This window comes from Phyllobates terribilis, unplaced genomic scaffold (genome assembly GCF_046119375.1).
Source record: "Phyllobates terribilis strain yellow unplaced genomic scaffold, ASM4611937v1 Scaffold_23__1_contigs__length_19252631, whole genome shotgun sequence".
NCBI lineage: Eukaryota > Metazoa > Chordata > Amphibia > Anura > Dendrobatidae > Phyllobates > Phyllobates terribilis.
In genome coordinates, this window is record NW_027362783.1 from 9,216,605 (window position 1) to 9,358,294 (window position 141,690).

Below are 141,690 nucleotides of genomic sequence, written 5' to 3' on the forward strand. Positions count from 1 at the left end.
TAACAAGACGGTTTAAATCCCCATTGGAAGAGACGTGCAGGTTGCAGCAGCTTAACAAGAGGGTTTAAATGCCCCTTGGAATACGCTTGCAGGTCGCAGTAGCTTAACAAGATGGTTTAAATGCGCCTTGGAAGAGACTTGCACGTCGCAGTAGCTTAACAACACGGTTTAAATTCCCCTTGGAAGAGTGGTGGAGGTCGCAGTAGCTTAACAAGACAGTTTATATGACCCTTGGAAGAGACATGCAGGTCGCAGTAGCATAATAAGACGGTTTAAATGCCCCTTGGAAGAGATGTGCAGGTCGCAGTAGCTTAATAAGACGGTTTAAATGCCCCTTGGAAGATAGGTGGAGGTCGCAGTAGCTTAACAAGATGATTTAATTTCCCCTTGGAAGACACGTGCAGGTCGCAGTAGCTTAACAAAACGGTTTAAATGCCCCTTGGAAGTGCGGTGGAGGTCGCAGTAGCTTAACAAGACGGTTTAAATGCCCCTTGGAATAGACATGCAGGTCACAGCAGCTTAACAAGACGGTTTAAATGCCCCTTGGAAGAGACGTGGAGGTCGCAGTAGCTTAACAAGACGGTTTAAATGCCCCTTGGAAGAGCGGTGGAGGTCGCAGTAGCTTAACAAGACAGTTTAAATGCCCCTTGAAAGAGACGTGCAGGTCGCAGTAGCTTAACAAAACGGTTTAAATGCCACTTGGAAGAGACGTGCAGGTCGCAGTAGCTTAACAAGACAGTTTAAATGCCTCTTGAAAGAGACGTGCAGGTCGCAGTAGCTTAACAAGATGGTTTAAATGCCCCTTGGAAGTGCGGTGGAGGTCGCAGTAGCTTAACAAGATGGTTTAAATGCCCCTTGGAATAGACATGCAGGTCACAGCATCTTAACAAGACGGTTTAAATGCCCCTTGGAAGAGACGTGGAGGTCGCAGTAGCTTAACAAGACGGTTTAAATGCCCCTTGGAAGAGACATGCAGGTCGCAGTAGCTTAACAAGACAGTTTAAATGCCCCTTGAAAGAGACATGCAGGTCACAGCAGCTTAACAAAACGGTTTAAATGCCCCTTGGAAGAGCGGTGGAGGTCGCAGTAGCTTAACGAGACAGTTTAAATGCCTCTTGAAAAAGACGTGCAGGTCGCAGTAGCTTAACAAGACGGTTTAAATGCCCCTTGGAAGTGCGGTGGAGGTCGCAGTAGCTTAACAAGACGGTTTAAATGCCCCTTGGAAAAGTGGTGGAGGTTACAGTAGCTTAAGAACACGGTTTAAATGCCCCATGGAAGAGATGTGCAAGTCGCAGTAGCTTAACAAGACTGTTTAAATGCCCCATGGAAGTGCGATGGAGGTCGCAGTAGCTTAACAAGACGGTTGAAATGCCCCTTGGAAGAGACATGCAGGTCAGATCAGCCTAACAAGACGGTTTAAATGCCCCTTGGAAGAGACATGCAGGTCACATCAGCTTAACAAGACGGTTTAAATGCCCCTTGGAAGAGACGTGGAGGTCGCAGTAGCTTAACAAGACGGTTTAAATGCCCCTTGGAAGAGACATGCAGGTCGCAGAAGCTAAACAAGACAGTTTAAATGCCCCTTGGAAGAGACGTGCAGGTCGCAGTAGCTTAACAAGATGGTTTAAATTCCCCTTGGAAGAGCGGTGGAGGTCGCAGTAGCTAAAGAAGACAGTTTAAATGCCCCTTGGAAGAGACATGCAGGTCGCAGTTGCTTAACAAGAGGGTTTAAATGCCCCTTGGAAGAGGCTTGCAGGTCGCAGTAGCTTACCAAGACGATTTAAATGACCCTTGGAAGAGACGTGCAGGTCGCAGTAGCTTAACAAGACAGTTTAACTGCCCCTTGGAAGAGCGGTGGAGGTCGCAGTAGCTTAACAAGACAGTTTAAATGCCACTTGGAAGAAACATGAATTTCGAAGCAGCTTAACAAGACTGTTTAAATTCCCCTAGTAAAAGACGTGCAGGTCGCAGAGGCTTAACAAGACAGTTTAAATGCCCATTGGAAGAGACATGCAGGTCGCAGTAGCTTAACAAGACAGTTTAAATGCACCTTGGAAGAGAAGTACAGGTTGCAGTAGCTTAACAAGACGGTTTAAATGCCCCGTAGAAAAGTGGTGGAGGTTACAGTAGCTTAACAAGACGGTTTAAATGCCCCTTGGAAGAGACGTGCAAGTTACAGTAGCTTAACAAGACGGTTTAAATGCCCCTTGGAAGAGATGTGCAGGTCGCAGTAGCTTAACAAGATGGTTTAAATGCCCCTTGGAAGAGCGGTGGAGGTCGCAGTAGCTTAACACGATGGTTTAAATGCCCCTTGGAAGAGACATGCAGGTCGCAGCAGCATAAAAAGACGGTTTAAATGCCCCTTGGAAGAGACGTGCATGTCGTAGAGGCTTAACAAGACGGTTTAAATGCCCCTTGGAAGAGACATGCAAGTCGCAGTAGCTTAACAAGACGTTTTAAATGCCCCTTGGAAAAGTGGTGGAGGTTACAGTAGCTTAACAAGATGGTTTGAATGCCCCTTGGAAGAGACGATCAAGTATCAGGGGCTTAAAAAGAAGGTTTAAATGCGCCTTGGAAGAGAAGTGCAGGTCGCAGTAGCATAACAAGACGGTTTAAATGCCCCTTGGAAGAGACGAGCAGGTCGCAGTAGCTTAACAAGATGGTTTAAATGCCCCTTGGAAGAGACGTGCAGGTAGCAGTAGCTTAACAAGACAGTTTAAATCCCACTTGGTAGAGACGAGCAAGTCGCAGGATCTTAACAAGAGGGTTTAAATGCCCCTTAGAATAGGCTTGCAGGTCGCAGTAGCTTAACAAGATGGTTTAAATGCCCCGTGGAAAAGTGGTGGAGGTTACAGTAGCTTAACAAGACGGTTTAAATGCCCCTTGGAAGAGAAGTGCAAGTTACAGTAGCTTAACAAGACTGTTTAAATGCCCCTTGGAAGAGATGTGCAGGTCGCAGTAGCTTAACAAGATGGTTTAAATGTCCCTTGGAAGAGCGGTGGAGGTCGCAGTAGCTTATCACGATGGTTTAAATGACCCTTGGAAGAGACGTGCAGGTCGCAGAGGCTTAACAAGATGGTTTAAATGCCCCTTGGAAGAGACATGCAGGTCGCAGTAGCTTAACAAGATGGTTTAAAAGCCCCTTGGAAGAGACGTGCAAGTCGCAGTAGCTTAACAAGACGTTTTAAATGCCCCTTGGAAGAGACGTGGAGGTCGCAGTAGCTTAACAAGACGGTTTAAATGCCCCTTGGAAGAGCGGTGGAGGTCTCAGTAGCTTAACAAGACAGTTTAAATGCCCCTTGAAAGAGACGTGCAGGTCGCAGTAGCTTAAAAAAACGGTTTAAATGCCACTTGGAAGAGACGTGCAGGTCGCAGTAGCTTAACAAGACAGTTTAAATGCCTCTTGAAAGAGACGTGCAGGTCGCAGTAGCTTAACAAGATGGTTTAAATGCCCCTTGGAAGTGCGGTGGAGGTCGCAGTAGCTTAACAAGATGGTTTAAATGCCCCTTGGAATAGACATGCAGGTCACAGCATCTTAACAAGACGGTTTAAATGCCCCTTGGAAGAGACGTGGAGGTCGCAGTAGCTTAACAAGACGGTTTAAATGCCCCTTGGTAGAGACATGCAGGTCGCAGTAGCTTAACAAGACAGTTTAAATGCCCCTTGAAAGAGACATGCAGGTCACAGCAGCTTAACAAGACGGTTTAAATGCCCCTTGGAAGAGCGGTGGAGGTCGCAGTAGCTTAACGAGACAGTTTAAATGCCTCTTGAAAAAGACGTGCAGGTCGCAGTAGCTTAACAAGACGGTTTAAATGCCCCTTGGAAGTGCGGTGGAGGTCGCAGTAGCTTAACAAGACGGTTTAAATGCCCCTTGGAAAAGTGGTGGAGGTTACAGTAGCTTAAGAACACGGTTTAAATGCCCCATGGAAGAGATGTGCAAGTCGCAGTAGCTTAACAAGACTGTTTAAATGCCCCATGGAAGTGCGGTGGAGGTCGCAGTAGCTTAACAAGACGGTTGAAATGCCCCTTGGAAGAGACATGCAGGTCACATCAGCCTAACAAGACGGTTTAAATGCCCCTTGGAAGAGATATGCAGGTCACATCAGCTTAACAAGACGGTTTAAATGCCCCTTGGAAGAGACGTGGAGGTCGCAGTAGCTTAACAAGACGGTTTAAATGCCCCTTGGAAGAGACATGCAGGTCGCAGAAGCTAAACAAGACAGTTTAAATCCCACTTGGTAGAGACGAGCAAGTCGCAGGATCTTAACAAGAGGGTTTAAATGCCCCTTAGAATAGGCTTGCAGGTCGCAGTAGCTTAACAAGATGGTTTAAATGCCCCGTGGAAAAGTGGTGGAGGTTACAGTAGCTTAACAAGACGGTTTAAATGCCCCTTGGAAGAGAAGTGCAAGTTACAGTAGCTTAACAAGACTGTTTAAATGCCCCTTGGAAGAGATGTGCAGGTCGCAGTAGCTTAACAAGATGGTTTAAATGTCCCTTGGAAGAGCGGTGGAGGTCGCAGTAGCTTATCACGATGGTTTAAATGACCCTTGGAAGAGACGTGCAGGTCGCAGAGGCTTAACAAGATGGTTTAAATGCCCCTTGGAAGAGACATGCAGGTCGCAGTAGCTTAACAAGATGGTTTAAAAGCCCCTTGGAAGAGACGTGCAAGTCGCAGTAGCTTAACAAGACGTTTTAAATGCCCCTTGGAAGAGATGTGGAGGTCGCAGTAGCTTAACAAGACGGTTTAAATGCCCCTTGGAAGAGCGGTGGAGGTCGCAGTAGCTTAACAAGACAGTTTAAATGCCCCTTGAAAGAGACGTGCAGGTCGCAGTAGCTTAACAAAACGGTTTAAATGCCACTTGGAAGAGACGTGCAGGTCGCAGTAGCTTAACAAGACAGTTTAAATGCCTCTTGAAAGAGACGTGCAGGTCGCAGTAGCTTAACAAGATGGTTTAAATGCCGCTTGGAAGTGCGGTGGAGGTCGCAGTAGCTTAACAAGATGGTTTAAATGCCCCTTGGAATAGACATGCAGGTCACAGCATCTTAACAAGACGGTTTAAATGCCCCTTGGAAGAGACGTGGAGGTCGCAGTAGCTTAACAAGACGGTTTAAATGCCCCTTGGTAGAGACATGCTCGTCGCAGTAGCTTAACAAGACAGTTTAAATGCCCCTTGAAAGAGACATGCAGGTCACAGCAGCTTAACAAGACGGTTTAAATGCCCCTTGGAAGAGCGGTGGAGGTCGCAGTAGCTTAACGAGACAGTTTAAATGCCTCTTGAAAAAGACGTGCAGGTCGCAGTAGCTTAACAAGACGGTTTAAATGCCCCTTGGAAGTGCGGTGGAGGTCGCAGTAGCTTAACAAGACGGTTTAAATGCCCCTTGGAAAAGTGGTGGAGGTTACAGTAGCTTAAGAACACGGTTTAAATGCCCCTTGGAAGAGACATGCAGGTCGCAGTAGCTTAACAAGAGGGTTTAAATGCCCCTTGGAAGAGGCTTGCAGGTCGCAGTAGCTTACCAAGACGATTTAAATGACCCTTGGAAGAGACGTGCAGGTCGCAGTAGCTTAACAAGACAGTTTAACTGCCCCTTGGAAGAGCGGTGGAGGTCGCAGTATCTTAACAAGACAGTTTAAATGCCACTTGGAAGAAACATGAATTTCGAAGCAGCTTAACAAGACTGTTTAAATGCCCCTAGTAAAAGACGTGCAGGTCGCAGAGGCTTAACAAGACAGTTTAAATGCCCATTGGAAGAGACATGCAGGTCGCAGTAGCTTAACAAGACAGTTTAAATGCACCTTGGAAGAGAAGTACAGGTTGCAGTAGCTTAACAAGACGGTTTAAATGCCCCGTGGAAAAGTGGTGGAGGTTACAGTAGATTAACAAGACGGTTTAAATGCCCCTTGGAAGAGACGTGCAAGTTACAGTAGCTTAACAAGACGGTTTAAATGCCCCTTGGAAGAGATGTGCAGGTCGCAGTAGCTTAACAAGATGGTTTAAATGCCCCTTGGAAGAGACGATCAAGTCGCAGGAGCTTAAAAAGAAGGTTTAAATGCGCCTTGGAAGAGACGTGCAGGTCGCAGTAGCTTAATAAAGACGGTTTAAATGCCCCGTGGAAAAGTGGTGGAGGTTACAGTAGCTTAACAAGATGGTTTAAATGCCCCTTGGAAGAGATGTGCAGGTCGCAGTAGCTTAATAAGATGGTTTAAATGCCCCTTGGAAGAGCGGTGGAGGTCTCAGTAGCTTAACACGATGATTTAAATGCCCCTTGGAAGAGACATGCAGGTCGCAGCAGCTTAAAAAGACAGTTTAAATGCCCCTTGGAAGAGACGTGCATGTCGTAGAGGCTTAACAAGACAGTTTAAATGCCACTTGGAAGAAACATGCAGGTCGAAGCAGCTTAACAAGACTGTTTAAATGCCCCTAGGAAAAGACGTGCAGGTCGCAGAGGCTTAACAAGACGGTTTAAATGCCCCTTGGAAAAGACATGCAGGTCGCAGTAGCTTAACAAGACGGTTTAAATGCCCCTTGGAAGAGACGTGCAGGTCGCAGTAGCTTAACAAGACAGTTTAAATGCCCCTTGGAAGAGACATGCAGGTCGCAGTAGCTTAACAAGACAGTTTAAATGCCCCTTGGAAGAGACGTGCAGGTCGCAGTGGCTTAACAAGAGGGTTTAAATGCCCCTTGGAAGAGACGTGCAGGTCGCAGTAGATTAACAAGACGGTTTATATGCACCTTGGAAGAGACGTGCTGGTCGCAGTAGTTAAAAAAGACTGTTTACATGCACCTTGGAAGAGACGTGCAGGTCGCAGTAGCTTAACAAGACGGTTTAAATAACCCTTGGAAGAGACGAGCAGGTTGCAGTAGCTTAACAAGACGGTTTAAATGCCCCTTGGAAGAGACGTGCAGGTCGCAGTAGCTTAACAAGACGGTTTAAATCTCCCTTGGAAGAGATGTGCAGGTCGCAGTAGCTTAACAAGAGGGTTTAAATGCCCCTTGGAATAGGCTTGCTGGTCGCAGTAGCTTAACAAGACGGTTTAAATGCCCCTTGGAAGAGACGTGCAGGTCGCAGTAGCTTAACAAGACAGTTTAAATGAACCTTGGAAGAGCGGTGGAGGTTGCAGTAGCTTAACAAGACAGTTTAAATGTCACTTGGAAGAAACATGCAGGTCGAAGCAGCTTAACAAAACAGTTTAAATGCCCCTATGAAAAGACGTGCAGGTCGTAGAGGCTTAACAAGACGCCTTAAATGCCCCTTGGAAGAGACATGCAGGTCGCAGTAGCTTAACAAGACGGTTTAAATGCACCTTGGAAGAGACGTGCAGGTCGCAGTAGCTTAATAAAGACGGTTTAAATGCCCCGTGGAAAAGTGGTGGAGGTTACAGTAGCTTAACAAGATGGTTTAAATGCCCCTTGGAAGAGATGTGCAGGTCGCAGTAGCTTAATAAGATGGTTTAAATGCCCCTTGGAAGAGCGGTGGAGGTCTCAGTAGCTTAACACGATGATTTAAATGCCCCTTGGAAGAGACATGCAGGTCGCAGCAGCTTAAAAAGACGGTTTAAATGCCCCTTGGAAGAGACGTGCATGTCGTAGAGGCTTAACAAGACAGTTTAAATGCCACTTGGAAGAAACATGCAGGTCGAAGCAGCTTAACAAGACTGTTTAAATGCCCCTAGGAAAAGACGTGCAGGTCGCAGAGGCTTAACAAGACGGTTTAAATGCCCCTTGGAAAAGACATAGAGGTCGCAGTAGCTTAACAAGACGGTTTAAATGCCCCTTGGAAGAGACGTGCAGGTCGCAGTAGCTTAACAAGACAGATTAAATGCCCCATGGAAAAGTGGTGGAGGTTACAGTAGCTTAACAAGACGGATTAAATGCCCCTTGGAAGAGATGTGCAGGTCGCAGTAGCTTAACAAGATGGTTTAAATGCACCTTGAAAGAGCGGTGGAGGTCGCAGAAGCTTAACACGATGGTTTAAATGCCCCTTGGAAGAGACATGCAGGTTGCAGCAGCTTAAAAAGACGGTTTAAATGCCCCGTTGAAAAGTGGTGGAGGTTACAGTAGCTTAACAAGATGGTTTAAATGCCCCTTGGCAGAGACTTGCAAATTACAGTAGCTTAACAAGACGGATTAAATGCCCCTTGGAAGAGACGTGCAAGTCGCAGTAGCTTAACAAGATGGTTTAAATGCCCCTTGGAAAAGTGGTGGAGGTTACAGTAGCTTAACAAGATGGTTTAAATGCCCCTTGGAAGAGACGATCAAGTCGCAGGAGCTTAAAAAGAAGGTTTAAATGCGCCATGGAAGAGAACTGCAGGTCGCAGTAGCATAACAAGACGGTTTAAATTCCCCTTGGAAGAGACATGCAGGTCGCAGTAGCTTAACAAGACGGTTTAAATGCCCCTTGGAAGAGACATGCAGGTAGCAGTAGCTTAACAAGACGGTTTAAATGCCCCTTGGAAGAGACCTGCAGGTAGCAGTAGCTTAAAAAGAAGGTTTAAATGCCCCTTGGAAGAGAAAAGCAGTTCGCAGTAGCTTAACAAGACGGTTTAAATTGGCCTTGGAAGAGACATGCCGGTCACAGTTGCTTAACAAGACGGTTTAAATGCCCCTTGGAAGTGAAGTGCAGGTCGCAGGATCTTAACAAGAGGGTTTAAATGCCCCTTAGAATAGGCTTGCAGGTCGCAGTAGCTTAACAAGACAGTTTAAATGCCCCTTGGAAGAGACGTGCAGATCACAGTAGCTTAACAAGACGGTTTAAATGCCCCTTGGAAGAGAAGTGCAGGTCGCAGGATCTTAACAAGAGGGTTTAAATGCCCCTTAGAATAGGCTTGCAGGTCGCAGTAGCTTAACAAGACGGTTTAAATCCCCCTTGGAAGAGACGTGCATTTCGCAGTAGCTTAACAAGATGGTTTAAATGCCCCTTGGAAGAGCGGTGGAGGTCGCAGTAGCTTAACACGATGGTTTAAATGCCCCTTGGACGAGACATGCAGGTCGCAGCAGCTTAAAAAGACGGTTTAAATGCCCCTTGGAAGAGACGTGCAGGTCGTAGAGGCTTAACAAAACGATTTAAATGCCCCTTGGAAGAGGCATACAGGTCGCAGTAGCTTAACAAAACGGTTTAAAAGCCCCTTGGAAGAGAAGTGCAAGTCGCAGTAGCTTAAAAGACAGTTTAAATGCCCCTTGGAAAAGTGGTGGAGGTCGCAGTAGCTTAACACGATGGTTTAAATGCCCCTTGGAAGAGACGTGCAGGTCGCAGTAGCTTAACAAGACGGTTTAAATGCCCCTTGGAAGAGACATGCAGGTCGCAGTAGCTTAACAAGATGGTTTAAATGCCCCTTGGAAGAGACGATCAAGTATCAGGAGCTTAAAAAGAAGGTTTAAATGAGCCTTGGAAGAGAAGTGCAGGTCGCAGTAGCATAACAAGATGGTTTAAATGCCCCTTGGAAGAGACGAGCAGGTCGCAGTAGCTTAACAAGACGGTTTAAATGCCCCTTGGAAGAGACGTGCAGGTAGCAGTAGCTTAACAAGACGGTTTAAATCCCCCTTGGAAGAGACATGCATGTCACAGGATCTTAACAAGAGGGTTTAAATGCCCCTTAGAATAGGCTTGCAGGTCGCAGTAGCTTAACAAGACAGTTTAAATGCCCCTTGGAAGAGATGTGTAGGTCGCAGTAGCTTATCAAGACGGTTTAAATGCCCCGTGGAAAAGTGGTGGAGGTTACAGTAGCTTAACAAGACGGTTTAAATGCCACTTGGAAGAGAAGTGCAAGATACAGTAGCTTAACAAGACGGTTTAAATGCCCCTTGGAAGAGATGTGCAGGTCGCAGTAGCTTAACAAGACGGTTTAAATGCCCCTTGGAAAAGTGGTGGAGGTTACAGTAGCTTAACAAGATTGTTTAAATGCCCCTTGGAAGAGACGATCAAGTCGCAGGAGCTTAAAAAGAAGGTTTAAATGCGCCATGGAAGAGAACTGCAGGTCGCAGTAGCATAACAAGACGGTTTAAATTCCCCTTGGAAGAGACATGCAGGTCGCAGTAGCTTAACAAGACGGTTTAAATGCCCCTTGGAAGAGACATGCAGGTAGCAGTAGCTTAACAAGACGGTTTAAATGCCCCTTGGAAGAGACCTGCAGGTAGCAGTAGCTTAAGAAGATGGTTTAAATGCCCCTTGGAAGAGACGTGCAGGTAGCAGTAGCTTAACAAGACGGTTTAAATCCCCCTTAGAAGAAACATGTAGGTCGCAGTAGCTTAAAAAGAAGGTTTAAATGCCCCTTGGAAGAGACGAGCAGGTCGCAGTAGCTTAACAAGACGGTTTAAATTGGCCTTGGAAGAGACATGCAGGTCACCGTTGCTTAACAAGACGGTTTAAATGCCCCTTGGAAGAGAAGAGCAGGTCGCAGTTGGTTAACAAGACGGTTTAAATCCCCCTTGGAAGAGAAGTGCAGGTCGCAGGATCTTAACAAGAGGGTTTAAATGCCCCTTAGAATAGGCTTGCAGGTCGCAGTAGCTTAACAAGACAGTTTAAATGCCCCTTGGAAGACACGTGCAAGTCGCAGTAGCTTAAAAAGACGGTTTAAATGCGCCTTGGAAGAGACGTGCAGGTCGCAGTAGCTTAACAAGACGGTTTAAATGCCCCTTGGAAGAGACGAGCAGGTCGCAGTAGCTTAACAAGACAGTTTAAATGGCCCTTGGAAGAGACGTGCAGATCACAGTAGCTTAACAAGACGGTTTAAATCCCCCTTGGAAGAGACGTGCAGGTCGCAGTAGCTTAACAAGATGGTTTAAATGCCCCTTGGAAGAGCGGTGGAGGTCGCAGTAGCTTAACACGATGGTTTAAATGCCCCTTGGAAGAGACATGCAGGTCGCAGCAGCTTAAAAAGACGGTTTAAATGCCCCTTGGAAGAGACGTGCAGGTCGTAGAGGCTTAACAAAACGATTTAAATGCCGCTTGGAAGAGGCATGCAGGTCGCATTAGCTTAACAAGACGGTTTAAAAGCCCCTTGGAAGAGAAGTGCAAGTCGCAGTAGCTTAAAAGACGGTTTAAATGCCCCTTGGAAAAGTGGTGGAGGTTACAGTAGCTTAACACGATGGTTTAAATGCCCCTTGGAAGAGACGTGCAGGTCGCAGTAGCTTAACAAGACTTGTTTAAATGCCCCTTGGAAGAGACATGCAGGTCGCAGTAGCTTAACAAGATGGTTTAAATGCCCCTTGGAAGAGACGATCAAGTATCAGGAGCTTAAAAAGAAGGTTTAAATGCGCCTTGGAAGAGAAGTGCAGGTCGCAGTAGCATAACAAGACGGTTTAAATGCCCCTTGGAAGAGACGAGCAGGTCGCAGTAGCTTAACAAGATGGTTTAAATCCCCCTTGGAAGAGACATGCAGGTCAGAGGATCTTAACAAGAGGGTTTAAATGCCCCTTAGAATAGTCTTGCAGGTCGCAGTAGCTTAACAAGACAGTTTAAATGCCCCTTGGAAGAGACGTGTAGGTCGCAGTAGCTTATCAAGACGGTTTAAATGCCCCGTGGATAAGTGGTGGAGGTTACAGTAGCTTAACAAGACTGTTTAAATGCCACTTGGAAGAGAAGTGCAAGTTACAGTAGCTTAACAAGACGGTTTAAATGCCCCTTGGAAGAGATGTGCAGGTCGCAGTAGCTTAGCAAGATGGTTTAAATGCCCCTTGGAAGAGCGGTGGAGGTCGCAGTAGCTTATCACGATGGTTTAAATGCCCCTTGGAAGAGACATGCAGGTCGCAGCAGCTTAAAAAGACGGTTTAAATGACCCTTGGAAGAGACGTGCAAGTCGCAGAGGCTTAACAAGACGGTTTAAATGCCCCTTGGAAGAGACATGCAGGTCGCAGTAGCTTAACAAGACGGTTTAAAAGCCCCTTGGAAGAGACGTGCAAGTCGCAGTAGCTTAACAAGACGGTTTAAATGCCCCTTGGAAAAGTGGTGGAGGTTACAGTAGCTTAACAAGACAGTTTAAATGCCCCTTGGAAGAGACGATCAAGTCGCAGGAGCTTAAAAAGAGGGTTTAAATGCCGCTTGGAAGAGACGTGAAGGTCGCAGTAGCTTAACAAGATGGTTTAAATGCCCCTTGGAAGAGCGGTGGAGGTCGCAGTAGCTTAACAAGATGGTTTAAATGCCCCTTGGAAGAGCGGTGGAGGTCGCAGTAGCTTAATAAGACGGTTTAAATGCCCCTTGGAAGAGACGTGCAGGTCGCAGTAGCTTAACAAGATGGTTTAAAAGCCCCTTGGAAGAGACGTTCAAGTCACAACAGCATAAAAAGACTGTTTAAATGCGCCTTGGAAGAGACGTGCAGGTCGCAGAAGCTTAACAAGACGCTTTAAATGCCCCTTGGAAGAGAGGTGGAGGTTGCAGTAGCTTAACAAGACAATTTCAATGCCCCTTGGAAGAGACGTGCAGGTCGCAGTAGCTTAACAAGAGGGTTTAAATGCCCCTTTCAAGAGACGTGCAGGTCGCAGGAGCTTAACAAGAGGTTTTAAATGCCCCTTGGAAGAGACGTGCAGGTCGCAGTAGCTTAACAAGACAGTTTAAATGCTCCTTGGAAGAGCGGTGGAGGTCGCAGTAGCTTAACAAGACAGTTTAAATGCCATTTGGAAGAAACATGTAGGTCGAAGCAGCTTAACAAGACTGTTTAAATGCCCCTAGGAAAAGACATGCAGGTCGCAGAGACTTAACAAGACGGTTTAAATGCCCCTTGGAAGAGACATACAGGTCGCAATAGCTTAACAAGACGGTTTAAATGCCCCTTGGAAGAGACGTGCAAGTCGCAGTAGCTTAACAAGACGGATTAAATGCCCCGTGGAAAAGTGGTGGAGGTTACAGTAGCTTAACAAGATGGTTTAAATGCCCCTTGGCAGAGACTTGCAAGTTACAGTAGCTTAACAAGACGGATTAAATGCCCCTTGGAAGAGATGTGCAGGTCGCAGTAGCTTAACAAGATGGTTTAAATGCCCCTTGGAAGAGCGGTGGATTTCGCAGAAGCTTAACACGATGGTTTAAATGCCCCTTGGAAGAGACATGCAGGTTGCAGCAGCTTAAAAAGACGGTTTAAATGCCACTTGGAAGAGACGTGCAGGTCGCAGTAGCTTAACAAGACGGTTTAAATGCCGCTTGGAAAAGTGGTGGAGGTTACAGTAGCTTAACAAGATGGTTTAAATGCCACTTGGAAGAGACGATCAAGTCGCAGGAGCTTAAAAAGAAGGTTTAAATGCGCCATGGAAGATAACTGCAGGTCGCAGTAGCATAACAAGACGGTTTAAATTCCCCTTGGAAGAGACATGCAGGTCGCAGTAGCTTAACAAGATGGTTTAAATGCCCCTTGGAAGAGACGTGCAGGTAGCAGTAGCTTAACAAGACGGTTTAAATGCCCCTTGGAAGAGACCTGCAGGTAGCAGTAGCTTAACAAGACGGTTTAAATCCCCCTTGGAAGAGACATGCAGGTCGCAGTAGCTTAAAAAGAAGGTTTAAATGCCCCTTGGAAGAGACGAGCAGGTCGCAGTAGCTTAACAAGACGGTTTAAATTGGCCTTGGAAGAGACATGCAGGTCACAGTTGCTTAACCAGATGGTTTAAATGCCCCTTGGAAGAGATGTGCAGGTCGCAGTAGCTTAACAAGATGGTTTAAATGCCCTTTGGAAGAGAGGTGGAGGTCGCAGTAGCTTATCACGATGGTTTAAATGCCCCTTGGAAGAGACATGCAGGTTGCAGAGGCTTAACAAGACGGTTTAAATGCCCCTTGGAAGAGACATGCAGGTCGCAGTAGCTTAACAAGACGGTTTAAATGCCCCTTGGAAAAGTGGTGGAGGTTACAGTAGCCTAAAAAGATGGTTTAAATGCCCCTTGGAAGAGACGATCAAGTCGCAGGAGCTTAAAAAGAGGGTTTAAATGCACCTTAGAATAGGCTTGCAGGTCGCAGTAGCTTAACAATACAGTTTAAATGCCCCGTGGAAGAGACGTGCAGGTCTCAGTAGCTTAATAAGACGGTTTAAATGCCCCTTGGAAGAGACGAGCAAGTCGCAGTAGCTAAACAAGACGGTTTAAATGCCCCTTGGAAGTGACGTGCAGGTAGCAGTAGCTTAACAAGACGGTTTAAATCCCCCTTGGAAGAGACATGCAGGTCGCAGGATCTTAACAAGACGGTTTAAATGTACCTTGGAAGAGACATGCAGGTCGCAGTAGCTTAACAAGACGGTTTAAAAGCCCCTTGGAAGAGACGTGCAGGTAGCAGTAGCTTAACAAGACGGTTTAAATCCCCCTTGGAAGAGACATGCAGGTCGCAGGATCTTAACAAGAGGGTTTAAATGCCCCTTAGAATAGGCTTGCAGGTCGCAGTAGCTTAACAGTACAGTTTAAATGCCCCATGGAAGAGACGTGCAGGTAGCAGTAGCTTAATAAGACGGTTTAAATGCCCTTTGGAAGTGACGTGCAGGTAGCAGTAGCTTAACAAGACGGTTTAAATCCCCCTTGGAAGAGACATGCAGGTCGCAGGATCTTAACATGAGGGTTTAAATGCCCCTAAGAATAGGCTTGCAGGACGCAGTAGCTTAACAATACAGTTTAAATGCCCCATGGAAGAGAGGTGGAGGTCGCAGTAGCTTAACAAGACAGTTTAAATGCCCCTTGGAAGAGACGTGCAGGTCGCAGTAGCTTAACAAGACAGTTTAAATGCCACTTGGAAGAGACGTGCAGGTCGCAGTAGGTTAACAAGACGGTTTACATGCCCCTTGGAAGAGCGGTGGAGGTCGCAGTAGCTTAACAAGACAGGTTAAATGCCCCTTGACAGAGATGTGCAGGTCGCAGTAGCTTAACAAGACGGTTTAAATGCCCCTTGGAAGTGCGGTGGAGGTCGCAGTAGCTTAACAAGATGGTTTAAATGCCCCTTGGAAGAGACATGCTGGTCGCAGCAGCTTAAAAAGACGGTTTAAATGCCCCTTGGAAGAGACGTGCAGGTCGCAGTGGCTTAACAAGACGGTTTAAATGCCCCTTGGAAGAGACATGCAGGTCGCAGTAGCTTAACAAGACGGCTATATGCCCCTTGGAAGAGACGTGCAGGTTGCAGTAGCTTAACAAGAGGGTTTAAATGCCCCTTGGAATAAGCTTGCTGGTCGCAGCAGCTTAACAAGATGGTTTAAATGCCCCTTGGAAGAGACGTGCAGGTCGCAGTAGCTTAACAAGACGGTTTAAATGCCCCTTGGAAGAGACGTCCAGGTAGCAGTAGCTTAACAAGGCGGTTTAAATTCCCCTTGGAAGAGACATGCAGGTCGCAGTAGCTTAACAAGACGGTTTAAATTCCCCTTGGAAGACACGTGCAGGTAGCAGTAGCTTAACAAGACGGTTTAAATGCCCCTTGGAAGAGACATGCAGGTCGCAGGATCTTAACAAGAGAGTTTAAATGCCCCTTAGAATAGGCTTGCAGGTCGCAGTAGCTTAACAAGACAGTTTTATTGCCCCTTGGAAGAGACGTGCAAGTCGCAGTAGCTTAAAAAGATGGTTTAAATGCGCCTTGGAAGAGATGTGCAGGTCGCAGTAGCTTAACAAGACGGTTTAAATGCACCTTGGAAGAGACGTGCTGATCGCAGTAGCTTAACAAGACGGTTTAAATCCCCCTTGGAAGAGACGTGCAGGTCGCAGTAGCTTAACAAGATGGTTTAAATGCCCCTTGGAAGAGCGGTGAAGGTCGCAGTAGCTTAATACGATGGTTTAAATGCCCCTTGGAAGAGACATGCAGGTCGCAGCAGCTTAAAAAGACGGTTTAAATGCCCCTTGGAAGAGACGTGCAGGTCACAGAGGCTTAACAAAACGATTTAAATGCCCCTTGGAAGAGGCATGCAGGTCGCAGTAGCTTAACAAGAAGATTTAAAAGCCCCTTGGAAGAGAAGTGCAAGTCGCAGTAGCTTAAAAGACGGTTTAAATGCCCCTTGGAAAATTGGTGGAGGTTACAGTAGCTTAACAAGATGGTTTAAATGCCCCTTGGAAGAGACGTGCAGGTCGCAGTAGCTTAACAAGACGGTTTAAATGCCCCTTGGAAGAGACGATCAAGTATCAGGAGCTTAAAAAGAAGGTTTAAATGCGCCTTGGAAGAGAAGTGCAGGTCGCAGTAGCATAACAAGACGGTTTAAATGCCCCTTGGAAGAGACGAGCAGGTCGCAGTAGCTTAACAAGACGGTTTAAATGCCCCTTGGAAGAGACGTGCAGGTAGCAGTAGCTTAACAAGACGGTTTAAATCCCCCTTGGAAGAGACATGCAGGTCAGAGGATCTTAACAAGAGGGTTTAAATGCCCCTTAGAATAGGCTTGCAGGTCGCAGTAGCTTAACAAGACAGTTTAAATGCCCCTTGGAAGAGACGTGTAGGTCGCAGTAGCTTATCAAGACGGTTTAAATGCCCCGTGGATAAGTGGTGGAGGTTACAGTAGCTTAACAAGACGGTTTGAATGCCACTTGGAAGAGAAGTGCAAGTTACAGTAGCTTAACAAGACGGTTTAAATGCCCCTTGGAAGAGATGTGCAGGTCGCAGTAGCTTAACAAGATGCTTTAAATGCCCCTTGGAAGAGCGGTGGATTTCGCAGAAGCTTAACACACTGGTTTAAATACCCCTTGGAAGAGACATGCAGGTTGCAGCAGCTTAACAAGACGGTTTAAATGCCCCTTGGAAAAGTGGTGGAGGTTACAGTAGCTTAAAAAGATGGTTTAAATGCCCCTTGGAAGAGACGATCAAGTCGCAGGAGCTTAAAAAGAGGGTTTAAATGCACCTTAGAATAGGCTTGCAGGTCGCAGTAGCTTAACAATACAGTTTAAATGCCCCGTGGAAGAGACGTGCAGGTCTCAGTAGCTTAATAAGACGGTTTAAATGCCCCTTGGAAGAGACGAGCAAGTCGCAGTAGCTTAACAAGACGGTTTAAATGCCCCTTGGAAGTGACGTGCAGGTAGCAGTAGCTTAACAAGACGGTTTAAATCCCCCTTGGAAGAGACATGCAGGTCGCAGTAGCTTAACAAGACGGTTTAAAAGCCCCTTGGAAGAGACGTGCAGGTAGCAGTAGCTTAACAAGACGGTTTAAATCCCCCTTGGAAGAGACATGCAGGTCGCAGGATCTTAACAAGAGGGTTTAAATGCCCCTTAGAATAGGTTTGCAGGTCGCAGTAGCTTAACAGTACAGTTTAAATGCCCCGTGGAAGAGACGTGCAGGTCGCAGTAGCTTAATAAGACGGTTTAAATGCCCTTTGGAAGTGACGTGCAGGTAACAGTAGCTTAACAAGACGGTTTAAATCCCCCTTGGAAGAGACATGCAGGTCGCAGGATCTTAACATGAGGGTTTAAATGCCCCTTAGAATAGGCTTGCAGGTCCCAGTAGCTTAACAATACAGTTTAGATGCCCCATGGAAGAGAGGTGGAGGTCGCAGTAGCTTAACAAGACAGTTTAAATGCCCCTTGGAAGAGACGTGCAGGTCGCAGTAGCTTAACAAGACAGTTTAAATGCCACTTGGAAGAAACATGTAGGTCGAAGCAGCTTAACAAGACTGTTTAAATGCCCCTAGGAAAAGACGTGCAGGTCGCAGAGACTTAACAAGACGGTTTAAATGCCCCTTGGAAGAGACATGCAGGTCGCAGTAGCTTAACAAGACGGTTTAAATGCCCCTTGGAAGAGACGTGCAGGTCGCAGTAGCTTAACAAGACGGATTAAATGCCCCGTGGAAAAGTGGTGGAGGTTACAGTAGCTTAACAAGATGGTTTAAATGCCCCTTGGCAGAGACTTGCAAGTTACAGTAGCTTAACAAGACGGATTAAATGCCCCTTGGAAGAGATGTGCAGGTCGCAGTAGCTTAACAAGATGGTTTAAATGCCCCTTGGAAGAGCGGTGGATTTCGCAGAAGCTTAACACGATGGTTTAAATGCCCCTTGGAAGAGACATGCAGGTTGCAGCAGCTTAAAAAGACGGTTTAAATGCCACTTGGAAGAGACGTGCAGGTCGCAGTAGCTTAACAAGACGGTTTAAATGCCGCTTGGAAAAGTGGTGGAGGTTACAGTAGCTTAACAAGATGGTTTAAATGCCACTTGGAAGAGACGATCAAGTCGCAGGAGCTTAAAAAGAAGGTTTAAATGCGCCATGGAAGAGAACTGCAGGTCGCAGTAGCATAACAAGACGGTTTAAATTCCCCTTGGAAGAGACATGCAGGTCACAGTAGCTTAACAAGACGGTTTAAATGCCCCTTGGAAGAGACGTGCAGGTAGCAGTAGCTTAACAAGACGGTTTAAATGCCCCTTGGAAGAGACCTGCAGGTAGCAGTAGCTTAACAAGACGGTTTAAATCCCCCTTGGAAGAGACATGCAGGTCGCAGTAGCTTAAAAAGAAGGTTTAAATGCCCCTTGGAAGAGACGAGCAGGTCGCAGAAGCTTAACAAGACGGTTTAAATTGGCCTTGGAAGAGACATGCAGGTCACAGTTGCTTAACCAGATGGTTTAAATGCCCCTTGGAAGAGATGTGCAGGTCGCAGTTGCTTAACAAGATGGTTTAAATGCCCCTTGGAAGAGCGGTGGAGGTCGCAGTAGCTTATCACGATGGTTTAAATGCCCCTTGGAAGAGACATGCAGGTTGCAGAGGCTTAACAAGACGGTTTAAATGCCCCTTGGAAGAGACATGCAGGTCGCAGTAGCTTAACAAGACGGTTTAAATGCCCCTTGTAAAAGTGGTGGAGGTTACAGTAGCTTAAAAAGATGGTTTAAATGCCCCTTGGAAGAGACGATCAAGTCGCAGGAGCTTAAAAAGAGGGTTTAAATGCACCTTAGAATAGGCTTGCAGGTCGCAGTAGCTTAACAATACAGTTTAATTGCCCCGTGGAAGAGACGTGCAGGTCTCAGTAGCTTAATAAGACGGTTTAAATGCCCCTTGGAAGAGACGAGCAAGTCGCAGTAGCTTAACAAGACGGTTTAAATGCCCCTTGGAAGTGACGTGCAGGTAGCAGTAGCTTAACAAGACGGTTTAAATCCCCCTTGGAAGAGACATGCAGGTCGCAGGATCTTAACAAGACGGTTTAAATGCACCTTGGAAGAGACATGCAGGTCGCAGTAGCTTAACAAGACGGTTTAAAAGCCCCTTGGAAGAGACGTGCAGGTAGCAGTAGCTTAACAAGATGGTTTAAATCCCCCTTGGAAGAGACATGCAGGTCGCAGGATCTTAACAAGAGGGTTTAAATGCCCCTTAGAATAGGCTTGCAGGTAGCAGTAGCTTAACAGTACAGTTTAAATGCCCCGTGGAAGAGACGTGCAGGTCGCAGTAGCTTAATAAGACGGTTTAAATGCCCTTTGGAAGTGACGTGCAGGTAGCAGTAGCTTAACAAGACGGTTTAAATCCCCCTTGGAAGAGACATGCAGGTCGCAGGATCTTAACATGAGGGTTTAAATGCCCCTTAGAATAGGCTTGCAGGTCGCAGTAGCTTAACAATACAGTTTAAATGCCCCATGGAAGAGAGGTGGAGGTCGCAGTAGCTTAACAAGACAGTTTAAATGCCCCTTGGAAGAGACGTGCAGGTCGCAGTAGCTTAACAAGACAGTTTAAATGCCACTTGGAAGAGACGTGCAGGTCGCAGTAGGTTAACAAGACGGTTTACATGCCCCTTGGAAGAGCGGTGGAGGTCGCAGTAGCTTAACAAGACAGGTTAAATGCCCCTTGACAGAGATGTGCAGGTCGCAGTAGCTTAACAAGACGGTTTAAATGCCCCTTGGAAGTGCGGTGGAGGTCGCAGTAGCTTAACAAGATGGTTTAAATGCCCCTTGGAAGAGACATGCTGGTCGCAGCAGCTTAACAAGACGGTTTAAATGCCCCTTGGAAGAGACGTGCAGGTCGCAGTGGCTTAACAAGACGGTTTAAATGCCCCTTGGAAGAGACATGCAGGTCGCAGTAGCTTAACAAGACGGCTATATGCCCCTTGGAAGAGACGTGCAGGTCGCAGTAGCTTAACAAGACTGTTTAAATGCCCCTTGGAAAAGTGGTGGAGGTTTCAGTAGATTACCAAGATGGTTTAAATGCACCTTGGAAGAGACGTGCAGGTCGCAGTAGCTTAAAAAGACAGTTTTAATGCACCTTGGAAGAGACGTGCAGGTCGCAGTAGCTTAACAAGACGGTTTAAATGCCCCTTGGAAGAGACGTGCAGGTCGCAGTAGCTTAACAAGATGGTTTAAATCCCTCTTGGAAGAGATGTGCAGGTCGCAGTAGCTTAACAAGAGGGTTTAAATGCCCCTTGGAATAGGCTTGCTGGTCGCAGCAGCTTAACAAAATGGTTTAAATGCCCCTTGGAAGAGACGTGCAGGTCGCAGTAGCTTAACAAGACAGTTTAAATGCCCCTTGGAAGAGACGTGCAGGTAGCAGTAGCTTAACAAGGCGGTTAAATTCCCCTTGGAAGAGACATGCAGGTCGCAGTAGCTTAACAAGACGGTTTAAATTCCCCTTGGAAGAAACGTGCAGGTAGCAGTAGCTTAACAAGACGGTTTAAATGCCCCTTGGAAGAGACATGCAGGTCGCAGGATCTTAACAAGAGAGTTTAAATGCCCCTTAGAATAGGCTTGCAGGTCGCAGTAGCTTAACAAGACAGTTTTAATGCCCCTTGGAAGAGACGTGCAAGTCGCAGTAGCTTAAAAAGATGGTTTAAATGCGCCTTGGAAGAGACGTGCAGGTCGCAGTAGCTTAACAAGACGGTTTAAATGCACCTTGGAAGAGACGTGCTGATCACAGTAGCTTAACAAGACGGTTTAAATCCCCCTTGGAAGAGACGTGCAGGTCGCAGTAGCTTAACACGATGGTTTAAATGCCCCTTGGAAGAGACATGCAGGTCGCAGCAGCTTAAAACGACGGTTTAAATGCCCCTTGGAAGAGACGTGCAGGTCGCAGAGGCTTAACAAAACGATTTAAATGCCCCTTGGAAGAGGCATGCAGGTCGCAGTAGCTTAACAAGAAGGTTTAAAAGCCCCTTGGAAGAGAAGTGCAAGTCGCAGTAGCTTAAAAGACGGTTTAAATGCCCCTTGGAAAAGTGGTGGAGGTTACAGTAGCTTCACAAGATGGTTTAAATGCCCCTTGGAAGAGACGTGCAGGTCGCAGTATCTTAACAAGACGGTTTAAATGCCCCTTGGAAGAGACATTCAGGTCGCAGTAGCTTAACAAGACGTTTTAAATGCCCCTTGGAAAAGTGGTGGAGGTTACAGTAGCTTAACAAGATGGTTTAAATGCCCCTTGGAAGAGACGATCAAGTATCAGGAGCTTAAAAAGAAGGTTTAAATGCGCCTTGGAAGAGAAGTGCAGGTCGCAGTAGCATAACAAGACGGTTTAAATGCCCCTTGGAAGAGACGAGCAGGTCGCAGTAGCTTAACAAGACGGTTTAAATGCCCCTTGGAAGAGGCGTGCAGGTAGCAGTAGCTTAACAAGACGGTTTAAATCCCCCTTGGAAGAGACATGCAGGTCACAGGATCTTATCAAGAGGGTTTAAATGCCCATTAGAATAGGCTTGCAGGTCGCAGTAGCTTAACAAGACGGTTTAAATGCCACTTGGAAGAGAAGTGCAAGTTACAGTAGCTTAACAAGACGGTTTAAATGCCCCTTGGAAGAGCGGTGGAGGTCGCAGTAGCTTATCACGATGGTTTAAATGCCCCTTGGAAGAGACATGCAGGTTGCAGAGGCTTAACAAGACGGTTTAAATGCCCCTTGGAAGAGACATGCAGGTCGCGGTAGCTTAACAAGACGGTTTAAATGCCCCTTGGAAAAGTGGTGGAGGTTACAGTAGCTTAAAAAGATGGTTTAAATGCCCCTTGGAAGAGACGATCAAGTCGCAGGAGCTTAAAAAGAGGGTTTAAATGCCCCTTAGAATAGGCTTGCAGGTCGCAGTAGCTTAACAATACAGTTTAAATGCCCCGTGGAAGAGACGTGCAGGTCTCAGTAGCTTAATAAGACGGTTTAAATGCCCCTTGGAAGAAACGTGCAGGTCGCAGTAGCTTAATAAGACGGTTTAAATGCCCCTTGGAAGAGACGTGCAAGTTGCAGTAGCTTAACAAGACGGTTTAAATGCCCCTTGGAAGTGACGTGCAGGTAGCAGTAGCTTAAAAAGACGGTTTAAATCCCCCTTGGAAGAGACATGCAGGTCGCAGGATCTTAATAAGACAGTTTAAATGCACCTTGGAAGAGACATGCAGGTCGCAGTAGCTTAACAAGACGGTTTAAAAGCCCCTTGGAAGAGACGTGCAGGTAGCAGTAGCTTAACAAGACGGTTTAAATCCCCCTTGGAAGAGACATGCAGGTCGCAGTATCTTAACAAGAGGGTTTAAATGCCCCTTAGAATAGGCTTGCAGGTCGCAGTAGCTTAACAATACAGTTTAAATGCCCCGTGGAAGAGACGTGCAGGTCGCAGTAGCTTAATAAGATGGTTTAATTGCCCCTTGGAAGTGACGTGCAGGTACCAGTAGCTTAACAAGACGGTTTAAATCCCCCTTGGAAGAGACATGCAGGTCGCAGGATCTTAACAAGAGGGTTTAAATGCCCCTTAGAATAGGCTTGCAGGTCGCAGTAGCTTAACAATACAGTTTAAATGCTACGTGGAAGAGACGTGCAGGTCGCAGTAGCTTAATAAGATGATTTAAATGCCCCTTGGAAGAGAGGTGGAGGTCGCAGTAGCTTAACAAGACAGTTTAAATGCCCCTTGGAAGAGACGTGCAGGTCGCAGTAGCTTAACAAGACAGTTTAAATGCCACTTGGAAGAGACGTGCAGGTCGCAGTAGGTTAACAAGACGGTTTAAATGCCCCTTGGAAAAGCGGTGGAGGTCGCAGTAGCTTAACAAGACACTTTAAATGCCCCTTGACAGAGATGTGCAGGTCGCAGTAGCTTAACAAGACGGTTTAAATGCCCCTTAGAAGTGCGGTGGAGGTCGCAGTAGCTTAACAAGACGGTTTAAATGCCTCTTGGAAAAGTGGTGGAGGTTTCAGTAGATTACCAAGACGGTTTAAATGCACCTTGGAAGAGACGTGCAGGTCGCAGTAGCTTAAAAAGACACTTTTAATGCACCTTGGAAGAGACGTGCAGGTCGCAGTAGCTTAACAAGACGGTTTAAATGCCCCTTGGAAGAGACATGCAGGTCGCAGTAGCTTAACAAGACGGTTTAAATCCCTCTTGGAAGAGATGTGCAGCTCGCAGTAGCTTAACAAGAGGGTTTAAATGCCCCTTGGAATAGGCTTGCTGGTCGCAGCAGCTTAACAAGATGGTTTAAATGCCCCTTGGAAGAGACGTGCATGTCGCAGTAGCTTAACAAGACGGTTTAAATGCCCCTTGGAAGAGACGTGCAGGTAGCAGTAGCTTAACAAGGCGGTTTAAATCCCCCTTGGAAGAGACATGCAGGTCGCAGTAGCTTAACAAGACGGTTTAAATTCCCCTCGGAAGAGACGTGCAGGTAGCAGTAGCTTAACAAGACGGTTTAAATGCGCCTTGGAAGAGACGTGCAGGTCGCAGTAGCTTAACAAGACTGTTTAAATGCCCCTTGGAAGAGACGAGCAGGTCGCAGTAGCTTAACAAGAGGCTTTAAATGGTCCTTGGAAGAGACGTGCAGGTCACAGTAGCTTAACAAGACGGTTTAAATGCCCCTTGGAAGAGCGGTGGAGGTCGCAGTAGCTTAACACGATGGTTTAAATGCCCCTTGGAAGAGACATGCAGGTCGCAGCAGCTTAAAAAGACGGTTTAAGTGCCCCTTGGAAGAGACGTGCAGGTCGCAGAGGCTTAACAAGACGGTATAAATGCCCCTTGGAAGAGGCATGCAGGTCGCAGTAGCTTAACAAGACGGTTTAAAAGCCCCTTGGAAGAGAAGTGCAAGTCGCAGTAGCTTAAAAGACGGTTTAAATGCCCATTGGAAAAGTGGTGGAGGTTACAGTAGCTTAACAAGATGGTTTAAATGCCCCTTGGAAGAGACGTGCAGGTCGAAGTAGCTTAAAAAGAAGGTTTAAATGCCCCTTGGAAGAGAAGTGCAGGTTGCAGTAGCTTAACAAGACACTTTAAATGCCCCTTGGAAGAGACGTGCAGGTAGCAGTAGATTAACAAGACACTTTAAATGCCCCTTGGAAGAGACATGCAGGTCGCAGTAGCTTAACAAGATGGTTTAAATACCCCTTGGAAGAGACATGCAGGTCGCAGTAGCTTAACAAGACGGTTTAAATCCCCCTTGGAAGAGACATGCAGGTCGCAGTAGCTTAAAAAGAAGGTTTAAATGTCCCTTTGAAGAGACGAGCAGGTCGCAGTAGCTAAACAAGACGGTTTAAATGCCCCTTGGAAGTGCGGTGGAGATCGCAGTAGCTTAACAAGACGGTTTAAATGCCCCTTGGAAGAGACATGCAGGTCACAGCACCTTAACAAGACGGTTTAAATGCCCCTTGGAAGAGACGTGGAGGTCGCAGTAGCTTAACAAGACGGTTTAAATGCCCTTTGGAAGAGACATGCAGGTCGCAGTAGCTTAACAAAGCGTTTTAAATGCCCCTTGGAAGTGCTGTGGAGGTCGCAGTAGCTTAACAAGATGGTTTAAATGCCCCTTGGAAGTGCGGTGGAGGTCGCAGTAGCTTAACAAGATGGTTTAATTGCCCCTTGGAAGAGACATGCAGGTCGCAGCAGCTTAACAAGACGGTTTAAATTCCCCTTGGAAGAGACGTGCAGGTCGCAGTGGCTTAACATGAGGGTTTAAATGCCCCTTGGAAGAGACGTGCAGGTCGCAGTAGATTAACAAGACGGTTTAAATGCACCTTGGAAGAGACGTGAAGGTCGCAGTAGCATAAAAAGACGGTTTAAATGCACCTTGGAAGAGACGTGCAGGTCGCAGTAGCTTAACAAGACAGTTTAAATGCCCCTTGAAAGAGACGTGCAGGTCGCAGTAGCTTAACAAGACGGTTTAAATGCCCCTTGGAAGTGCGGTGGAGATCGCAGTAGCTTAACAAGACGGTTTAAATGCCCCTTGGAAGAGACATGCAGGTCACAGCACCTTAAAAAGACGGTTTAAATGCCCCTTGGAAGAGACGTGGAGGTCACAGTAGCTTAACAAGACGGTTTAAATGCCCCTTGGAAGAGACATGCAGGTCGCAGTAGCTTAACAAAGCATTTTAAATGCCCCTTGGAAGTGCTGTGGAGGTCGCAGTAGCTTAACAAGACGGTTTAAATGCCCCTTGGAAAAGTGGTGGAGGTTACAGTAGCTTAAGAAGACGGTTTAAATGCCCCATGGAAGAGACGTGCAAGTCGCAGTAGCTTAACAAGACGGTTTAAATGCCCCTTGGAAGAGACGTGCAGGTAGCAGTAGCTTAACAAGACGGTTTACATCCCCCTTGGAAGAGACATGCAAGTCGCAGTGTCTTAACAAGAGGGTTTAAATGCCCCTTAGAATAGGCTTGCAGGTCGCAGTAGCTTAACAATACAGTTTAAATGCCCCTCTGAAGAGACGTGCAGGTCGCAGTAGCTTAATAAGACGGTTTAAATGCCCCTTGGAAGAGACGTGCAGGTCGCAGTAGCTTAACAAGACAGTTTAAATGCCCCTTGACAGAGATGTGCAGGTCGCAGTAGCTTAACAAGACGGTTTAAATGCCCCTTGGAAGTGCGGTGGAGGTCGCAGTAGCTTAACAAGATGGTTTAAATGCCCCTTGGAAGAGACATGCTGGTCGCAGCAGCTTAACAAGATGGTTTAAATGCCTGTTGGAAGAGACATGCAGGTCGCAGTAGCTTAACAAGACGGCTAAATGCCCCTTGGAAGAGACGTGCAGGTCGCAGTAGCTTAACAAGACGGTTTAAATGCCCAATGGAAACGTGGTGGAGGTTACAGTAGATTAACAAGACGGTTAAATGCACCTTGGAAGAGACGTGCAGGTCGCAGTAGCTTAAAAAGACGGTTTAAATGCACCTTGGAAGAGACGTGCAGGTCGCAGTAGCTGAACAAGACGGTTTAAATCCCCCTTGGAAGAGATGTGCAGGTCGCAGTAGCTTAACAAGAGGGTTTAAATCCCCCTTGGAAGAGATGTGCAGGTCGCAGTAGCTTAACAAGAGGGTTTAAATGCCCCTTGGAATAGGTTTGCTGGTCGCAGTAGCTTACCAAGACGGTTTAAATGCCCCTTGGAAGAGACGTGCAGGTCGCAGTAGCTTAACAAGACGGTTTAAATGCCCCTTGGAAAGTGGTGGAGGTTACAGTAGCTTAACAAGACGGTTTAGATGCCCCTTGGAAGAGACGAGTATGTCACAGTAGCTTAACAAGATGGTTTAAATGCACCTTGGAAGAGACATGCAGGTCGTAGTAGCTTAACAAGATGGTTTAAATCCCCCTTGGAAGAGACGTGCAGGTCCCAGTAGCTTAACAAGAGTGTTTAAATGCCCCTTGGAATAGGCTTTCAGGTCGCAGTAGCTTTACAAGACGGTTTAAATGCCCCTAGGAAGAGCGGTGAAGGTCGCAGTGGCTTAACAAGACAGTTTAAATGCCCCTTGGAAGAGACGTGCAGTTCGCAGTAGCTTAACAAGACAGTTTAAATACCCCTTGGAAGAGACGTGCAGGTCGCAGTAGCTTAATAAGACGGTTTAAATGCCCCTTCGAAGAGATGTGCAGGTCGCAGTAGCTTAATAAGATGGTTTAAATGCCCCTTGGAAGAGAGATGGAGGACGCAGTAGCTTCACAAGACAGTTTAAATGCCCCTTGGAAGAGACGTGCAGGTCGCAGTAGCTTAACAAGAGGGTTTAAATGCCCCTTTCAAGAGACGTGCAGGTCGCAGAAGCTTAACAAGAGGGTTTAAATGCCCCTTGGAAGAGACGTGCAGGTCGCATTAGCTTAACAAAATGGTTTAAATGCCCCTTGGAAGAGCGGTGGAGGTCGCAGTAGCTTAACAAGACTGTTTAAATGCCCCTTGGAAGAGACATGCAGGTCGCAGTAGCTTAACAAGACTGTTTAAATGCCCCTCTGAAGAGACGTGCAGGTTGCAGTAGCTTAACAAGACTGTTGAGATGCCCCTTGGAAAAGTGGTGGAGGTTACATTAACTTAACAAGACGGTTTAAATGCCCCTTGGAAGTGACGTTCAAGTCACAGTAGCTTAAAAAGACGGTTTAAATGCGCCTTGGAAGAAATGTGCAGGTCGCAGTAGCTTAATAAGACAGTTTAAATGCCCCTTGGAAGAGAGGTGGAGGTCGCAGTAGCTTAACAAGACAGTTTAAATGCCCCTTGGAAGAGACGTGCAGGTCACAGTAGCTTAACAAGAGGGTTTAAATGCCCCTTGGAAGAGACGTTCAAGTCACAGTAGCGTAAAACGACTGTTTAAATGCGCCATGGAAGAGACGTGCAGGTCGCAGAAGCTTAACAAGATGGTTTAAATGCCCCTTGGAAGAGCGGTGGAGGTCGCAGAAGCTTAACACGATGGTTTAAATGCCCCTTGGAAGAGACATGCAGTTTGCAGCAGCTTAAAAAGACGGTTTAAATGCCACTTGGAAGAGACGTGCAGGTCGCCGAGGCTTAACAAGACGGTTTAAATGCACCTTGAAAGAGACATGCAGGTCGCAGTAGCTTAACAAGACGGTTTAAAAGCCCCTTGGAAGAGACGTGCAGGTCGCAGTAGCTTAACAAGACGGTTTAAAAGCCCCTTGGAAGAGCGGTGGAGGTCGCAGTAGCTTAACAAGACTGTTTAAATGCCCCTTGGAAGAGACATGCAGGTCGCAGTAGCTTAACAAGACTGTTTAAATGCCCCTCTGAAGAGACGTGCAGGTTGCAGTAGCTTAACAAGACTGTTGAGATGCCCCTTGGAAAAGTGGTGGAGGTTACATTAACTTAACAAGACGGTTTAAATGCCCCTTGGAAGTGACGTTCAAGTCACAGTAGCTTAAAAAGACGGTTTAAATGCGCCTTGGAAGAAATGTGCAGGTCGCAGTAGCTTAATAAGACAGTTTAAATGCCCCTTGGAAGAGAGGTGGAGGTCGCAGTAGCTTAACAAGACAGTTTAAATGCCCCTTGGAAGAGACGTGCAGGTCACAGTAGCTTAACAAGAGGGTTTAAATGCCCCTTGGAAGAGACGTTCAAGTCACAGTAGCGTAAAACGACTGTTTAAATGCGCCATGGAAGAGACGTGCAGGTCGCAGAAGCTTAACAAGATGGTTTAAATGCCCCTTGGAAGAGCGGTGGAGGTCGCAGAAGCTTAACACGATGGTTTAAATGCCCCTTGGAAGAGACATGCAGTTTGCAGCAGCTTAAAAAGACGGTTTAAATGCCACTTGGAAGAGACGTGCAGGTCGCCGAGGCTTAACAAGACGGTTTAAATGCACCTTGAAAGAGACATGCAGGTCGCAGTAGCTTAACAAGACGGTTTAAAAGCCCCTTGGAAGAGACGTGCAGGTCGCAGTAGCTTAACAAGAGGGTTTAAATGCCCCAAGGAAGAGATGTGCAGGTCGCAGTAGCTTAATAAGACGGTTTAAATGCCCCTTGGAAGAAAGGTGGAGGTAGCATTAGCTTAACAAGACAGTTTAAATAAATGCCCCTTGGAAGAGACGTGCAGGTCTCAGTAGCTTAATAAGAGGGTTTAAATGCCCCTTGGAAGAGACCTGCAGGTCGCAGTAGCTTAACAAGATGGTTTAAATGCCCCTTGGAAGAGCGGTGGAGGTCACAGTAGCTTAACAAGACGGTTTAAATGCCCCTTGGAAGAGACATGCAGGTCGCATTAGCTTAACAAAATGGTTTAAATGCCCCTTGGAAGAGCGGTGGAGGTCGCAGTAGCTTAACAAAACTGTTTAAATGCCCCTTGGAAGAGACATGCAGGTCGCAGTAGCTTAACAAGACTGTTTAAATGCCCCTCTGAAGAGACGTGCAGGTTGCAGTAGCTTAACAAGACTGTTGAGATGCCCCTTGGAAAAGTGGTGGAGGTTACATTAACTTAACAAGACGGTTTAAATGCCCCTTGGAAGTGACGTTCAAGTCACAGTAGCTTAAAAAGACGGTTTAAATGCGCCTTGGAAGAAATGTGCAGGTCGCAGTAGCTTAATAAGACAGTTTAAATGCGCCTTGGAAGAGAGGTGGAGGTCGCAGTAGCTTAACAAGACAGTTTAAATGCCCCTTGGAAGAGACGTGCAGGTCGCAGTAGCTTAACAAGAGGGTTTAAATGCCCCTTTCAAGAGACGAGCAGGTCGCAGGAGCTTAATAAGAGGGTTTAAATGCCCCTTGGAAGAGACGTTCAAGTCACAGTAGCGTAAAAAGACTGTTTAAATGCGCCATGGAAGAGACGTGCAGGTCGCAGAAGCTTAACAAGATGGTTTAAATGCCCCTTGGAAGAGCGGTGGAGGTCGCAGAAGCTTAACACGATGGTTTAAATGCCCCTTGGAAGAGACATGCAGTTTGCAGCAGCTTAAAAAGACGGTTTAAATGCCACTTGGAAGAGACGTGCAGGTCGCCGAGGCTTAACAAGACGGTTTAAATGCACCTTGAAAGAGACATGCAGGTCGCAGTAGCTTAACAAGACGGTTTAAAAGCCCCTTGGAAGAGACGTGCAGGTCGCAGTAGCTTAACAAGAGGGTTTAAATGCCCCTTGGAAGAGATGTGCAGGTCGCAGTAGCTTAATAAGACGGTTTAAATGCCCCTTGGAAGAAAGGTGGAGGTAGCATTAGCTTAACAAGACAGTTTAAATAAATGCCCCTTGGAAGAGACGTGCAGGTCTCAGTAGCTTAATAAGAGGGTTTAAATGCCCCTTGGAAGAGACCTGCAGGTCGCAGTAGCTTAACAAGATGGTTTAAATGCCCCTTGGAAGAGCGGTGGAGGTCACAGTAGCTTAACAAGACGGTTTAAATGCCCCTTGGAAGAGACATGCAGGTCGCAGTAGCTTAACAAGACGGTTTAATTGACACTTGGAAGAGACGTGCAGGTCGCAGTAGCTTAACAAGACGGTTTAAATGCCCCTTGGAAGAGACGTGCAGGTCGCAGTAGCTTAACAAGACGGTTTAAATGCCCCTTCGAAGAACGGTGGAGGTCGCAGTAGCTTAACAAGACAGTTTAAGTCCCCCTTGAAAGAGACGTGCAGGTCGCAGTAGCTTAACAAGACGGTTTAAATGCCCCTTTGAAGAGACGTGCAGGTCGCAGTAGCTTAATTAGACTGTTTAAATGCTGCTTGGAAGAGATGTGCAGGTCGCAGTAGATTAACAAGATGGTTTAAATGCCCCTTGGAAGAGCGGTGGAGGTCACAGTAGCTTAACAAGATGGTTTAAATGCCCCTTGGAAGAGACATGCAGGTAGCAGTAGCTTAACAAGAAGGTTTAAATGCCCCTTGGAAGAGACGTGCAGGTCGCAGTAGCTTAACAAGACTGTTGAGATGCCCCTTGGAAAAGTGGTGGAGGTTATAGTAGCTTAACAAGACGGTTTAAATGCCCCTTGGAAGAGACGTTCAAGTCGCAGAAGCTTAAAAAGACGGTTTAAATGAGCCTTGGAAGAGACGTGCTGGTCGCAGTAGCTTAACAAGACGGTTTAAATGCCCCTTGGAAGAGCGGTGGAGGTCGCAGAAACTTAACAAGACAGTTTAAATGCCCCTTGGAAGAGACGTGCAGGTTGCAGAAGCTTAATAAGACGGTTTAAATGCCCCTTGGAAGAGATGTGCAGGTCGCAGTAGCTTAATAAGACGGTTTAAATGCCCCTTGGAAGAGAGGTTGAGGTCACAGTAACTTAAAAATACAGTTTAAATGCCCCTTGGAAAAGACGTGCAGGTCGCATTAGCTTAACAAGACGCTTTAAATGCCACTTGGAAGAGACGTGCAGTTCGCAGTAGCTTAACAAGACGGTTTAAATGCCCCTTGGAAGAGCGGTGTAGGTCGCAGTAGCTTAACAAGATGGTTTAAATGCCCCTTGGAAGAGACATGCAGGTCGCAGCAGCTTAAAAAGACGTGCAAGTCGCAGTAGCTTAACAAGACGGTTTAAATGCCACTTGGAAGTGCGGTGGAGGGTGCAGTAGCTTAACAAGATGGTTTAAATGCCCCCTGTAAGAGACATGCAGGTCGCAGCAGCTTAACAAGACAGCTTAAATGCCACTTTGAAGAGACGTGCAGGTAGCAGTGGCTTAACAAGATGGTTTAAATGCCCCTTGGAAGAGACATGCTGGTCACAGTAGCTTAACAAGACAGTTTAAATGCCCCTTGGAATAAACGAGCAGGTCGCAGTAGCTTAACAAGACGGTTTAAATGCCCCTTGGAAGAGCGGTGGAGGTCGCAGAAGCTTAACAAGACAGTTTAAATGCCCCTTGGAAGAGATGTGCAGGTCGCAGTAGCTTAATAAGACGGTTTAAATGCCCCTTGAAAGAGAGGTGGAGGTCACAGTAACTTAAAAAGACAGTTTAAATGCCCCTTGGAAGAGGCGTGCAGGTCGCAGTAGCTTAACAAGACGGTTTAAATGCCACTTGGAAGAGACGTGCAGGTCGCAGTAGCTTAACAAGACAGTTTAAATGCCCCTTGAAAGAGCGGTGGAGGTCGCAGTAGCTTAACAAGACAGTTTAAATGCCCCTTGAAAGAGCGGTGGAGGTCGCAGTAGCTTAACAAGACGGTTTAAATGCCCCTTGGAAGAGCGGTGGAGGTCGCAGAAGCTTAACAAGACAGTTTAAATGCCCCTTGAAAGAGCGGTGGAGGTCGCAGTAGCTTAACAAGACGGTTTAAATGCCCCTTGAAAGAGCGGTGGAGGTCGCAGTAGCTTAACAAGACAGTTTAAATGCCCCTTGAAAGAGCGGTGGAGGTCGCAGTAGCTTAACAAGACGGTTTAAATGCCCCTTGGAAGAGCGGTGGAGGTCGCAGAAGCTTAACAAGACAGTTTAAATGCCCCTTGGAAGAGATGTGCAGGTCGCAGTAGCTTAATAAGACGGTTTAAATGCCCCTTGAAAGAGAGGTGGAGGTCACAGTAACTTAAAAAGACAGTTTAAATGCCCCTTGGAAGAGGCGTGCAGGTCGCAGTAGCTTAACAAGACGGTTTAAATGCCACTTGGAAGAGACGTGCAGGTCGCAGTAGCTTAACAAGACAGTTTAAATGCCCCTTGAAAGAGCGGTGGAGGTCGCAGTAGCTTAACAAGACAGTTTAAATGCCCCTTGAAAGAGACGTGCAGGTCGCAGTAGCTTAACAAGATGGTTTAAATGCCCCTTGGAAGAGCGGTGGAGGTCGCAGTAGCTTAACAAGACAGTTTAAATGCCGCTTGAAAGAGACGTGCAGGTCGCAGTAGCTTAACAAGACGGTTTAAATGCAACTTGGAAATGCGGTGGAGGTCGCAGTAGCTTAACATGATGGTTTAAATGCCCCTTGGAAGAGACATGCAGGTCGCAGCAGCTTAACAAGACGGTTTAAATGCCCCTTGGAAGAGACGTGCAGGTCGCAGTGGCTTAATAAGACGGTTTAAATGCACCTTGGAAGAGACGTGCAGGTCACAGAAACTTAACAAGAGGGTTTAAATGCCCCTTGGAATAGGCTTGCAGGTCGCAGTAGCTTACCAAGATGGTTTAAATGCCCCTTGGAAGAGACGTGCAGGTCGCAGTAGCTTAACAAGACGGTTTAAATGCACCTTGGCAGAGCGGTGGAGGTCGCAGTAGCTTAACAAGACAGTTTAAATGCCCCTTGGAAGAGACGTGAAGGTCGCAGAAGCTTAACAAGACGGTTTAAATGCCCCTTGGAAGAGATGTGCAGGTCGCAGTAGCTTAATAAGACGGTTTAAATGCCCCTTGGCAGAGAGGTGGAGGTAGCATTAGCTTAACAAGACAGTTTAAATGCCCCTTGGAAGAGACGTGCAGGTCTCAGTAGCTTAATAAGACGGTTTAAATGCCCCTTGGAAGAGACCTGCAGGTAGCAGTAGCTTAACAGGACGGTTTAAATGTCCCTTGGAAGTGCGGCGGAGGTCGCAGTAGCTTAACAAGACGGTTTAAATGTCCCTTGGAAGTGCGGTGGAGGTCGCAGTAGCTTAACAAGACGGTTTAAATGCCCCTTGGAAGAGACGTACAGGTCGCAGCACCTTAACAAGACTGTTTAAATACCCCTTGGAAGAGACGTGCAGGTAGCAGTAGCTTAAAAGAAGTTTTAAATGTCCCTTGGTAGAGACATGCAGGTCTCAGTAGCTTAACAAGACGGTTTAAATGCCCCATGGAAGAGAAGTGCAGGTCGCAGTAGCTTAACAAGACCGTTTAAATGCCCCTTGGAAAAGTGGTGGAGGTTACAGTAGCTTAATAAGACGGTTTAAATGCCCCTTGGAAGAGACGTGCAGGTCGCAGGAGCTTAACAAGACCGTTTAAATGTCCCTTGGAAGAGACGTGCAGGCAGCAGTAGCTTAACAAGATGGTTTAAATGCCCCTTGGAAGAACGGTTTAGTTCGCAGTAGCTTAACAAGATAGTTTAAATGCCCAATGGAAGAGACGTGCAGGTAGCAGTAACTTAACAAGAAGGGTTAAATGCCCCTTGGAAGAGGCTTGCAGGACGCAGTAGCTTACCAAGACGATTTAAATGCCCCTTGGAAGAGACGTGCATTTCGCAGTAGCTTAACAAGACAATTTATATGCCCCTTGGAAGAGCGGTGGAGGTCGCAGTAGTTTAACAAGACGGTTTAAATGCCCCTTGGAAGAGACATGCAGGTCGCAGCATCTTAACAAGATTGTTTAATTGCCCCTTGGAAGAGACGTGCGGGTCGCAGTAGCTTAACAAGACGGTTTCAATGTCCCTTGGTAGAGACATGCAGGTCGCAGTAGCTTAACAAGACGGTTTAAATGCCCCATGGAAGAGACGTGCAGGTCGCAGTAGCTTAACAAGACGGTTTAAATTTCCATTGGAAGAGACGTGCAAGTCGCAGTAGCTTAACAAGAGGGTTTAAGTGCCCCTTGGAAGAGACGAGCAGGTCGCAGTAGCTTAACAAGACGGTTTAAATGCCCCTTGGAAGAGACGTGCAGGTCGCAGTAGCTTAACAAGACAGTTTAAAGCCCCCTTGGAAGAGACGTGCAGGTCGTAGTAGCTTAACAAGATGGTTTAAATGCCCCTTGGAAGAGCGGTGGAGGTCACAGTAGCTTAACAAGACAGTTTAAGTGCCCCTTGGAAGAGACGTGCAGGTCGCAGTAGCTTAACAAGACAGTTTAAATGCCCCTTGGAAGAGACGTGCTGGTCGCAGTAGCTTAATAAGACGGTTTAAATGCCCCTTGGAAGAGACGTGTAGGTTGCAGTAGCTTAACAAGATGGTTTAAATGCCCCTTGGAAGAGCGGTGGAGGTCACAATAGCTTAACAAGACGGTTTAAATGCCCCTTGGAAGAGACATGCAGGTAGCAGTAGCTTAACAGGACGGTTTAAATGCCCCTTGGAAGAGACGTGCAGGTCGCAGTAGCTTAACAAGACTGTTGAGATGCCCCTTGGAAAAGTGGTGGAGGTTACAGTAGCTTAACAAGACGGTTTAAATGCCCCTTGGAAGAGCGGTGGAGGTCGCAGTAGCTTAACAAGACAGTTTAAATGCCCCTTGGAAGAGACGTGAAGGTCGCAGTAGTTTAACAAGACGGTTTAAATGCCCCTTGGAAGAGATGTGCAGGTCGCAGTAGCTTAGCAAGACGGTTTAAATGCCCCTTGGAAGTGCGGTGGAGGTCGCAGTAGCTTATCAAGATGGTTTAAATGCCCCTTGGAAGAGACATGCAGGTCGCAGTGGCTTAACAAGACGGTTTAAATGCCTCTTGGAAGAGACGTGCAGGTCTCAGAAACATAACAAGAGGGTTTAAATGCCACTTGGAATAGGCTTGCAGGTCGCAGTAGCTTAACAAACGGTTTAAATGCCCCTTGAAAGAGCGGTGGAGGTCGCAGTAGCTTAACAAGACAGTTTAAATGCCCCTTGGAAGAGACGTGAAGGTCGCAGTAGCTTAACAAGACGGTTTAAATGCCCCTTGGAAGAGATGTGCAGGTCTCAGTAGCTTAATCAGACGGTTTAAATGCCCCTTGGAAGAGATGTGCAGGTCGCAGTAGCTTAATAAGATGGTTTAAATGCACCTTGGAAGAGCGGTGGAGGTCGCAGTAGCTTAACAAGACAGTTTAAATGCGCCTTGGAAGAGACGTGAAGGTCGCAGTAGCTTAACAAGACGGTTTAAATGCCCCTTGGAAGAGATGTGCAGGTCGCAGTAGCTTAATAAGACGGTTTAAATGCCCCTTGGCAGAGAGGTGGAGGTAGCATTAGCTTAACAAGACAGTTTAAATGCCCCTTGGAAGAGACGTGCAGGTCTCAGTAGCTTAATAAGACGGTTTAAATGCCCCTTGGAAGAGACCTGCAGGTAGCAGTAGCTTAACAGGACGGTTTGAATGTCCCTTGGAAGTGCGGCGGAGGTCGCAGTAGCTTAACAAGACGGTTTAAATGTCCCTTGGAAGTGCGGTGGAGGTCGCAGTAGCTTAACAAGACGGTTTAAATGCCCCTTGGAAGAGACGTACAGGTCGCAGCACCTTAACAAGACTGTTTAAATACCCCTTGGAAGAGACGTGCAGGTAGCAGTAGCTTAAAAGACGTTTTAAATGTCCCTTGGTAGAGACATGCAGGTCTCAGTAGCTTAACAAGACGGTTTAAATGCCCCATGGAAGAGAAGTGCAGGTCGCAGTAGCTTAACAAGACCGTTTAAATGCCCCTTGGAAAAGTGGTGGAGGTTACAGTAGCTTAATAAGACGGTTTAAATGCCCCTTGGAAGAGACGTGCAGGTCGCAGGAGCTTAACAAGTCCGTTTAAATGTCCCTTGGAAGAGACGTGCAAGTCACAGTAGCTTAACAAGACGGTGTAAATGCCCCTTGGAAAAGACGTGCAGGTCGCAGTAGCTTAACAAGACGGTTTAAATGCCCCTTGGAGGAGACGTGCAGGCAGCAGTAGCTTAACAAGATGGTTTAAATGCCCCTTGGAAGAACGGTTTAGTTCGCAGTAGCTTAACAAGTCCGTTTAAATGTCCCTTGGAAGAGACGTGCAAGTCACAGTAGCTTAACAAGACGGTGTAAATGCCCCTTGGAAAAGACGTGCAGGTCGCAGTAGCTTAACAAGACGGTTTAAATCCCCCTTGGAAAAGACGTGCAGGTCGCAGTAGCTTAACAAGACGGTTTAAATGCCCAATGGAAGAGACGTGCAGGTAGCAGTAACTTAACAAGAAGGGTTAAATGCCCCTTGGAAGAGGCTTGCAGGACGCAGTAGCTTACCAAGACGATTTAAATGCCCCTTGGAAGAGACGTGCAGGTCGCAGTAGCTTAACAAGACAATTTAAATGCCCCTTGGAAGAGCGGTGGAGGTCGCAGTAGCTTAACAAGACGGTTTAAATGCCCCTTGGAAGAGACATGCAGGTCGCAGAATCTTAACAAGATTGTTTAATTGCCCCTTGGAAGAGACGTGCAGGTCGCAGTAGCTTAACAAGACGGTTTCAATGTCCCTTGGTAGAGACATGCAGGTCGCAGTAGCTTAACAAGACGGTTTAAATTTCCCTAGGAAGAGACGTGCAAGTCGCAGTAGCTTAACAAGACGGTTTAAGTGCCCCTTGGAAGAGACGAGCAGGTCGCAGTAGCTTAACAAGACGGTTTAAATGCCCCTTGGAAGAGAAGTGCAGGTCGCAGTCGCTTAACAAGACAGTTTAAAGCCCCCTTGGAAGAGACGTGCAGGTCGTAGTAGCTTAACAAGATGGTTTAAATGCCCCTTGGAAGAGCGGTGGAGGTCACAGTAGCTTAACAAGACAGTTTAAATGCCCCTTGGAAGAGACGTGCAGGTCGCAGTAGCTTAACAAGACAGTTTAAATGCCCCTTGGAAGAGACGTGCTGGTCGCAGTAGCTTAATAAGACGGTTTAAATGCCCCTTGGAAGAGACGTGTAGGTCGCAGTAGCTTAACAAGATGGTTTAAATGCCCCTTGGAAGAGCGGTGGAGGTCACAATAGCTTAACAAGACGGTTTAAATGCCCCTTGGAAGAGACATGCAGGTAGCAGTAGCTTAACAGGACGGTTTAAATGCCCCTTGGAAGAGACGTGCAGGTCGCAGTAGCTTAACAAGACTGTTGAGATGCCCCTTGGAAAAGTGGTGGAGGTTACAGTAGCTTAACAAGACGGTTTAAATGCCCCTTGGAAGAGCGGTGGAGGTCGCAGTAGCTTAACAAGACAGTTTAAATGCCCCTTGGAAGAGACGTGAAGGTCGCAGTAGTTTAACAAGACGGTTTAAATGCCCCTTGGAAGAGATGTGCAGGTCGCAGTAGCTTAGCAAGACGGTTTAAATGCCCCTTGGAAGTGCGGTGGAGGTCGCAGTAGCTTATCACGATGGTTTAAATGCCCCTTGGAAGAGACATGCAGGTCGCAGTGGCTTAACAAGACGGTTTAAATGCCTCTTGGAAGAGACGTGCAGGTCTCAGAAACATAACAAGAGGGTTTAAATGCCCCTTGGAATAGGCTTGCAGGTCGCAGTAGCTTAACAAACGGTTTAAATGCCCCTTTGAAAGAGCGGTGGAGGTCGCAGTAGCTTAACAAGACAGTTTAAATGCCCCTTGGAAGAGACGTGAAGGTCGCAGTAGCTTAACAAGACGGTTTAAATGCCCCTTGGAAGAGATGTGCAGGTCGCAGTAGCTTAATAAGACGGTTTAAATGCCCCTTGGAAGAGAGGTGGAGGTAGCATTAGCTTAACAAGACAGTTTAAATGCCCCTTGGAAGAGAGGTGGAGGTAGCATTAGCTTAACAAGACAGTTTAAATGCCCCTTGGAAGAGACGTGCAGGTCTCAGTAGCTTAATCAGACGGTTTAAATGCCCCTTGGAAGAGATGTGCAGGTCGCAGTAGCTTAATAAGATGGTTTAAATGCACCTTGGAAGAGAGGTGGAGGTCGCAGTAGCTTAACAAGACAGTTTAAATGCCCCTTGGAAGAGCGGTGGAGGTCGCAGTAGCTTAATAAGATGGTTTAAATGCCCCTTGGAAGAGACGTGCAGGTCGCAGTAGCTTAACAAGACGGTTTAAATGCACCTTGGAAGAGACGTGCAGGTCGCAGTAGCTTAACAATACGGTTTAAATCCCCCTTGGAAGAAACGTGCAGGTCGCAGTAGCTTAACAAGAGGGTTTAAATGCCCCTTGGAATAGGCTTGCAGGTCGCAGTAGATTACCAAGACGGTTGAAATGCCTCTTGGAAGAGACGTGCAGATAGCAGAAGCTTAGCAAGATGGTTTAAATGCCCTTTGGAAGAGCGGTGGAGGTCGCAGTAGCATAACAAGTTGGTTTAAATGCCCCTTGGGAGAGACATGCAGTTCCCATCAGCTTAAAAAGATGGTTTAAATGCCCCTTGGAAGAGACGTGCAGGTCGCAGTGGCTTAACAAGACGGTTTAAATGCCCCTTGGAAGAGACATGCCAGTCGCAGTAGCTTAACAAGACGGTTTAAATGCCCCTTGGAAGAGACATGCAGGTCGCAGTAGCTTAACAAGACGGTTTAAATGACCCTTGGAAGAGACGTGCAAGTCGCAGTAGCTTAAAAACACGGTTTAAATGAGCCTTGGAAGAGACGTGCAGGTGGCAGTAGCTTAACATGACGGTTTAAATGCCCCTTGGAAGAGACAAGCAGGTCGTAGTAGCTTAACAAGATGGTTTAAATACCCCTTTGAAGAGACGTGCAGGTCGCACTAGCTAAACAAGACGGTTTAAATCCCCCTTGGAAGAGACGTGCAGGTTGCAGTAGCTTAACAAGCGGGTTTAAATGCCCCTTGGAAGAGACATGCAGGTCGCAGCAGCTTAACAAGATGGCTTAAATGCCACTTTGAAGAGACGTGCAGGTAGCTGTGGCTTAACAAGACGGTTTAAATGACCCCTTGGAAGAGACGTGCAAGTCGCAGTAGCTTAACAAGAGGGTTTAAATGCGCCTTGGAAGAGACGTGCTGGTCGCAGTAGCTTAACAAGAAGGTTTAAATGCCTCTTGGAAGAGCGGTGGAGGTCGCAGTAGCTTAACAAGACAGTTTAAATGCCCCTTGAAAGAGATGTGCAGGTCGCAGTAGCTTAACAAGACGGTTTAAATGCCCATTGGAAATGCGGTGGAGGTCGCAGTAGCTTAACAAGATGGTTTAAATGCCCCTTCAAAAGACATGCAGGTCACAGCAGCTTAACAAGACGGTTTAAATGCCCCTTGGAAGAGACATGCAGTTCGCAGTAGCTTATCAAGACTGTTGGGATGCGCCTTGGAAAAGTGGTGGAGGTTACAGTAGCTTAACAAGACCGTTTAAATGCCCCTTGGAAGAGACATGCAGGTCGCAGCAGCTTAACAAGACGGTTTAAATGCCCCTTGGAAGAGACGTGCAGGTCGCAGTGGCTTAATAAGACGGTTTAAATGCCCATTGGAAGAGACGTGCAGGTCACAGAAACTTAACAAGAGGGTTTAAATGCCCCTTGGAATAGGCTTGCAGGTCGCAGTAGCTTACCAAAATGGTTTAAATGCCAGTTGGAAGAGACGTGCAGGTCGCAGTAGCTTAACAAGACGGTTTAAATGCCCCTTGGAAGAGCGGTGGACGTCGCAGTAGCTTAACAAGACAGTTTAAATGCCCCTTGGAAGAGACGTGAAGGTCGCAGTAGCTTAACAAGACTGTTTAAAAGCCCCTTGGAAGAGATGTGCAGGTCGCAGTAGCTTAACAAGACGGTTTATATGCCCCTTGGAAAATTGGTGGAGGTTACAGTAGCTTAACAACACGGTTTAAATGCCCCTTGGAAGAGACGTGCAAGTCGCAGTAGCTTAGCAAGACGGTTTAAATGCCCCTTAGAAGAGACATGCAGGCCACAGAAGCTTAACAAGACTGTTTAAATGCCCCTTGGAAGAGATGTGCAGGTCGCAGTAGCTTAATAAGACGGTTTAAATGCCCCTTAGAAGATAGGTGGAGGTCGCAGTAGAAAAACAAAACAGTTTAAATGCCCCTTGGAAGAGACGTGCATGTCGCAGTAGCTTAACAAGATGGTTTAAATGCCACTTGGAAGAGACGTGCAGGTCGCAGTAGCTTAACAAGACGGTTTAAATGCCCCTTGGAAGTGCGGAGGAGGTCGCAGTAGCTTAACATGACGGTTTCAATGCCCCTTGGAAGAGACACGCAGGTCGCAGCAGCTTAACATGATGGTTTAAATGCCCCTTGGAAGAGACGTGCAGGTCGCAGTAGCTTAACAAGACGGTTTAAATGCCCCTTGGAAGAGACATGCAGGTCGCAGTAGCTTAACAAAGCGTTTTAAAAGCCCCTTGGAAGAGATGTGCAGGTCACAGTAGGTTAACAAGACGGTTTATATGCCCCTTGGAAAATGAGTGGAGGTTACAGTAGCTTAACAAGACGGTTTAAATGCCCCTTGGAAGGACATGCAGGTCGCAGCACCTTAACAAGACTGTTTAAATACCCCTTGGAAGAGACGTGCAGGTCGCAGAAGCTTAAAAGACGTTTTAAATGTCAATTGGTAGAGACATGCAGGTCGCAGTAGCTTAACAAGACGGTTTAAATGCCCCTTGGAAGAGACGTGCAGGTCGCAGTAGCTCAACAAGACGGTTTAAATGCCCCTTGGAAAAGTGGTGGAGGTTACAGTAGCTTAACAAGACCGTTTAAATGCCCTTTGGTAGAGACAGGCAAGTCGCAGTAGCTTAACAAGACGGTTTAAATGCCCCTTGGAAGAGACATGCAGTCTGCAGTAGCTTAACAAGATGGTTTAAATGCCCCTTGGAAGAGGCTTGCAGGAATCAGTAGCTTACCAAGGCGATTAAAATGCCCCTTGGAAGAGACGTGCAGGTCGCAGTAGCTTAACAAGACAGTTGAAATGCCCCTTGGAGGAGGGGTGGAGGTCGCATTAGCTTAACAAGACGGTTTAAATGCCCCATGGAACAGACGTGCAGGTCGCAGTAGCTTAACAAGACGGTTTAAATGACCCTTGGAAGAGACGTGCAAGTCGCAGAAGCTTAAAAAGACGGTTTAAATGCGCCTTGGAAGAGACGTGCAAGTCGCAGTAGCTTAACAAGACAGTTTAAATGCTCCTTGGAAGAGACGAGCAGGTCGCAGTAGCTTAACAAGACGTTTTAAATGCCCCTTGGAAGAGACGTGGAGGTCGCAGTAGCTTAACAAGATGGTTTAAATGCCCCTTGGAAGAGCGGTGGAGGTCGCAGTAGCTTAACAAGACAGTTTAAATGCCCCTTGTAAGAGACGTACAGGTCGCAGTAGCTTAACAAGACCGTTTAAATGCCCCTTGGAAGAGACGTGCAGGTCGCAGTAGCTTAACAAGATGGTTTAAATTCCCCTTGGAAGAGCGTTGGAGGTCGCAGTAGCTTAACAAGATGGTTTAAATGCCCCTTGGAAGAGACATGCAGTTCGTAGCAGCTTATAAAGACGGTTTAAATGCCCCTTGGAAGAGGCTTGCAGGTCGCAGTAGCTTACCAAGACGGTTTAAATGCCCCTTGGAAGAGACGTGCAGGTCGCAGTAGCTTAACAAGATGGTTTAAATGCCCCTTGGAAGAGCGGTGGAGGTCGCAGTAGCTTAAAAAGACAGTTAAAATGCCCCTTGGAAGAGACATGCAGGTCGCAGTAGCTTAACAAGAGGGTTTAAATGCCCCTTGGAAGTGGCTTGCAGGTCGCAGTAGCTTACCAAGACGATTTAAATGCCCCTTGGAAGAGACGTGCAGGTCACAGTAGCTTAACAAGACAGTTTAAATGCCCCTTGGGAGAGGCTTGCAGGTCGCAGTAGCTTACCAAGACGACTTAAATGTCCCTTGGAAGAGACGTGCAGCTCGCAGTAGCTTAACAAGACAGTTTAAATGCCCCTTGGAAGAGCGGTGGAGGTCGCAGTAGCTTAACAAGACAGTTTAAATATCCCTTGGAAGAGACGTGCAGGTCGCAGTAGCTTAAAAGACGTTTTAAATGTCCCTTGGTAGAGACATGCAGGTCGCAGTAGCTTAAGAAGATGGCTTAAATCCCCCTTGGAAGAGACGTGCAGGTCGCAGCAGCTTAACAAGAGGGTTTAAATGCCCCTTGGAATAGGCTTGCAGGTCGCAGTAGATTACCAAGACGGTTTAAATGCCCCTTGGAAGAGGCTTGCAGGTCGCAGTAGCTTAACAAGACTGTTTAAATGCCCCTTGGAAGAGACATGCAGTTCGCAGTAGCTTAATAAGATGGTTTAAATGCCCCTTGGAAGAGATGTGCAGGTCGCAGTAGCTTAATAAGACGGTTTAAATGCCCCTTGGAAGAGAGGTGGAGGTTGCAGTAGCTTAACAAGACAGTTTAAATGCCCCTTGGAAGAGACGTGCAGGTCGCAGTAGCTGAACAAGACGGTTTAAATGCCACTTGGAAGAGACGTGCAGGGCGCAGTAGCTTAACAAGACGGTTTAAATGCCCCTTGGAAGAGTGGTGGAGGTCGCAGTAGCTTAACAAGACAGTTTCAATGCCCCTTGGAAGAGACATGCAGTTCGCAGTAGCTTAATAAGACGGTTTAAATGCCCCTTGGAAGAGATGTGCAGGTCGCAGTAGCTTAATAAGACGGTTTAAATGCCCCTTGGAAGAGAGGTGGAGGTCGCAGTAGCTTAACAAGACAGTTTAAATGCCCCTTGGAAGAGACGTGCAGGGCGCAGTAGCTGAACAAGACGGTTTAAATGCCACTTGGAAGAGACGTGCAGGTCGCAGTAGCTTAACAAGACGGTTTAAATGCCCCTTGGAAGAGACGTGCAGGTCGCAGTAGTTTAACAAGATGGTTTAAATGCCCCTTGGAACAGAGGTGCAGGTCGCAGTAGCTTAATAAGACAGTTTAAATGCCCCTTGAAAGAGAGGTGCAGGTCGCAGTAGCTTCACAAGACCGTTTAAATGCCGCTTGGAAGTGCGGTGGATGTCGCAGTAGCTTAACAAGACAGTTTAAATGCCCCTTGGAAGAGACATGCAGGTCGCAGCAACTTAACAAGATGGTTTAAATGCCCCTTGGAAGAGACGTGCAGGTAGCAGTGACTTAACAAGATGGTTTAAATGCTCCTTGGAAGAGACATGCAGGTCGCAGTAGCTTAACAAGACAGTTTAAATGCCCCTTGGAAAAGTGGTGGAGGTTACATTAGCTTAACAAGACAATTTAAATGCCCCTTGGAACAGACATGCAAGTCGCAGTAGCTTAAAAAGACAGTTTAAATGCGCCTTCCAAGAGACGTGCAGGTCGCATTAGCTTAACAAGACGGTTTAAATGCCCCTTGGAATAGAAGAGCAGGTCGCAGTAGCTTAGCAAGACGGTTTAAATGCCCCTTGGAAGAGACGTGCAGATCGCAGTAGCTTAACAAGACGGTTAAAATGCCACTTGGAAGAGACGTGCAGGGCGCAGTAGCTTAACAAGACGGTTTCAATGCCCCTTGGATGAGCGGTGGAGGTCGCAGTAGCTTAACAAGACGGTTTAAATGCCCCTTGAAAGAGACGTGCAGGTCGCAGTAGCTTAACAAGACGGTTTAAATGCCCCTTGGAAGAGACGTGCAGGTCGCAGTGGCTTAATAAGACGGTTTAAATGCCCCTTGGAAGAGACGTGCAGGTCACAGAAACTTAACAAGAGGGTTTAAATGCCCCTTGGAATAGGCATGCAGGTCGCAGTAGATTACCAAGATGGTTTAAATGCCCCTTGGAAGAGACGTGCAGGTCGCAGTAGCTTAACAAGACGGTTTAAATGTCCCTTGGAAGAGCGGTGGACGTCGCAGTAGCTTAACAAGACAGTTTAAATGCCCCTTGGAAGAGACGTGAAGGTCGCAGTAGCTTAACAAGACGGTTTAAATGCCCCTTGGAAGAGATGTGCACTTTGCAGTAGCTTAACAAGACGGTTTATATGCCCCTTGGAAAATTGGTGGAGGTTACAGTAGCTTAACAAGACGGTTTAAATGCCCCTTGGAAGAGACGTGCAAGTCGCAGTAGCTTAGCAAGACGGTTTAAATGCCCCTTAGAAGAGACGTGCAGGTCACAGAAGCTTAACAAGACTGTTTAAATGCCCCTTGGAAGAGATGTGCAGGTCGCAGTAGCTTAATAAGACGGTTTAAATGCCCCTTGGAAGATAGGTGGAGGTCGCAGTAGAGAAACAAAACAGTTTAAATGCCCCTTGGAAGAGACGTGCATGTCGCAGTAGCTTAACAAGATGGTTTAAATGTCACTTGGAAGAGACGTGCAGGTCGCAGTAGCTTAACAAGACGGTTTAAATGCCCCTTGGAAGAGACATGCAGGTCGCAGTAGCTTAACAAAGCATTTTAAAAGCCCCTTGGAAGAGACATGCAGGTCGCAGTAGCTTAACAAAGCGTTTTAAAAGCCCCTTGGAAGAGACGTGCAGGTCACAGTAGCTTAACAAGACGGTTTATATGCCCCTTGGAAAATTGGTGGAGGTTACAGTAGCTTAACAAGACGGTTTAAATGCCCCTTGGAAGAGACGTGCAAGTCGCAGTAGCTTAACAAGACAGTTTAAATGCCCCTTAGAAGAGACGTGAAGGTCACAGAAGCTTAACAAGACAGTTTAAATGCCCCTTGAAAGAGACGTGCAGGTCACAGTAGCTTAATAAGATGGTTTAAATGCCACTTGGAAGAGCGGTGGAGGTCGCAGTAGCTTAACAAGACAGTTTAAATGCCCCTTGGAAGAGACGTGATGGTCGCAGTAGCTTAACAAGACGGTTTAAATGCCCCTTGGAAGAAACATGCAGGTCGCAGCAGCTTAACAAGACCGTTAAAATGCCCCTTGGAAGAGATGTGCAGGTCGCAGTAGCTTAACAAGACGGTTTAAATGCCCCTTGGAAAAGTGGTGGAGGTTACAGTAGATTAACAAGACTGTTTAAATGCCCCTTAGAAGAGACGTGCAGGTCGCAGAAGCTTAACAAAATGGTTTAAATGCCACTTGGAAGAGACGTGCAGGTCGCAGTAGCTTAACAAGATGGTTTAAATGCCCCTTGGAAGAGACATGCAGGCCGCAGCAGCTTAACAAGACCGTATAAATGCCCCTTGGAAGAGACGTGCAGGTCGCAGTAGCTTAACAAGACGATTTAAATGCACCTTGGAAAAGACATGCAGGTCGCAGTAGCTTAACAAAGCGTTTTAAATGCCCTTTGGAAGAGACGTGCTGGTCGCAGTAGCTTAACAAGACGGTTTAAATGCCCCTTGAAAAAGTGATGGAGGTTACAGTAGCTTAACAAGACAATTTAAATGCCCCTTGGAAGAGACGTGAAAGTCGCAGTAGCATAACAATACGGTTTAAATGCCCCTTAGAAGAGAGGTGCAGGTCGCAGTAGCTTAATAAGACAGCATAAATACCCCTTGGAAGTGACGTGCAGGTCGCAGTAGCTTAACAAGATGGTTTAAATGCCCCTTGGAAGAGCGGTGGAGGTCGCAGTAGCTTAACAAGACTGTTTAAATGCCCCTTGGAAGAGGCTTGCAGGCCGCAGTAGCTTACCAAGACGATTTAAATGTCCCTTGGAAGAGACCTGCAGGTCGCAGTAGCTTAACAAGACAGTTTAAATGCCCCTTGGAAGAGCGGTGGAGGTCGCAGTAGCTTAACAATACAGTTTAAATGCCCCTTGGAAGGACATGCAGGTCGCAACACCTTAACAAGACTGTTTAAATACCCCTTGAAAGAGACGTGCAGGTCGCAGTAGCTTAAAAGACGTTTTAAATGTCCCTTGGTAGAGACATGCAGGTCGCAGTAGCTTAACAAGACGGTTTAAATGCCCCTTGGAAGAGACGTGCAGGTCGCAGTAGCTCAACAAGACGGTTTAAATGCCCCTTGGAAAAGTGGTGGAGGTTACAGTAGCTTAACAAGACCGTTTAAATGCCCCTTGGTAGAGACAGGCAAGTCGCAGTAGCTTAACAAGACGGTGTAAATGCCCCTTGGAAAAGACGTTCAGGTCGCAGTAGCTTAACAAGACGGTTTAAATGCCCCTTGGAAGAGACATGCAGGCTGCAGTAGCTTAACAATATGGTTTAAATGCCCCTTGGAAGAGGCTTGCAGGAATCAGTAGCTTACCAAGATGATTTAAATGCCCCTTGGAAGAGACGTGCAGGTCGCAGTAGCTTAACAAGACAGTTGAAATGCCCCTTGGAAGAGGGGTGGAGGTCGCATTAGCTTAACAAGACGGTTTAAATGCCCCATGGAAGAGACGTGCAGGTCGCAGTAGCTTAACAAGACGGTTTAAATGACCCTTGGAAGAGACGTGCAAGTCGCAGAAGCTTAAAAAGACGGTTTAAATGCGCCTTGGAAGAGACGTGCAAGTCCCAGTAGCTTAACAAGACAGTTTAAATGCTCCTTGGAAGAGACGAGCAGGTCGCAGTAGCTTAACAAGATGGTTTAAATGCCCCTTGGAAGAGACGTGGAGGTCGCAGTAGCTTAACAAGATGGTTTAAATGCCCCTTGGAAGAGCGGTGGAGGTCGCAGTAGCTTAACAAGACAGTTTAAATGCCCCTTGTAAGAGACGTACAGGTCGCAGTAGCTTAACAAGACCGTTTAAATGCCCCTTGGAAGAGACGTGCAGGTCGCAGTAGCTTAACAAGATGGTTTAAATTCCCCTTGGAAGAGCGGTGGAGGTCGCAGTAGCTTAACAAGATGGTTTAAATGCCCCTTGGAAGAGACATGCAGTTCGTAGCAGCTTATAAAGACGGTTTAAATGCCCCTTGGAAGAGGCTTCCAGGTCGCAGTAGCTTACCAAGACGGTTTAAATGCCCCTTGGAAGAGACGTGCAGGTCGCAGTAGCTTAACAAGATGGTTTAAATGCCCCTTGGAAGAGCGGTGGAGGTCGCAGTAGCTTAAAAAGACAGTTTAAATGCCCCTTGGAAGAGACATGCAGGTCGCAGTAGCTTAACAAGAGGGTTTAAATGCCCCTTGGAAGTGGCTTGCAGGTCGCAGTAGCTTACCAAGACGATTTAAATGCCCCTTGGAAGAGACGTGCAGGTCGCAGTAGCTTAACAAGACAGTTTAAATGCCACTTGGGAGAGGCTTGCAGGTCGCAGTAGCTTACCAAGACGACTTAAATGTCCCTTGGAAGAGACGTGCAGCTCGCAGTAGCTTAACAAGACATTTTAAATGCCCCTTGGAAGAGCGGTGGAGGTCGCAGTAGCTTAACAAGACAGTTTAAATATCCCTTGGAAGAGACGTGCAGGTCGCAGTAGCTTAAAAGACGTTTTAAATGTCCCTTGGTAGAGACATGCAGGTCGCAGTAGCTTAACAAGATGGCTTAAATCCCCTTTGGAAGAGACGTGCAGGTCGCAGCAGCTTAACAAGAGGGTTTAAATGCCCCTTGGAATAGGCTTGCAGGTCGCAGTAGATTACCAAGACGGTTTAAATGCCCCTTGGAAGAGGCTTGCAGGTCGCAGTAGCTTAACAGGACTGTTTAAATGCCCCTTGGAAGAGACATGCAGTTCGCAGTAGCTTAATAAGATGGTTTAAATGCCCCTTGGAAGAGATGAGCAGGTCGCAGTAGCTTAATAAGACGGTTTAAATGCCCCTTGGAAGAGAGGTGGAGGTCGCAGTAGCTTAAAAAGACAGTTTAAATGCCCCTTGGAAAAGACGTGCAGGTCGCAGTAGCTGAACAAGACGGTTGAAATGCCACTTGGAAGAGACGTGCAGGGCGCAGTAGCTTAACAAGACGGTTTAAATGCCCCTTGGAAGAGTGGTGGAGGTCGCAGTAGCTTAACAAGACAGTTTCAATGCCCCTTGGAAGAGACATGCAGTTCGCAGTAGCTTAATAAGACGGTTTAAATGCCCCTTGGAAGAGATGTGCAGGTCGCAGTAGCTTAATAAGACGGTTTAAATGCCCCTTGGAAGAGAGGTGGAGGTCGCAGTAGCTTAACAAGACAGTTTAAATGCCCCTTGGAAGAGACGTGCAGGTCGCAGTAGCTGAACAAGACGGTTTAAATGCCACTTGGAAGAGACGTGCAGGTCGCAGTAGCTTAACAAGACGGTTTAAATGCCCCTTGGAAGAGACGTGCAGGTCGCAGTAGCTTAACAAGATGGTTTAAATGCCCCTTGGAACAGAGGTGCAGGTCGCAGTAGCTTAATAAGACAGTTTAAATGCCCCTTGAAAGAGAGGTGCAGGTCGCAGTAGCTTAACAAGACCGTTTAAATGCCCCTTGGAAGTGCGGTGGATGTCGCAGTAGCTTAACAAGACGGTTTAAATGCCCCTTGGAAGAGACGTGCAGGTCGCAGCAACTTAACAAGATGGTTTAAATGCTCCTTGGAAGAGACATGCAGGTCGCAGTAGCTTAACAAGACAGTTTAAATGCCCCTTGGAAAAGTGGTGGAGGTTACATTAGCTTAACAAGACAATTTAAATGCCCCTTGGAACAGACATGCAAGTCGCAGTAGCTTAAAAAGACAGTTTAAATGCGCCTTGCAAGAGACGTGCAGGTCGCAGTAGCTTAACAAGACGGTTTAAATGCCCCTTGGAATAGAAGAGCAGGTCGCAGTAGCTTAGCAAGACGGTTTAAATGCCCCTTGGAAGAGACGTGCAGATCGCAGTAGCTTAACAAGACGGTTAAAATGCCACTTGGAAGAGACGTGCAGGGCGCAGTAGCTTAACAAGACGGTTGCAATGCCCCTTGGATGAGCGGTGGAGGTCGCAGTAGCTTAACAAGACGGTTTAAATGCCCCTTGAAGGAGACGTGCAGGTCGCAGTAGCTTAACAAGACGGTTTAAATGCCCCTTCGAAGTGCGGTGGAGGTCGCAGTAGCTTAATAAGACAGTTTAAATGCCCCTTGGAAGAGACATGCAGGTCACAGCCTCTTAACAAGATTGTTTAAATGCCCCTTGGAAGAGACGTGCAGGTCGCAATAGCTTAACAAGACGGTTTAAATGTCCCTTGGTAGAGACATGCAGGTCGCAGTAGCTTAACAAGACGGTTTAAATGCCCCACGGAAGAGACGTGCCAGTCGCAGTAGCTTAAAAACGGTTTAAATGACCCTTGGGAAAGACGAGCAGGTCACATTAGCTTAACAAGACGGTTTAAATGCCCCTTGGAAGAGACGTGCAGGTTGCAGTAGCTTAACAAGACAGTTTAAATGCCCCTTGGAAGAGACGTGCAGGTCGCAGTAGCTTAACAAGATGGTTTAAATGCCCCTTGGAAGAGACGTGAAGGTCGCAGTAGCATAACAAGATGGTTTAAATGCTCCTTGTAAGAGCGGTGGAGGTCGCAGTAGCTTAAAAAGATGGTTTAAATGCCCCTTGGAAGAGACATGCAGTTCGCAGCAGCTTAAAAAAACGGTTTAAATGCCCCTTGGAAGAGGCTTGCAGGTCGCAGTAGCTTACCAAGACGGTTTAAGTTCCCCTTGGAAGAGACGTGCAGGTCGCAGTAGCTTAACAAGATGGTTTAAATGCCCCTTGGAAGAGCGGTGGAGATCGCAGTAGCTTAACAAGATGGTTTAAATGCCCCTTGGAAGAGACATGCAGTTCGCAGCAGCTTAAAAAGACGGTTTAAATGCCCCTTGGAAGAGACGTGCAGGTCGCAGTAGCTTAACAAGTTGATTTAAATGCCCCTTGGAAGAGACGTGCAGGTAGCAGTAGCTTAACAAGACTGTTTAAATGCCCCTTGTAAAAGTGGTGGAGGTTACAGTAGCTTAACAAGACGGTTTAAATGCCCCTTGGAAGTGACGTGCAAGTCGTAGTAGCTTAACAAGACGGTTTAAATGACCCTTGGAAGAGAGGTGGAGGTCGCAGTAGCTTAAAAAGACAGTTTAAATGCCCCTTGAAAGAGACGTGCAGGTCGGAGTGGCTTAACAAGACCATTTAAATGCCCCTTGGAAGTGCGGTGGATGTCGCAGTAGCTTAACAAGACGGTTTCAATGCCCCTTGGTAGAGACTTGCAGGTCGCAGCAGCTTAACAAGATGGTTTAAATGCCCCTTGGAAGAGACGTGCAGGTAGCAGTGGCTTAAGAAGATGGATTAAATGCCCCTTGGAAGAGACATGCAGGTCGCAGTAGCTTAACAAGACAGTTTAAATGCCCCTTGGAAAAGTGGTGGAGGTTACATTAGCTTAACAAGACAGTTTAAATGCCCCTTGGAACAGACATGCAAGTCGCAGTAGCTTAAAAAGACGGTTTAAATGCGCCTTGGAAGAGACGTGCAGGTCGCAGTAGCTTAACAAGACGGTTTAAATGCCCCTTGGAATAGAAGAGCAGGTCGCCGTAGCTTAACAAGACGGTTTAAATGCCCCTTGGAAGAAACGTGCAGGTCGCAGTATGATAACAAGGCGGTTTAAATCCCCCTTGGAAGAGACGTGCAGGTCACAGCAGCTTAACAAGAGGGTTTAAATGCCCCTTGGAATAGGCTTGCAGGTCGCAGTAGCTTACCAAGACGGTTTAATTGCCCCTTGGAAGAAACGTGCAGATCGCAGTAGCTTAACAAGACGGTTTAAATGCCCATTGGAAGAGTGGTGCAGGTCGCAGTAGCTTAATAAGACGGTTTAAATGCCCCTTGGAAGGGATGTGCAGGTCGCAGTAGCTTAACAAGATGGTTTAAATGCCCCTTGGAAGAGACGTGGAGGTCGCAGTAGCTTAACAAGACTGTTTAAATGCCCCTTGGAAGAGACATGCAGGTCGCAGTAGCTTAATAAGATGGTTTAAATGCCCCTTGGAAAAGTGGTGGAATTTACAGTAGCTTAAGAAGACGGTTTAAATGCTCCTTGGAAGAGGCGTGCAAGTCGCAGTAGCTTAACAAGACTGTTTAAATGCCCCTTGGAAGAGACGTGCAGGTGACAGAAGATAAACAAGACAGTTTAAATGCCCCTTGGAAGAGCGGTGGAGGTCGCAGTAGCTTAACAAGACAGTTTAAATGCCACTTGGAAGAAACATGCAGGTCGCAGTAGCTTAACAAGACGGTTTAAATGCCCCTTGGAAGAGACGTGTAGGTCGCAGTAGCTTAACAAGATGGTTTAAATGCCCCTTTGAAGAGACGAGCAGGTCGCAGTAGCTTAACAAGACGGTTTAAATGCCTCTCGGAAGAGACGTGCAGGTCGCAGTAGCTTAACAAGACGGTTTTAATCCCCCTTGGAAGAGACGTGCAGGTCGCAGTAGTTAACAAGAGTGTTTAAATGCCCCTTGGAATAGGCTTGCAGGCCGAATTAGCTTACCAAGACGGTTTAAATGCCCCTTGGAAAAGTGGTGGAGGTTACAGTATCTTAAAAAGACAGTTTAAATGCCCCTTGGAAGAGACGTGCAGGTCGCAGAAGTTTAACAAGACTGTTTAAATGCCCCTTGGAAGAGACGTGCAGGACGCAAAAGCTTAACAAGTCGGTTTAAATCCCCATAGGAAGAGACGTGCAGGTCGCAGTAGCTTAACAAGAGGGTTTAAATGCCCCTTGGAATAGGCTTGCAGGTCGCAGTAGCTTACCAATACGGTTTAAATGCCCCTTGGAAGAGCCGTGCAGGTCGCAGTAGCTTAACAAGATGGTTTAAAAGTCCATTGGAAGAGCGGTGGAGGTCGCAGAAGCTTAACAAGACGGTTTAAATGCCCCTTGGAAGAGACGTGCAGGTCGCAGTAGCTTAATAAGACAGTTTAAATGCCCCTTGGAAGATATGTGGAGGACGCAGTAGATAAACAAGACAGTTTAAATGCCCCTTGGAAGAGACGTGCAGGTCGCAGTAGCTTAAAAAGACAGTTTAAATGCCCCTTGGAAGTGCGGAGGAGGTCGCAGTAGCTTAACAAGACGGTTTAAATCCCTTGCAAGAGACATGCACGTCGCAGTAGCTTAACAAAGCGTATTAAAAGCCCCTTGGAAGAGACGTGCAGGTCACAGTAGCTTAACAAGACGGTTTATATGCCCCTTGGAAAAGTGGTGGAGGTTACAGTAGCTTAACAAGACGGTTTAATTGCCCCTTGGAAGAGACGTGCAAGTCGCTGTAGCTTAACAAGACAGTTTAAATGCCCCTTAGAAGAGACGTGCAGGTCACAGAAGCTTAACAAGACAGTTTAAATATCCCTTGAAAGAGACGTGCAGGTCACAGTAGCTTAACAAGACAGTTTAAATGACCCTTGGAAGAGACGTGCAGGTCACAAAAGCTTAACAAGACAGTTTAAATGCCCCTTGGAAGAGAAGTGCAGTTCACAGAAGCTTAACAAGACAGTTTAAATGCCCCTTGGAAGAGACGTGCAGGTCGCAGTAGCTTAACAAGATGGTTTATATGCCCCTTGGAAAAGTGGTGGAGGTTACAGTGGCTTAACAAGACGATTTAATTGCCCGTTGGAAGAGACGTGCAAGTCGCAGTAGCTTAACAAGATGGTTTAAATGCCCCTTGGAAGAGAGGTGGAGGTGGAAGTAGCTTAACAAGACGGTTTAAATGCCCCTTGGAAGTGCGGTGGAGGTCGCAGTAGCTTAACAAGACGGTTTAAATGCCCCTTGGAAGAGACGTACAGGTCGCAGTAGCTTAAAAAGACGGTTTAAATGCGCCTTGGAAGAGACGTGCAGGTCGCAGTAGCTTAACAAGATGGTTTAAATACCCCTTGGAAGAGAGGTGGAGGTCGAAGTAGCTTAACAAGACGGTTTAAATGCCCCTTAGAAGTGCGGTGGAGGTCGCATTAGCATAACAAGACGCTTTAAATGCCCCCTGGAAGAGACGTAATGGTCGCAGTAGCTTAACAAGACGGTTTAAATGCCCCTTGGAAGTGTGGTGGAGGTCGCAGTAGCTTCACAAGACGGTTTAAATGCCACTTGGAAAAGTGTTGGAGGTTGCAGTAGATTAACAAGACGGTTTAAATGCCCCTTGGAAGTGAAGTGAAAGTCGCAGAAGCTTAACAAGACTGTTTAAATGCCCCTTAGAAGAGACGTGCAGGTCGCAGAAGCTTAACAAGATGGTTTAAATGCCCCTTGGAAGAGACGTGCAGGTCGCAGTAGCTTAACAAGATGGTTTAAATGCCACTTGGAAGTGCGGTGGAGGTCGCAATAGCTTAACAAGACGGTTTAAATGCCCCTTGGAAGAGACATGCAGGCCGCAGCAGCTTATCAAGACCGTATAAATGTCCCCTTGGAAAAGACATGCAGGTCGCAGTAGCTTAACAAAGCGTTTTAAATGCCCTTTGGAAGAGACGTGCTGGTCGCAGTAGCTTAACAAGACGGTTTAAATGCCCCTTGGAAAAGTGGTGGAGGTTACAGTAGCTTAACAAGACGATTTAAATGCCCCTTGGAAGAGACGTGAAAGTCGCAGTAGCATAACAAGACGGTTTAAATGCCCCTTAGAAGAGTGGTGCAGGTCGCAGTAGCTTAATAAGACAGCTTAAATGCCCCTTGGAAGAGACGTGCAGGTTGCAGTAGCTTAACAAGATGGTATAAATGCCCCTTGGAAGAGCGGTGGAGGTCGCAGTAGCTTAACAAGACATGTTAAAGGCCCCTTGGAAGAGACGTACAGGTTGCAGTAGCTTAACAAGACTGTTTAAATGCCCCTTGGAAGAGGCTAGCAGGCCGCAGTAGCTTACCAAGACGATTTAAATATCCCTTGGAAGAGACCTGCAGGTCGCAGTAGCTTAATAAGACAGTTTAAATGCCCCTTGGAAGAGCGGTGGAGGTCACAGTAGCTTAACAAGACAGTTTAAATGCCCCTTGGAAGGACACGCAGGTCGCAGCACCTTACCAAGACTGTTTAAATACCCCTTGGAAGAGACGTGCAGGTCGCAGTAGCTTAAAAGACGTTTTAAATGCCCCATGGAAGAGACGTACAGGTCGCAGTAGCTTAACAAGACGGTTTAAATGCCCCTTGGAAAACTGGTGGAGGTTACAGTATCTTAACAAGACCGTTTAAATGCCCCTTGGAAGGGACGTGCAAGTCGCAGTAGCTTAACAAGACGGTGTAAATGCCTGTTGGAAAAGATGTGCAGGTCGCAGTAGCTTAACAAGACTGTTTAAATGCCCCTTGGAAGAGACGTGCAGGCCGCAGTAGCTTAACAAGATGGTTTAAATGCCCCTTGCAAGAGGCTTGCAGGAAGCAGTAGCTTACCAAGACGATTTAAATGCCCCTTGGAAGAGACGTGCAGGTCGCAGTAGCTTAACAAGACAGTTGAAATGCCCCTTGGAAGAGCGTTGGAGGTTGCAGTAGCTTAATAAGACAGTTTAAATGCCCCTTGGAAGAGACATGCAGGTCACAGCAACTTAACAAGATTGTTTAAATGCCCCTTGGAAGAGACGTGCAGGTCGCAGTAGCTTAACAAGACGGTTTAAATGTCCCTTGCTAGAGACATGAAGTTCGCAGTAGCTTAACAAGACGGTTTAAATGCCCCATGGAAGAGACGTGCAGGTCGCTGCAGCTTAACAAGACGGTTTAAATGACCCTTGGAAGAGACGTGCAAGTCGCAGTAGCTTAAAAAGACGGTTTAAATGCGCCTTGGAAGAGACGTGCAAGTAGCAGTAGCTTAACAAGACAGTTTAAATGCTCCTTGGAAGAGACGAGCAGGTCGCAGTAGCTTAACAAGACGGTTTAAATGCCCCTTGGAAGAGACGTGGAGGTCGCAGTAGCTTAACAAGACAGTTTAAATCCCCCTTGGAAGAGACGTGCAGGTCGCAGTAGCTTAACAAGATGGTTTAAATGCCCCTTGGAAGAGCGGTGGAGGTCGCAGTAGCTTAACAAGACAGTTTAAATGCCCCTTGGAAGAGACGTGCAGGTCGCAGTAGCTTAACAAGACGGTTTAAATGCACCTTGGAAGAGACGTGCAGGTCGCAGTAGCTTAACAAGATGGTTTAAATGCCCCTTGGAAGAGCGTTGTAGGTCGCAGTAGCTTAACAAGATGGTTTAAATGCCCCTTGGAAGAGACATGCAGTTCGCAGCAGCTTATAAAGACGGTTTAAATGCCCCTTGGAAGAGGCTTGCATGTCGCAGTAGCTTACCAAGACGGTTTAAATGCCCCTTGAAAGAGACGTGCAGGTCGCAGTTGCTTAACAAGATGGTTTAAATGCCCCTTGGAAGAGCGGTGGAGGTCGCAGTAGCTTAAAAAGACAGTTTAAATGCCCCTTGGAAGAGACATGCAGTTCGCAGTAGCTTAACAAGAGGGTTTAAATGCCCATTGGAAGAGGCTTGCAGGTCGCAGTAGCTTACCAAGACGATTTAAATGTCCCTTGGAAGAGAAGTGCAGCTTGCAGTAGCTTAACAAGACAGTTTATATGCCCCTTGGAAGAGCGGTGGAGGTCGCAGTAGCTTAACAAGACAGTTTAAATGCCCCTTGGAAGAGACATGCAGGTCGCAGCATCTTAACAAGACTGTTTAAATATCCCTTGGAAGAAACGTGCAGGTCGCAGTAGCTTAAAAGACGTGTTAAATGTCCCTTGGTAGAGACATGCAGGTCGCAGCAGCTTAACAAGATGGCTTAAATCCCCCTTGGAAGAGACGTGCAGGTCGCAGCAGCTTAACAAGAGGGTTTAAATGCCCCTTGGAATAGGCTTGCAGGTCGCAGTAGCTTAACAAGACGGTTTAAATGCCCCTTGGAAGAGACATGCAGTTCGCAGTAGCTTAATAAGACGGTTTAAATGCCCCTTGGAAGAGAGGTGGAGGTCGCAGTAGCTTAACAAGACAGTTTAAATGCCCCTTGGAAGAGACGTGCAGGTCGCAGTAGCTTAACAAGACGGTTTAAATGCCACTTGGAAGAGACGTGCAGGTCGCAGTAGCTTAACAAGATGGTTTAAATGCCCCTTGGAAGAGCGGTGGAGGTCGCAGTAGCTTAACAAGATGCTTTAAATGCCCCTTGAAAGAGACGTGCAGGTCGCAGTAGCTTAACAAGATGGTTTAAATGCCCCTTCGAAGTGCGGTGGAGATCACAGTAGCTTTACAAGACAGATGAAATGCCCCTTGGAAGAGCGTTGGAGGTCGCAGTAGCTTAATAAGACAGTTTAAATGCCCCTTGGAAGAGCGGTGGAGGTTGCAGTAGCTTAACAAGACGGTTTAAATACCCCTTGGAAGAGACATGCAGGTTGCAGTGGCTTAACAAGACGGTTTAAATGCCCCTTGGAAGAGACATGCAGGTCGCAGTAGCTTAACAAGTTTGTTTAAATGCCCCTTGGAAGAGACGTGCAGGTAGCAGTAGCTTAACAAGACTGATTAAATGCCCCTTGTAAAAGTGGTGGAGGTTACAGTAGCTTAACAAGACGGTTTAAATGCCCCTTGGAAGAGACGTGCAAGTCGTAGTAGCTTAAAAAGACGGTTTAAATTCCCCTTGGAGGAGCGGTGTAGGTCGCAGTAGCTTAAGAAGACAGTTAAAATGCCCCTTGAAAGAGACGTGCAGGTCGCAGTAGCTTAACAAGACCGTTTAATTGCCCCTTGGAAGGGTGGTGGATGTCGCAGTAGCTTAACAAAACGGTTTAAATGCCCCTTGGAAGAGACATGCAGGTCGCAGCAGCTTAACAAGATGGTTTAAATGCCCCTTGGAAGAGACGTGCAGGTAGCAGTGGCTTAACAAGATGGTTTAAATGCCCCTTGGAAGAGACATGCAGGTCGCAGTAGCCTAACAAGACAGTTTAAATGCCCCTTGGAAAAGTGGTGGAGGTTACAGTAGCTTAACAAGACAGTTTAAATGCCCCTTGGAAGAGACATGCAAGTCGCAGTAGCTTAAAAAGACGGTTTAAATGCGCCTTGGAAGAGACGTGCAGGTCGCAGTAGCTTAACAAGACGGTTTAAATGCCCCTTGGAAGAGACGTGCAGGTCGCAGTAGCTTAACAAGACGGTTTAAATCCCCCTTGGAAGAGGCGTGTAGGTCGCAGCAGCTTAACAAGAGGGTTTAAATGCCCCTTGGAATAGGCTTGCAGGTCGCAGTAGCTTACCAACAGGGTTTAATTGCCCCATGGAAGAGACGTGCAGGTCGTAGTAGCTTGAAAAGACTGTTTAAATGCCCATTGGAAGAGTGGTGCAGGTCGCAGTAGCTTAATAAGACGGTTTAAATGCCCCTTGGAAGAGATGTGCAGGTCGCAGTAGCTTAACAAGATGGTTTAAATGCCCCTTGGAAGAGCGGTGGAGGTCGCATTAGCTTAACAAGACAGTTTAATTGCCCATTGGAAGAGACGTGCAGGTCGCAGTAGCTTAATAAGACCGTTTAAATGCCCCTTGGAAGAGAGGTGGAGGTCGCAGTAGCTTAACAAGACAGTTTAAATGCCCCTTGGAAGAGACGTGCAAGTTGCAGACGCTTAACAAGACGGTTTAAATGCCACTTGGAAGAGACGTGCAGGTCGCAGTAGCTTAACAAGACAGTTTAAATGCCCCTTGAAAAAGACGTACAAGGCGCAGTAGCTTAACAAGACTGTTTAAATGCCCCTTAGAAGAAACGTGCAGGTGGCAGAAGCTTAACAAGACGGTTTAAATGCCCATTGGAAGTGTGGTGGAGGTCGCAGTAGCTTAACAAGACGGTTTAAATGCCCCTTGGTTGAGACATGCAGGTCGCAGCAGCTTAACAAGACCGTTTAAATAACCCTTGGAACAGACGTGGAGGTCGCAGTAGCTTAACAAGATGGTTTAAATGCCCCTTGGAAGAGACGTGCAGGTCGCAGTAGCTTAACAAGACAGTTTAAATGCCCCTTGGAAGAGACGTGCAGGTCGCAGTAGCTTAACAAGACGGTTTAAATGCCCCAAGGAAGAGACGTGCAAGTCGCAGTAGCTTAAAAAGACGGTTTAAATGCCCCTTGGAAGAGACGTGCAGGTCGCAGTAGCTAAACAAGACGGTTTAAATGCCCCTTGGAAGAGACGAGCAGGTCACAGAAGCTTAACGAGACGGTTTAAATGCCCCTTGGAAGAGACGTGCAGGTCGCAGTAGCTTAACAAGACGGTTTAAATCCCCCTTGGAAGAGACGTGCAGGTCGCAGTAGCTTAACAAGACTGTTTAAATGCCCCGTGGAATAGGCTTGCAGGCCGCATTAGCTTACCAAGACGGTTTAAATGCCCCTTGGAAAATTGGTGGAGGTTACAGTATCTTAACAAGACAGTTTAAATGCCCCTTGGAAGAAACGTGCAGGTCGCAGTAGCTTAACAAGTCGGTTTAAATCCCCCTAGGTAGAGACGTGCAGGTCGCAGTAGCTTAACAAGAGGGTTTAAATGCCCCTTGGAATAGGCTTGCAGGTCGCAGTAGCTTACCAATACGGTTTAAATGCCCCTTGGAAGAGCCGTGCAGGTCGCAATAGCTTAACAAGACGCTTTAAATGTCCATTGGAAGAGCGGTGGAGGTCGCAGAAGCTTAACAAGACAGTTTAAATGCCCCTTTAAATAGACTAGCAGGTCGCAGTAGCTGAACAAGACTGTTTAAATGCCCCTTGGAAGAGACGTGCAGGTCGCAGTAGCTTAACAAGTCGGTTTAAATCCCCCTAGGAAGAGACGTGCAGGTCGCAGTAGCTTAACAAGATGGTTTAAATGCCACTTGGAAGAGACGTGCAGGTCGCAGTAGCTTAAAAAAACTGTTTAAATGCCCCTTGGAAGTGCGGAGGAGGTCGCAGTAGCTTAACAAGACGGTTTCAATGCCCCTTGGAAGAGACACGCAGGTCGCAGCAGCTTAACATGATGGTTTAAATGCCCCTTGGAAGAGACGTGCAGGTCGCAGTAGCTTAACAAGACTGTTTAAATGCCCCTTGGAAGAAACGTGCAGGTCACAGTAGCTTAACAAGACGGTTTATATGCCCCTAGGAAAATTGGTGGAGGTTACAGTAGCTTAACAAGACGGTTTAAATGCCCCTTGGAAGAGACGTGCAAGTCGCAGTAGCTTAACAAGACAGTTTAAATGCCCATTAGAAGAGACGTGCAGGTCACAGAAGCTTAACAAGACAGTTTAAATGCCCCTTGAAAGAGACGTGCAGGTCACAGTAGATTATCAAGACGGTTTAAATGCCCCTTGGAAGAGACGTGCAGGTCGCAGTAGCTTAACAAGACAGTTTAAATGCCCCTTGGAAGAGACGTGCAGGACACAGTAGCTTAACAAGACGGTTTATATGCCCCTTGGAAAATTGGTGGAGGTTACAGTATCTTAACAAGACGGTTTAAATGCCCCTTGGAAGAGACGTGCAAGTCGCAGTAGCTTAACAAGACAGTTTAAATGCCCCTTAGAAGAGACGTGCAGGTCACAGAAGCTTAACAAGACAGTTTAAATGCCCCTTGAAAGAGACGTGCAGGTCACAGTAGCTTATCAAGACGGTTTAAATGCCCCTTGGAAGTGCGGTGGAGGTCGCAGTAGCTTAACAAGACGGTTTAAATGCCCCCTGGAAGAAACATGCAGGTCGCAGCAGCTTAACAAGACCGTTAAAATGCCCCTTGGAAGAAACATGCAGGTCGCAGTAGCTTAACAAGACGGTTTAAATGCCCCTTGGAAGAGACATGCAGGCCGCAGCAGCTTAACAAGACCGTATAAATGCCCCTTGAAAGAGACGTGCAGGTCGCAGTAGCTTAACAAGACGGTTTAAATGCACCTTGGAAAAGACATGCAGGTCGCAGTAGCTTAACAAAGCGTTTTAAATGCCCTTTGGAAGAGACGTGCTGGTCGCAGTAGCTTAACAAGACGGTTTAAATGCCCCTTGGAAAAGTGGTGGAGGTTACAGTAGCTTAACAAGACGATTTAAATGCCCCTTGGAAGAGACGTGAAAGTCGCAGTAGCATAACAAGACGGTTTAAATGCCCCATAGAAGAGACGTGCTGGTCGCAGTAGCTTAATAAGACAGCTTAAATGCCCCTTGGAAGAGGCGTGCAGGTTGCAGTAGCTTAACAAGATGGTTTAAATGCCCCTTGGAAGAGCGGTGGAGGTCGCAGTAGCTTAACAAGACAGGTTAAATGCCCCTTGGAAGAGACGTGCAGGTCGCAGTAGCTTAACAAGACTGTTTAAATGTCCCTTGGAGGAGGCTTACAGGCCGCAGTAGCTTACCAAGACGATTTAAATGTCCCTTGGAAGAGAACTGCAGGTCGCAGTAGCTTAACAAGACAGTTTAAATGTCCCTTGGAAGAGCGGTGGAGGTCGCAGTAGCTTAACAAGACAGTTTAAATGCCCCTTGGAAGGACATGCAGGTCGCAGCACCTTAACAAGACTGTTTAAATGCCCCTTGGAAGAGACGTGCAGGTCGCAGTAGCTTAAAAGACGTTTTAAATGTCCCTTGGTAGAGACATGCAGGTAGCAGTAGCTTAACAAGACGGTTTAAATGCCCCATGGAAGAGCGGTGTAGGTCGCAGTAGCTTAACAAGATGGTTTAAATGCCCCATGGAAGAGACGTGCAGGTCGCAGTAGCTTAACAAGACGGTTTAAATACCCCTTGGAAAAGTGGTGGAGGTTACAGTAGCTTAACAAGACCGTTTAAATGCCCCTTGGAAGAGACGTGCAAGTCGCAGTAGCTTAACAAGACGGTGTAAATGCCCCTTGGAAGAGCGGAGGAGGTCGCAGTAGCTTAACAAGACAGTTTAAATGCCCCTTGAAAAAGACGTACAAGGCGCAGTAGCTTAACAAGACTGTTTAAATGCCCCTTAGAAGAAACGTGCAGGTGGCAGAAGCTTAACAAGACGGTTTAAATGCCCAATGGAAGTGTGGTGAAGGTCGCAGTAGCTTAACAAGACGGTTTAAATGCCCCTTGGTTGAGACATGCAGGTCGCAGCAGCTTAACAAGACCGTTTAAATAACCCTTGGAACAGACGTGGAGGTCGAAGTAGCTTAACAAGATGGTTTAAATGCCCCTTGGAAGAGACGTGCAGGTCGCAGTAGCTTAACAAGACAGTTTAAATGCCCCTTGGAAGAGACGTGCAGGTCGCAGTAGCTTAACAAGACGGTTTAAATGCCCCAAGGAAGAGACGTGCAAGTCGCAGTAGCTTAAAAAGACGGTTTAAATGCCCCTTGGAAGAGACGTGCAGGTCGCAGTAGCTAAACAAGACGGTTTAAATGCCCCTTGGAAGAGACGAGCAGGACGCAGAAGCTTAACGAGACGGTTTAAATGCCCCTTGGAAGAGACGTGCAGGTCGCAGTAGCTTAACAAGACGGTTTAAATCCCCCTTGGAAGAGACGTGCAGGTCGCAGTAGCTTAACAAGACTGTTTAAATGCCCGTGGAATAGGCTTGCAGGCCGCATTAGCTTACCAAGACGGTTTAAATGCCCCTTGGAAAATTGGTGGAGGTTACAGTATCTTAACAAGACAGTTTAAATGCCCCTTGGAAGAAACGTGCAGGTCGCAGTAGCTTAACAAGTCGGTTTAAATCCCCCTAGGTAGAGACGTGCAGGTCGCAGTAGCTTAACAAGAGGGTTTAAATGCCCCTTGGAATAGGCTTGCAGGTCGCAGTAGCTTACCAATACGGTTTAAATGCCCCTTGGAAGAGCCGTGCAGGTCGCAATAGCTTAACAAGACGCTTTAAATGTCCATTGGAAGAGCGGTGGAGGTCGCAGAAGCTTAACAAGACGGTTTAAATGCCCCTTTAAATAGACTAGCAGGTCGCAGTAGCTGAACAAGACTGTTTAAATGCCCCTTGGAAGAGACGTGCAGGTCGCAGTAGCTTAACAAGTCGGTTTAAATCCCCCTAGGAAGAGACGTGCAGGTCGCAGTAGCTTAACAAGATGGTTTAAATGCCACTTGGAAGAGACGTGCAGGTCGCAGTAGCTTAAAAAAACTGTTTAAATGCCCCTTGGAAGTGCGGAGGAGGTCGCAGTAGCTTAACAAGACGGTTTCAATGCCCCTTGGAAGAGACACGCAGGTCGCAGCAGCTTAACATGATGGTTTAAATGCCCCTTGGAAGAGACGTGCAGGTCGCAGCAGCTTAACAAGACTGTTTAAATGCCCCTTGGAAGAAACGTGCAGGTCACAGTAGCTTAACAAGACGGTTTATATGCCCCTTGGAAAATTGGTGGAGGTTACAGTAGCTTAACAAGACGGTTTAAATGCCCCTTGGAAGAGACGTGCAAGTCGCAGTAGCTTAACAAGACAGTTTAAATGCCCATTAGAAGAGACGTGCAGGTCACAGAAGCTTAACAAGACAGTTTAAATGCCCCTTGAAAGAGACGTGCAGGTCACAGTAGATTATCAAGACGGTTTAAATGCCCCTTGGAAGAGACGTGCAGGTCGCAGTAGCTTAACAAGACAGTTTAAATGCCCCTTGGAAGAGACGTGCAGGACACAGTAGCTTAACAAGACGGTTTATATGCCCCTTGGAAAATTGGTGGAGGTTACAGTATCTTAACAAGACGGTTTAAATGCCCCTTGGAAGAGACGTGCAAGTCGCAGTAGCTTAACAAGACAGTTTAAATGCCCCTTAGAAGAGACGTGCAGGTCACAGAAGCTTAACAAGACAGTTTAAATGCCCCTTGAAAGAGACGTGCAGGTCACAGTAGCTTATCAAGACGGTTTAAATGCCCCTTGGAAGTGCGGTGGAGGTCGCAGTAGCTTAACAAGACGGTTTAAATGCCCCCTGGAAGAAACATGCAGGTCGCAGCAGCTTAACAAGACCGTTAAAATGCCCCTTGGAAGAAACATGCAGGTCGCAGTAGCTTAACAAGACGGTTTAAATGCCCCTTGGAAGAGACATGCAGGCCGCAGCAGCTTAACAAGACCGTATAAATGCCCCTTGAAAGAGACGTGCAGGTCGCAGTAGCTTAACAAGACGGTTTAAATGCACCTTGGAAAAGACATGCAGGTCGCAGTAGCTTAACAAAGCGTTTTAAATGCCCTTTGGAAGAGACGTGCTGGTCGCAGTAGCTTAACAAGACGGTTTAAATGCCCCTTGGAAAAGTGGTGGAGGTTACAGTAGCTTAACAAGACGATTTAAATGCCCCTTGGAAGAGACGTGAAAGTCGCAGTAGCATAACAAGACGGTTTAAATGCCCCATAGAAGAGACGTGCTGGTCGCAGTAGCTTAATAAGACAGCTTAAATGCCCCTTGGAAGAGGCGTGCAGGTTGCAGTAGCTTAACAAGATGGTTTAAATGCCCCTTGGAAGAGCGGTGGAGGTCGCAGTAGCTTAACAAGACAGGTTAAATGCCCCTTGGAAGAGACGTGCAGGTCGCAGTAGCTTAACAAGACTGTTTAAATGTCCCTTGGAGGAGGCTTACAGGCCGCAGTAGCTTACCAAGACGATTTAAATGTCCCTTGGAAGAGAACTGCAGGTCGCAGTAGCTTAACAAGACAGTTTAAATGTCCCTTGGAAGAGCGGTGGAGGTCGCAGTAGCTTAACAAGACAGTTTAAATGCCCCTTGGAAGGACATGCAGGTCGCAGCACCTTAACAAGACTGTTTAAATGCCCCTTGGAAGAGACGTGCAGGTCGCAGTAGCTTAAAAGACGTTTTAAATGTCCCTTGGTAGAGACATGCAGGTAGCAGTAGCTTAACAAGACGGTTTAAATGCCCCATGGAAGAGCGGTGTAGGTCGCAGTAGCTTAACAAGACGGTTTAAATGCCCCATGGAAGAGACGTGCAGGTCGCAGTAGCTTAACAAGACGGTTTAAATACCCCTTGGAAAAGTGGTGGAGGTTACAGTAGCTTAACAAGACCGTTTAAATGCCCCTTGGAAGAGACGTGCAAGTCGCAGTAGCTTAACAAGACGGTGTAAATGCCCCTTGGAAGAGCGGAGGAGGTCGCAGTAGCTTAACAAGACAGTTTAAATGCCCCTTGAAAAAGACGTACAAGGCGCAGAAGCTTAACAAGACTGTTTAAATGCCCCTTAGAAGAAACGTGCAGGTGGCAGAAGCTTAACAAGTCGGTTTAAATGCCCATTGGAAGTGTGGTGGAGGTCGCAGTAGCTTAACAAGACGGTTTAAATGCCCCTTGGTTGAGACATGCAGGTCGCAGCAGCTTAACAAGACCGTTTAAATAACCCTTGGAACAGACGTGGAGGTCGCAGTAGCTTAACAAGATGGTTTAAATGCCCCTTGGAAGAGACGTGCAGGTCGCAGTAGCTTAACAAGACAGTTTAAATGCCCCTTGGAAGAGACGTGCAGGTCGCAGTAGCTTAACAAGACGGTTTAAATGCCCCAAGGAAGAGACGTGCAAGTCGCAGTAGCTTAAAAAGACGGTTTAAATGCCCCTTGGAAGAGACGTGCAGGTCGCAGTAGCTAAACAAGACGGTTTAAATGCCCCTTGGAAGAGACGAGCAGGTCGCAGAAGCTTAACGAGACGGTTTAAATGCCCCTTGGAAGAGACGTGCAGGTCGCAGTAGCTTAACAAGACGGTTTAAATCCCCCTTGGAAGAGACGTGCAGGTCGCAGTAGCTTAACAAGACTGTTTAAATGCCCGTGGAATAGGCTTGCAGGCCGCATTAGCTTACCAAGACGGTTTAAATGCCCCTTGGAAAATTGGTGGAGGTTACAGTATCTTAACAAGACAGTTTAAATGCCCCTTGGAAGAAACGTGCAGGTCGCAGTAGCTTAACAAGTCGGTTTAAATCCCCCTAGGTAGAGACGTGCAGGTCGCAGTAGCTTAACAAGAGGGTTTAAATGCCCCTTGGAATAGGCTTGCAGGTCGCAGTAGCTTACCAATACGGTTTAAATGCCCCTTGGAAGAGCCGTGCAGGTCGCAATAGCTTAACAAGACGCTTTAAATGTCCATTGGAAGAGCGGTGGAGGTCGCAGAAGCTTAACAAGACGGTTTAAATGCCCCTTTAAATAGACTAGCAGGTCGCAGTAGCTGAACAAGACTGTTTAAATGCCCCTTGGAAGAGACGTGCAGGTCGCAGTAGCTTAACAAGTCGGTTTAAATCCCCCTAGGAAGAGACGTGCAGGTCGCAGTAGCTTAACAAGATGGTTTAAATGCCACTTGGAAGAGACGTGCAGGTCGCAGTAGCTTAAAAAAACTGTTTAAATGCCCCTTGGAAGTGCGGAGGAGGTCGCAGTAGCTTAACAAGACGGTTTCAATGCCCCTTGGAAGAGACACGCAGGTCGCAGCAGCTTAACATGATGGTTTAAATGCCCCTTGGAAGAGACGTGCAGGTCGCAGTAGCTTAACAAGACTGTTTAAATGCCCCTTGGAAGAAACGTGCAGGTCACAGTAGCTTAACAAGACGGTTTATATGCCCCTTGGAAAATTGGTGGAGGTTACAGTAGCTTAATAAGACGGTTTAAATGCCCCTTGGAAGAGACGTGCAAGTCGCAGTAGCTTAACAAGACAGTTTAAATGCCCCTTAGAAGAGACGTGCAGGTCACAGAAGCTTAACAAGACAGTTTAAATGCCCCTTGAAAGAGACGTGCAGGTCACAGTAGATTATCAAGACGGTTTAAATGCCCCTTGGAAGAGACGTGCAGGTCGCAGTAGCTTAACAAGACAGTTTAAATGCCCCTTGGAAGAGACGTGCAGGACACAGTAGCTTAACAAGACGGTTTATATGCCCCTTGGAAAATTGGTGGAGGTTACAGTATCTTAACAAGACGGTTTAAATGCCCCTTGGAAGAGACGTGCAAGTCGCAGTAGCTTAACAAGACAGTTTAAATGCCCCTTAGAAGAGACGTGCAGGTCACAGAAGCTTAACAAGACAGTTTAAATGCCCCTTGAAAGAGACGTGCAGGTCACAGTAGCTTATCAAGACGGTTTAAATGCCCCTTGGAAGTGCGGTGGAGGTCGCAGTAGCTTAACAAGACGGTTTAAATGCCCCCTGGAAGAAACATGCAGGTCGCAGCAGCTTAACAAGACCGTTAAAATGCCCCTTGGAAGAAACATGCAGGTCGCAGCAGCTTAACAAGACGGTTTAAATGCCCCTTGGAAGAGACATGCAGGCCGCAGCAGCTTAACAAGACCGTATAAATGCCCCTTGAAAGAGACGTGCAGGTCGCAGTAGCTTAACAAGACGGTTTAAATGCACCTTGGAAAAGACATGCAGGTCGCAGTAGCTTAACAAAGCGTTTTAAATGCCCTTTGGAAGAGACGTGCTGGTCGCAGTAGCTTAACAAGACGGTTTAAATGCCCCTTGGAAAAGTGGTGGAGGTTACAGTAGCTTAACAAGACGATTTAAATGCCCCTTGGAAGAGACGTGAAAGTCGCAGTAGCATAACAAGACGGTTTAAATGCCCCATAGAAGAGACGTGCTGGTCGCAGTAGCTTAATAAGACAGCTTAAATGCCCCTTGGAAGAGGCGTGCAGGTTGCAGTAGCTTAACAAGATGGTTTAAATGCCCCTTGGAAGAGCGGTGGAGGTCGCAGTAGCTTAACAAGACAGGTTAAATGCCCCTTGGAAGAGACGTGCAGGTCGCAGTAGCTTAACAAGACTGTTTAAATGTCCCTTGGAGCAGGCTTACAGGCCGCAGTAGCTTACCAAGACGATTTAAATGTCCCTTGGAAGAGAACTGCAGGTCGCAGTAGCTTAACAAGACAGTTTAAATGTCCCTTGGAAGAGCGGTGGAGGTCGCAGTAGCTTAACAAGACAGTTTAAATGCCCCTTGGAAGGACATGCAGGTCGCAGCACCTTAACAAGACTGTTTAAATGCCCCTTGGAAGAGACGTGCAGGTCGCAGTAGCTTAAAAGACGTTTTAAATGTCCCTTGGTAGAGACATGCAGGTAGCAGTAGCTTAACAAGACGGTTTAAATGCCCCATGGAAGAGCGGTGTAGGTCGCAGTAGCTTAACAAGACGGTTTAAATGCCCCATGGAAGAGACGTGCAGGTCGCAGTAGCTTAACAAGACGGTTTAAATACCCCTTGGAAAAGTGGTGGAGGTTACAGTAGCTTAACAAGACCGTTTAAATGCCCCTTGGAAGAGACGTGCAAGTCGCAGTAGCTTAACAAGACGGTGTAAATGCCCCTTGGAAGAGCGGTGGAGGTCGCAGTAGCTTAACAAGACGGTTTAAATGCCCCATGGAAGAGACGTGCAGGTCGCAGTAGCTTAACAAGACGGTTTAAATACCCCTTGGAAAAGTGGTGGAGGTTACAGTAGCTTAACAAGACCGTTTAAATGCCCCTTGGAAGAAACGTGCAAGTCGCAGTAGCTTAACAAGACGGTTTAAATGCCCCTTGGAAGAGCGGTGGAGGTCGCAGTAGCTTAACAAGACGGTTTAAATGCCCCATGGAAGAGACGTGCAGGTCGCAGTAGCTTAACAAGACGGTGTAAATGCCCCTTGGAAAAGACGTGCAGGTCGCAGTAGCTTAACAAGACGGTGTAAATGCCCCTTGGAAAAGACGTGCAGGCCGCAGTAGCTTAAGAAGATGGTTTAAATGCCCCTTGGAAGAGACATGCAGGTCGCAGTAGCTTAACAAGATGGTTTAAATGCCCCTTGGAAGAGACATGCAGGTCGCAGTAGCTTAACAAGACAGTTGAAATGCCCCTTGGAAGAGCGCTGGAGGTCGCAGTAGCTTAAAAAGACAGTTTAAATGCCCCTTGGAAGAGACATGCAGGTCACAGCATCTTAACAAGATTGTTTACATGCCCCTTGGAAGAGACGTGCAGGTCGCAGTCGCTTAACAAGACGGTTTAAATGTCCCTTGCTAGAGACATGCAGGTCGCAGTAGCTTAACAAGACGGTTTAAATGCCCCATGGAAGAGACGTGCAGGTCGCAGTAGCTTAACAAAACGGTTTAAATGACCCTTGGAAGAGACGTGCAAGTCGCAGAAGCTTAAAAAGACGGTTTAAATGCGCCTTGGAAGAGACGTGCAAGTCGCAGTAGCTTAACAAGACAGTTAAATGCTCCTTGGAAGAGACGTGCAGGTCGCAGTAGCTTAACAAGACGGTTTAAATACCCCTTGGAAAAGTGGTGGAGGTTACAGTAGCTTAACAAGACCGTTTAAATGCCCCTTGGAAGAGACGTGCAAGTCGCAGTAGCTTAACAAGACGGTGTAAATGCCCCTTGGAAGAGCGGTGGAGGTCGCAGTAGCTTAACAAGACGGTTTAAATGCCCCATGGAAGAGACGTGCAGGTCGCAGTAGCTTAACAAGACGGTTTAAATACCCCTTGGAAAAGTGGTGGAGGTTACAGTAGCTTAACAAGACCGTTTAAATGCCCCTTGGAAGAAACGTGCAAGTCGCAGTAGCTTAACAAGACGGTTTAAATGCCCCTTGGAAGAGCGGTGGAGGTCGCAGTAGCTTAACAAGACGGTTTAAATGCCCCATGGAAGAGACGTGCAGGTCGCAGTAGCTTAACAAGACGGTGTAAATGCCCCTTGGAAAAGACGTGCAGGTCGCAGTAGCTTAACAAGACGGTGTAAATGCCCCTTGGAAAAGACGTGCAGGCCGCAGTAGCTTAAGAAGATGGTTTAAATGCCCCTTGGAAGAGACATGCAGGTCGCAGTAGCTTAACAAGATGGTTTAAATGCCCCTTGGAAGAGACATGCAGGTCGCAGTAGCTTAACAAGACAGTTGAAATGCCCCTTGGAAGAGCGCTGGAGGTCGCAGTAGCTTAAAAAGACAGTTTAAATGCCCCTTGGAAGAGACATGCAGGTCACAGCATCTTAACAAGATTGTTTACATGCCCCTTGGAAGAGACGTGCAGGTCGCAGTCGCTTAACAAGACGGTTTAAATGTCCCTTGCTAGAGACATGCAGGTCGCAGTAGCTTAACAAGACGGTTTAAATGCCCCATGGAAGAGACGTGCAGGTCGCAGTAGCTTAACAAAACGGTTTAAATGACCCTTGGAAGAGACGTGCAAGTCGCAGAAGCTTAAAAAGACGGTTTAAATGCGCCTTGGAAGAGACGTGCAAGTCGCAGTAGCTTAACAAGACAGTTAAATGCTCCTTGGAAGAGACGTGCAGGTCGCAGTAGCTTAACAAGATGGTTTAAATGCCCCTTGGAAGAGCGGTGGAGGTCGCAGTAGCTTAACAAGATGGTTTAAATGCCCCTTGGAAGAGACATGCAGTTCGCAGCAGCTTATAAAGACGGTTTAAATGCCCCTTGGAAGAGGCTTGCAGGTCGCAGTAGCTTACCAAGACCGTTTAAATGCCCCTTGGAAGAGACGTGCAGGTCGCAGTAGCTTAACAAGATGGTTTAAATGCCCCTTGGAAGAGCGGTGGAGGTCGCAGTAGCTTAAAAAGACAGTTTAAATGCCCCTTGGAAGAGACGTTCAGGTCGCAGTAGCTTAACAAGAGGGTTTAAATGCCCCTTGGAAGAGGCTTGCAGGTCACAGTAGCTTACCAAGACGACTTAAATGCCCCTTGGAAGAGACGTGCAGGTCGCAGTAACTTAACAAGACAGTTTAAATGCCCCTTGGAAGAGGCTTGCAGGTCGCAGTAGATTAACAAGAGGGTTTAAATGCCCCTTGGAAGAGGCTTGCAGGTCGCAGTAGCTTACCAAGACGATTTAAATGTCCCTTGGAAGAGACGTGCAGCTCGCAGCAGCTTAACAAGACAGTTTAAATGCCCCTTGGAAGAGCGGTGGAGGTCGCAGTAGCTTAACAAGACAGTTTAAATGCCCCTTGGAAGACACATGCAGGTCGCAGCACCTTAACAAGACTGTTTAAATATCCCTTGGAAGAGACGTGCAGGTCGCAGTAGCTTAAAAAACGTTTTAAATGTCCCTTGGTAGAGACATGCAGGTCGCAGTAGCTTAACAAGATGGCTTAAATCCCCCTTGGAAGAGACGTGCAGGTCGCAGCAGCTTAACAAGACTGTTTAAATGCCCCTTAGAAGAGACGCGCAGGTGGCAGAAGCTAAACAAAAGACAGTTTAAATGCCCCTTGGAAGAGACGTGCAGGTCGCAGTAGCTTAACAAGATGGTTTAAATGCCCCTTGGAAGAGCGGTGGAGGTCGCAGTAGCTTAAGAAGACAGTTTAAATGCCCCTTGGAAGAGATGTGCAGGTTGCAATATCTTAATAAGAGGGTTTAAATGCCCCTTGGAAGTTACGTGCAGGTCACAGTAGCTGAATAAGATGGTTTAAATGCCCCGTGGAATAGGCTTGCAGGTCGCAGTAGCTTACCAAGACGATTTAAATGCCCCTTGGAAGGGACGTGCAGGTCGCAGTAGCTTAACAAGCCAGTTTAAATGCCACTTGGAAGAAACATGCAGGTCGCAGTAGCTTAACAAGACGGTTTAAATGCCCCTTCGAAGTGCGGTGGGGGTCGCGGTAGCTTACCAAGACGGTTTAAATGCCCATTGGAAGAGACATGCAGGTCGCAGGAGCTTAACAAGACGGTTTAAATGCCCCTTGGAAGAGACGTGGAGGTCGCAGTAGCTTAACAAGACGGTTTAAATGCCCCTTGGAAGAGACATGCAGGTCGCAGTAGCTTAAGAAGACGGTTTAAATGCCCCTTGGAAAAGTCGTGGAGGTTACAGTAGATTAAGATGACGGTTTAAATGCCCCTTCGATGAGACGTGCAAGTCGCAGTAGCTTAACAAGACTGTTTAAATGCCCCTTAGTAGAGACGTGCAGGTCACAGAAGCTTAACAAGACGGTTTACATGCCGCTTGGAAGAGACATGCAGGTCGCAGCAGCTTAACAAGACGGTTTAAATGCCCCTTGGAAGAGACGTGGAGGTCGCAGTAGCTTAACAAGACTGTTTAAATGCCCTTGGAAGAGACATGCAGATCGCAGTAGCTTAACAAGATGGTTTAAATGCCCCTTGGAAAAGTGGTGGAATTTACAGTAGCTTAAGAAGACGGTTTAAATGCCCCTTGGTAGAGACGTGCAAGTCGCAGTAGCTTAACAAGACTGTTTAAATGCCCCTTAGAAGAGACGCGCAGGTGGCAGAAGCTAAACAAAAGACAGTTTAAATGCCCCTTGGAAGAGACGTGCAGGTCGCAGTAGCTTAACAAGATGGTTTAAATGCCCCTTGGAAGAGCGGTGGAGGTCGCAGTAGCTTAAGAAGACAGTTTAAATGCCCCTTGGAAGAGATGTGCAGGTTGCAATAGCTTAATAAGAGGGTTTAAATGCCCCTTGGAAGTTACGTGCAGGTCACAGTAGCTGAATAAGATGGTTTAAATGCCCCGTGGAATAGGCTTGCAGGTCGCAGTAGCTTACCAAGACGATTTAAATGCCCCTTGGAAGGGACGTGCAGGTCGCAGTAGCTTAACAAGACAGTTTAAATGTCCTTTGGAAGAGCGGTGGAGGTCGCAGTAGCTTAACAAGACAGTTTAAATGCCACTTGGAAGAAACATGCAGGTCGCAGTAGCTTAACAAGACGGTTTAAATGCCCCGTGGAAGAGAGGTGCAGGTCGCAGTAGCTTAACAAGATGGTTTAAATGCCCCTTGGAAGAGCGGTGGAGGTCGCAGTAGCTTAAGAAGACAGTTTAAATGCCCCTTGGAAGAGATGTGCAGGTTGCAATAGCTTAATAAGAGGGTTTAAATGCCCCTTGGAAGTTACGTGCAGGTCACAGTAGCTGAATAAGATGGTTTAAATGCCCCCTTGGAATAGGCTTGCATGTCGCAGTAGCTTAACAAGACGGTTTAAATGCCCCTTATAAGAGACGTGCAAGTTACAGTAGCTTAACAAGACGGTTTAAATGCCCCTTGGAATAGAAGAGCAGGTCGCAGTATCTTAACAAGACGGTTTAAAAGCCCCTTGGAAGAGATGTGCAGGTCGCAGTAGCTTAACAAGATGGTTTAAATGCCCCTTGGAAGAGCGGTGGAGGTCGCAGTAGCTTATCAAGATGGTTTAAATGCCCCTTGGAAGAGACATGCAGGACGCAGCAGCTTAAAAAGACGGTTTAAATGCCCCTTGGAAGAGACGTGCAGGTCGCAGAGGCTTAACAAGACGGTTTAAATGCCCCTTGGAAGAGCGGTGCATGTCGCAGTAGCTTAACAAGATGGTTTAAATGCCCCTTGGAAGAGCGGTGGAGGTCGCATTAGCTTAACAAGACAGTTTAAATGCACCTTGGAAGAGACGTGCAGGTCGCAGTAGCTTAACAAGAAGGTTTAAATGCCCCTTGGAATAGACGAGCAGATCGCAGTAGCTTAACAAGACGGTTTAAATGCCCCTTGGAAGAGACGTGCAGGTCGCAGTAGCTTAACAAGACGGTTTAAATCCCCATTGGAAGAGACGTGCAGGTCGCAGCAGCTTAACAAGAGGGTTTAAATGCCCCTTGGAATAGGCTTGCAGGTCGCAGTAGCTTAACAAGATGGTTTAAATGCGCCTTGGAAGAGACTTGCACGTCGCAGTAGCTTAACAACACGGTTTAAATTCCCCTTGGAAGAGTGGTGGAGGTCGCAGTAGCTTAACAAGACAGTTTAAATGACCCTTGGAAGAGACATGCAGGTCGCAGTAGCATAATAAGACGGTTTAAATGCCCCTTGGAAGAGATGTGCAGGTCGCAGTAGCTTAATAAGACGGTTTAAATGCCCCTTGGAAGATAGGTGGAGGTCGCAGTAGCTTAACAAGATGATTTAATTGCCCCTTGGAAGACACGTGCAGGTCGCAGTAGCTTAACAAAACGGTTTAAATGCCCCTTGGAAGTGCGGTGGAGGTCGCAGTAGCTTAACAAGACGGTTTAAATGCCCCTTGGAATAGACATGCAGGTCACAGCAGCTTAACAAGACGGTTTAAATGCCCCTTGGAAGAGACGTGGAGGTCGCAGTAGCTTAACAAGACGGTTTAAATGCCCCTTGGAAGAGCGGTGGAGGTCGCAGTAGCTTAACAAGACAGTTTAAATGCCCCTTGAAAGAGACGTGCAGGTCGCAGTAGCTTAACAAAACGGTTTAAATGCCACTTGGAAGAGACGTGCAGGTCGCAGTAGCTTAACAAGACAGTTTAAATGCCTCTTGAAAGAGACGTGCAGGTCACAGTAGCTTAACAAGATGGTTTAAATGCCCCTTGGAAGTGCGGTGGAGGTCGCAGTAGCTTAACAAGATGGTTTAAATGCCCCTTGGAATAGACATGCAGGTCACAGCAACTTAACAAGACGGTTTAAATGCCCCTTGGAAGAGACGTGGAGGTCGCAGTAGCTTAACAAGACGGTTTAAATGCATCTTGGAAGAGACATGCAGGTCGCAGTAGCTTAACAAGACAGTTTAAATGCCCCTTGAAAGAGACATGCAGGTCACAGCAGCTTAACAAGACGGTTTAAATGCCCCTTGGAAGAGCGGTGGAGGTCGCAGTAGCTTAACGAGACAGTTTAAATGCCTCTTGAAAAAGACGTGCAGGTCGCAGTAGCTTAACAAGACGGTTTAAATGCCCCTTGGAAGTGCGGTGGAGGTCGCAGTAGCTTAACAAGACGGTTTAAATGCCCCTTGGAAAAGTGGTGGAGGTTACAGTAGCTTAAGAACACGGTTTAAATGCCCCATGGAAGAGATGTGCAAGTCGCAGTAGCTTAACAAGACTGTTTAAATGCCTCATGGAAGTGCGGTGGAGGTCGCAGTAGCTTAAAAAGACGGTTTAAATGCCCCTTGGAAGAGACGTGCAGGTCGTAGAGGCTTAACAAAACGATTTAAATGCCGCTTGGAAGAGGCATGCAGGTCGCATTAGCTTAACAAGACGGTTTAAAAGCCCCTTGGAAGAGAAGTGCAAGTCGCAGTAGCTTAAAAGACGGTTTAAATGCCCCTTGGAAAAGTGGTGGAGGTTACAGTAGCTTAACACGATGGTTTAAATGCCCCTTGGAAGAGACGTGCAGGTCGCAGTAGCTTAACAAGACTTGTTTAAATGGCCCTTGGAAGAGACATGCAGGTCGCAGTAGCTTAACAAGATGGTTTAAATGCCCCTTGGAAGAGACGATCAAGTATCAGGAGCTTAAAAAGAAGGTTTAAATGCGCCTTGGAAGAGAAGTGCAGGTCGCAGTAGCATAACAAGACGGTTTAAATGCCCCTTGGAAGAGACGAGCAGGTCGCAGTAGCTTAACAAGATGGTTTAAATCCCCCTTGGAAGAGACATGCAGGTCAGAGGATCTTAACAAGAGGGTTTAAATGCCCCTTAGAATAGGCTTGCAGGTCGCAGTAGCTTAACAAGACAGTTTAAATGCCCCTTGGAAGAGACGTGTAGGTCGCAGTAGCTTATCAAGACGGTTTAAATGCCCCGTGGATAAGTGGTGGAGGTTACAGTAGCTTAACAAGACGGTTTAAATGCCACTTGGAAGAGAAGTGCAAGTTACAGTAGCTTAACAAGACGGTTTAAATGCCCCTTGGAAGAGATGTGCAGGTCGCAGTAGCTTAGCAAGATGGTTTAAATGCCCCTTGGAAGAGCGGTGGAGGTCGCAGTAGCTTATCACGATGGTTTAAATGCCCCTTGGAAGAGACATGCAGGTCGCAGCAGCTTAAAAAGACGGTTTAAATGACCCTTGGAAGAGACGTGCAAGTCGCAGAGGCTTAACAAGACGGTTTAAATGCCCCTTGGAAGAGACATGCAGGTCGCAGTAGCTTAACAAGACGGTTTAAAAGCCCCTTGGAAGAGAGGTGCAAGTCGCAGTAGCTTAACAAGACGGTTTAAATGCCCCTTGGAAAAGTGGTGGAGGTTACAGTAGCTTAACAAGACAGTTTAAATGCCCCTTGGAAGAGACGATCAAGTCGCAGGAGCTTAAAAAGAGGGTTTAAATGCCCCTTAGAAAAGGCTTGCAGGTCGCAGTAGCTTAACAATACAGTTTAAATGCCCCGTGGAAGAGACGTGCAGGTCGCAGTAGCTTAATAAGACGGTTTAAATCCCGTTTGGAAGAGACGTGAAAGTCGCAGTAGCTTAACAAGATGGTTTAAATGCCCCTTGGAAGAGCGGTGGAGGTCGCAGTAGCTTAACAAGATGGTTTAAATGCCCCTTGGAAGAGCGGTGGAGGTCGCAGTAGCTTAACAAGACGGTTTAAAAGCCCCTTGGAAGAGACGTGCAAGTCGCAGTAGCTTAACAAGACGGTTTAAATGCCCCTTGGAAAAGTGGTGGAGGTTACAGTAGCTTAACAAGACAGTTTAAATGCCATTTGGAAGAAACATGTAGGTCGAAGCAGCTTAACAAGACTGTTTAAATGCCCCTAGGAAAAGATATGCAGGTCGCAGAGACTTAACAAGACGGTTTAAATGCCCCTTGGAAGAGACATGCAGGTCGCAGTAGCTTAACAAGACGGTTTAAATGCCCCTTGGAAGAGACGTGCAGGTCGCAGTAGCTTAACAAGAGGGATTAAATGCCCAGTGGAAAAGTGGTGGAGGTTACAGTAGCTTAACAAGATGGTTTAAATGCCCCTTGGCAGAGACTTGCAAGTTACAGTAGCTTAACAAGACGGATTAAATGCCCCTTGGAAGAGATGTGCAGGTCGCAGTAGCTTAACAAGATGGTTTAAATGCCCCTTGGAAGAGCGGTGGATTTCGCAGAAGCTTAACACGATGGTTTAAATGCCCCTTGGAAGAGACATGCAGGTTGCAGCAGCTTAAAAAGACGGTTTAAATGCCACTTGGAAGAGACGTGCAGGTCGCAGTAGCTTAACAAGACGGTTTAAATGCCGCTTGGAAAAGTGGTGGAGGTTACAGTAGCTTAACAAGATGGTTTAAATGCCACTTGGAAGAGACGGTCAAGTCGCAGGAGCTTAAAAAGAAGGTTTAAATGCGCCATGGAAGAGAACTGCAGGTCGCAGTAGCATAACAATACGGTTTAAATTCCCCTTGGAAGAGACATGCAGGTCACAGTAGCTTAACAAGACGGTCTAAATGCCCCTTGGAAGAGACGTGCAGGTAGCAGTAGCTTAACAAGACGGTTTAAATGCCCCTTGGAAGAGACCTGCAGGTAGCAGTAGCTTAACAAGACGGTTTAAATCCCCCTTGGAAGAGACATGCAGGTCGCAGTAGCTTAAAAAGAAGGTTTAAATGCCCCTTGGAAGAGACGAGCAGGTCGCAGTAGCTTAACAAGACGGTTTAAATTGGCCTTGGAAGAGACATGCAGGTCACAGTTGCTTAACCAGATGGTTTAAATGCCCCTTGGAAGAGATATGCAGGTCGCAGTAGCTTAACAAGATGGTTTAAATGCCCCTTGGAAGAGCGGTGGAGGTCTCAGTAGCTTATCACGATGGTTTAAATGCCCCTTGGAAGAGACATGCAGGTTGTAGAGGCTTAGCAAGACGGTTTAAATGCCCCTTGGAAGAGACATGCAGGTCGCAGTAGCTTAACAAGACGGTTTAAATGCCCCTTGGAAAAGTGGTGGAGGTTACAGTAGCTTAAAAAGATGGTTTAAATGCCCCTTGGAAGAGACGATCAAGTCGCAGGAGCTTAAAAAGAGGGTTTAAATGCACCTTAGAATAGGCTTGCAGGTCGCAGTAGCTTAACAATACAGTTTAAATGCCACGTGGAAGAGACGTGCAGGTCTCAGTAGCTTAATAAGACGGTTTAAATGCCCCTTGGAAGAGACGAGCAAGTCGCAGTAGCTTAACAAGACGGTTTAAATGCCCCTTGGAAGTGACGTGCAGGTAGCAGTAGCTTAACAAGACGGTTTAAATCCCCCTTGGAAGAGACATGCAGGTCGCAGGATCTTAACAAGACGGTTTAAATGCACCTTGGAAGAGACATGCAGGTCGCAGTAGCTTAACAAGACGGTTTAAAAGCCCCTTGGAAGAGACGTGCAGGTAGCAGTAGCTTAACAAGACGGTTTAAATCCCCCTTGGAAGAGACATGCAGGTCGCAGGATCTTAACAAGAGGGTTTAAATGCCCCTTAGAATAGGCTTGCAGGTCGCAGTAGCTTAACAGTACAGTTTAAATGCCCCGTGGAAGAGACGTGCAGGTCGCAGTAACTTAATAAGACGGTTTAAAGGCCCTTTGGAAGTGACGTGCAGGTAGCAGTAGCTTAACAAGACGGTTTAAATCCCCCTTGGAAGACACATGCAGGTCGCAGGATCTTAACATGAGGGTTTAAATGCCCCTAAGAATATTCTTGCAGGACGCAGTAGCTTAACAATACAGTTTAAATGCCCCATGGAAGAGAGGTGGAGGTCGCAGTAGCTTAACAAGACAGTTTAAATGCCCCTTGGAAGAGACGTGCAGGTCGCAGTAGCTTAAAAAGACAGTTTAAATGCCACTTGGAAGAGACGTGCAGGTCGCAGTAGGTTAACAAGACGGTTTACATGCCCCTTGGAAGAGCGGTGGAGGTCGCAGTAGCTTAACAAGACAGGTTAAATGCCCCTTGACAGAGATGTGCAGGTCGCAGTAGCTTAACAAGACGGTTTAAATGCCCCTTGGAAGTGCGGTGGAGGTCGCAGTAGCTTAACAAGATGGTTTAAATGCCCCTTGGAAGAGACATGTTGGTCGCAGCAGCTTAACAAGACGGTTTAAATGCCCCTTGGAAGAGACGTGCAGGTCGCAGTATCTTAACAAGACGGTTTAAATGCCCCTTGGAAGAGACATGCAGGTCGCAGTAGCTTAACAAGACGGCTATATGCCCCTTGGAAGAGACGTGCAGGTCGCAGTAGCTTAACAAGACTGTTTAAATGCCCATTGGAAAAGTGGTGGAGGTTTCAGTAGATTACCAAGATGGTTTAAATGCACCTTGGAAGAGACGTGCAGGTCGCAGTAGCTTAAAAAGACAGTTTTAATGCACCTTGGAAGAGACGTGCAGGTCGCAGTAGCTTAACAAGACGGTTTAAATGCCCCTTGGAAGAGACGTGCAGGTCGCAGTAGCTTAACAAGACGGTTTAAATCCCTCTTGGAAGAGATGTGCAGGTCGCAGTAGCTTAACAAGAGGGTTTAAATGCCTCTTGGAATAAGCTTGCTGGTCGCAGCAGCTTAACAAGATGGTTTAAATGCCCCTTGGAAGAGACGTGCAGGTCGCAGTAGCTTAACAAGACGGTTTAAATGCCCCTTGGAAGAGACGTCCAGGTAGCAGTAGCTTAACAAGGTGGTTTAAATTCCCCTTGGAAGAGACATGCAGGTCGCAGTAGCTTAACAAGACGGTTTAAATTCCCCTTGGAAGACACGTGCAGGTAGCAGTAGCTTAACAAGACGGTTTAAAAGCCCCTTGGAAGAGACATGCAGGTCGCAGGATCTTAACAAGAGAGTTTAAATGCCCCTTAGAATAGGCTTGCAGGTCGCAGTAGCTTAACAAGACAGTTTTAATGCCCCTTGGAAGAGACGTGCAAGTCGCAGTAGCTTAAAAAGATGGTTTAAATGCGCCTTGGAAGAGATGTGCAGGTCGCAGTAGCTTAACAAGACGGTTTAAATGCACCTTGGAAGAGACGTGCTGATCACAGTAGCTTAACAAGACGGTTTAAATCCCCCTTGGAAGAGACGTGCAGGTCGCAGTAGCTTAACAAGATGGTTTAAATGCCCCTTGGAAGAGCGGTGAAGGTCGCAGTAGCTTAACAAGACGGTCTAAATGCCCCTTGGAAGAGACGTGCAGGTAGCAGTAGCTTAACAAGACGGTTTAAATGCCCCTTGGAAGAGACCTGCAGGTAGCAGTAGCTTAACAAGACGGTTTAAATCCCCCTTGGAAGAGACATGCAGGTCGCAGTAGCTTAAAAAGAAGGTTTAAATGCCCCTTGGAAGAGACGAGCAGGTCGCAGTAGCTTAACAAGACGGTTTAAATTGGCCTTGGAAGAGACATGCAGGTCACAGTTGCTTAACCAGATGGTTTAAATGCCCCTTGGAAGAGATGTGCAGGTCGCAGTAGCTTAACAAGATGGTTTAAATGCCCCTTGGAAGAGCGGTGGAGGTCTCAGTAGCTTATCACGATGGTTTAAATGCCCCTTGGAAGAGACATGCAGGTTGCAGAGGCTTAGCAAGACGGTTTAAATGCCCCTTGGAAGAGACATGCAGGTCGCAGTAGCTTAACAAGACGGTTTAAATGCCCCTTGGAAAAGTGGTGGAGGTTACAGTAGCTTAAAAAGATGGTTTAAATGCCCCTTGGAAGAGACGATCAAGTCGCAGGAGCTTAAAAAGATGGTTTAAATGCACCTTAGAATAGGCTTGCAGGTCGCAGTAGCTTAACAATACAGTTTAAATGCCACGTGGAAGAGACGTGCAGGTCTCAGTAGCTTAATAAGACGGTTTAAATGCCCCTTGGAAGAGACGAGCAAGTCGCAGTAGCTTAACAAGACGGTTTAAATGCCCCTTGGAAGTGACGTGCAGGTAGCAGTAGCTTAACAAGACGGTTTAAATCCCCCTTGGAAGAGACATGCAGGTCGCAGGATCTTAACAAGACGGTTTAAATGCACCTTGGAAGAGACATGCAGGTCGCAGTAGCTTAACAAGACGGTTTAAAAGCCCCTTGGAAGAGACGTGCAGGTAGCAGTAGCTTAACAAGACGGTTTAAATCCCCCTTGGAAGAGACATGCAGGTCGCAGGATCTTAACAAGAGGGTTTAAATGCCCCTTAGAATAGGCTTGCAGGTCGCAGTAGCTTAACAGTACAGTTTAAATGCCCCGTGGAAGAGACGTGCAGGTCGCAGTAACTTAATAAGACGGTTTAAAGGCCCTTTGGAAGTGACGTGCAGGTAGCAGTAGCTTAACAAGACGGTTTAAATCCCCCTTGGAAGAGACATGCAGGTCGCAGGATCTTAACATGAGGGTTTAAATGCCCCTAAGAATAGGCTTGCAGGACGCAGTAGCTTAACAATACAGTTTAAATGCCCCATGGAAGAGAGGTGGAGGTCGCAGTAGCTTAACAAGACAGTTTAAATGCCCCTTGGAAGAGACGTGCAGGTCGCAGTAGCTTAACAAGACAGTTTAAATGCCACTTGGAAGAGACGTGCAGGTCGCAGTAGGTTAACAAGACGGTTTACATGCCCCTTGGAAGAGCGGTGGAGGTCGCAGTAGCTTAACAAGACAGGTTAAATGCCCCTTGACAGAGATGTGCAGGTCGCAGTAGCTTAACAAGACGGTTTAAATGCCCCTTGGAAGTGCGGTGGAGGTCGCAGTAGCTTAACAAGATGGTTTAAATGCCCCTTGGAAGAGACATGTTGGTCGCAGCAGCTTAACAAGACGGTTTAAATGCCCCTTGGAAGAGACGTGCAGGTCGCAGTATCTTAACAAGACGGTTTAAATGCCCCTTGGAAGAGACATGCAGGTCGCAGTAGCTTAACAAGACGGCTATATGCCCCTTGGAAGAGACGTGCAGGTCGCAGTAGCTTAACAAGACTGTTTAAATGCCCATTGGAAAAGTGGTGGAGGTTTCAGTAGATTACCAAGATGGTTTAAATGCACCTTGGAAGAGACGTGCAGGTCGCAGTAGCTTAAAAAGACAGTTTTAATGCACCTTGGAAGAGACGTGCAGGTCGCAGTAGCTTAACAAGACGGTTTAAATGCCCCTTGGAAGAGACGTGCAGGTCGCAGTAGCTTAACAAGACGGTTTAAATCCCTCTTGGAAGAGATGTGCAGGTCGCAGTAGCTTAACAAGAGGGTTTAAATGCCTCTTGGAATAAGCTTGCTGGTCGCAGCAGCTTAACAAGATGGTTTAAATGCCCCTTGGAAGAGACGTGCAGGTCGCAGTAGCTTAACAAGACGGTTTAAATGCCCCTTGGAAGAGACGTCCAGGTAGCAGTAGCTTAACAAGGTGGTTTAAATTCCCCTTGGAAGAGACATGCAGGTCGCAGTAGCTTAACAAGACGGTTTAAATTCCCCTTGGAAGACACGTGCAGGTAGCAGTAGCTTAACAAGACGGTTTAAAAGCCCCTTGGAAGAGACATGCAGGTCGCAGGATCTTAACAAGAGAGTTTAAATGCCCCTTAGAATAGGCTTGCAGGTCGCAGTAGCTTAACAAGACAGTTTTAATGCCCCTTGGAAGAGACGTGCAAGTCGCAGTAGCTTAAAAAGATGGTTTAAATGCGCCTTGGAAGAGATGTGCAGGTCGCAGTAGCTTAACAAGACGGTTTAAATGCACCTTGGAAGAGACGTGCTGATCACAGTAGCTTAACAAGACGGTTTAAATCCCCCTTGGAAGAGACGTGCAGGTCGCAGTAGCTTAACAAGATGGTTTAAATGCCCCTTGGAAGAGCGGTGAAGGTCGCAGTAGCTTAACACGATGGTTTAAATGCCCCTTGGAAGAGACATGCAGGTCGCAGCAGCTTAAAAAGACGGTTTAAATGCCCCTTGGAAGAGACGTGCAGGTCACAGAGGCTTAACAAAATGATTTAAATGCCCCTTGGAAGAGGCATGCAGGTCGCAGTAGCTTAACAAGAAGATTTAAAAGCCCCTTGGAAGAGAAGTGCAAGTCGCAGTAGCTTAAAAGACGGTTTAAATGCCCCTTGGAAAAGTGGTGGAGGTTACAGTAGCTTAACAAGATGGTTTAAATGACCCTTGGAAGAGACGTGCAGGTCGCAGTAGCTTAACAAGACGGTTTAAATGCCCCTTGGAAGAGACGATCAAGTATCAGGAGCTTAAAAAGAAGGTTTAAATGCGCCTTGGAAGAGAAGTGCAGGTCGCAGTAGCATAACAAGACGGTTTAAATGCCCCTTGGAAGAGACGAGCAGGTCGCAGTAGCTTAACAAGACGGTTTAAATGCCCCTTGGAAGAGACGTGCAGGTAGCAGTAGCTTAACAAGACGGTTTAAATCCCCCTTGGAAGAGACATGCAGGTCAGAGGATCTTAACAAGAGGGTTTAAATGCCCCTTAGAATAGGCTTGCAGGTCGCAGTAGCTTAACAAGACAGTTTAAATGCCCCTTGGAAGAGACGTGTAGGTCGCAGTAGCTTATCAAGACGGTTTAAATGCCCCGTGGATAAGTGGTGGAGGTTACAGTAGCTTAACAAGACGGTTTAAATGCCACTTGGAAGAGAAGTGCAAGTTACAGTAGCTTAACAAGACGGTTTAAATGCCCCTTGGAAGAGATGTGCAGGTCGCAGTAGCTTAACAAGATGGTTTAAATGCCCCTTGGAAGAGCGGTGGATTTCGCAGAAGCTTAACACGATGGTTTAAATGCCCCTTGGAAGAGACATGCAGGTTGCAGCAGCTTAAAAAGACGGTTTAAATGCCACTTGGAAGAGACGTGCAGGTCGCAGTAGCTTAACAAGACGGTTTAAATGCCGCTTGGAAAAGTGGTGGAGGTTACAGTAGCTTAACAAGATGGTTTAAATGCCACTTGGAAGAGACGATCAAGTCGCAGGAGCTTAAAAAGAAGGTTTAAATGCGCCATGGAAGAGAACTGCAGGTCGCAGTAGCATAACAAGACGGTTTAAATTCCCCTTGGAAGAGACATACAGGTCACAGTAGCTTAACAAGACGGTTTAAATGCCCCTTGGAAGAGACGTGCAGGTAGCAGTAGCTTAACAAGACGTTTTAAATGCCCCTTGGAAGAGACCTGCAGGTAGCAGTAGCTTAAAAAGAAGGTTTAAATGCCCCTTGGAAGAGACGAGCAGGTCGCAGTAGCTTAACAAGACGGTTTAAATTGGCCTTGGAAGAGACATGCAGGTCACAGTTGCTTAATCAGATGGTTTAAATGCCCCTTGGAAGAGATGTGCAGGTCGCAGTAGCTTAACAAGATGGTTTAAATGCCCCTTGGAAGAGCGGTGGAGGTCGCAGTAGCTTATCACGATGGTTTAAATGCCCCTTGGAAGAGACATGCAGGTTGCAGAGGCTTAACAAGACGGTTTAAATGCCCCTTGGAAGAGACATGCAGGTCGCAGTAGCTTAACAAGACGGTTTAAATGCCCCTTGGAAAAGTGGTGGAGGTTACAGTAGCTTAAAAAGATGGTTTAAATGCCCCTTGGAAGAGACGATCAAGTCGCAGGAGCTTAAAAAGAGGGTTTAAATGCACCTTAGAATAGGCTTGCAGGTCGCAGTAGCTTAACAATACAGTTTAAATGCCCCGTGGAAGAGACGTCCAGGTCTCAGTAGCTTAATAAAACGGTTTAAATGCCCCTTGGAAGAGACGAGCAAGTCGCAGTAGCTTAAAAAGACGGTTTAAATGCCCCTTGGAAGTGACGTGCAGGTAGCAGTAGCTTAACAAGACGGTTTAAATCCCCCTTGGAAGAGACATGCAGGTCGCAGTAGCTTAACAAGACGGTTTAAAAGCCCCTTGGAAGAGACGTGCAGGTAGCAGTAGCTTAACAAGACGGTTTAAATCCCCCTTGGAAGAGACATGCAGGTCGCAGGATCTTAACAAGAGGGTTTAAATGCCCCTTAGAATAGGTTTGCAGGTCGCAGTAGCTTAACAGTACAGTTTAAATGCCCCGTGGAAGAGACGTGCAGGTCGCAGTAGCTTAATAAGACGGTTTAAATGCCCTTTGGAAGTGACGTGCATGTAGCATTAGCTTAACAAGACGGTTTAAATCCCCCTTGGAAGAGACATGCAGGTCGCAGGATCTTAACATGATGGTTTAAATGCCCCTTAGAATAGGCTTGCAGGTCGCAGTAGCTTAACAATACAGTTTAAATGCCCCATGGAAGAGAGGTGGAGGTCGCAGTAGCTTAACAAGACAGTTTAAATGCCCCTTGGAAGAGACGTGCAGGTCGCAGTAGCTTAACAAGACAGTTTAAATGCCACTTGGAAGAAACATGTAGGTCGAAGCAGCTTAACAAGACTGTTTAAATGCCCCTAGGAAAAGACGTGCAGGTCGCAGAGACTTAACAAGACGGTTTAAATGCCCCTTGGAAGAGACATGCAGGTCGCAGTAGCTTAACAAGACGGTTTAAATGCCCCTTGGAAGAGACGAGCAGGTCGCAGTAGCTTAACAAGACGGATTAAATGCCCCGTGGAAAAGTGGTGGAGGTTACAGTAGCTTAACAAGATGGTTTAAATGCCCCTTGGCAGAGACTTGCAAGTTACAGTAGCTTAACAAGACGGATTAAATGCCCCTTGGAAGAGATGTGCAGGTCGCAGTAGCTTAACAAGATGGTTTAAATGCCCCTTGGAAGAGCGGTGGATTTCGCAGAAGCTTAACACGATGGTTTAAATGCCCCTTGGAAGAGACATGCAGGTTGCAGCAGCTTAAAAAGACGGTTTAGATGCCACTTGGAAGAGACGTGCAGGTCGCAGTAGCTTAACAAGACGGTTTAAATGCCGCTTGGAAAAGTGGTGGAGGTTACAGTAGCTTAACAAGATGGTTTAAATGCCACTTGGAAGAGACGATCAAGTCGCAGGAGCTTAAAAAGAAGGTTTAAATGCGCCATGGAAGAGAACTGCAGGTCGCAGTAGCATAACAAGACGGTTTAAATTCCCCTTGGAAGAGACATGCAGGTCACAGTAGCTTAACAAGACAGTTTAAATGCCCCTTGGAAGAGACGTGCAGGTAGCAGTAGCTTAACAAGACGGTTTAAATGCCCCTTGGAAGAGACCTGCAGGTAGCAGTAGCTTAACAAGACGGTTTAAATCCCCCTTGGAAGAGACATGCAGGTCGCAGTAGCTTAAAAAGAAGGTTTAAATGCCCCTTGGAAGAGACGAGCAGGTCGCAGTAGCTTAACAAGACGGTTTAAATTGGCCTTGGAAGAGACATGCAGGTCACAGTTGCTTAACCAGATGGTTTAAATGCCCCTTGGAAGAGATGTGCAGGTCGCAGTAGCTTAACAAGATGGTTTAAATGCCCCTTGGAAGAGCGGTGGAGGTCGCAGTAGCTTATCACGATGGTTTAAATGCCCCTTGGAAGAGACATGCAGGTTGCAGAGGCTTAACAAGACGGTTTAAATGCCCCTTGGAAGAGACATGCAGGTCGCAGTAGCTTAACAAGACGGTTTAAATGCCCCTTGTAAAAGTGGTGGAGGTTACAGTAGCTTAAAAAGATGGTTTAAATGCCCCTTGGAAGAGACGATCAAGTCGCAGGAGCTTAAAAAGAGGGTTTAAATGCACCTTAGAATAGGCTTGCAGGTCGCAGTAGCTTAACAATACAGTTTAATTACCCCTTGGAAGAGACGAGCAAGTCGCAGTAGCTTAACAAGACGGTTTAAATGCCCCTTGGAAGTGACGTGCAGGTAGCAGTAGCTTAACAAGACGGTTTAAATCCCCCTTGGAAGAGACATGCAGGTCGCAGGATCTTAACAAGACGGTTTAAATGCACCTTGGAAGAGACATGCAGGTCGCAGTAGCTTAACAAGACGGTTTAAAAGCCCCTTGGAAGAGACGTGCAGGTAGCAGTAGCTTAACAAGATGGTTTAAATCCCCCTTGGAAGAGACATGCAGGTCGCAGGATCTTAACAAGAGGGTTTAAATGCCCCTTAGAATAGGCTTGCAGGTCGCAGTAGCTTAACAGTACAGTTTAAATGCCCCGTGGAAGAGACGTGCAGGTCGCAGTAGCTTAATAAGACGGTTTAAATGCCCTTTGGAAGTGATGTGCAGGTAGCAGTAGCTTAACAAGACGGTTTAAATCCCCCTTGGAAGAGACATGCAGGTCGCAGGATCTTAACATGAGGGTTTAAATGCCCCTTAGAATAGGCTTGCAGGTCGCAGTAGCTTAACAATACAGTTTAAATGCCCCATGGAAGAGAGGTGGAGGTCGCAGTAGCTTAACAAGACAGTTTAAATGCCCCTTGGAAGAGACGTGCAGGTCGCAGTAGCTTAACAAGACAGTTTAAATGCCCCTTGGAAGAGACGTGCAGGTAGCAGTAGCTTAACAAGACGGTTTAAATGCCCCTTGGAAGAGACCTGCAGGTAGCAGTAGCTTAACAAGACGGTTTAAATCCCCCTTGGAAGAGACATGCAGGTCGCAGTAGCTTAAAAAGAAGGTTTAAATGCCCCTTGGAAGAGACGAGCAGGTCGCAGTAGCTTAACAAGACGGTTTAAATTGGCCTTGGAAGAGACATGCAGGTCACAGTTGCTTAACCAGATGGTTTAAATGCCCCTTGGAAGAGATGTGCAGGTCGCAGTAGCTTAACAAGATGGTTTAAATGCCCCTTGGAAGAGCGGTGGAGGTCGCAGTAGCTTATCACGATGGTTTAAATGCCCCTTGGAAGAGACATGCAGGTTGCAGAGGCTTAACAAGACGGTTTAAATGCCCCTTGGAAGAGACATGCAGGTCGCAGTAGCTTAACAAGACGGTTTAAATGCCCCTTGTAAAAGTGGTGGAGGTTACAGTAGCTTAACAATACAGTTTAATTGCCCCGTGGAAGAGACGTGCAGGTCTCAGTAGCTTAATAAGACGGTTTAAATGCCCCTTGGAAGAGACGAGCAAGTCGCAGTAGCTTAACAAGACGGTTTAAATGCCCCTTGGAAGTGACGTGCAGGTAGCAGGATCTTAACAAGACGGTTTAAATGCACCTTGGAAGAGACATGCAGGTCGCAGTACCTTAACAAGACGGTTTAAAAGCCCCTTGGAAGAGACGTGCAGGTAGCAGTAGCTTAACAAGATGGTTTAAATCCCCCTTGGAAGAGACATGCAGGTCGCAGGATCTTAACAAGAGGGTTTAAATGCCCCTTAGAATAGGCTTGCAGGTCGCAGTAGCTTAACAGTACAGTTTAAATGCCCCGTGGAAGAGACGTGCAGGTCGCAGTAGCTTAATAAGACGGTTTAAATGCCCTTTGGAAGTGACGTGCAGGTAGCAGTAGCTTAAAAAGAAGGTTTAAATGCCCCTTGGAAGAGACGAGCAGGTCGCAGGATCTTAACATGAGGGTTTAAATGCCCCTTAGAATAGGCTTGCAGGTCGCAGTAGCTTAACAATACAGTTTAAATGCCCCATGGAAGAGAGGTGGAGGTCGCAGTAGCTTAACAAGACAGCTTAAATGCCCCTTGGAAGAGACGTGCAGGTCGCAGTAGCTTAACAAGACAGTTTAAATGCCACTTGGAAGAGACGTGCAGGTCGCAGTAGGTTAACAAGACGGTTTACATGCCCCTTGGAAGAGTGGTGGAGGTCGCAGTAGCTTAACAAGACAGGTTAAATGCCCCTTGACAGAGATGTGCAGGTCGCAGTAGCTTAACAAGACGGTTTAAATGCCCCTTGGAAGTGCGGTGGAGGTCGCAGTAGCTTAACAAGATGGTTTAAATGCCCCTTGGAAGAGACATGCTGGTCGCAGCAGCTTAACAAGACGTTTTAAATGCCCCTTGGAAGAGACGTGCAGGTCGCAGTGGCTTAACAAGACGGTTTAAATGCCCCTTGGAAGAGACATGCAGGTCGCAGTAGCTTAACAAGACGGCTATATGCCCCTTGGAAGAGACGTGCAGGTAGCAGTAGCTTAACAAGACTGTTTAAATGCCCCTTGGAAAAGTGGTGGAGGTTTCAGTAGATTACCAAGATGGTTTAAATGCACCTTGGAAGAGACGTGCAGGTCGCAGTAGCTTAAAAAGACAGTTTTAATGCACCTTGGAAGAGACGTGCAGGTCGCAGTAGCTTAACAAGACGGTTTAAATGCCCCTTGGAAAAGTGGTGGAGGTTACAGTAGCTTAAAAAGATGGTTTAAATGCCCCTTGGAAGAGACGATCAAGTCGCAGGAGCTTAAAAAGAGGGTTTAAATGCCCCTTAGAATAGGCTTGCAGGTCGCAGTAGCTTAACAATACAGTTTAAATGCCCCGTGGAAGAGACGTGCAGGTCTCAGTAGCTTAATAAGACGGTTTAAATGCCCCTTGGAAGAAACGTGCAGGTCGCAGTAGCTTAATAAGACGGTTTAAATGCCCCTTGGAAGAGACGTGCAAGTCGCAGTAGCTTAACAAGACGGTTTAAATGCCCCTTGGAAGTGACGTGCAGGTAGCAGTAGCTTAACAAGACGGTTTAAATCCCCCTTGGAAGAGACATGCAGGTCGCAGGATCTTAACAAGACAGTTTAAATGCACCTTGGAAGAGACATGCAGGTCGCAGTAGCTTAAAAAGACGGTTTAAAAGCCCCTTGGAAGAGACGTGCAGGTAGCAGTAGCTTAACAAGACGGTTTAAATCCCCCTTGGAAGAGACATGCAGGTCGCAGGATCTTAACAAGAGGGTTTAAATGCCCCTTAGAATAGGCTTGCAGGTCGCAGTAGCTTAACAATACAGTTTAAATGCTGCGTGGAAGAGACGTGCAGGTCGCAGTAGCTTAATAAGATGATTTAAATGCCCCTTGGAAGAGAGGTGGAGGTCGCAGTAGCTTAACAAGACAGTTTAAATGCCCCTTGGAAGAGACGTGCAGGTCGCAGTAGCTTAACAAGACAGTTTAAATGCCACTTGGAAGAGACGTGCAGGTCGCAGTAGGTTAACAAGACGGTTTACATGCCCCTTGGAAGAGCGGTGGAGGTCGCAGTAGCTTAACAAGACACTTTAAATGCCCCTTGACAGAGATGTGCAGGTCGCAGTAGCTTAACAAGACGGTTTAAATGCCCCTTAGAAGTGCGGTGGAGGTCGCAGTAGCTTAACAAGACGGTTTAAATGCCTCTTGGAAAAGTGGTGGAGGTTTCAGTAGATTACCAAGACGGTTTAAATGCACCTTGGAAGAGACGTGCAGGTCGCAGTAGCTTAAAAAGACAGTTTTAATGCACCTTGGAAGAGACGTGCAGGTCGCAGTAGCTTAACAAGACGGTTTAAATGCCCCTTGGAAGAGACATGCAGGTCGCAGTAGCTTAACAAGACGGTTTAAATCCCTCTTGGAAGAGATGTGCAGGTCGCAGTAGCTTAACAAGAGGGTTTAAATGCCCCTTGGAATAGGCTTGCTGGTCGCAGCAGCTTAACAAGATGGTTTAAATGCCCCTTGGAAGAGACGTGCATGTCGCAGTAGCTTAACAAGACGGTTTAAATGCCCCTTGGAAGAGACGTGCAGGTAGCAGTAGCTTAACAAGGCGGTTTAAATCCCCCTTGGAAGAGACATGCAGGTCGCAGTAGCTTAACAAGACGGTTTAAATTCCCCTCGGAAGAGACGTGCAGGTAGCAGTAGCTTAACAAGACGGTTTAAATGCCCCTTGGAAGAGACGTGCAAGTCGCAGTAGCTTAAAAAGACGGTTTAAATGGGCCTTGGAAGAGACGTGCAGGTCGCAGTAGCTTAACAAGACTGTTTAAATGCCCCTTGGAAGAGACGAGCAGGTCGCAGTAGCTTAACAAGAGGCTTTAAATGGTCCTTGGAAGAGACGTGCAGGTCACAGTAGCTTAACAAGACGGTTTAAATGCCCCTTGGAAGAGCGGTGGAGGTCGCAGTAGCTTAACACGATGGTTTAAATGCCCCTTGGAAGAGACATGCAGGTCGCAGCAGCTTAAAAAGACGGTTTAAGTGCCCCTTGGAAGAGACGTGCAGGTCGCAGAGGCTTAACAAGACGGTTTAAATGCCCCTTGGAAGAGGCATGCAGGTCGCAGTAGCTTAACAAGACGGTTTAAAAGCCCCTTGGAAGAGAAGTGCAAGTCGCAGTAGCTTAAAAGACGGTTTAAATGCCCATTGGAAAAGTGGTGGAGGTTACAGTAGCTTAACAAGATGGTTTAAATGCCCCTTGGAAGAGACGTGCAGGTCGAAGTAGCTTAAAAAGAAGGTTTAAATGCCCCTTGGAAGAGAAGTGCAGGTTGCAGTAGCTTAACAAGACACTTTAAATGCCCCTTGGAAAAGACATGCAGGTCGCAGTAGCTTAACAAGATGGTTTAAATACCCCTTGGAAGAGACATGCAGGTCGCAGTAGCTTAACAAGACGGTTCAAATCCCCCTTGGAATAGACATGCAGGTCGCAGTAGCTTAAAAAGAAGGTTTAAATGTCCCTTTGAAGAGACGAGCAGGTCGCAGTAGCTAAACAAGACGGTTTAAATGCCCCTTGGAAGTGCGGTGGAGATCGCAGTAGCTTAACAAGACGGTTTAAATGCCCCTTGGAAGAGACATGCAGGTCACAGCACCTTAACAAGACGGTTTAAATGCCCCTTGGAAGAGACGTGGAGGTCGCAGTAGCTTAACAAGACGGTTTAAATGCCCTTTGGAAGAGACATGCAGGTCGCAGTAGCTTAACAAAGCGTTTTAAATGCCCCTTGGAAGTGCTGTGGAGGTCGCAGTAGCTTAACAAGATGGTTTAAATGCCCCTTGGAAGTGCGGTGGAGGTCGCAGTAGCTTAACAAGATGGTTTAATTGCCCCTTGGAAGAGACATGCAGGTCGCAGGATCTTAACATGAGGGTTTAAATGCCCCTTAGAATAGGCTTGCAGGTCGCAGTAGCTTAACAATACAGTTTAAATGCCCCATGGAAGAGAGGTGGAGGTCGCAGTAGCTTAACAAGACAGCTTAAATGCCCCTTGGAAGAGACGTGCAGGTCGCAGTAGCTTAACAAGACAGTTTAAATGCCACTTGGAAGAGACGTGCAGGTCGCAGTAGGTTAACAAGACGGTTTACATGCCCCTTGGAAGAGTGGTGGAGGTCGCAGTAGCTTAACAAGACAGGTTAAATGCCCCTTGACAGAGATGTGCAGGTCGCAGTAGCTTAACAAGACGGTTTAAATGCCCCTTGGAAGTGCGGTGGAGGTCGCAGTAGCTTAACAAGATGGTTTAAATGCCCCTTGGAAGAGACATGCTGGTCGCAGCAGCTTAACAAGACGGTTTAAATGCCCCTTGGAAGAGACGTGCAGGTCGCAGTGGCTTAACAAGACGGTTTAAATGCCCCTTGGAAGAGACATGCAGGTCGCAGTAGCTTAACAAGACGGCTATATGCCCCTTGGAAGAGACGTGCAGGTAGCAGTAGCTTAACAAGACTGTTTAAATGCCCCTTGGAAAAGTGGTGGAGGTTTCAGTAGATTACCAAGATGGTTTAAATGCACCTTGGAAGAGACGTGCAGGTCGCAGTAGCTTAAAAAGACAGTTTTAATGCACCTTGGAAGAGACGTGCAGGTCGCAGTAGCTTAACAAGACGGTTTAAATGCCCCTTGGAAAAGTGGTGGAGGTTACAGTAGCTTAAAAAGATGGTTTAAATGCCCCTTGGAAGAGACGATCAAGTCGCAGGAGCTTAAAAAGAGGGTTTAAATGCCCCTTAGAATAGGCTTGCAGGTCGCAGTAGCTTAACAATACAGTTTAAATGCCCCGTGGAAGAGACGTGCAGGTCTCAGTAGCTTAATAAGACGGTTTAAATGCCCCTTGGAAGAAACGTGCAGGTCGCAGTAGCTTAATAAGACGGTTTAAATGCCCCTTGGAAGAGACGTGCAAGTCGCAGTAGCTTAACAAGACGGTTTAAATGCCCCTTGGAAGTGACGTGCAGGTAGCAGTAGCTTAACAAGACGGTTTAAATCCCCCTTGGAAGAGACATGCAGGTCGCAGGATCTTAACAAGACAGTTTAAATGCACCTTGGAAGAGACATGCAGGTCGCAGCAGCTTAAAAAGACGGTTTAAAAGCCCCTTGGAAGAGACGTGCAGGTAGCAGTAGCTTAACAAGACGGTTTAAATCCCCCTTGGAAGAGACATGCAGGTCGCAGGATCTTAACAAGAGGGTTTAAATGCCCCTTAGAATAGGCTTGCAGGTCGCAGTAGCTTAACAATACAGTTTAAATGCTGCGTGGAAGAGACGTGCAGGTCGCAGTAGCTTAATAAGATGATTTAAATGCCCCTTGGAAGAGAGGTGGAGGTCGCAGTAGCTTAACAAGACAGTTTAAATGCCCCTTGGAAGAGACGTGCAGGTCGCAGTAGCTTAACAAGACAGTTTAAATGCCACTTGGAAGAGACGTGCAGGTCGCAGTAGGTTAACAAGACGGTTTACATGCCCCTTGGAAGAGCGGTGGAGGTCGCAGTAGCTTAACAAGACACTTTAAATGCCCCTTGACAGAGATGTGCAGGTCGCAGTAGCTTAACAAGACGGTTTAAATGCCCCTTAGAAGTGCGGTGGAGGTCGCAGTAGCTTAACAAGACGGTTTAAATGCCTCTTGGAAAAGTGGTGGAGGTTTCAGTAGATTACCAAGACGGTTTAAATGCACCTTGGAAGAGACGTGCAGGTCGCAGTAGCTTAAAAAGACAGTTTTAATGCACCTTGGAAGAGACGTGCAGGTCGCAGTAGCTTAACAAGACGGTTTAAATGCCCCTTGGAAGAGACATGCAGGTCGCAGTAGCTTAACAAGACGGTTTAAATCCCTCTTGGAAGAGATGTGCAGGTCGCAGTAGCTTAACAAGAGGGTTTAAATGCCCCTTGGAATAGGCTTGCTGTTCGCAGCAGCTTAACAAGATGGTTTAAATGCCCCTTGGAAGAGACGTGCATGTCGCAGTAGCTTAACAAGACGGTTTAAATGCCCCTTGGAAGAGACGTGCAGGTAGCAGTAGCTTAACAAGGCGGTTTAAATCCCCCTTGGAAGAGACATGCAGGTCGCAGTAGCTTAACAAGACGGTTTAAATTCCCCTCGGAAGAGACGTGCAGGTAGCAGTAGCTTAACAAGACGGTTTAAATGCCCCTTGGAAGAGACGTGCAAGTCGCAGTAGCTTAAAAAGACGGTTTAAATGGGCCTTGGAAGAGACGTGCGGGTCGCAGTAGCTTAACAAGACTGTTTAAATGCCCCTTGGAAGAGACGAGCAGATCGCAGTAGCTTAACAAGAGGCTTTAAATGGTCCTTGGAAGAGACGTGCAGGTCACAGTAGCTTAACAAGACGGTTTAAATGCCCCTTGGAAGAGCGGTGGAGGTCGCAGTAGCTTAACACGATGGTTTAAATGCCCCTTGGAAGAGACATGCAGGTCGCAGCAGCTTAAAAAGACGGTTTAAGTGCCCCTTGGAAGAGACGTGCAGGTCGCAGAGGCTTAACAAGACGGTTTAAATGCCCCTTGGAAGAGGCATGCAGGTCGCAGTAGCTTAACAAGACGGTTTAAAAGCCCCTTGGAAGAGAAGTGCAAGTCGCAGTAGCTTAAAAGACGGTTTAAATGCCCATTGGAAAAGTGGTGGAGGTTACAGTAGCTTAACAAGATGGTTTAAATGCCCCTTGGAAGAGACGTGCAGGTCGAAGTAGCCTAAAAAGAAGGTTTAAATGCCCCTTGGAAGAGAAGTGCAGGTTGCAGTAGCTTAACAAGACACTTTAAATGCCCCTTGGAAGAGACGTGCAGGTAGCAGTAGATTAACAAGACACTTTAAATGCCCCTTGGAAAAGACATGCAGGTCGCAGTAGCTTAACAAGATGGTTTAAATACCCCTTGGAAGAGACATGCAGGTCGCAGTAGCTTAACAAGACGGTTTAAATCCCCCTTGGAAGAGACATGCAGGTCGCAGTAGCTTAAAAAGAAGGTTTAAATGTCCCTTTGAAGAGACGAGCAGGTCGCAGTAGCTAAACAAGACGGTTTAAATGCCCCTTGGAAGTGCGGTGGAGATCGCAGTAGCTTAACAAGACGGTTTAAATGCCCCTTGGAAGAGACATGCAGGTCACAGCACCTTAACAAGACGGTTTAAATGCCCCTTGGAAGAGACGTGGAGGTCGCAGTAGCTTAACAAGACGGTTTAAATGCCCTTTGGAAGAGACATGCAGGTCGCAGTAGCTTAACAAAGCGTTTTAAATGCCCCTTGGAAGTGCTGTGGAGGTCGCAGTAGCTTAACAAGATGGTTTAAATGCCCCTTGGAAGTGCGGTGGAGGTCGCAGTAGCTTAACAAGATGGTTTAATTGCCCCTTGGAAGAGACATGCAGGTCGCAGCAGCTTAACAAGACGGTTTAAATGCCCCTTGGAAGAGACGTGCAGGTCGCAGTGGCTTAACATGAGGGTTTAAATGCCCCTTGGAAGAGACGTGGAGGTCGCAGTAGATTAACAAGACGGTTTAAATGCACCTTGGAAGAGACGTGCAGATCGCAGTAGCATAAAAAGACGGTTTAAATGCACCTTGGAAGAGACGTGCAGGTCGCAGTAGCTTAACAAGACAGTTTAAATGCCCCTTGAAAGAGACGTGCAGGTCGCAGTAGCTTAACAAGACGGTTTAAATGCCCCTTGGAAGAGCGGTGGAGATCGCAGTAGCTTAACAAGACGGTTTAAATGCCCCTTGGAAGAGACATGCAGGTCACAGCACCTTAAAAAGACGGTTTAAATGCCCCTTGGAAGAGACGTGGAGGTCGCAGTAGCTTAACAAGACGGTTTAAATGCCCCTTGGAAGAGACATGCAGGTCGCAGTAGCTTAACAAAGCATTTTAAATGCCCCTTGGAAGTGCTGTGGAGGTCGCAGTAGCTTAACAAGACGGTTTAAATGCCCCTTGGAAAAGTGGTGGAGGTTACAGTAGCTTAAGAAGACGGTTTAAATGCCCCATGGAAGAGACGTGCAAGTCGCAGTAGCTTAACAAGACGGTTTAAATGCCCCTTGGAAGAGACGTGCAGGTAGCAGTAGCTTAACAAGACGGTTTACATCCCCCTTGGAAGAGACATGCAAGTCGCAGTGTCTTAACAAGAGGGTTTAAATGCCCCTTAGAATAGGCTTGCAGGTCGCAGTAGCTTAACAATACAGTATAAATGCCCCTCTGAAGAGACGTGCAGGTCGCAGTAGCTTAATAAGACGGTTTAAATGCCCCTTGGAAGAGACGTGCAGGTCGCAGTAGCTTAACAAGACAGTTTAAATGCCCCTTGACAGAGATGTGCAGGTCGCAGTAGCTTAACAAGACGGTTTAAATGCCCCTTGGAAGTGCGGTGGAGGTCGCAGTAGCTTAACAAGATGGTTTAAATGCCCCTTGGAAGAGACATGCTGGTCGCAGCAGCTTAACAAGACGGTTTAAATGCCTGTTGGAAGAGACATGCAGGTCGCAGTAGCTTAACAAGACGGCTAAATGCCCCTTGGAAGAGACGTGCAGGTCGCAGTAGCTTAACAAGATGGTTTAAATGCCCCATGGAAAGGTGGTGGAGGTTACAGTAGATTAACAAGACGGTTAAATGCACCTTGGAAGAGACGTGCAGGTCGCAGTAGCTTAAAAAGACGGTTTAAAAGCACCTTGGAAGAGACGTGCAGGTCGCAGTAGCTGAACAAGACGGTTTAAATCCCCCTTGGAAGAGATGTGCAGGTCGCAGTAGCTTAACAAGAGGGTTTAAATCCCCCTTGGAAGAGATGTGCAGGTCGCAGTAGCTTAACAAGAGGGTTTAAATGCCCCTTGGAATAGGTTTGCTGGTCGCAGTAGCTTACCAAGACGGTTTAAATGCCCCTTGGAAGAGACGTGCAGGTCGCAGTAGCTTAACAAGACGGTTTAAATGCCCCTTGGAAAAGTGGTGGAGGTTACAGTAGCTTAACAAGACGGTTTAGATGCCCCTTGGAAGAGACGAGTATGTCACAGTAGCTTAACAAGATGGTTTAAATGCACCTTGGAAGAGACATGCAGGTCGTAGTAGCTTAACAAGATGGTTTAAATCCCCCTTGGAAGAGACGTGCAGGTCCCAGTAGCTTAACAAGAGTGTTTAAATGCCCCTTGGAATAGGCTTTCAGGTCGCAGTAGCTTTACAAGACGGTTTAAATGCCCCTAGGAAGAGCGGTGGAGGTCGCAGTGGCTTAACAAGACAGTTTAAATGCCCCTTGGAAGAGACGTGCAGTTCGCAGTAGCTTAACAAGACAGTTTAAATGCCCCTTGGAAGAGACGTGCAGGTCGCAGTAGCTTAATAAGACGGTTTAAATGCCCCTTCGAAGAGATGTGCAGGTCGCAGTAGCTTAATAAGATGGTTTAAATGCCCCTTGGAAGAGAGATGGAGGACGCAGTAGCTTCACAAGACAGTTTAAATGCCCCTTGGAAGAGACGTGCAGGTCGCAGTAGCTTAACAAGAGGGTTTAAATGCCCCTTTCAAGAGACGTGCAGGTCGCAGAAGCTTAACAAGAGGGCTTAAATGCCCCTTGGAAGGGACGTGCAGGTCGCATTAGCTTAACAAAATGGTTTAAATGCCCCTTGGAAGAGCGGTGGAGGTCGCAGTAGCTTAACAAGACTGTTTAAATGCCCCTTGGAAGAGACATGCAGGTCGCAGTAGCTTAACAAGACTGTTTAAATGCCCCTCTGAAGAGACGTGCAGGTTGCAGTAGCTTAACAAGACTGTTGAGATGCCCCTTGGAAAAGTGGTGGAGGTTACATTAACTTAACAAGACGGTTTAAATGCCCCTTGGAAGTGACGTTCAAGTCACAGTAGCTTAAAAAGACGGTTTAAATGCGCCTTGGAAGAAATGTGCAGGTCGCAGTAGCTTAATAAGACAGTTTAAATGCCCCTTGGAAGAGAGGTGGAGGTCGCAGTAGCTTAACAAGACAGTTTAAATGCCCCTTGGAAGAGACGTGCAGGTCGCAGTAGCTTAACAAGAGGGTTTAAATGCCCCTTTCAAGAGACGAGCAGGTCGCAGGAGCTTAATAAGAGGGTTTAAATGCCCCTTGGAAGAGACGTTCAAGTCACAGTAGCGTAAAAAGACTGTTTAAATGCGCCATGGAAGAGACGTGCAGGTCGCAGAAGCTTAACAAGATGGTTTAAATGCCCCTTGGAAGAGCGGTGGAGGTCGCAGAAGCTTAACACGATGGTTTAAATGCCCCTTGGAAGAGACATGCAGTTTGCAGCAGCTTAAAAAGACGGTTTAAATGCCACTTGGAAGAGACGTGCAGGTCGCCGAGGCTTAACAAGACGGTTTAAATGCCCCTTTCAAGAGACGTGCAGGTCGCAGGAACTTAACAAGAGGTTATAAATGCCCCTTGGAAGAGACGTGCAGGTCGCAGTAGCTTAACAAGACAGTTTAAATGCTCCTTGGAAGAGCGGTGAAGGTCGCAGTAGCTTAACAAGACAGTTTAAATGCCACTTGGAAGAAACATGCAGGTCGAAGCAGCTTAATAAGACTGTTTAAATGCCCCTAGGAAAAGACGTGCAGGTCGCAGAGGCTTAACAAGACGGTTTAAATGCCCCTTGGAAGAGACATGCAGGTCGCAGTAGCTTAACAAGACGGTTTAAATGCCCCTTGGAAGAGACGTGCAGGTCGCAGTAGCTTAACAAGACGGTTTAAATGCCCCGTGGAAAAGTGGTGGAGGTTACAGTAGCTTAACAAGATGGTTTAAATGCCCCTTGGCAGAGACTTGCAAGTTACAGTAGCTTAACAAGACGGATTAAATGCCCCTTGGAAGAGATGTGCAGGTCGCAGTAGCTTAACAAGATGGTTTAAATGCCCCTTGGAAGAGCGGTGGAGGTCGCAGAAGCTTAACACGATGGTTTAAATGCCCCTTGGAAGAGACATGCAGGTTGCAGCAGCTTAAAAAGACGGTTTAAATGCCACTTGGAAGAGACGTGCAGGTCGCCGAGGCTTAACAAGACGGTTTAAATGCTCCTTGGAAAAGTGGTGGAGGTTACAGTAGCTTAACAAGATGGTTTAAATGCCCCTTGGAAGAGACGATCAAGTCGCAGGAGCTTAAAAAGAAGGTTTAAATGCGCCATGGAAGAGAACTGCAGGTCGCAGTAGCATAACAAGATGGTTTAAATGCCCCTTGGAAGAGCGGTGGAGGTCGCAGTAGCTTAACAAGACGGTTTAAGTGCCCCTTGGAAGAGACATGCAGGTCGCAGTAGCTTAACAAGACTGTTTAAATGCCCCTTGGAAGAGACGTGCAAGTAGCAGTAGCTTAACAAGACTGTTGAGATGCCCCTTGGAAAAGTGGTGGAGGTTACAGTAGCTTAACAAGACGGTTTAATTGCCCCTTGGAAGAGAAGTTCAAGTCACAGTAGCTTAAAAAGACGATTTAAATGCGCCTTGGAAGAGATGTGCAGGTCGCAGTAGCTTAATAAGATGGTTTAAATGCCCCTTGGAAGAGAGGTGGAGGTCGCAGTAGCTTAATGAGACAGTTTAAATGCCCCTTGGAAGAGACGTGCAGGTCACAGTAGCTTAATAAGAAGGTATAAATGCCCCTTTCAAGAGAAGTGCATGTCGCAGGAGTTTAACAAGAGGGTTTAAATGACCCTTGGAAGAGACTTGGAGGTCGCAGTAGCTTAACAAGACGGTTTAAAAGCCCCTTGGAAGAGACGTGCAGGTCGCAGTAGCTTAACAAGAGGGTTTAAATGCCCCTTTCAAGAGACGTGCAGGTCGCAGGAACTTAACAAGAGGTTATAAATGCCCCTTGGAAGAGACGTGCAGGTCGCAGTAGCTTAACAAGACAGTTTAAATGCTCCTTTGAAGAGCGGTGAAGGTCGCAGTAGCTTAACAAGACAGTTTAAATGCCACTTGGAAGAAACATGCAGGTCGAAGCAGCTTAATAAGACTGTTTAAATGCCCCTAGGAAAAGACGTGCAGGTCGCAGAGGCTTAACAAGACGGTTTAAATGCCCCTTGGAAGAGACATGCAGGTCGCAGTAGCTTAACAAGATGGTTTAAATGCCCCTTGGAAGAGACGTGCAGGTCGCAGTAGCTTAACAAGACGGTTTAAATGCCCCGTGGAAAAGTGGTGGAGGTTACAGTAGCTTAATAAAATGGTTTAAATGCCCCTTGGCAGAGACTTGCAAGTTACAGTAGCTTAACAAGACGGATTAAATGCCCCTTGGAAGAGATGTGCAGGTCGCAGTAGCTTAACAAGATGGTTTAAATGCCCCTTGGAAGAGCGGTGGAGGTCGCAGAAGCTTAACACGATGGTTTAAATGCCCCTTGGAAGAGACATGCAGGTTGCAGCAGCTTAAAAAGACGGTTTAAATGCCACTTGGAAGAGACGTGCAAGTCGCCGAGGCTTAACAAGACGGTTTAAATGACCCTTGGAAGAGACATGCAGGTCGCAGTAGCTTAACAAGACGGTTTAAAAGCCCCTTGGAAGAGACGTGCAAGTCGCAGTAGCTTAACAAGACGGTTTAAATGCCCCTTGGAAAAGTGGTGGAGGTTACAGTAGCTTAACAAGATGGTTTAAATGCCCCTTGGAAGAGACGATCAAGTCGCAGGAGCTTAAAAAGAAGGTTTAAATGCGCCATGGAAGAGAACTGCAGGTCGCAGTAGCATAACAAGATGGTTTAAATTCCCCTTGGAAGAGACATGCAGGTCGCAGTAGCTTAACAAGACGGTTTAAATGCCCCTTGGAAGAGACGTGCAGGTAGCAGTAGCTTAACAAGACAGTTTAAATGCCCCTTGGAAGAGACGTGCAGGTAGCAGTAGCTTAACAAGACGGTTTAAATTCCCCTTGGAAGAGACGTGCAGGTAGCAGTAGCTTAACAAGACGGTTTAAATCCCCCTTGGAAGAGACATGCAGGTCGCAGTAGCTTAAAAAGAAGGTTTAAATGCCCCTTGGAAGAGACGAGCATGTTGCAGTAGCTTAACAAGACGGTTTAAATTGGCCTTGGAAGAGACATGCAGGTCACAGTTGCTTAACAAGACGGTTTAAATGCCCCTTGGAAGAGACGAGCAGGTTGCAGTTGCTTAACAAGACCGTTTAAATCCCCCTTGGAAGAGAAGTGCAGGTCGCAGGATCTTAACAAGAGGGTTTAAATGCCCCTTAGAATAGACTTGCAGGTCGCAGTAGCTTAACAAGACAGTTTAAATGCCCCTTGGAAGAGACGTGCAAGTCGCAGCAGCTTAAAAAGACGGTTTAAATGCGCCTTGGAAGAGACGTGCAGGTCGCAGTAGCTTAACAAAGCATTTTAAATGCCCCTTGGAAGTGCTGTGGAGGTCGCAGTAGCTTAACAAGACGGTTTAAATGCCCCTTGGAAAAGTGGTGGAGGTTACAGTAGCTTAAGAAGACGGTTTAAATGCCCCATGGAAGAGACGTGCAAGTCGCAGTAGCTTAACAAGACGGTTTAAATGCCCCTTGGAAGAGACGTGCAGGTAGCAGTAGCTTAACAAGACGGTTTACATCCCCCTTGGAAGAGACATGCAAGTCGCAGTGTCTTAACAAGAGGGTTTAAATGCCCCTTAGAATAGGCTTGCAGGTCGCAGTAGCTTAACAATACAGTATAAATGCCCCTCTGAAGAGACGTGCAGGTCGCAGTAGCTTAATAAGACGGTTTAAATGCCCCTTGGAAGAGACGTGCAGGTCGCAGTAGCTTAACAAGACAGTTTAAATGCCCCTTGACAGAGATGTGCAGGTCGCAGTAGCTTAACAAGACGGTTTAAATGCCCCTTGGAAGTGCGGTGGAGGTCGCAGTAGCTTAACAAGATGGTTTAAATGCCCCTTGGAAGAGACATGCTGGTCGCAGCAGCTTAACAAGACGGTTTAAATGCCTGTTGGAAGAGACATGCAGGTCGCAGTAGCTTAACAAGACGGCTAAATGCCCCTTGGAAGAGACGTGCAGGTCGCAGTAGCTTAACAAGATGGTTTAAATGCCCCATGGAAAGGTGGTGGAGGTTACAGTAGATTAACAAGACGGTTAAATGCACCTTGGAAGAGACGTGCAGGTCGCAGTAGCTTAAAAAGACGGTTTAAAAGCACCTTGGAAGAGACGTGCAGGTCGCAGTAGCTGAACAAGACGGTTTAAATCCCCCTTGGAAGAGATGTGCAGGTCGCAGTAGCTTAACAAGAGGGTTTAAATCCCCCTTGGAAGAGATGTGCAGGTCGCAGTAGCTTAACAAGAGGGTTTAAATGCCCCTTGGAATAGGTTTGCTGGTCGCAGTAGCTTACCAAGACGGTTTAAATGCCCCTTGGAAGAGACGTGCAGGTCGCAGTAGCTTAACAAGACGGTTTAAATGCCCCTTGGAAAAGTGGTGGAGGTTACAGTAGCTTAACAAGACGGTTTAGATGCCCCTTGGAAGAGACGAGTATGTCACAGTAGCTTAACAAGATGGTTTAAATGCACCTTGGAAGAGACATGCAGGTCGTAGTAGCTTAACAAGATGGTTTAAATCCCCCTTGGAAGAGACGTGCAGGTCCCAGTAGCTTAACAAGAGTGTTTAAATGCCCCTTGGAATAGGCTTTCAGGTCGCAGTAGCTTTACAAGACGGTTTAAATGCCCCTAGGAAGAGCGGTGGAGGTCGCAGTGGCTTAACAAGACAGTTTAAATGCCCCTTGGAAGAGACGTGCAGTTCGCAGTAGCTTAACAAGACAGTTTAAATGCCCCTTGGAAGAGACGTGCAGGTCGCAGTAGCTTAATAAGACGGTTTAAATGCCCCTTCGAAGAGATGTGCAGGTCGCAGTAGCTTAATAAGATGGTTTAAATGCCCCTTGGAAGAGAGATGGAGGACGCAGTAGCTTCACAAGACAGTTTAAATGCCCCTTGGAAGAGACGTGCAGGTCGCAGTAGCTTAACAAGAGGGTTTAAATGCCCCTTTCAAGAGACGTGCAGGTCGCAGAAGCTTAACAAGAGGGCTTAAATGCCCCTTGGAAGGGACGTGCAGGTCGCATTAGCTTAACAAAATGGTTTAAATGCCCCTTGGAAGAGCGGTGGAGGTCGCAGTAGCTTAACAAGACTGTTTAAATGCCCCTTGGAAGAGACATGCAGGTCGCAGTAGCTTAACAAGACTGTTTAAATGCCCCTCTGAAGAGACGTGCAGGTTGCAGTAGCTTAACAAGACTGTTGAGATGCCCCTTGGAAAAGTGGTGGAGGTTACATTAACTTAACAAGACGGTTTAAATGCCCCTTGGAAGTGACGTTCAAGTCACAGTAGCTTAAAAAGACGGTTTAAATGCGCCTTGGAAGAAATGTGCAGGTCGCAGTAGCTTAATAAGACAGTTTAAATGCCCCTTGGAAGAGAGGTGGAGGTCGCAGTAGCTTAACAAGACAGTTTAAATGCCCCTTGGAAGAGACGTGCAGGTCGCAGTAGCTTAACAAGAGGGTTTAAATGCCCCTTTCAAGAGACGAGCAGGTCGCAGGAGCTTAATAAGAGGGTTTAAATGCCCCTTGGAAGAGACGTTCAAGTCACAGTAGCGTAAAAAGACTGTTTAAATGCGCCATGGAAGAGACGTGCAGGTCGCAGAAGCTTAACAAGATGGTTTAAATGCCCCTTGGAAGAGCGGTGGAGGTCGCAGAAGCTTAACACGATGGTTTAAATGCCCCTTGGAAGAGACATGCAGTTTGCAGCAGCTTAAAAAGACGGTTTAAATGCCACTTGGAAGAGACGTGCAGGTCGCCGAGGCTTAACAAGACGGTTTAAATGCCCCTTTCAAGAGACGTGCAGGTCGCAGGAACTTAACAAGAGGTTATAAATGCCCCTTGGAAGAGACGTGCAGGTCGCAGTAGCTTAACAAGACAGTTTAAATGCTCCTTGGAAGAGCGGTGAAGGTCGCAGTAGCTTAACAAGACAGTTTAAATGCCACTTGGAAGAAACATGCAGGTCGAAGCAGCTTAATAAGACTGTTTAAATGCCCCTAGGAAAAGACGTGCAGGTCGCAGAGGCTTAACAAGACGGTTTAAATGCCCCTTGGAAGAGACATGCAGGTCGCAGTAGCTTAACAAGACGGTTTAAATGCCCCTTGGAAGAGACGTGCAGGTCGCAGTAGCTTAACAAGACGGTTTAAATGCCCCGTGGAAAAGTGGTGGAGGTTACAGTAGCTTAACAAGATGGTTTAAATGCCCCTTGGCAGAGACTTGCAAGTTACAGTAGCTTAACAAGACGGATTAAATGCCCCTTGGAAGAGATGTGCAGGTCGCAGTAGCTTAACAAGATGGTTTAAATGCCCCTTGGAAGAGCGGTGGAGGTCGCAGAAGCTTAACACGATGGTTTAAATGCCCCTTGGAAGAGACATGCAGGTTGCAGCAGCTTAAAAAGACGGTTTAAATGCCACTTGGAAGAGACGTGCAGGTCGCCGAGGCTTAACAAGACGGTTTAAATGCTCCTTGGAAAAGTGGTGGAGGTTACAGTAGCTTAACAAGATGGTTTAAATGCCCCTTGGAAGAGACGATCAAGTCGCAGGAGCTTAAAAAGAAGGTTTAAATGCGCCATGGAAGAGAACTGCAGGTCGCAGTAGCATAACAAGATGGTTTAAATGCCCCTTGGAAGAGCGGTGGAGGTCGCAGTAGCTTAACAAGACGGTTTAAGTGCCCCTTGGAAGAGACATGCAGGTCGCAGTAGCTTAACAAGACTGTTTAAATGCCCCTTGGAAGAGACTTGCAAGTAGCAGTAGCTTAACAAGACTGTTGAGATGCCCCTTGGAAAAGTGGTGGAGGTTACAGTAGCTTAACAATACGGTTTAATTGCCCCTTGGAAGAGAAGTTCAAGTCACAGTAGCTTAAAAAGACGATTTAAATGCGCCTTGGAAGAGATGTGCAGGTCGCAGTAGCTTAATAAGATGGTTTAAATGCCCCTTGGAAGAGAGGTGGAGGTCGCAGTAGCTTAATGAGACAGTTTAAATGCCCCTTGGAAGAGACGTGCAGGTCACAGTAGCTTAATAAGAAGGTATAAATGCCCCTTTCAAGAGAAGTGCATGTCGCAGGAGTTTAACAAGAGGGTTTAAATGACCCTTGGAAGAGACTTGGAGGTCGCAGTAGCTTAACAAGACGGTTTAAAAGCCCCTTGGAAGAGACGTGCAGGTCGCAGTAGCTTAACAAGAGGGTTTAAATGCCCCTTTCAAGAGACGTGCAGGTCGCAGGAACTTAACAAGAGGTTATAAATGCCCCTTGGAAGAGACGTGCAGGTCGCAGTAGCTTAACAAGACAGTTTAAATGCTCCTTTGAAGAGCGGTGAAGGTCGCAGTAGCTTAACAAGACAGTTTAAATGCCACTTGGAAGAAACATGCAGGTCGAAGCAGCTTAATAAGACTGTTTAAATGCCCCTAGGAAAAGACGTGCAGGTCGCAGAGGCTTAACAAGACGGTTTAAATGCCCCTTGGAAGAGACGTGCAGGATGCAGTAGCTTAACAAGACGGTTTAAATGCCCCTTGGAAGAGACGAGCAGGGCGCAGTAGCTTACCAAAACGATTTAAATGCCCCATGGAAGAGACGTGCAGTTCGCAGTAGCTTAAAAAGACGGTTTAAATGCCCCATGGAAGAGACATGCAGGTCACAGTAGCTTACCAAGACGATTTAAATGCACCGTGGAAGAGACGTGCAGGTCACAGTAGCTTATCAAGATAGTTTAAATGCCCCTTGAAAGAGCGGTGGATGTCGCAGTAGCTTAACAAGACAGTTTAAATGCCCCTTGGAAGAGACGTGCAGGTCGCAGTAGCTTAACAAGACGGTTTAAATGTCCCTTGGTAGAGACATGCAGGTCGCAGTAGCTTAACAAGACGGTTTAAATGCCCCAAGGAGGAGACGTGCAGGTCGCAGTAGCTTAACAAGACGGTTTAAATGTCCCTTGGAAGAGACGTGCAAGTCGCAGTAGCTTAAAAAGTCGGTTTAAATGCGCCTTGTAAGAGACGTGCAGGTCGCAGTAGCTTAACAAGACGGTTTAAATGCCCCTTGGAAGAGGCTTGCAGGTCGCAGTAGCTTACCAAGACGATTTAAATGCCCCTTGGAAGAGACGTGCAGGTCACAGTAGCTTAGCAAAACATTTTAAATGTCCCTTGGAAGAGCGGTGGAGGTCGCAGTAGCTTAACAAGACGGTTTAAGTGCCCCTTGGAAGAGACATGCAGGTCGCAGTAGCTTAACAAGACTGTTTAAATGCCCCTTGGAAGAGACTTGCAAGTAGCAGTAGCTTAACAAGACTGTTGAGATGCCCCTTGGAAAAGTGGTGGAGGTTACAGTAGCTTAACAAGACGGTTTAATTGCCCCTTGGAAGAGAAGTTCAAGTCACAGTAGCTTAAAAAGACGATTTAAATGCGCCTTGGAAGAGATGTGCAGGTCGCAGTAGCTTAATAAGATGGTTTAAATGCCCCTTGGAAGAGAGGTGGAGGTCGCAGTAGCTTAATGAGACAGTTTAAATGCCCCTTGGAAGAGACGTGCAGGTCACAGTAGCTTAATAAGAAGGTATAAATGCCCCTTTCAAGAGAAGTGCATGTCGCAGGAGTTTAACAAGAGGGTTTAAATGACCCTTGGAAGAGACTTGGAGGTCGCAGTAGCTTAACAAGACGGTTTAAAAGCCCCTTGGAAGAGACGTGCAGGTCGCAGTAGCTTAACAAGAGGGTTTAAATGCCCCTTTCAAGAGACGTGCAGGTCGCAGGAACTTAACAAGAGGTTATAAATGCCCCTTGGAAGAGACGTGCAGGTCGCAGTAGCTTAACAAGACAGTTTAAATGCTCCTTTGAAGAGCGGTGAAGGTCGCAGTAGCTTAACAAGACAGTTTAAATGCCACTTGGAAGAAACATGCAGGTCGAAGCAGCTTAATAAGACTGTTTAAATGCCCCTAGGAAAAGACGTGCAGGTCGCAGAGGCTTAACAAGACGGTTTAAATGCCCCTTGGAAGAGACATGCAGGTCGCAGTAGCTTAACAAGATGGTTTAAATGCCCCTTGGAAGAGACGTGCAGGTCGCAGTAGCTTAACAAGACGGTTTAAATGCCCCGTGGAAAAGTGGTGGAGGTTACAGTAGCTTAATAAAATGGTTTAAATGCCCCTTGGCAGAGACTTGCAAGTTACAGTAGCTTAACAAGACGGATTAAATGCCCCTTGGAAGAGATGTGCAGGTCGCAGTAGCTTAACAAGATGGTTTAAATGCCCCTTGGAAGAGCGGTGGAGGTCGCAGAAGCTTAACACGATGGTTTAAATGCCCCTTGGAAGAGACATGCAGGTTGCAGCAGCTTAAAAAGACGGTTTAAATGCCACTTGGAAGAGACGTGCAAGTCGCCGAGGCTTAACAAGACGGTTTAAATGACCCTTGGAAGAGACATGCAGGTCGCAGTAGCTTAACAAGACGGTTTAAAAGCCCCTTGGAAGAGACGTGCAAGTCGCAGTAGCTTAACAAGACGGTTTAAATGCCCCTTGGAAAAGTGGTGGAGGTTACAGTAGCTTAACAAGATGGTTTAAATGCCCCTTGGAAGAGACGATCAAGTCGCAGGAGCTTAAAAAGAAGGTTTAAATGCGCCATGGAAGAGAACTGCAGGTCGCAGTAGCATAACAAGATGGTTTAAATTCCCCTTGGAAGAGACATGCAGGTCGCAGTAGCTTAACAAGACGGTTTAAATGCCCCTTGGAAGAGACGTGCAGGTAGCAGTAGCTTAACAAGACAGTTTAAATGCCCCTTGGAAGAGACGTGCAGGTAGCAGTAGCTTAACAAGACGGTTTAAATTCCCCTTGGAAGAGACGTGCAGGTAGCAGTAGCTTAACAAGACGGTTTAAATCCCCCTTGGAAGAGACATGCAGGTCGCAGTAGCTTAAAAAGAAGGTTTAAATGCCCCTTGGAAGAGACGAGCATGTTGCAGTAGCTTAACAAGACGGTTTAAATTGGCCTTGGAAGAGACATGCAGGTCACAGTTGCTTAACAAGACGGTTTAAATGCCCCTTGGAAGAGACGAGCAGGTTGCAGTTGCTTAACAAGACCGTTTAAATCCCCCTTGGAAGAGAAGTGCAGGTCGCAGGATCTTAACAAGAGGGTTTAAATGCCCCTTAGAATAGACTTGCAGGTCGCAGTAGCTTAACAAGACAGTTTAAATGCCCCTTGGAAGAGACGTGCAAGTCGCAGCAGCTTAAAAAGACGGTTTAAATGCGCCTTGGAAGAGACGTGCAGGTCGCAGTAGCTTAACAAGACGGTTTAAATGCCCCTTGGAAGAGACGTGCAGGTCGCAGTAGCTTAACAAGACGGTTTACATGGCCCTTGGAAGAGACGTGCAGGTCACAGTAGCTTAACAAGATGGTTTAAATCCCCCTTGGAAGAGACGTGCAGGTCGCAGTAGCTTAACAAGATGGTTTAAATGCCCCTTGGAAGAGCGGTGGAGGTCGCAGTAGCTTAACACGATGGATTAAATGCCCCTTGGAAGAGACATGCAGGTCGCAGCAGCTTAAAAAGACGGTTTAAATGCCCCTTGGAAGAGATGTGCAGGTCGCAGAGGCTTAACAAAACGGTTTAAATGACTCTTGGAAGAGGCATGCAGGTCCCCGTAGCTTAACAAGACAGTTTAAAAGCCCCTTGGAAGAGAAGTGCAAGTCGCAGTAGCTTAAAAGACGGTTTAAATGCCCCTTGGAAAAGTGGTGGAGGTTACAGTAGCTTAACAAGATGGTTTAAATGCCCCTTGGAAGAGACGATCAAGTCGCAGGAGCTTAAAAAGAAGGTTTAAATGCGCCTTGGAAGAGAAGTGCAGGTCGCAGAAGCTTAACAAGACGCTTTAAATGCCCCTTGGAATAGAGGAGGAGGTCGCAGTAGCTTAACAAGACAGTTTAAATGCCCCTTGGAAGAGACATGCAGGTCGCAATAGCTTAACAAGAGGGTTTAAATGCCCCTTGGAAGAGACGTGCAGGTCGCAGTAGCTTAACAAGATGGTTTAAATGCCCCTTGGAAGAGCGGTGGAGGTCGCAGTAGCTTAACAAGACGGTTTAAATGCCCATTGGTAGAGACATGCAGGTCGCAGTAGCTTAACAAGACTGTTTAAATGCCCCTTGGAAGAGACGTGCAGGTAGCAGTAGCTTAACAAGACTGTTGAGATGCCCCTTGGAAAAGTGGTGGAGGTTACAGTAGCTTAACAAGACGGTTTAATTGCCCCTTGGAAGAGAAGTTCAAGTCACAGTAGCTTAAAAAGACGATTTAAATGCGCCTTGGAAGAGACTTGCAGGTCGCAGTAGCTTAACAAGACGGTTTAAATGCCCCTTGGAAGAGAGGTGGAGGTCGCAGTAGCTTAATGAGACAGTTTAAATGCCCCTTGGAAGAGATGTGCAGGTCACAGTAGCTTAACAAGAAGGTATAAATGCCCCTTTCAAGAGACGTGCAGGTCGCAGTAGCTTAACAAGATTGTTGAGATGCCCCTTGGAATAGTGGTGGAGGTTACAGTAGCTTAACAAGACGGTTTAAATGCCCCTTGGAAAAGACGTTCAAGTCACAGTAGCTTAAAAAGACGGTTTAAATGCGCCTTGGAAGAGACTTGCAGGTCGCAGTAGCTTAACAAGACGGTTTAAATGCCCCTTGGAAGAGACCAGCAGGTCGCAGAAGCTTAACTAGACGCTTTAAATGCCCCTTGGAATTGTGGTGGAGGTTGCAGTAGCTTAACAAGACAGTTTAAATGCCCCTTGGAAGAGACTTGCAGGTCGCAGTAGCTTAACAAGACAGTTTAAATGCCAATTGGAAGAGACGTGCACGTCGCAGTAGCTGAACAAGACGGTTTAAATGCCCCTTGGATGAGCGGTTGAGGTCGCAGTAGCTTAACAAGACAGTTTAAATGCCCCTTGAAAGAGACGTGCAGGTCGCAGTAGCTTAACAAAATGGTTTAAATGCCCCTTGGAAGTGCGGTGGAGGTCGCAGTAGCTTAACAAGACGGTCTAAATGCCCCTTGGAGGAGACATGTAGGTCGCAGCAGCTTAACAAGACGGTTTAGATGCCCCTTGGAAAAGTGGTGGAGGTTACAGAAGCTTAACAAGACTGTTTAAATGCCCCTTGGAAGAGACGAGCAGGTCGCAGAAGCTTAACAATACGCTTTAAATGCCCCTTGGATGAGAGGTGGAGGTCTCAGTAGCTTAAAAAGACAGTTTAAATGCCCCTTGGAAGAGACATGCAGGACGCAGTAGCTTAACTAGACGGTTTAAATGCCCCTTGGAGGTGCGGTGGAGGTCACAGTAGCCTAACAAGACGGTTTAAATGCCCCTTGAAAGAGACATGCAGGTCGCAGCAGCTTAACAAGATGGTTTAAATGCCCCTTGGAAGAGCCGTGCAGGTCGCAGTAGCTTAACAAGACGGTTGAATTGCCCCTTGGATTAGAGGTGGAGGTCGCAGTAGCTTAACAAGACAGTTTAAATGCCCCTTGGAAGAGACATGCAGGTAGCAGTAGCTTAATAAGACGGTTTAAATGCCCCTTGGAAGAGACGTGCATGTCGCAGTAGCTTAACAAGACGATTTAAATACCCCTTGGAAGAGACGTTCAGGTCGCAGTAGCTTAACAAGACGCTTTACCCCTTGCAAGAGACGTGCAGGTCGCAGTAGCTTAACAAGATGGTTTATATGCCCCTTGGATGATCGGTGGAGGTCGCAGTAGCTTAACAAGACGGTTTAAATGCCCCTTGGAAAAGACGTTCAGTTCGCAGTAGCTTAACAAGATGTTTTAAATGTCCCTTGGAAGAGACATGCAGGTCGTAGAAGCTTAACAAGACGGTATAAATGCCCCTTGGAAAAGACTTGCTGGTCGCAGTAGCCTACCAAGAGGGTTTAAATGGCCCTTCGAAGAGAAGTGTGGGTCGCAGTAACTTAACAAGACGTTTAAATGCCCCTAGGAAGAGCGGTGGAGGTCGCAGTGGCTTAAAAAGACGGTTTAAATGCCCCTTGGTAGAGACATGCAGGTCGCAGTAGCTTAACAAGACGGTTTAAATGCCCCTTGGAAGAGACGTGCAGGATGCAGTAGCTTAACAAGACGGTTTAAATGCCCCTTGGAAGAGACGAGCAGGGCGCAGTAGCTTACCAAAACGATTTAAATGCCCCATGGAAGAGACGTGCAGTTCGCAGTAGCTTAAAAAGACGGTTTAAATGCCCCATGGAAGAGACATGCAGGTCACAGTAGCTTACCAAGACGATTTAAATGCACCGTGGAAGAGACGTGCAGGTCACAGTAGCTTATCAAGATAGTTTAAATGCCCCTTGAAAGAGCGGTGGATGTCGCAGTAGCTTAACAAGACAGTTTAAATGCCCCTTGGAAGAGACGTGCAGGTCGCAGTAGCTTAACAAGACGGTTTAAATGTCCCTTGGTAGAGACATGCAGGTCGCAGTAGCTTAACAAGACGGTTTAAATGCCCCAAGGAGGAGACGTGCAGGTCGCAGTAGCTTAACAAGACGGTTTAAATGTCCCTTGGAAGAGACGTGCAAGTCGCAGTAGCTTAAAAAGTCGGTTTAAATGCGCCTTGTAAGAGACGTGCAGGTCGCAGTAGCTTAACAAGACGGTTTAAATGCCCCTTGGAAGAGACGAGCAGGTCTCAGTAGCTTAACAAGATGGTTTAAATGCCCCTTGGAAGAGACGTGCAGGTCACAGTAGCTTAACAAGACAGTTTAAATGCCCCTTGGAAGAGCGGTGAAGGTCTCAGTAGCTTAACAAGACAGTTTAAATGCCCATTGGAAGACACATTCAGGTAGCAGCAGCTTAACAAGACTGTTTAAATGCCCCTTGGAAGAGACGTGCATGTCGCAGTAGCTTAACAAGACGGTTTAAATGCCCCTTGGAAGAGACGTGCAAGTCGCAGTAGATTAAAAAGACGGTTTAAATGCGCCTTGGAAGAGACGTGCAGGTCGGAGGAGCTTAGCAAGATGGTTTAAATGCCACTTGGAAAAGTGGTGGAGGTTACAGTAGCTTAAAAAGACGGTTTAAATGCCCCTTGGAAGAGACATGCAGGTCGCAGTATCTTAACAAGATGGTTTAAATGCCCCTTGGAAGAGACAAGCAGGTCGCAGTAGCTTAATAAGACAGTTTAAATGCCCCTTGGAAGAGCGGTGGAGGTCGCAGTAGCTTAACAAGACAGCTTAAATGCCCCTTGGAAGAGACATGCAGGTCGCAGCAGCTTAACAAGACTGTTTATATGCCCCTTGGAAGAGGCTTTCAGGTCGCAGTAGCTTAACAAGACAGTTTAAGTGCCCCTTGGAAGAGCGGTGGAGGTCACAGTAGCTTAACAAGACGGTTTAAATGCCCCTTGGAAGAGGCTTGCAAGTCGCAGTAGCTTACCAAGACAGTTTAAATGCCCCTTGAAAGAGCGGTGGATGTCGCAGTAGCTTAACAAGACAGTTTAAATGCCCCTTGGAAGAGACATGCAGGTCGCAGTAGCTGAGCAAGACAGTTTAAATGCCCCTTGGAAGAGACCTGCAGGTCGCAGTAGCTTAACAAGATGGTTTAAATGTCCCTTGGTAGAAACATGCAGGTCGCAGCAGCTTAACAAGACGGTTTAAATGCCCCATGGAGGAGACGTGCAGGTCACAGTAGCTTAACAAGACCGTTTAAATGTCCCTTGGAAGAGACGTGCAAGTCTCAGTAGCTTAAAAAGACGGTTTAAATGCGCCTTGGAAGAGACGTGCAGGTCGCAGTAGCTTACCAAGATTGTTTGAATGCCCCTTGGAAGAGACGTGCAAGTCGCAGAGGCTTAACAAGACAGTTTAAATCCCCCTTGGAAGAGACGTGCAGTTCGCAGTAGCTTAACAAGAGTGTTTAAATGACCCTTGGAAGAGTCTTGCAGTTAGCAGTAGCTTACCAAGACGGTTTAAATGCCCCTTTGAAGAGACGTGCAGGTCGCAGTAGCTTAACAAGACGGTTTAAATGCCCCTTGGAAGAGACGAGCAGGTCACAGTAGCTTACCAAGATGGTTTAAATGCCCCTTGGAAGAGACGTGTAGGTCGCAGTAGCTTAACAAGAGGGTGTAAATACCCCTTGGAAGAGGCTTGCAGGTCGTAGAAGCTTACCAAGACGGTTTAATTGCCCCTTGGAAGAGACGTGCTGGTCGCAGTAGCTTAACAAGAAGGTTTAAATGCCCCTTGGAAGAGACGTGCAGTTCGCATTAGCTAAACAAGACTGTTTAAATGCCGCTTGGAAGAGACGTGCAGGTCGCAGTAGCTTAACAAGACGGTTCAAATGCCCCATTGAAGAGACGTGCAGGTCGCAGTAGCTTAACAAGACGGTTTAAATGCCCCTTGGAAAAGTGCTGGAGGTTACAGTAGCTTAACAAGAAGGTTTAAATGCCCCTTGGAAGAGACGTGCAAGTCGCAGTAGCTTAGCAAGACGATTTAAATGCCCCTTGGAAGAGACGTGCAGTTCGCAGTAGCTTACCAAGACGGTTTAAATGTCCCTTGGAAGAGACGTGCAGGTCGCAGTAGCTTAACAAGACGGTTTAAATGCCCCTTGAAAGAGACGTGCAGGTCGCAGTAGCTTAACAAGACGGTTTAAATGTCCCTTGGTAGAGACATGCAGGTCGCAGTAGCTTAACAAGACGGTTTAAATGCCCCAAGGAGGAGACGTGCAGGTCGCAGTAGCTTAACAAGACGGTTTAAATGTCCCTTGGAAGAGACGTGCAAGTCGCAGTAGCTTAAAAAGTCGGTTTAAATGCGCCTTGTAAGAGACGTGCAGGTCGCAGTAGCTTAACAAGACGGTTTAAATGCCCCTTGGAAGAGACGTGCAGGTCACAGTAGCTTAACAAGACAGTTTAAATGCCCCTTGGAAGAGCGGTGAAGGTCTCAGTAGCTTAACAAGACAGTTTAAATGCCCCTTGGAAGACACATTCAGGTAGCAGCAGCTTAACAAGACTGTTTAAATGCCCCTTGGAAGAGACGTGCATGTCGCAGTAGCTTAACAAGACGGTTTAAATGCCCCTTGGAAGAGACGTGCAGGTCAGAGTAGCTTAGCAAGACGGTTTAAATGCCACTTGGAAAAGTGGTGGAGGTTACAGTAGCTTAAAAAAACGGTTTAAATGCCCCTTGGAAGAGACGTGCAGGTCGCAGTAGCTTAACAAGACGGTTTAAATGCCCCTTGGAAGAGACGTGCAGGTCGCAGTAGCTTAACAAGACAGTTTAAATGCCCCTTGAAAGAGACGTGCAGGTCGCAGAAGCTTAACAAGACAGATTAAATGCCCCTTGCAAGAGACGTGCAGGTCGCAGTAGCTTAACAAGACGGTTTAAATGCCTCTTGGAAGAGACGTGCAGGTCGCAGTAGCTTAGCAAGATGGTTTAAATGCCACTTGGAAGAGCGGTGGAGGTCGCAGTAGCTTAACAAGACGGTTTAAATGCCCCTTGGAAAAAACTTGCAGGTCGCAGTAGCTTAACAAGATGTTTTATATGCCCCTTGGAAAAGAAGTGCTTGTCGCAGTAGCTTAACAAGACGGTATAAATTCCCCTTGGAAGAGGCTTGCAGGTCGCAGTAGCTTACCAAGACGGTTTAAATGGCCCTTGGAAGAGACGTGCAGGTCGCAGTAGCTTACCAAGACGGTTTAAATGGCCCTTGGAAGAGACGTGCAGGTCGCAGTAACTTAACAAGACGGTTTAAATGCCCCCTTGGAAGAGCGGTGGAGGTCGCAGTAGCTTAACAAGACGGTTTAAATGCCCCTTGGAAGAGACATGCAGGTCGCAGCAGCTTAACAAGATTGTTTAAACGCCCCTTGGAAGAGACGTGCTGGTCGCAGTAGCTTAACAAGACGGTTTAAATGCCATTTGGAAGAGCGGTGGAGGTCGCAGTAGCTTAACAAGACAGTTTAAATTTCCCTTGGAAGAGACGTGCAGGTCACAGTAGCTTAATAAGACGGTTTAAATGCCCCTTGGAATAGGCTTGCAGGTCGCAGTAGCTTACCAAGACGGTTTAAATGCCCCTTGGAAGAGACGAGCAAGTTGCAGTAGCTTAACAAGACAGTTTAAATGCCCCTTGGAAGAGCGGTGGAGGTCGCAGTAGCTTAACAATATGGTTTAAATGCCAATTGGAAGAGACATGCAGTTCGCAGCAGTTTAACAAGACGGTTTAAATGCCCCTTGGTAGAGACGTGCAGGTCGCAGTGGCTTAAAAAGACGGTTTAAATGCCCTTTGGAAGAGACATTTAGGTCGCAGTAGCTTAATAAGACGGTTTAAATGTCCCTTGGAAGAGACGTGCATGTCGCAGTAGATTAACAAGACGGTTTAAAGGCCCCTTGGAAGAGACGTGCAGGTCGCAGTAGCTTAACAAGATGGATTAAGTGCCACTTGGAAGAGCGGTGGAGGTCGCAGTAGCTTAACAAGACAGTTTAAATGCCCCTTGGAAGCGAAGTGCAGGTCGCAGTAGCTTAACAAGAGGGTTTAAATGCCCCGTGGAATAGGCTTGCAGGTCGCAGTAGCTTAACAAGACGGTTTAAATGCCCCTTGTAAGAGACGTGCAGGTCACAGTAGCTTAACAAGACGGTTTAAATCCCCCTTGGAAGAGACGTGCAGGTCGCAGTAGCTTAACAAGACGGTTTAAATCCCCCTTGGAAGAGATGTGCAGGTCGCAGTAGCTTTATAGGACGGTTTAAATGTCCCTTGGAAGAGACGTGCATGTCGCAGTAGCTTAACAAGACGGTTTAAATGCCCCTTGTAAGAGACGTGCAGGTCACAGTAGCTTAACAAGACGGTTTAAATCCCCCTTGGAAGAGATGTGCAGGTCGCAGTAGCTTTATAGGACGGTTTAAATGTCCCTTGGAAGAGACGTGCATGTCGCAGTAGCTTAACAAGACGGTTTAAATGCCCCTTGGAAGACACGTGCAGGTCGCAGTAGCTTAACAAGACGGATTAAGTGCCACTTGGAAGAGCGGTGGAGGTCGCAGTAGCTTAACAAGACAAATTAAATGCCCCTTGGAAGCGAAGTGCAGGTCGCAGTAGCTTAACAAGACGGTTTAAATGCCCCTTGGAAGAGACGTGCAGGTCGCAGTAGCTTAACAAGATGGTTTAAATCCCCCTTGGAAGAGACGTGCAGGTCGCAGTAGCTTAACAAGAGGGTTTAAATGCCCCTTGGAATAGGCTTGCAGGTCACAGTAGCTTAACAAGATTGTTTAAATGCCCTTTGGAAGAGCGGTGGTGGTCGCAGTAGCTTAACAAGATGGTTTAAATGCCCCTTGTGAAAGACGTGCATTTCGCAGTGGCTTATCAAGACGGTTTAAGTGCCCCGTGGAAGAGACGTGCAGGTCGCAGTGTCTTAACAAGATGGTTTAAATGTCCCTTGGAAGAGACATGCAAGTCTCAGTGGCTTAGCAAGACGGTTAAAATGCCCCTTGGAAGAGACGTGCAAGTCTCAGTGGCTTAACAAGATTGTTTAAATGCCCCTTGGAAGAGACGTGCAGGGCGTAGTAGCTTTACAAGATGGTTTAAATGCCCCTTGGAAGAGACGTGCAGGTCGCAGTTGCTTAACAAGACGGTTTAAATGCCCCTTGGAATAGGCTTGCAAGTCGCAGTAGCTTACCAAGACAGTTTAAATGCCCCTTGGAACAGACGTGCAGGTCGCAGTAGCTTAACAAGATGGTTTAAATGCCCCTTGGAAGAGAGGTGGAGGTCGCAGTAGCTTAACAAGACAGTTTAAATGCCCCTTGGAACAGACGTGCAGGTCGCAGTAGCTTAACAAGATGGTTTAAATGTACCTTAGAGGAGACGTGCAGGTCGCAGTAGCTTAAAAAGACGGTTTAAATGCCCCTTGCAAGAGACGTGCAGTTCGCAGTAGCTTATCAAGATGGTTTAAATGCCCCTTAGAAAAGGATTGCAGGTCGCAGTAGCTTACCAAGACGGTTTAAATCCCCGTTGGAAGAGGCTTGCAGGTCGCAGTAGGTTACCAAGACGGTTTAAATGGCCGTTGGAAGAGACGTGCAGGTCGCAGTAGCTTAACAAGACTATTTAAATGCCCCTTGGAAGAGACATGCAGGTCGCAGCAGCTTATCAAGACTGTTTAAATGCCCCTTGGAAGAGACGTGCAGGTCACAGTAGCTTAACAAGACAGTTTAAATGCCCCTTGGTGGAGACATGCAGGTCGCAGTAGCTTAACAAGACGGTTTAAATGCCCCTTGGAGGAGACGTGCAGGTCGCAGTAGCTTAACAAGACGGTTGAAATGCCCCTTGGAAAAGTGGTGGAGATTACAGTAGCTTAACAAGATGGTTTAAACGACCCCTTGGAAGAAACGTGCAGGTCGCAGTAGCTTAACAAGACGGTTTAAATGCCCCTTGGAAAAGTGGTGGAGATTACAGTAGCATAACAAGACGGTTTAAATGCCCCTTGGAAGAGACGTGCAGGTCCCAGTAGCTTAACAAGACGGTTTAAATGCCCCTTGGAAGAGACATGCAGGTCGCAGTAGCTTAACAAGACGGTTTAAATGCCCCTTGGAAGAGACGTGCAGGTCGCAGTAGCTTAACAAGACAGTTTAAATGCCCCTTGGAAGAGACCTGCAGGTCGCAGTAGCTTAACAAGGCAGTTTAAATGCCCCTTGGAAGAGGCTTGCAGGTCGCAGTAGCTTAACAAGACGGTTTAAATGCCCCTTGGAAGAGACGTGCAGGTCGCAGTTGTTTAACAAGACGGTTTAAATGCCCCTTGGAAGAGACATGCAGGTCGCAGCAGCTTAAAAAGACGGTTCAAATTCCCCTTGGAAGAGACATGCAGGTCGCAGTAGCTTAACAAGACGGTTTAAATGCCCCTTGGAAGAGACATGCAGGTCGCAGTAGCTTAAAAAGACTGTTGAAATGCCCCATGGAAGAGAGGTGGAGGTTGCAGTAGCTTAACAAGACAGTTTAAATGCCCCTTGGAACAGACGTGCAGGTCGCAGTAGCTTAACAAGACGGTTTAAATGCACCTTGGAAGACAAGTGCAGGTCGCAGTATCTTACCAAGACAATTTAAATGCCCCTTGGAAGAGAGGTGGAGGTCGCAGTAGCTTAACAAGACAGTTTAAATGCCCCTTGGAAGAGACGTGCAGGGCGCAGTATCTTAACAAGACGGTTTAAATGTCCCTTGGAAGAGCGGTGGAGGTCGCAGTAGCTTAAGAAGACAGTTTAAATGCCCCTTGAAAGAGACGCGCAGGTCGCAGTAGCTTAACAAGACCGTTTAAATGCCCCTTGGAAGTGCGGTGGATGTCGCAGTAGCTTAACAAGACGGTTTAAATGCCCCTTGGAAGAGACATGCAGGTCGCAGTAGCTTAACAAGACAGTTTAAATGCCCCTTGGAAAAGTGGTGGAGGTTACAGTAGCTTAACAAGACAGTTTAAATGCCCCTTGGAAAAGTGGTGGAGGTTACAGTAGCTTAACAAGACAGTTTAAATGCCCCTTGGAACAGACATGCAAGTCGCAGTAGCTTAAAAAGACGGTTTAAATGACCCTTGGAAGAGACATGCAGGTCGCAGAAGCTTAACAAGACGGTTTAAATGCCCATTGGAAGTGTGGTGGAGGTCGCAGTAGCTTAACAAGACGGTTTAAATGCCCCTTGGAAGAGACATGCAGGTCGCAGTAGCTTAACAAAGCGTTTTTAAATTCCCCTTGAAAGAGACGTGCAGGTCGCAGTAGCTTAACAAGACGGTTTAAATGCCCCTTGGAAAAGTGGTGGAGGTTACAGTAGATTAAGAAGACGGTTTAAATGCCCCTTGGAGGAGACGTGCAAGTCGCAGTAGCTTAACAAGACTGTTGAAATGCCCCTTAGAAGAGACGTGCAGGTGGCAGAAGCTAAACAAGACAGTTTAAATGCCCCTTGGAAGAGACGTGCAGGTCGCAGTAGCTTAACAAGATGGTTTAAATGCCCCTTGGAAGAGCGGTGGAGGTCGCAGTAGCTTAAGAAGACAGCTTAAATGCCCCTTGGAAGAGATGTGCAGGTTGCAGTAGCTTAACAAGAGGGTTTAAATGCCCCTTGGAAGAGACGTGCAGGTCACAGTAGCTTAACAAGACAGTTTAAATGTCCCTTGGAATAGGCTTGCAGGTCGCAGTAGCTTACCAGACGATATAAATGCCCCTCAGAAGAGACGTGCAGGTCGCAGTAGCTTAACAAGACGGTTTAAATCCCTCTTGGAAGAGACGTGCAGGTCGCAGTAGTTAGCAAGAGTGTTTAAATGCCCCTTGGAATAGGCTCGCAGGACGCATTAGCTTACCAAGACGGTTTAAATGCCCCTTGGAAAAGTGATGGAGGTTACAGTATCTTAAAAAGACAGTTTAAATGCCCCTTGGAAGAGACGTGCAGGTCGCAGAAGCTTAACAAGACAGTTTAAATGCCCCTTGGAAGAGACGTGCTGGTTGCAGAAGCTCAACAAGACGGTTTAAAAGCCCCTTTGAATAGACTAGCAGGTCCCAGTAGCTTAACAAGACTGTTTAAATGCCCCTTGGAAGAGACGTGCAGGTCGCAGTAGCTTAACAAGTCGGTTTAAATCCCCCTAGGAAGAGACGTGCAGGTCGCAGTAGCTTAACAAGAGGGTTTAAATGCCCCTTGGAATAGGCTTGCAGGTCGCAGTAGCTTACCAATAAGGTTTAAATGCCCCTTGGAAGAGCCGTGCAGGTCGCAGTAGCTTAAAAAGACGGTTTAAATGTCCATTGGAAGAGCGGTGGAGGTCGCAGAAGCTTAACAAGACGGTTTAAATGCCCCTTGGAAGAGACATGCAGTTCGCAGCAGGTGATAAAGACGGTTTAAATGCCCCTTGGAAGAGGCTTGCAAGTCGCAGTAGCTTAACAAGAGGGTTTAAATGCCCCTTCGAAGAGGCTTGCAGGTCGCAGTAGCTTACCAAGACGATTTAAATGCCCCTTGGCAGAGACGTGCAGGTCGCAGTAGCTTAACAGGACAGTTTAAATGCCCCTTGGAAGAGGCTTGCAGGTCGCAGTAGCTTACCAAGACGATTTAAATGTCCCTTGGAAGAGACGTGCAGCTCGCAGTTGCTTAACAAGACAGTTTAAATGCCCCTTGGAAGAGCGGTGGAGGTCGCAGTAGCTTAACAATATGGCTTAAATCCCCCTTGGAAGAGACAAGCAGGTCGCAGCACCTTAACAAGACTGTTTAAATATTCCTTGGAAGAGACGTGCAGGTCGCAGTAGCTTAAAAGACTTTTTAAATGTCCCTTGGTAGAGACATGCAGGTCGCAGTAGCTTAACAAGAAGCTTAAATCCCCCTTGGAAGAGACGTGCAGGTCGCCGCAGCTTAACAAGAGGGTTTAAATGCCCCTTGGAATAGGCTTGCAGGTCACAGTATCTTACCAAGATGGTTTAAATGCCCCTTGAAAGAGGATTGCAGGTCGCAGTAGCTTAACAAGACGGTTTAAATGCCCCTTGGAAGAGTCGTGGAGGTCGCAGTAGCTTAACAAGACAGTTTCAATGCCCCTTGGAAGAGACATGCAGTTCGCAGTAGCTTAATAAGACGGTTTAAATGCCCCTTGGAAGAGATGTGCAGGTCGCAGTAGCTTAATTAGACGGTTTAAATGCCCCTTGGAAGAGAGGTGGAGGTCGCAGTAGCTTAACAAGACAGTTTAAATGCCCCTTGGAAGAGACGTGCAGGTCGCAGTTGCTTAACAAGACGGTTTAAATGCCCCTTGGAATAGGCTTGCAAGTCGCAGTAGCTTACCAAGACAGTTTAAATGCCCCTTGGAACAGACGTGCAGGTCGCAGTAGCTTAATAAGACGGTTTAAATGCACCTTGGAAGAGACATGCAGGTCGCAGCAGCTTAAAAAGACGGTTCAAATGCCCCTTGGAAGAGACATGCAGGTCGCAGTGGCTTAACAAGATGGATTAAATGCCCCTTGGAAGAGACGTGCAGGTCGCAGTAGCTTAACAAGATGGTTTAAATGCCCCTTGGAAGAGAGGTGGAGGTCGCAGTAGCTTAACAAGACAGTTTAAATGCCCCTTGGAACAGACGTTCAGGTCGCAGTAGCTTAACAAGATGGTTTAAATGCCCCTTGGAAGAGAGGTGGAGGTCGCAGTAGCTTAACAAGACAGTTTAAATGCTCCTTGGAACAGACGTGCAGGTCGCAGTAGCTTAACAAGATGGTTTAAATGCACCTTAGAAGAGACGTGCAGGTCGCAGTAGCTTAAAAAGACGGTATAAATGCCCCTTGCAAGAGACGTGCAGTTCGCAGTAGCTTATCAAGATGGTTTAAATGCCCCTTAGAAAAGGATTGCAGGTCGCAGTAGCTTACCAAGACGGTTTAAATCCCCCTTGGAAGAGGCTTGCAGGTCGCAGTAGCTTACCAAGACGGTTTAAATGGCCGTTGGAAGAGACGTGCAGGTCGCAGTAGCTTAACAAGACTATTTAAATGCCCCTTGGAAGAGACATGCAGGTCGCAGCAGCTTATCAAGACTGTTTAAATGCCCCTTGGAAGAGACGTGCAGGTCACAGTAGCTTAACAAGACAGTTTAAATGCCCCTTGGTGGAGACATGCAGGTCGCAGTAGCTTAACAAGACGGTTTAAATGCCCCTTGGAGGAGACGTGCAGGTCGCAGTAGCTTAACAAGACGGTTGAAATGCCCCTTGGAAAAGTGGTGGAGATTACAGTAGCTTAACAAGATGATTTAAACGACCCCTTGGAAGAAACGTGCAGGTCGCAGTAGCTTAACAAGACGGTTTAAATGCCCCTTGGAAAAGTGGTGGAGATTACAGTAGCATAACAAGACGGTTTAAATGCCCCTTGGAAGAGACGTGCAGGTCTCAGTAGCTTAACAAGACGGTTTAAATGCCCCTTGGAAGAGACATGCAGGTCGCAGTAGCTTAACAAGACGGTTTAAATGCCCCTTGGAAGAGACGTGCAGGTCGCAGTAGCTTAACAAGACAGTTTAAATGCCCCTTGGAAGAGACGTGCAGGTCGCAGTAGCTTAACAAGACAGTTTAAATGCCCCTTGGAAGAGGCTTGCAGGTCGCAGTAGCTTAACAAGACGGTTTAAATGCCCCTTGGAAGAGACGTGCAGGTCGCAGTTGTTTAACAAGACGGTTTAAATGCCCCTTGGAAGAGACATGCAGGTCGCAGCAGCTTAAAAAGACGGTTCAAATGCCCCTTGGAAGAGACATGCAGGTCGCAGTAGCTTAACAAGACGGTTTAAATGCCCCTTGGAAGAGACATGCAGGTCGCAGTAGCTTAAAAAGACTGTTGAAATGCCCCATGGAAGAGAGGTGGAGGTTGCAGTAGCTTAACAAGACAGTTTAAATGCCACTTGGAACAGACGTGCAGATCGCAGTAGCTTAACAAGACGGTTTAAATGCACCTTGGAAGACAAGTGCAGGTCGCAGTATCTTACCAAGACAATTTAAATGCCCCTTGGAAGAGAGGTGGAGGTCGCAGTAGCTTAACAAGACAGTTTAAATGCCCCTTGGAAGAGACGTGCAGGTCGCAGTAGCTGAACAAGACGGTTTAAATGCCACTTGGAAGAGACGTGCAGGGCGCAGTATCTTAACAAGACGGTTTAAATGTCCCTTGGAAGAGCGGTGGAGGTCGCAGTAGCTTAAGAAGACAGTTTAAATGCCCCTTGAAAGAGACGCGCAGGTCGCAGTAGCTTAACAAGACCGTTTAAATGCCCCTTGGAAGTGCGGTGGATGTCGCAGTAGCTTAACAAGACGGTTTAAATGCCCCTTGGAGGAGACATGCAGGTCGCAGCAGCTTAACAAGATGGTTTAAATGCCCCTTGGAAGAGACGCGCAGGTAGCAGTTGCTTAACAAGATGGTTTAAATGCCCCTTGGAAGAGACATGCAGGTCGCAGTAGCTTAACAAGACAGTTTAAATGCCCCTTGGAAAAGTGGTGGAGGTTACAGTAGCTTAACAAGACAGTTTAAATGCCCCTTGGAACAGACATGCAAGTCGCAGTAGCTTAAAAAGACGGTTTAAATGACCCTTGGAAGAGACGTGCAGGTCGCAGAAGCTTAACAAGACGGTTTAAATGCCCATTGGAAGTGTGGTGGAGGTCGCAGTAGCTTAACAAGACGGTTTAAATGCCCCTTGGAAGAGACATGCAGGTCGCAGCAGCTTAACAAGACGGTTTAAATAACCCTTGGAACAGACGTGGAGGTCGCAGTAGCTTAACAAGACGGTTTCAATGCCCCTTGGAAGAGACATGCAGGTCTCAGTAGCTTAACAAAGCGTTTTAAATTCCCCTTGAAAGAGACGTGCAGGTCGCAGTAGCTTAAGAAGACGGTTTAAATGCCCCTTAGAAAAGTGGTGGAGGTTACAGTAGATTAAGAAGACGGTTTAAATGCCCCTTGGAGGAGACGTGCAAGTCGCAGTAGCTTAACAAGACTGTTGAAATGCCCCTTAGAAGAGACGTGCAGGTGGCAGAAGCTAAACAAGACAGTTTAAATGCCCCTTGGAAGAGACGTGCAAGTCGCAGTAGCTTAACAAGATGGTTTAAATGCCCCTTGGAAGAGCGGTGGAGGTCGCAGTAGCTTAAGAAGACAGCTTAAATGCCCCTTGGAAGAGATGTGCAGGTTGCAGTAGCTTAAAAAGAGGGTTTAAATGCCCCTTGGAAGAGACGTGCAGGTCACGGTAGCTTAATAAGACGGTTTAAATGCCCCTTAGAATAGGCTTGCAGGTCGCAGTAGCTTACCAAGACGATTTAAATGCCCCTTGGAAGAGACGTGCAGGTCGCAGTAACTTAACAAGACAGTTTAAATTTCCCTTGGAAGAGCGGTGGAGGTCGCAGTAGCTTAACAAGACAGTTTAAATGCCACTTGGAAGAAACATGCAGGTCGCAGTAGCTTAACAAGACGGTTTAAATGCCCCTTGGAAGAGACGTGCAGGTCGCAGTAGCTTAACAAGACGGTTTAAATGCCCCTTGGAAGAGACGAGCAGGTCGCAGTAGCTTAACAAGACGGTTTAAATGCCCCTCGGAAGAGACGTGCAGGTCGCAGTAGCTTAACAAGACGGTTTAAATCCCCCTTGGAAGAGACGTGCATGTCGCAGTAGTTAACAAGAGTGTTTAAATGCCCCTTGGAAGAGACGTGCAGGTCGCAGTAGCTTAACAAGACAGTTTAAATGCCCCTTGGAAAAGTGGTGGTTACAGTATCTTAAAAAGACAGTTTAAATGCCCCTTGGAAGAGACGTGCAGGTCGCAGAAGCGTAACAAGACTGTTTAAATGCCCCTTGGAAGAGACGTGCAGGTCGCAGAAGCTTAACAAGACGGTTTAAATGCCGCTTTGAATAGACTAGCAGGTCGCAGTAGCTTAACAAGACTGTTTAAATACCCCTTGGAAGAGACGTGCGGGTCGCAGTAGCTTAACAAGTCGGTTTAAATCCCCCTAGTAAGAGACGTGCAGGTCGCAGTAGCTTAACAAGAGGGTTTAAATGCCCCTTGGAATAGGCTTGCAGGTCGCAGTAGCTTACCAATACGGTTTAAATGCCCCTTGGAAGAGCCGTGCAGGTCGCAGTAGCTTAACAAGACGGTTTAAATGTCCATTGGAAGAGCGGTGGAGGTCGCAGAAGCTTAACAAGACGGTTTAAATGCCCCTTGGAAGACAGATGCAGTTCGCAGCAGCTTATAAAGACGGTTTAAATGCCCCTTGGAAGAGGCTTGCAGGTAGCAGTAGCTTAACAAGAGGGTTTAAATGCCCCTTCGAAGAGGCTTGCAGGTCGCAGTAGCTTACCAAGACGATTTAAATGCCCCTTGGCAGAGACGTGCAGGTCGCAGTAGCTTAACAAGACAGTTTAAATGCCCCTTGGAAGAGGCTTGCAGGTCGCAATAGCATACCAAGACGATTTAAATGTCCCTTGGTAGAGACGTGCAGCTCGCAGTAGCTTAACAAGACAGTTTAAATGCCCCTTGGAAGAGCGGTGGAGGTCGCAGTAGCTTAACAAGACAGTTTAAATGCCCTTTGGAAGAGACATGCAGGTCGCAGCACCTTAACAAGACTGTTTAAATATCCCTTGGAAGAGACGTGCAGGTCGCAGTAGCTTAAAAGACGTTTTAAATGTCCCTTGGTAGAGACATGCAGGTCGCAGTAGCTTAAAAAGAAGCTTAAATCCCCCTTGGAAGAGACGTGCAGGTCGCCGCAGCTTAACAAGAGGGTTTAAATGCCCCTTGGAATAGGCTTGCAGGTCGCAGTAGCTTACCAAGATGGTTTAAATGCCCCTTGGAAGAGGCTTGCAGGTCGCAGTAGCTTAACAAGACGGTTTAAATGCCCCTTGGAAGAGTGGTGGAGGTCGCAGTAGCTTAACAAGACAGTTTCAATGCCCCTTGAAAGAGACATGCAGTTCGCAGTAGCTTAATAAGACGGTTTAAATGCCCCTTGGAAGAGATGTGCAGGTCGCAGTAGCTTAATAAGACGGTTTAAATGACCCTTGGAAGAGAGGTGGAGGTCGCAGTAGCTTAACAAGACAGTTTAAATGCCCCTTGGAAGTGCGGTGGATGTCGCAGTAGCTTAACATGACGGTTTAAATGCCCCTTGGAAGAGACATGCAGTTCGCAGCAGCTTAACAAAGCGTTTTTAAATTCCCCTTGAAAGAGACGTGCAGGTCGCAGTAGCTTAAGAAGACGGTTTAAATGCCCCTTGGAAAAGTGGTGGAGGTTACAGTAGATTAAGAAGACGGTTTAAATGCCCCTTGGAGGAGACGTGCAAGTCGCAGTAGCTTAACAAGACTGTTGAAATGCCCCTTAGAAGAGACATGCAGGTGGCAGAAGCTAAACAAGACAGTTTAAATGCCCCTTGGTAGAGACGTGCAGGTCGCAGTAGCTTAACAAGATGGTTTAAATGCCCCTTGGAAGAGCGGTGGAGGTCGCAGTAGCTTAAGAAGACAGCTTAAATGCCCCTTGGAAGAGATGTGCAGGTTGCAGTAGCTTAACAAGAGGGTTTAAATGCCCCTTGGAAGAGACGTGCAGGTCACAGTAGCTTAACAAGACAGTTTAAATGTCCCTTGGAATAGGCTTGCAGGTCGCAGTAGCTTACCAAGACGATATAAATGCCCCTCAGAAGAGACGTGCAGGTCGCAGTAGCTTAACAAGACGGTTTAAATCCCTCTTGGAAGAGACGTGCAGGTCGCAGTAGTTAGCAAGATTGTTTAAATGCCCCTTGGAATAGGCTTGCAGGACGCGTTAGCTTACCAAGACGGTTTAAATGCCCCTTGGAAAAGTGTTGGAGGTTACAGTATCTTAAAAAGACAGTTTAAATGCCCCTTGGAAGAGACGTGCAGGTCGCAGAAGCTTAACAAGACTGTTTAAATGCCCCTTGGAAGAGACGTGCTGGTTGCAGAAACTCAACAAGACGGTTTAAATGCCCCTTTGAATAGACTAGCAGGTCCCAGTAGCTTAACAAGACTGTTTAAATGCCCCTTGGAAGAGACGTGCAGGTCGCAGTAGCTTAACAAGTCGGTTTAAATCCCCCTAGGAAGAGACGTGCAGGTCGCAGTAGCTTAACAAGAGGGTTTAAATGCCCCTTGGAATAGGCTTGCAGGTCGCAGTAGCTTACCAATACGGTTTAAATGCCCCTTGGAAGAGCCGTGCAGGTCGCAGTAGCTTAACAAGACGGTTTAAATGTCCATTGGAAGAGCGGTGGAGGTTGCAGAAGCTTAACAAGACGGTTTAAATGACCCTTGGAAGAGACATGCAGTTCGCAGCAGGTGATAAAGACGGTTTAAATGCCCCTTGGAAGAGGCTTGCAAGTCGCAGTAGCTTAACAAGAGGGTTTAAATGCCCCTTCGATGAGGCTTGCAGGTCGCAGTAGCTTACCAAGACGATTTAAATGCCCCTTGGCAGAGACGTGCAGGTCGCAGTAGCTTAACAGGACAGTTTACATGCCCCTTGGAAGAGGCTTGCAGGTCGCAGTAGCTTACCAAGACGATTTAAATGTCCCTTGGAAGAGACGTGCAGCTCGCAGTAGCTTAACAAGACAGTTTAAATGCCCCTTGGAAGAGCGGTGGAGGTCGCAGTAGCTTAACAATATGGTTTAAATACCCCTTGGAAGAGACAAGCAGGTCGCAGCACCTTAACAAGACTGGTTAAATATTCCTTGGAAGAGACGTGCAGGTCGCAGTAGCTTAAAAGACTTTTTAAATGTCCCTTGGTAGAGACATGCAGGTCGCAGTAGCTTAACAAGAAGCTTAATTCCCCCTTGGAAGAGACGTGCAGGTCGCCGCAGCTTAACAAGAGGGTTTAACCACTTCGCACCAGAGCCTGTTTTTGCCTTCGTGACCGGGCCAATTTTTTCAATTCTGACCACTGTCACTTTATGAAGCAATTACTCTGGAACGCTTCAACGGATCCCCCTGATTCTGAGATTGTTTTTTCGTGACATATTGTACTTCATGATAGTGGTAAAATTTCTTTGATATCACTTGCGTTTATTTGTGAAAAAATCGGAAATTTGGCGAAAATTTTGAAAATTTTGCAATTTTCAAACTTTGAATTTTTAAGCCCTTAAATCAGAGAAATATGTCACACAAAATACTTAATAAATAACATTTCCCACATGTCTACTTTACATCAGCACAATTTTGGAACCAAAATTTTTTTTTGTTAGGGAGCTATAAGGGTTAAAAGTTGACCAGCGATTTCTCATTTTTCCAACAAAATTTACAAAAACATTTTTTTAGGGACCACATCACATTTGAAGTCACTTTGAGGGGTCTTTATGACAGAAAATACCCAAAAGTGACACCGTTCTAAAAACTGCACCCCTCAAGGTGCTCAAAACCACATTCAAGAACTTTATTAACCCTTCAGGTGCTTCACAGAAATTTTTGGAATGTGGAAGAAAAAAATTAACATTTAACTTTTTTCACAAAAATGTTACTTTAGACCCAATTTTTTTTATTTTTACAGGGGTAACAGGAAAAAATGGACCCCAAAATTTTTTGTGCAATTTCTCTTGAGCGTGCTGATACCCCATATGTGAGGGAAAACCACTGTTTGGGCGCACGGCAGGGCTCGGAAAGGAAGGAGCGCCATTAGACTTTTTGAATGTAAAATTTGTCTGAATAATTAGCAGACACCATGTTGCGTTTGGAGAGCTCCTGATGTGACTAAACAGTGGAAACCCCCCACAAGTGACACCATTTTGGAAACTAGACCCCTTAGGGAACTTATCTAGATGTGTGGTGAGCACCTTGAACCCCAAGGTGCTTCACAGAAGTTTATAATAATCAGCTGTAAAAATAAAATTTTCACATTTTTCCCGCAAAAACGTTTTTCATCCCTTAATTTTGCATTATCAGAAGGGTAATAGGATAAATTGCACCATGAAATTTGTTGTGCAATTTCTCCTGAACACGCCGATACCCCATATGTGGGGGAAAACCACTGTTTGGGCGCACGGCAGGGTTTGGAAGGGAAGGAGCGCCATTTGACTTTCTGAATGTAAAATTTGTCTGAATAATTAGCAGACGCCATGTTGCGTTTGGAGAGCCCCTGATGTTCCTAAACAGTGGAAACCCCCCACAAGTGACACCATTTTGGAAACTAGACCCCTTAGGGAACTTATCTAGATGTGTGGTGAGCACCTTGAACCCCAACGTGCTTCACAGAAGTTTATAATAATCAGCTGTAAAAATAAAATTTTCACATTTTTCCCGCAAAAACGTTTTTCATCCCTTAATTTTGCATTATCATAAGGGTAATAGGATAAATTGCACCATGAAATTTGTTGTGCAATTTCTCCTGAACACGCCGATATCCCATATGTGGGGGAAAACCACTGCTTTGGTGTACGGCAGGGTTCGGAAGAGAAAGGAGCGCTATGTTGGCTGGGATAGGCAGCAGACACCATGTCACATTTGAAGAGTCGCTGACATGCAGAAACAGCAGAAACCCCCACAAGTGACCCCATTTTGTAAACTACACCTCTCAAGGAATTCATCTAGGGAAGTAGTGAGTATTTTTTAATTTTTTAATTTATACCATTGGGCAGTGAAAAAAGCATAATTATATTTTTACCACAAAAAAATGTTTTACCCTCAGATTTTACATTTTCACACAGGGCAATGGGTAAAAATGGTGCCGAAATGTGTCACACAATTTCTTCTAAAAGTGCCAATACCCCATATGTGGCTGTATCGTACCGCTCAGCCATACGGCGAGATCTGGGGGGGACGGAGTGCTATTTGACAATTGGAGAACAAATTATTGTAGAATAGGCATTTGGATTTGGGAGCACAAAATTTTTTGAATTTCTTTTGGGGGGCAAGGGCCATTTCGCTTTTCCAGAGCCTTTCTGCTACCAGTAACTTGGAAGTCCCTTATATTTTTAACAGATGACGGACCTGAGTGGGGACTAGCTTTTTTTGAGGACTAAGTTGAAGCTTTTATTGGGAACATTTTACGTAACATTTATCCGGCGCTCTAGGCTGAGCACTTACATCAGGGTTTCCATCTAAATTTCCAAGTGATGTAATTCAGATGAAACCCCTGCGGGATCCATTCACTGTAATGAGGCAGCAGAGTTACTCTGGACTCCGTCTGGCCTCTGTTTAGCGGTGTCCTTTTTTTCAGAAGTGCACAAAACTGTGGCCAACCGCACTTTTATGCACGCCTAAAAAAACTGACACCGTGGCCAGACGGCATCCACAGTGGCCTATATCTGCCTCATTACAGGGAATCTTCCGTCATGGGTTCCGGCTGAATCACATATTTCAGAGATTTACATGGAAACTCTGGCGTAAGTGCTCAGCGCAGAGCGCAGGATAAATGTGTGCCGAGAAATACTGCGATCTTTGGGAGACATAATAAACAAATCAGTAGCAGGTGAAGAATTGGTTTTATTTATTTTTTTACGCCGTTCCTCGTGTGATATAACTGTTTAGATTACTTTATTCTTCGGGTCAGTGCGATTACAGAGATACCAGATTTATATTGGGTTTTTATGATTGACAGCTGTCACACACTAAGAGACGCTTTTTTTTTGCAAAATCTAGTTTTTGCATCGCCATATTTTGAGAGCTATAATTTTTCCATATTTCGGCCGACAGAGTCATGTGATGGCTTGTTTTTTGCGGGACGAGTTAACATTTTTATTGGTACCATTTGTGGGTACGTGACATTTTTTGATCGCTTTCTATTCCGTTTTTTTTGGAGGTAAAATTAACAAAAACCAACAATTCAGGAATTGTTTTTTGAGGTTTTTTTTTATGCCGTTCTGCGTGTGGTAAAAGTGATCAGGCAGCGTTATTCTTCGGGTCAGTACATTTACAGCGATACTACACTTACTGTATATTTTTTTATGTTTTGGCGCTTTTACACAATAAAACAATTTTAAAGAAAAAATATTTTTTTTGCATTGCTTTATTCTGAGAGGTATAACTTTTTTATTTTTTGGCTGATGGAGCTGTATAGTGGCTTGATTTTTGCAGAACAAGATGACGTTTTCAGTGGTACCATTTCTATTTCCATTTTGCTTTTTGATCGCATTCTTTTCCACTTTTTGTTTGGCGATATGAGGAAAAAGCATAGTTTTTTGCTCCGTTTTTTATTTATTTTTATTACGGTGTACACATAAGGAGTTAATTAGTGTGACAGTTTTATAGCTCGGGTTGTTTCGAACGCGGCAATACCAAATATGTGTACTTTTTTTATTTTTGTATAAATATACGGATTTATCGGTTTAATATTTTATTTATTTATTTTTATTTATTTTGTATTTTTTTTTTAACAGTTTCAAAACATTTTTTTTTACTTTTTTTACATTTTTACTTAGTCCCTGTATGGGACATTAATTTTTATTTTTCTGATCACTGATCTCATGTAATGTAATAGACATATATTACATTACATGAGATCTTCACTGACTCTTTCAGTCAGTTTCCTGTCTGGCATCAGCTACATACAGGCTGAAGTCAGACAGGAAGGACACCATATATGGCAGAGCTGGAGGCGGTCATGTGACCTCCAGCTGCCATAGCAACGCCAGGTCCTGGAAGGTATAAGGGGGGCCGTCGGAGAGGTAAGTGGACGACCCCCTCTCCTCCTGCTGTCTCCTATATGCCGTGATCACTATAGATCACAGCATATAGAAGACAGCAAAGGGTTAACATCACTGGGACCTGATCTAATCAGGTCCCGATGATGTTCCCTGTCAGAGCTAACGCTCTGCACCGCTCTCACAGCGCTTGCAGGACCCAGGGGGTCCTGAGCACTGTGAGACCACCCACCGTTTTTAAACGTCCGCGCTGCACAGAGCCCAGGCAGCGCGGACGTTTATCTACAGTGGGCGGTCGGGAAGCGGTTAAATGCCCCTTGGAATAGGCTTGCAGGTCACAGTATCTTACCAAGATGGTTTAAATGCCCCTTGAAAGAGGATTGCAGGTCGCAGTAGCTTAACAAGACGGTTTAAATGCCCCTTGGAAGAGTGGTGGAGGTCGCAGTAGCTTAACAAGACAGTTTCAATGCCCCTTGGAAGAGACATGCAGTTCGCAGTAGCTTAATAAGATGGTTTAAATACCCCTTGGAAGAGATGTGCTGGTCGCAGTAGCTTAATAAGACGGTTTAAATGCCCCTTGGAAGAGAGGTGGAGGTCGCAGTAGCTTAACAAGACAGTTTAAATGCCCCTTGGAAGAGACGTGCAGGTCGTAGTAGCTTAACAAGACGGTTTAAATGCCCCTTGGAAGAGACGTGCAGGTCGCAGTAGCTTAACAAGACGGTTTAAATGCCACTTGGAAGAGACGTGCAGGTCGCAGTAGCTTAACAAGACGGTTTAAATGCCCCTTGGAAGAGCGGTGGAGGTCGCAGTAGCTTAACAAGACGGTTTAAATGCCCCTTGAAAGAGACGTGCAGGTCGCAGTAGCTTAACAAGATGGTTTAAATGCCCCTTCGAAGTGCGGTGGAGGTCGCAGTAGCTTTACAAGACAGATGAAATGCCCCTTGGAAGAGCGTTGGAGGTCGCAGTAGCTTAATAAGACAGTTTAAATGCCCCTTGGAAGAGACATGCAGGTCACAGCATCTTAACAAGATTGTTTAAATGCCCCTTGGAAGAGACGTGCAGGTCGCAATAGCTTCACAAGACGGTTTAAATGTCCCTTGGTAGAGACATGCAGTTCGCAGTAGCTTAACCACTTCGCACCAGAGCCTGTTTTTGCCTTCATGACCGGGCCAATTTTTTCAATTCTGACCACTGTCACTTTATGAAGCAATTACTCTGGAACGCTTCAACGGATCCCCCTGATTCTGAGATTGTTTTTTCGTGACATATTGTACTTCATGATAGTGGTAAAATTTCTTTGATATCACTTGCGTTTATTTGTGAAAAAATCGGAAATTTGGCGAAAATTTTGAAAATTTTGCAATTTTCAAACTTTGAATTTTTAAGCCCTTAAATCAGAGAAATATGTCACACAAAATACTTAATAAATAACATTTCCCACATGTCTACTTTACATCAGCACAATTTTGGAACCAAAATTTTTTTTTGTTAGGGAGCTATAAGGGTTAAAAGTTGACCAGCGATTTCTCATCTTTCCAACAAAATTTACAAAAACATTTTTTTAGGGACCACATCACATTTGAAGTCACTTTGAGGGGTCTTTATGACAGAAAATACCCAAAAGTGACACCGTTCTAAAAACTGCACCCCTCAAGGTGCTCAAAACCACATTCAAGAACTTTATTAACCCTTCAGGTGCTTCACAGAAATTTTTGGAATGTGGAAGAAAAAAAATTAACATTTAACTTTTTTCACAAAAATGTTACTTTAGACCGAATTTTTTTTATTTTTACAGGGGTAACAGGAAAAAATGGACCCCAAATTTTTTTTGTGCAATTTCTCTTGAGCGTGCTGATACCCCATATGTGAGGGAAAACCACTGTTTGGGCGCACGGCAGGGCTCGGAAAGGAAGGCGCGCCATTAGACTTTTTGAATGTAAAATTTGTCTGAATAATTAGCAGACACCATGTTACATAGTTACATAGTTTATAAGGCCGAAAAAAGACAAGCGTCCATCCAGTTCAGCCTATTTCTTGTGCACTGCAGCTATTCCGCAGCGTTGATCCAGGGGAACGCAAAAAAAAAAAAAAAACATGCGGTATAGGCCAATTGACATCATTGAGGAAAAAATTCACTTCCCGACACCAATCTGGCAGTAAGATTAAATCCCTGGATTAATTAACTAAGCATAAGATGTAATTTTATTGTTCTCAAGAAAGGCGTCCAGGCCTCTCTTGAACTCATTAAGTGAGTTGGACATCACCACTTCCTCTCCCAGAGAGTTCCAGAGTCTGACCGTAAAGAATCCCCTTCTATGCTGGTGCAGGAGCCTCCTTTCCTCCAGACGCATAGTGTGCCCCCTCGTCTTTGTCACCATCCTTGGTATAAACAGGTCATGGGAGAGATCTCTGTACTGCCCCCTGATGTATTTATACATGTTTATGAGGTCTCCCCTAAGCCTTCTCTTTTCCAACGTAAATAGGCCTAATTTTGACAACCTCTCTGGGTATTCTAGTCCCTCCATTCCCTTTATTACCTTAGTCGCCCTCCTTTGTACCCTCTCTAGCTCCAATATGTCTTTCCTGAGCACCGGAGCCCAGAACTGTGCACAATATTCTAAGTGCGGCCTTACCAGCGCTTTATACAGAGGAAGAACAATGTTCTCATCATATGCCCCTATTTCTCTTCTGATGCATGCCATGACTCTATTTGCCTTCGCAGCTGCTGCCTGACACTGGGCACTCCAATTTAATTTGCTATTAACCAAGACGCCCAGGTCCTTCTCCATGTCAGATTTCCCCAACGATTTCCCATTTAATATGTATGGGTGACTGCTGTTTTTCTTTCCCATGTGCATGACCTTACATTTATCGGCATTGAACCCCATTTGCCATTTTTTGGCCCAACTCCCCAATTTATCTAAATCCTCCTGTAGCTGTGCCCTTTCCTCATCTATGTTAACTACTTTACAAAGTTTAGTATCATCTGCAAATATTGCTATTTTACTATGCAACCCTTCCACTAGATCATTAATAAATATATTAAATAATATAGGGCCCAAGACAGACCCTTGAGGCACCCCGCTAGTAACCCTGACACACCCTGAGCTTACTCCATTGATAACCACCCTCTGCTTTCTATCACTCAGCCAGCTATTTACCCACTTACACACATTATCCCCCAGACCAAGCATTCTCATTTTATATACCAACCTTTTGTGTGGCACGGTATCAAACGCTTTGGAGAAGTCAAGGTATACAACATCCACTGACTCTCCCCGGTCCAGCTGTGAGCTCACCTCCTCGTAGAAGGCAATCAGGTTTGTTTGGCAGGAGCGATCTCTCATGAATCCATGTTGATATGGAGTTAGACAGTTATTATCATTAAGATATTCTACAATAGCATCTCTAAGAAATCCTTCAAACAATTTACCCACAACAGACGTTAAGCTGACTGGTCTATAGTTCCCAGGGTCACTTTTAGACCCCTTTTTGAATATTGGTACCACATTTGCTTGGCGCCAGTCTAGTGGGGCAGTCCCTGTCCATAAAGAGTGCTTGAATATAAGATACAGCGGTCTGTCTATCACATTACTTAATTCTTTTAGTACCCGGGGGTGTATGCCATCTGGGCCTGGTGACTTGTCTATTTTGATATTATTTAGGCGTTTCTGAACTTCCTCCTGGGTTAGGTGGGTGATATTTAGCGGAGGGTTTACTTTATCACTTTGCATTTCCTCCGATAAATTGTTTTCTTTTGTGAAAACAGTGGAGAAGAAGCTATTGAGTAGGTTTGCTTTACCCTCATCGCTCTCTATGATTTTACCCAGGTTATTTTTCAATGGGCCAACTCCATCAGTTTTAATCCTTTTACTGTTTATATAGTTAAAGAACAGTTTGGGATTTGTTTTACTTTCTTTGGCAATTAGTCTCTCTGTCTCCTCTTTTGCTATTCTTATTTGTTTCTTACAGATTTTGTTTTTTTCCCTATAAGTTATTAGCGCTTCCTCGCTGCCTTCTTGTTTAAGTTTACCGAAAGCCCTTTTTTTGTTTTTCATTGCCCTCTTGACTTCCTTATTTAGCCACATTGGCTTCCTCCTATTCCTAGCCCTTTTATTCCCATAAGGTATGTACCTTCTACAGTGACTATGTAGGACTGTTTTGAAAATTTCCCATTTTCTATCCGTGCTCCTATTACTGAAGATACTATCCCAGTCTATAAGGTGAAGGGCATCTCTTAGCTGATCAAACTTTGCCCTCCTGAAGTTCAGTGTTTTTGTGACTCCCTTGCTGGGCACCCTACTGAAGCACATGTGGAATTGTATAATGTTGTGGTCACTATTTCCGAGGTGCCCCCCAACCTGCACCTCAGTTATTCTGTCTGGCCTGTTAGTTAATATTAAGTCTAAAAGGGCCGTCCCTCTAGTTGGTTCCTGCACAAGTTGTGACAAATAATTGTCTTTGATAATTGACAGAAACCTGTTTCCTTTCTGAGATCTACAGCTTTCGGTTTCCCAGTCTATATCGGGGTAGTTGAAGTCCCCCATAATAATCACCTCGTTATTTTTTGCTACTTCGTCTATTTGTCTCATTAATAGACTTTCCGTGGCTTCTGCTATATTTGGTGGTTTATAACAGACTCCTATGATAATTTTATTATTGTTTTTTGCCCCATGTATCTCCACCCATAAGGACTCGACCTCCTCATTTCCCTCCCATACATCCTCCCGTATTGTAGGCTTTAGACACGTCTTTACATATAGACAGACTCCACCCCCTTTCCGATTTCTTCGATCCCTTCTAAACAGACTGTAACCCTGTAAGTTAACTGCCCAGTCATAGCTTTCATCCAACCATGTCTCGGTTATTCCCACTATGTCATAGTTACCTGTAGATATTTCTGCTTCCAGTTCATCCATCTTGTTTGTCAGGCTCCTGGCATTTGCTAGCACGCAGTTTACACGATTTTGTTTTGTTCCAATCTTCTCCCTGTGGATTGTATTAGAAATTTTCTTACCTTCCTTCCAAGTATCTGGTCTTGGACCTTCTTTGTCGCACTTCATATCTTTCATTAGTATGTTCTCTGGTTGCATGTTCGTGTCCGGCGTTTTTCTTCCCATCCCCTCTTCTTCTAGTTTAACGCCCTCCTGATGAGTGTTGCGAGTCTCCTGGCGAATGTGTGTTTCCCGGGTTTGTTGAGGTGTAGTCCGTCTCTGGCAAGGAGTCCATCATAGAGGTAATTCACACCGTGGTCCAGGAATCCAAATCCTTGTTGTCTGCACCATCGTCTCAGCCAGCTGTTCACATCAAGGATCCTGTTCCATCTCCTGACGCCATGCCCGTCTACTGGAAGGATAGAAGAAAAAACTACCTGCGCATCCAGTTCTTTTACTTTCTTCCCCAATGCTTCAAAGTCCTTGCAGATTGTCGGTAGGTCCTTCTTTGCCGTGTCATTGGTGCCAACATGTATCAGAAGAAATGGGTGGACATCCTTGGGACTGATGAGCTTTGGTATCCTATCGGTAACATCCTTGATCTTCGCCCCTGGGAGGCAGCATACTTCTCTTGCGGTTATATCCGGTCTGCAGATAGCTGCTTCTGTTCCTCTCAGTAGTGAGTCTCCCACCACCACCACTCTTCTTCCCATCTTGGCTGTCCTTTTTCTTGTCGCTTCTGGGTGTTTCTGGGTGCTCTTTTCTTTTTTGCTTGCTGGTAGTTCCTCATCCTTAGGTGTGCCATCTTCGTCCTCCACAAGTCCTTGGAATCTGTTTCTCAGTTGTGTGGTTGGTGGTGTCTCCATGGTCTTCTTGCTTCTTTTGGTCACTTGCCTCCACTTGTCTGCCTCTGGAGGTTCTCTGACGCTTCCTTCACTTTCTGTGACCAGTAGTGACGCTTCTGTTCTGTCCAGGAAGTCTTCATTTTCCTTGATGAGTTTTAATGTCGCAATTCTTTCTTCCAGTCCCCGCACCTTTTCTTCTAAAAGAGCCAGTAGTCTACACTTCTGGCAGGTGAAGTTGGTTTCAGCTTCTGGTCGATCTGTGAACATGTAGCACATGTTGCAGCTCACCATGTAGGTTGTCACATCTGCCATGCTGCTCCTTGTCCCTGCTGACTTGATGTCTGTCTTCTTTCTTGTGATACCCTAGGAGAAACAAATTCGCGCGCGGTTTGGCGATGCTTTCCAAGCAGCTGGTCCCGGCTGTACCCAACGATCTTCTAGCTGAAGGAGACTCTTCGCTTTTCCCAGAAGGCACCTGGAATATGCAAATTGCCCTCTTCAAGCTTCAATCCCTGGTTTGGCGATGCTTTCCAAGCAGCTGGTCCCGGCTGTACCCAACGATCTTCTAGCTGAAGGAGACTCTTCGCTTTTCCCAGAAGGCACCTGGAATATGCAAATTGCCCTCTTCAAGCTTCAATCCCTGGTTTGGCGATGCTTTCCAAGCAGCTGGTCCCGGCTGTACCCAACGATCTTCTAGCTGAAGGAGACTCTTCGCTTTTCCCAGAAGGCACCTGGAATATGCAAATTGCCCTCTTCAAGCTTCAATCCCTGGTTTGGCGATGCTTTCCAAGCAGCTGGTCCCGGCTGTACCCAACGATCTTCTAGCTGAAGGAGACTCTTCGCTTTTCCCAGAAGGCACCTGGAATATGCAAATTGCCCTCTTCAAGCTTCAATCCCTGGTTTGGCGATGCTTTCCAAGCAGCTGGTCCCGGCTGTACCCAACGATCTTCTAGCTGAAGGAGACTCTTCGCTTTTCCCAGAAGGCACCTGGAATATGCAAATTGCCCTCTTCAAGCTTCAATCCCTGGTTTGGCGATGCTTTCCAAGCAGCTGGTCCCGGCTGTACCCAACGATCTTCTAGCTGAAGGAGACTCTTCGCTTTTCCCAGAAGGCACCTGGAATATGCAAATTGCCCTCTTCAAGCTTCAATCCCTGGTTTTGCGTTTGGAGAGCTCCTGATGTGACTAAACAGTGGAAACCCCCCACAAGTGACACCATTTTGGAAACTAGACCCCTTAGGGAACTTATCTAGATGTGTGGTGAGCACCTTGAACCCCAAGGTGCTTCACAGAAGTTTATAATAATCAGCTGTAAAAATAAAATTTTCACATTTTTCCCGCAAAAACGTTTTTCATCCCTTAATTTTGCATTATCAGAAGGGTAATAGGATAAATTGCACCATGAAATTTGTTGTGCAATTTCTCCTGAACACGCCGATACCCCATATGTGGGGGAAAACCACTGTTTGGGCGCACGGCAGGGTTTGGAAGGGAAGGAGCGCCATTTGACTTTCTGAATGTAAAATTTGTCTGAATAATTAGCAGACGCCATGTTGCGTTTGGAGAGCCCCTGATATTCCTAAACAGTGGAAACCCCCCACAAGTGACACCATTTTGGAAACTAGACCCCTTAGGGAACTTATCTAGATGTGTGGTGAGCACCTTGAACCCCAACGTGCTTCACAGAAGTTTATAATAATCAGCTGTAAAAATAAAATTTTCACATTTTTCCCGCAAAAACGTTTTTCATCCCTTAATTTTGCATTATCATAAGGGTAATAGGATAAATTGCACCATGAAATTTGTTGTGCAATTTCTCCTGAACACGCCGATACCCCATATGTGGAGGCAAACCACTGTTTGGGTGCACGGCAGGGCTCGGAAGGAAAGGAGCGCCATTTGACTTTTTGAATGCAAAATTTGTTTGAATAATTAGCGGACGCCATGTTGCATTTGGGGAGCCCCTGATGTGCCTAAACAGTGGAAACCCCCCACAAGTGACACCATTTTGGAAACTAAACCCCTTAGGGAACTTATCTAGATGTGTGGTGAGCACCTTGAACCCCAAGGTGCTTCACAGAAGTTTATAATAATCAGCTGTAAAAATAAAATTTTCACATTTTTCCCGCAAAAACGTTTTTCATCCCTTAATTTTGCATTATCAGAAGGGTAATAGGATAAATTGCACCATGAAATTTGTTGTGCAATTTCTCCTGAACACGCCGATACCCCATATGTGGGGGAAAACCACTGTTTGGGCGCACGGCAGGGTTTGGAAGGGAAGGAGCGCCATTTGACTTTCTGAATGTAAAATTTGTCTGAATAATTAGCAGACGCCATGTTGCGTTTGGAGAGCCCCTGATGTTCCTAAACAGTGGAAACCCCCCACAAGTGACACCATTTTGGAAACTAGACCCCTTAGGGAACTTATCTAGATGTGTGGTGAGCACCTTGAACCCCAACGTGCTTCACAGAAGTTTATAATAATCAGCTGTAAAAATAAAATTTTCACATTTTTCCCGCAAAAACGTTTTTCATCCCTTAATTTTGCATTATCATAAGGGTAATAGGATAAATTGCACCATGAAATTTGTTGTGCAATTTCTCCTGAACACGCCGATATCCCATATGTGGGGGAAAACCACTGCTTTGGTGTACGGCAGGGTTCGGAAGAGAAAGGAGCGCTATGTTGGCTGGGATAGGCAGCAGACACCATGTCACATTTGAAGAGTCGCTGACATGCAGAAACAGCAGAAACCCCCACAAGTGACCCCATTTTGTAAACTACACCTCTCAAGGAATTCATCTAGGGAAGTAGTGAGTATTTTTTAATTTTTTAATTTATACCATTGGGCAGTGAAAAAAGCATAATTATATTTTTACCACAAAAAAATGTTTTACCCTCAGATTTTACATTTTCACACAGGGCAATGGGTAAAAATGGTGCCGAAATGTGTCACACAATTTCTTCTAAAAGTGCCAATACCCCATATGTGGCTGTATCGTACCGCTCAGCCATACGGCGAGATCTGGGGGGGACGGAGTGCTATTTGACAATTGGAGAACAAATTATTGTAGAATAGGCATTTGGATTTGGGAGCACAAAATTTTTTGAATTTCTTTTGGGGGGCAAGGGCCATTTCGCTTTTCCAGAGCCTTTCTGCTACCAGTAACTTGGAAGTCCCTTATATTTTTAACAGATGACGGACCTGAGTGGGGACTAGCTTTTTTTGAGGACTAAGTTGAAGCTTTTATTGGGAACATTTTACGTAACATTTATCCGGCGCTCTAGGCTGAGCACTTACATCAGGGTTTCCATCTAAATTTCCAAGTGATGTAATTCAGATGAAACCCCTGCGGGATCCATTCACTGTAATGAGGCAGCAGAGTTACTCTGGACTCCGTCTGGCCTCTGTTTAGCGGTGTCCTTTTTTTCAGAAGTGCACAAAACTGTGGCCAACCGCACTTTTATGCACGCCTAAAACAAATGACACCGTGGGATCACAGGCCAGACGGCATCCACAGTGGCCTATATCTGCCTCATTACAGGGAATCTTCCGTCATGGGTTCCGGCTGAATCACATATTTCAGAGATTTACATGGAAACTCTGGCGTAAGTGCTCAGCGCAGAGCGCAGGATAAATGTGTGCCGAGAAATACTGCGATCTTTGGGAGACATAATAAACAAATCAGTAGCAGGTGAAGAATTGGTTTTATTTATTTTTTTACGCCGTTCCTAGTGTGATATAACTGATTAGATTACTTTATTCTTCGGGTCGGTGCGATTACAGAGATACCAGATTTATATCGGGTTTTTATGACTGACAGCTGTCACACACTAAGAGACGCTTTTTTTTTGCAAAATCTAGTTTTTGCATCGCCATATTTTGAGAGCTATAATTTTTCCATATTTCGGCCGACAGAGTCATGTGATGGCTTGTTTTTTGCGGGACGAGTTGACATTTTTATTGGTACCATTTGTGGGTACGTGACATTTTTTGATCGCTTTCTATTCCGTTTTTTTGGGAGGTAAAATTAACAAAAACCAACAATTCAGGAATTGTTTTTTGAGTTTTTTTTTTATGCCGTTCTGCGTGTGGTAAAAGTGATCAGGCAGCGTTATTCTTCGGGTCAGTACATTACAGCGATACTACACTTACTGTATATTTTTTTATGTTTTGGCGCTTTTACACAATAAAACAATTTTAAAGAAAAAATATTTTTTTTGCATTGCTTTATTCTGAGAGGTATAACTTTTTTATTTTTCGGCTGATGGAGCTGTATAGTGGCTTGATTTTTGCAGAACAAGATGACGTTTTCAGCGGTACCATTTCTATTTCCATTTTGCTTTTTGATCGCATTCTTTTCCACTTTTTGTTTGGCGATATGAGGAAAAAGCATAGTTTTTTGCTCCGTTTTTTATTTATTTTTATTACGGTGTACACATAAGGAGTTAATTAGTGTGACAGTTTTATAGCTCGGGTTGTTTCGAACGCGGCAATACCAAATATGTGTACTTTTTTTATTTTTGCATAAATATACGGATTTATCGGTTTAATATTTTATTTATTTATTTTTATTTATTTTGTATTTTTTTTTTAACAGTTTCAAAACATTTTTTTTACTTTTTTTTACATTTTTACTTAGTCCCTGTATGGGACATTAATTTTTATTTTTCTGATCTCTGATCTCATGTAATGTAATAGACATATATTACATTACATGAGATCTTCACTGACTCTTTCAGTCAGTTTCCTGTCTGGCATCAGCTACATACAGGCTGAAGTCAGACAGGAAGGACACCATATATGGCAGAGCTGGAGGCGGTCATGTGACCTCCAGCTGCCATAGCAACGCCAGGTCCTGGAAGGTATAAGGGGGGCCGTCGGAGAGGTAAGTGGACGACCCCCTCTCCTCCTGCTGTCTCCTATATGCCGTGATCACTATAGATCACAGCATATAGAAGACAGCAAAGGGTTAACATCACTGGGACCTGATCTAATCAGGTCCCGATGATGTTCCCTGTCAGAGCTAACGCTCTGCACCGCTCTCACAGCGCTTGCAGGACCCAGGGGGTCCTGAGCACTGCGAGACCACCCACCGTTTTTAAACGTCCGCGCTGCACAGAGCCCAGGCAGCGCGGACGTTTATCTACAGTGGGCGGTCGGGAAGCGGTTAACAAGACGGTTTAAATGCCCCATGGAAGAGACGTGCAGGTCGCAGTAGCTTAACAAGACGGTTTAAATGTCCCTTGGAAGAGACGTGCCAGTCGCAGTAGCTTAAAAAACGGTTTAAATGCGCCTTGGAAGAGACGTGCAAGTCGCAGTAGCTTAACAAGACAGTTTAAATGCCCCTTGGGAAAGACGAGCAGGTCGCAGTAGCTTAACAAGACGGTTTAAATGCCCCTTGGAAGAGACGTGCAGTTCGCAGTAGCTTAACAAGATGGTTTAAATGCCCCTTGGAAGAGACGTGCAGGTCGCAGTAGCTTAACAAGATGGTTTAAATGCCCCTTGTAAGAGCGGTGGAGGTCGCAGTAGCTTAAAAAGATGGTTTAAATGCCCCTTGGAAGAGACATGCAGTTCGCAGCAGCTTAAAAAGACGGTTTAAATGCCCCTTGGAAGAGGCTTGCAGGTCGCAGTAGCTTACCAAGACGGTTTAAATGCCCCTTGGAAGAGACGTGCAGGTCGCAGTAGCTTAACAAGATGGTTTAAATGCCCCTTGGAAGAGCGGTGGAGGTCGCAGTAGCTTAACAAGATGGTTTAAATGGCCCTTGGAAGAGACATGCAGTTCGCAGCAGCTTAAAAAGATGGTTTAAATGCCCCTTGGAAGAGACGTGCAGGTCGCAGTGGCTTAACAAGACGGTTTAAATGCCCCTTGGAAGAGACATGCAGGTCTCAGTAGCTTAACAAGATGGTTTAAATGCCCCTTGGAAGAGACGTGCAGGTAGCAGTAGCTTAACAAGACTGTTTAAATGCCCCTTGTAAAAGTGGTGGAGGTTACAGTAGCTTAACAAGACGGTTTAAATGCCACTTGGAAGAGACGTGCAAGTCGTAGTAGCTTAAAAAGATGGTTTAAATGCGCCTTGGAAGAGACGTGCAGGTCTCAGTAGCTTAACAAGACTGTTTAAATGCCCCTTGGAAGAGCGGTGGAGGTCGCAGTAGCTTAAGAAGACAGTTTAAATGCCCTTTGAAAGAGATGTGCAGGTCGCAGTAGCTTAACAAGACCGTTTAATTGCCCCTTGGAAGTGCGGTGGATGTCGCAGTAGCTTAGCAAAACGGTTTAAATGCCCCTTGGAAGAGACATGCAGGTCACAGCAGCTTAACAAGATGGTTTAAATGACCCTTGGAAGAGACGTGCAGGTCGCAGTAGCTTAACAAGACGGTTTAAATGCCCCTTGGAAGACCGGTGGAGGTCGCAGTAGCTTAGCAAGACGGTTTAAATGCCCCTTGGAAGAGACTAGCTTTGAGCCACCCCCGTAGTGTTCGAGTTCGGTTCGGTTCGTCGAACACCCGTGTGTTCGCCGAACTGTTCGTCGAACTGTTCGTCGAACACCTTCGAACACCGTTAAAATCAAAACCAGGGATTGAAGCTTGAAGAGGGCAATTTGCATATTCCAGGTGCCTTCTGGGAAAAGCGAAGAGTCTCCTTCAGCTAGAAGATCGTTGGGTACAGCCGGGACCAGCTGCTTGGAAAGCATCGCCAAACCAGGGATTGAAGCTTGAAGAGGGCAATTTGCATATTCCAGGTGCCTTCTGGGAAAAGCGAAGAGTCTCCTTCAGCTAGAAGATCGTTGGGTACAGCCGGGACCAGCTGCTTGGAAAGCATCGCCAAACCAGGGATTGAAGCTTGAAGAGGGCAATTTGCATATTCCAGGTGCCTTCTGGGAAAAGCGAAGAGTCTCCTTCAGCTAGAAGATCGTTGGGTACAGCCGGGACCAGCTGCTTGGAAAGCATCGCCAAACCGCGCGCCTGACGGCGCGCAAATTTGTTTCTCCTAGGGTATCACAAGAAAGAAGACAGACATCAAGTCAGCAGGGACAAGGAGCAGCATGGCAGATGTGACAACCTACATGGTGAGCTGCAACATGTGCTACATGTTCACAGATCGACCAGAAGCTGAAACCAACTTCACCTGCCAGAAGTGTAGACTACTGGCTCTTTTAGAAGAAAAGGTGCGGGGACTGGAAGAAAGAATTGCGACATTAAAACTCATCAAGGAAAATGAAGACTTCCTGGACAGAACAGAAGCATCACTACTGGTCACAGAAAGTGAAGGAAGCGTCAGAGAACCTCCAGAGGCAGACAAGTGGAGGCAAGTGACCAAAAGAAGCAAGAAGACCATGGAGACACCACCAACCACACAACTGAGAAACAGATTCCAAGGACTTGTGGAGGACGAAGATGGCACACCTAAGGA